Source organism: Pagrus major, chromosome 8 (genome assembly GCF_040436345.1).
Source record: "Pagrus major chromosome 8, Pma_NU_1.0".
NCBI lineage: Eukaryota > Metazoa > Chordata > Actinopteri > Spariformes > Sparidae > Pagrus > Pagrus major.
In genome coordinates, this window is record NC_133222.1 from 13477665 (window position 1) to 13597918 (window position 120254).

Genomic DNA, 120254 nt, shown 5'->3' on the forward strand with positions numbered 1-120254 from the left:
TGTTCTCTTTATCATTAATTCACAGGTCTAATCTGTGTATCCAACCACTTTGTGGCTTTTATTTGTTGCTCTAAAGGGATCAATGATGAGAATAGTCACCTTTTCTCACAGATGAGTCATCTTTGGTATGTGACTTTTTATATGGACCAGAATATGTAGCTTATCCTTGTGTGCATACATCATGACAACGGGAAAAAAACATCTTTCACACTCACACAGAGAACATACCCAGTGTCCCTGGTGCAGTGTAGATGCTAAACTTAGATTGCTGTTTCATGTTGCTTGATTTGAGATCTGTTTTTAATGCAGTATTTTTCCTGCCCTCTCAGCTGTTTTGGAAAATGTTAAAGGAATGTTTGCTGCAGAGGCTATAACCAGGTGAGTCGCAGAGAAACAACTGAGAGTGTATCAGCGGGAGCAGATGCATCTAAGCCAAGATGAGAAGCGCAATTAAATTAATTACTCCTTAACAGATCAGGATCAGTCACCAACTGGGCCTTGAGCTCTGCCTTGGTCAAAGTCTTAATCTCTTATTAGTTCTGCTTGCCCCATCCTGCTTCTAAAACCCCATCCTTGGCTGCAGTCGGCCGTGGACAGAGGCACCCCCCCCTCTCAACCACCACCAAAAAAAAGCCCAGGCGTAAGCATTTATTCGCTGCTCAGTCTTCGGAAAGTGCTGCAGATGCATTTACGGAGAGAGCAACTGCAGCTGAATTAACCAATCTGCATATTCAGGGCCTGTTAGAGGGAGATTGTTCCCGTGTGATGAAGGCTTGGAGGCGCATGAGGAGAGGACCTGAGTGAGACACACCACAAGGGCTGCTGGAAAGAGAGATGGAGGGAGGGGATGAGCAGAGCGTGGGGGGTGGGCGCAGGAGATTTATCACGACTAACACTGTTGGAGGCCTTATTGGGAGGAGGAGAAGGAATGGGGGGGACGAGGGGGGAGGCACTGTGATTGGAGCAGCAGCTGATTTTCTCTAGGTGAGACAGGTCTGTTATGTAAGAACAGGGCCAATGGATGATTTTTTTTTTGTCCTATAGGTGATAAGCACTGGGGGATGGTTGGAGGGTTTTGTATGTGACACTGAGGAGGAGCCGGCCATGTGTGAATGCATGTGAAGGTTACGTGTGTGTGTGGAGGGGATGGCAGATGTTTGGTGTGTTTCTGGAGGCTGTGACTCAGGAGCACGGCCTGCCTATGTGTCCTCTGATGGGACATATGGCAGGTCACTGTAGGCACTCTGCACTGTGTGTATGTAGTACCATCATGTCACACATCATGTAGCAATATGTTGACTTTACAGCCTCTGTAGTGGTGATTTGTCACATTTTCACCGCTTGTTTTTTTAAATGAAAGCATTTAACATAAAAAAAACTGCATAACTACTATATAAATTATGCATTTATTACAACATAATGTGGGAATAGTGAGTGTGTTTTATGATAATTGTTCAGTTTTATATTATATCCATAAACCAAAATGCCCTAAAATGGATTTCCTGTAGTTCTCAGCTACACAATCGGATCAAATCCTCTTTCTTAAAGGATGCTGGGTGAGGATTATAAACAGCACAGACCTTGGTTGTCAGCGGAAGATTTGAGGAAAATGACACGTGCTTCTGAATTGTTTTTATGGCTGGGCTCGTGTCCCTCATCTACAACAAATCATTTCGAGAGAGAAGACTCAAACCCACATAAATCCCAACAACTCTATTGACTTTCCCACCTGATTTATGTCACGAGGAGAGACCTGGACAGTAAGCACCCTCAGCGGTCGGCGCTGAGTGAAAACATAGCACTAAACCAACATCTCCTACAATATTTTCCATCTCCAAAAATACAGTCTGGATCTATTAATACCACAATAACAAGCCTTCATTATAATTTCAATGAGGGCTTGATGTTCATGTTATTCCCCCCTCATTTGAGTACTCGAGCATGGGGTCAAGTGAAGGACAAGCAGCGGGATGATGTAATGTTTGTAGGAATCAAGATGGTGGCCATGGTGGGGAAGTGAAGCATTAAGAATGAAAGACTGGGAAGGTTGTTCTAAGACAACTTAATCAATCACAGGCTTTGATGCTCACAGTTGTGGACGCTCTGTAGATTACACTGTGTGTTGATTGATTATCATGACACGAACGCATACAGTATCTGGAGGAGACATTTTGTGTTTATCTAATGAACTAAAATGAGATGTTACACTCAAAAAATATTGGATTTAATCGTGTTTATCTGTCACTGTAAGCGTCGAGTCTAAATTCTGATAATACATAATATCCAGTAATTCACAGGTCTTTGTAAACCGTCTGAAAAATCTTTGTTTTGATTTGTTGTTCGGTGAATATAAATTATTTATCAGGACTAATAAGGGTTTCATTATCTATTAATCTGGTGAAGTATCGAAATACATATCGATACTGAATATTTGAAATTGTTGCAATACTCATTTTTCACAGTATCGACACTGCAGTACTAGCTCTGCTTTTTTTCTGAGTGGGTTGGACACATGCACCACTGTATTACTGACATAGTCCCACCTAAGTAAATTAGCTTGATGCTGTTTTGCTAAACACACAGTACACAAGCTTTGTTATATTTATCTTTTAATAAAAATCTCAAATTTCATGCCCCCCAATGTGGTGTCAATTTTACCCTGTGGTATCGTATATCGATATCTTTCAAGGTATTGTATCGAAGCTTGAAATTCCTGCATCGTGACAACAGTAATGTGGTGATTACTTTTACGATTAATTCATTCATTGTTTAATCTTTAAGGTATCGGACAATTGCATGAGATAACCATTGCAGTTCATAACCCAAGATTGTTAAATGCACATTGATATGAATTTGAGAAAAACAGGAAATAGTCATATTTATAAGCTGGTACCAGCATATGTTTGACTTTTTTGCTAGAACAGTAACTCAAATAATAAAACAATATCAAGATAGTTGCCAACTTATTCGCTGATTGATTGACTTATCATTTCAGTTCTCTCCGTTATCAGAAAAAATGGTGGTCTAATTCAGTGACGGTCTATCCGTCATGTGTTGATAGTTGAAATCAGGAAACATGCACTGTGTGTGACAGCGTATTATTTGTGTCAAATCACACAACACTGGTTCTGATCATGTGAGATTTAACATGTTGCAACAGTATGAGATTATCAAGGTACGATAGCCATCTCTGAAAATCTCACAGTATTGCACAAATATTACTATTATTATCAGTGACAATGACCCTTAACAGGATTAAACAGAAGTGTTTTTGGTTGAGTAAACACTTTGTTATAATTCCAGAAAATATTAAATCCTAACAGCCATGAAACTTGAAATATAAACTTGAAACGTTATTTTTTTTATAACTCTAAAATGGTAGAATTAAAACATGTAGATAAGTAAAACAGAGCAACATTTATTGCCAAAGAAAAATACCAACCAACAAACTAAATGAAAAGCCTTTTTATTCTTATTTCCTACATAAATCCAAAATGTCTGCAATTTTTTTTTCAATGAATGAAAGAAAGAAGTGCGTTTGTGTATTTATAACTGTGTGTTGTGTGAGTGTATCACACAGTCTGCTGTGTTGCTGGACATGTTAGGATGTGTGCTGATGCCCAGGGAGGCACCATATGCTGTTTAGACTCAGGAGCATCCCATCACGGTGGACCTGAAGGTGAACAACCCCCAACAACTCCTTCTTGTGTCTCCCTCCATCAGCTCATGCGTGCATCATCAGCCAGCAGGGGTTGGAATCACGCAGATCCACTCTCCTCACGCTTGTTTTCACGCCACCATGAATAACAATCTCCATATAGATTTCCTCTTAGACAGTCATGTTTTACGCAGATAGATAGTGTTCAGCTGAATTCCTGCAGAGGGCAGAATTTTACTACCTATATGTTCAGGAACACAGGGATACATCCATGTTTACACAGCTGACGCAATGGAGAAGGGAGAGGTTGGATGTACAGATGGGATGCTGGTTTTGGATGAATGTTTAGATTTGATAGAAAATGTTATAGCAGTTGCTTGGAGACATTTGGTTATTAAATAATAGAGGGCAGTGGAGCCATTACAATGGGATGAGTTGTTCGTACGAGGTCTATTGATGCTCATGTGTGGTGAAGTCAAACAGTTTAACCCCCCACTCGTCTTGCACAGGGGGCATCTTTGCACTGTTTCCTCAGTTAATAGAAAATAATTAAACTTGGATGTTTTTTCCTTGTTGGATTTATTAATGAGTCAACCTGTAGTTGTGATAAAAATTAATTTCCAGCTGAATTGAGAAGCGTTGGAGATTTATAGTATTGCCTGGCTTCTCTCCGCAGTGCGGTAAATTACCCCTGGGTCATTTTTCTCCCTTTTTCATCCCTGTCTCTTTTACCCCCATCACCTGCCCTCCACAATACCCCTCCGGTCTGGTCCGAAGGGAGCACCTGATCCCACACCACCAAGGCCTCTAATTGCTTTACTCTCATCCTGAGCAAGGTTGCTCCCTGGAGAAAAGAGCCATGAATAGACAACCTCTTATGAATCCAAACTAATTTAAAGGTCTGCATGATGGAAAGTAATTTATAAAAACAGCCACGTCATTAATAATTTAACTGGTAGTTCACATCCGGGGTCACACTCTCACACTGACATGATGTGTTTTTGAACAACATTACAAGTTTTAGACACGTAAGTCTCCCATGGCTTATATGAGCAGAGTATTCCTGGTTAATTAACGCAGATAATTAATCTCCCGTCGTCATTTCCAGCTGTCTGTGAAGCCACAATTGGATTGCTTTAAATGCTTTTATTTACCACCCAAGGAGTTCGGCTTCACGGTTACCACTGCAATCTCTGCAAAAATAATTCAAGTCACCATTTTGGTATTATTTCACCTCTGTGTCATGCATGCATCCGCATTAACTGATTGGAATTGTTCATCTTTATTAGCATTAGTGCTGCCCTCCTGGGATAAACATACTTAGGTGATTGCTTCTTTGCAACTGTACATGATGCCGTAGTTTGATCCAGAGAGGATTTGGATGTTAGTGGCCTGTTGTCACATGATCCGCCGGGCCGGGGATGTGAGGTCATTTTGTGTCACCTGATATGTCTGAGCTCTCAGCTGTCAGTGGTAAAAATGAGATGGAGATTATCGGTTCGTTTAGGGAATCTTGAAAAATATGTATTTCCTCCCTGTACATGGGTTCTGATTTCAGCTTTGAAATTCAAGGAATCTGTAAATCCAGATTTGTGCTTTGTCACAACCACAGTGTCAGCTGGTGTTTGATTTATTTTTTACACTGCCTGTGGCTCAACAACATTATGTAACTTTTCTTACTGATCCATGAAATACCTACCTTTAAATTGGGAGTGTTTAAAAAACAGGACACTTGTGTAAGAGAGAATTTACCAAGGTAGCAGTTTTAACACGATGCAACAATACACATGAATACAAGAATAAAGGCATATTGTGTGAGACTGTAAAGATTTGCATGTTGTGATCACCTTTCAGTACTGATTTAGCAGCGTTTTCACTGCAGCCAATGCAACACAAAAATAGTGACGTGCATCTCACGGCAGCCACGACACATTTTTATTATTAAAATATGTAAACTATTAGTTCCATTTGAACTGCAAGGAGGCAAACCACAAAGAGCAAATTGAGTCCTCTGTTGTTTAATTGCTTTAGTTGGCCCTCACATAAAGGCTGAGTGCACAAAAGCCCAAAGAGCATAGGCGGTGGCTTTTATCATCTAAATTGATACCTGTTTTCATAGTGCAGAATCTAAATGTTAGACTCCAGATTAAAGATGAGATTATTCCTTCATTGTGGGGCAGGTGTTACGCTCACATACTGTACAATCAGCTGCTACAAAGCTGGACAGAGATCAGGAGGCTGCAGCGAAAATCTCCCTCCTGCATGTTTCAGCTGCATTTTACTGCTGCTTCACAGAGGTCACACCTCATTCTTCTATAAAGCACCTTTTGATAAATGTTTTCTTAACTGCTGACTTTACAAGATATCTCATTCTTGCTAGATCATGGAGCCCTGTCTTCAGCTGTGAATGTGCTGAACCACGTAGGGCATTATGTAAGGAATTTCTGTCCCGAACTAATGTGTTGGCTGTCAAGTCAGTGTGCTGCTTCCTCATGCTAGAGGTCAGTGATACTGACAGAGGACGACACAGAAATCACAGAAATACAAGCCTCTGTACGGTAGCCAGCTCGCTCCATTATGAGATTACACTGATGTACTTCCAATTTGTAAAACCAAAGAATGGATAACAAGATAAAAAGCACCAAGTTTTGAGTATCATCTTGCAGCTTTGGCAACACGGTGTCACATAATATCATCTTTTCTCCCGCGCTGCTGTTGGACAAATGCTTTTATTTGCCTCTGCTGCAGTGCTATGTTTAACGTCTGTCATGTCATTTGATAGCTGCAGTCATTAAAGCTCATAGATAGCCACGCCGACCTTTGCTTAGTAGGCTGTTTTCCTGACCTGTGCGGCCGAGAGGTGACTCACTCACTGTCAGGGGCAGTGCACTCTAAAAGCGACCTGCTGTGAATTTCTAATTTGCTTTTCCACTCGTGTGATTCCACTCGTTTCCTGCAGTCATATACTCGGGTTTGGATCCTGTCGGAATGTGCTGATGAGACGGAGAGCGGGCCTGCGTAATTCTGTTGCACGGCTTGTGAAACTCCCTCTGTGCTGTTGGAGCCAGTGATGCAAACACTGTCGAAGCATTAACAGAGGGTATTTCAAGGGCTTCAACAGAGATACATTAAGTAGCATAAGCTCACATCAAAGCCAATTTAGTCACAAGCAGACTGTAAAAAAAGTTTGCATTTGAGCATTTTCCACAGGGGTTTGACAGCTTGATTACATTTTTGTGCTTGGATACTCTAATACTGTTATGCATGATGATGAATAATGGTGATACATCATCATTCATGCTCAGAGACAACTGTTATCCTGACATTTTACCAAAGGTTTGACTGTTGTCACCATCAATGGATACTCAACAAAACTGTAGCGGTGCAGGTCACAGATAGACAGACTGGAGTTTACTTATTCCCATGTCTACGACTGCTATTCATCATATTTTGCTTTCTACAGGATATGACTGCCCTTGTTTATCTAATTCTTATGACCTTGGCCAACTCGCATTCTTCCATTTAAGATGCCCCCACCCCCCGCCTCCCTTCTCCTCCCTATCCTCCAATGGAATCTGCGGCAAGTCTCCTTACGTCAGCAACATTGCAGGACCTCTGTGCTCCTCCAACATTACATTCAGCCCCTATCTTCTTCTGCACTCATTAGTGCCAGAGGTAGAGGTGACAAGAACGGTCACACGATCTCAAAGTGATAAAATGCACAACAGGAGGTGCTGCAGAGAATTGAGTATACTTCTGGAAAAGCCAGGACAAAAACAACTAAAGTGCATGCGATGGAGTCTTAAGAGTGGGGTTTGGTGCAGTGCACAATTTACATTCTACTGTATATTGATTAAATCTGTGTACCCCATGGGAAGGAGTATTGAGCATCGTGGCTGTAGGGTGGATTGTAGTTCTATCCTCTGCATTTTAAATGGCTTTATGCAGCATGTCATTACTACTTAAGTAGCCTACCTCAGCTTTCCCTGCAAAGAGTTTATGTTTGCTGTAGTTAAAAGTGATGTCCAAATAGATGTTTTTCACTCTGTCTTTTGCATTTAAAACAGCGTAACATCAACATAAAATATCGTCCACATTAAGTGCCTCTAATATTCCTCCTTAGAAGCACATTTTGCAGAATATGAAATAAGCTGCTTCTTCCTGCACATACACGCTGAAGGGGATGAGGGATAAGCCATCTTGTCCTTGTCGAGTCCTTTGTTTCAAAGGATGCCAAATCAATCAAAGCATTCATTTTTAAAAATTCAATCCGTCAAATCAATATTAAGGCCTATACTTAACGCAGGAAAGGTCAAGTTTCATATTATGTCTTTTACATTGGCTGCAGATAGTATGCATCTGGAAATAGTTATATAGAATGTATAGATAATAACAACAGGACATCTATTGTATCTTGCTGTTGAATATTTACAGGTGTAAAAAAAAAGCCTATTACATACTTTGTAAAAGTGCTTTGAAAAGTCTTGGTTTGAACACTAAAAAGAAAACACATTTGAGTGCAAACAGTCGGTTTTGATCAACAAATAAAGCTTAAATCATCAGACAAACACGTTTGTTTTTAGGTGCATGAAGGCAACGAAGCGTCACTTCAGTGTAGCTCTCGCTCTCATTCTCACGCCGATTTATTAGCTCTCTGTTTGATCAGGAGGCTTGTTAAAGCTCTTTAAAGATGAAATGTAACCTTACATCACCTGCAGCGAAGGCAAAGCTTACAATGCTTTGTGTGCACAAAGGTCTGCAGTCTACCTGTAGATGTGGCGCAACAGGGAAATCATATTAGCTGGAAAAGGAAGTTATTTTGGTAGCTTGTACAAAGTTCAAACAGAGATGTGATTGCTGTGTTTGCTTTGTGCCACATTATCTGTTAGCTTTATTCTGTTAAACACATCCTAGTGTGGCTTTTATGGAAATATTTAGCTATAGGAAAGTTGGAAGACTAAAAATAAAATCAAAATCCATTTAGGGATAGAGCTGCCAATTTCTTTTTCTGATCAGCCAATCAACAACAACACAAAACCAGTTGCTGTGTTGTTGCAGAGGATAAACATGGACCCCTGTGTAGTAGCCAAATACACCATGGATATCTTTTTCTTAAAATAGTTTGGTAAAATATTCTTCTTAAAACTATTAATACCCTAAAAATAATAATAGTGTTCTTATATACATATAATAATATTGAAAATGCTATAATTGTGGGTGATGTTCGTGTATTGGGACTGTAACAACAATGCAGCAAAGCTGAGTATTTTTTTAGGGATTAGTATTTTTCATCAGGGTGTTTTCCTTCTTAATTGATGTGAAACAGATGACAGGTTAAAAACAGTCGCGTCCATTCCTCCATGTATGGCGGGAACTGCTGTGTTCACCTCGAGCTGATGGAGCTTCGTCGGTGTATTTTCATCCTCATCGACGACCGCTTGTTCTCACACCGGAATGGCGCTTGATGCTGCTGCTGCTGCTGCTGCTGCTGCGGCTGCTGTGGACAGCCTCTCTCTGCATCCCTGCTCACTCCCCCCTCCTCCCCCGCGGACAAACCGGAATGGTTTCTTCCAGGCGAACCTGTCACTGTCACCGCGGCGGTGACGGCAGCCGAAGTGTGCGAGCAGAGGGGGGGAGAAGGAAGGCTTCATCCACTGCCTGCCATTGCAGTGCGGCGGCTGCTGCTCTGGAGCCACACCAGGAAGACCTTTCCATTCTGTATCTGTACAATTTTACAAGCACGCCGTGAGGACCACTGCGTTTGTGAAGGTGAACGGGTTTCTTGAATTATCAGTGCTGTTTGTGGGAGCGCATCTCGCTCCAGCCGCAGGAGCTGAATGGATGTGTGTCCCCCTGCGGATACGAGCGAGCGATAACGGTACGAGCCGAGGTAACTTAGCTACCTCACTGCTAGCAAAACTGTATCTACGCGCTACGCTAAGTGGTTAGCTAGGTGACCAACATGCTAACGTTATCGTCTAATAGAAGGCATGAATAACGCTGTCCATTGCCCTAGTTTTTGTGGAGCTTGCATAAGCGATCACATTGAGTCACAAAATGCCTTGCGGCGGAGCTGTCATCGGGCGGTCGGGTTGTTCCCACGTCAAGTGCGCGGAGCGTCCAGGTAACGTTAGCTGGGATGAGCTAGCCTAGCTGCTGGAACAAAATGTCGGCCAGCTTGGGGTTGATCTGACCAAGAGGGTACGAAAGGGGGCACAAGATTCATTGAGTGTCGGACTGCAAGAGGCAGTGATGGAGTGGTATGGTGAGGTTAGCTGCTAGAGGCATGGCCTCGGTTGATCTAAATTAAAGGGAAGGTCAAGCGGTGGTTCACCTTGTTTTGATGGTTCGCTTCTAAAACCAAAGTGGCTCTTTGGTGAAGCTAGGTAGCAGTTGGCTAACGTTAGCTTGTTAGCTGGCTTTGGTGTGGTAACACTGATATACATGCTTTTCTATCCCAGTGTCTGTGTGCATTTAAAACCAGCTGTCATAATAATGTCATGTCAGCTGTGTGTGAGGGCTCTGCTTTGGGCTCGAGGCGCTGTTTGGCTCAGCTTATCCTGGCTAACCCATCTCAATGTTTTGATTTCCATATCAACGGATGGACTGCTGCTAACATGAACTAAAGGCACCAGTCATCACCTGTTGAACACTGGTATTGTGTTGTAGATTATCGTTTGTTAGTATGCTGTATACAACTCATAACAACATTTAGTGTATGGACAGATGACGTTATTTTGTTGGGACATGGTTCACTGGCCATTATATATTATTATTTATTATATTATCTAGAATTTCTTTACCTGAGGAGTTAAGCGATGCAATGAACTAATGTGAAATAAACAAACTAGTTGGACAACATAACTCACAGCTTTGGTTTAGATTACATATTGTATGTAAACATTGCACTGAAACGAGGAGTATTTAGTCATCTGATATTTGTATAGTTTCTGTAATGGATATCAGATAGCACCCAAAAGATTATTTAAAGCATATGGAATATTTCATGTTTGAGCATGTTTAATTGGTCTTACATATATAATCTGTCAATAGAGATATGACTCATATCATGATATGATATTAGGAGCCTGCATTCGATATGGGATGATATATGTCCATTATAAAGCTGCCACCACTTTCTTTTTCTATTTTTGGCCATAACAAAATGACACATAAGTAATTGTAAATAATTGTAAGCCATTTTGTGTTATTGAATTAACGCTAAACTGACTCCACTGACACAAAAAGAAGGATTAACAACAAGAACACTTAACAAAAGTTTAAAATTTGGCTCAATAATAACTGTCAAAGAGACAAAACAATTGTTTTTTGCTCGGCACCATTATAGAGTGCTGTTGGGACGATGTGTTTTTGTAGGCTAACCAGTAAGTTAGCATTGCCCTGGTTCCCTCTGCAAAAAGCCTATGGGATTTTTTAATTAGATTTTGGTTTATTACCGGAAATAATCTCTGTGGCAAACACAAGTTTATTATACATACATGTTTTGTTCAGCAAGATAATCTTGACAGATGACATCGCTCTTATCATTTTTGAAGCATGAAGCCAGAAGTAGAAAAGCTAATGTTAGGCTTTAAACAAACTACACTGTGGTGGCATGACTTCGACGTCACCATCTTACTACACTGTAGTATGTACATTTTACTATAAACTGATCAATCCATAAATTGTAGTGTAGAGTTAGAATTGTTTGCATCTAAGGGGAAAAGTTGTGTCTCTGTGTCCGTGTTTAATGTCCCAAACAACATCATTTAGCCACTTTTTAGTAACCACCTTTTGTGAGACACTTAAATTCTCTATAATTCAAACATTGAGTAATTACTGATGTATTTTGTCATGTAGAACAAAACATGCAGATCTTTAAGCTTGTGTTAACCACAGACCTTATTTCAGTAATTCGACCGAAAACCCACTCAAAAAACACATCGACTTTGAGATGAGGGAACTGGAAATTCAACAAAGCTAACTTATTTGCGGGTCCTAGAAGTTATTCCTGCAGCTAGCAGACTTTTACTTTACTCATAGTGTCACAAGTTACTCGTATTTATTTGTACATTTTTGTCACTGCATCTCCTGACAGAACAACAAAGTTGAATTTCAGCCTGCATGCATGTTTTTTCAGCCTAACATTGTTGAAACAGCAGCTAATGTTGCTGTAACGAGAGCAACAAGTCAGCAAACTCCTGAGTGAGGTGACCTGTTTTTCTGTTGACCTGTCGTTTCTCCAAAAGCCAAAATATTTCTACATTGCTGATTTATAGCTGAGAGGGGAGTAAATATCCTCAACATCTTGTTCTTGGCTGCTTGTCATTACGTGCCTGGCACTAGCACTGTTTGAATGTTTAGGACGGAGGTGCGCTTTGACAGACAAGGTGACACAGACATGGCAGGTGAATTTCAAAATAAAGGTGCATCTTAAAAATTATGATTTGCATCAATCACGTTGGATTGTTGATCATTGACTCAATATATTGATGTGGATCGATGGATTGTTTCCTCCCTAATGGTTCATTACGTCACATCTCAGAGTTGGACACTAAGAGCTTTGGTCTAAGACTTAAGTATGTCTTCACTGGCCTCATGATAGTAATGCTATGTGAAATGGCAGCTGGGCAGGGCAGCAAATTTGTCAAATGAAGTGTGGGAGGCACAATACAGATGATATGTGTGGCAGTCATTGTCAGTGTTGTCACTGTTAGATGAAACTGGCTTTTATTTTTTATTTTTTATGATTCAGATGGCAGTGTTGTGCAGGGGATGTGAGGTGAAGCGAATATCAAGCTGCTCAAGGGCAGCCATACATGTTGGCCTGTAAATCATGTTGCCCTAAGCTGTCATGGGAACAGCAGCCATCTGAGTCATGGTGGTTTTGGAAGGACAAATATATCTGATATTTTGCCTACTTAAGTTAAATTTGACTGCAGTTTTGGAGTCCTGTGTATTTGTAGAAACTGTCTGGAATAGAGGGCTTATCAAGTTCCAGGTTATGACCTACCCATGTGATAACAAGCATACCAATGACTGCATCACTGCATTTATATAATGTGTTGATACATGATGCACCTTGCAGAAACTAAACATTGGTTTTCATACGGCCACAAAGTACCTCTCTAATGATATGAATGGTCTAACTGTGTCGAGAGCGGATGCTGGAAAACAATGGTGAAAAAAAATGGTGTGATATTGTAAACATAGCAATATGTTTCAGCGTTAGTGATAGCCTAGAGGTGCCACCAGAATATAAAGAGAAATGATTTAATGAGTTGGCGTGCACTGTCCTGAAGTACTACATCTCTGCTTACTCCATGGATTATTTTGTATAATTAGTATCAGTGTGATATTTTCATCCTCTGGGAGGTGTGACTTCAGACTGAGATGGACTTTCACCCCTCTTTAGCTAATAGATCTAATCCTTTTTTTTTTTCAATTTAGGAGAGTTTTCAGCTCTGCACTGCAGCCCAGTTTAATCCTCTCTCCTTCAAATGTTACTCTGCTTGTTTTAAGCAGCTCAGTCAGAATAAAATGTTTGCAGTTAACGTTTCCTCAAACCACTGATTGGTTCACATTTGTACTCGTCATAAGCTGGGTACCATATTGACATTTCTACAACATGTGTCATATCACCTTCACATTACGTGTTTTTGACCTGACTTTCATATCAGAAGGTGGAGGGGTGGTGGTGGAGTTAAGGGAGACGGTTAACAAGCCAGTGACTGCAGTTCAAGACTTTGTTACAACATTTGTAAGCGTGACACCACTGGGTAGTTTTAAGGAAACTTCATGAACTCTCCAGCCGTGTGTAATACCAGAGCAGGTATTTTAACAACATTCAACATATCCGTGGTTTGTAGAAACATCCATTGCCAACATTTAATTTGGTGATTGGGTTGTCTTAAGTGTGGCTCTATTGGCACAAGATAAAATATCATGCAACTCATCTTTCGCTCCTTATGTTTTTTTACTACCTTAATTTTAGGACACTTCTTGAATATATGTGTAATTGGTAAGTTCATGTAAGGTTGCTCTGAACATGGCTACGCTTGGACTTCCAAGCTAACACCTCTTAAAAATATGACCTGTGTGCCTAGTGCAGTAAGTCTCTATGTTAACAAATGGCACATGTACATGTATATGGGTATAACTCCAGTTATATAGAGGCTTGCTTATATAAATCAAGGGTATCGTAAATCCCTGTTTGAAAGGGGTGTTGTATTATCAGGATGAAGAGGCTTGCAAAATCTCTCATCAATCACATTTCAGCATGAACCTCCTTTTTCCTATAGTACAGAAACATCCCTTATCATTACTGTTTTTCATCGGCTCCGTTGTCCTCATTTCAATCACTGTGACAGAGAGGAGGTGGGGTGCAGGTCAGTGGCTCAGCTTATCAGCACATTCCTGCCCTCTTATGTGCTCTGTGTGGGGCACTGATAACTCTCACTGGGCTGATTGAGTTCAGGAGCTGATTTCCTGGTTCGTTTGTTCAGAACACCTTCAGCCTCTGGTTATGATCACTGACTGCAGCTGTGGAGCCTGGAAATAGACTCTGAGCTACAGTCCCTTGAGAGCAAGTATCAAAGGTTTGATGATTTTTTTTTTTGATTTTTTTTTTTTACTATTTTGTTTGAAAATAATCTATAGAAAAGAAAATTCAAGGAATTACATTAGATATTTCTATTTAAAGCAGCTGTAATCTGTATTTTTTATAATAACCATGCATCAAGTGATACATTTAATAAAAAAAGCGTGAATACAGATTGACATTCACCGGTTGGAAAGAAACATGACACCTAACAAATGATGGCTGGATGTGTAAATAGAAAGACGATTGCTGACAAGTTCATCATATCAATTTAAAAGGTGGTTATATATCAGTGTTGTGTTTAGCGTTGCAGCGGTTTACCATGGTATGAAGACAGTCAGTTACTATACCGTGTTTATCTGAGGTATTGAATTCTGCTGTATTAATGTTATTAAATATATATATATATATATATATTTCAAGTTTATTTCAAATTTTATAATGAGGCATTTGCTCAACCAAAAATCCCCTCCATTTCATTCCTTTAAGAAATTATACCTGCTAATAGTAATTGTGTAATACCCTATACAGTGAAACAGTGATATGTTCTTCTTCTGTGAAAATCTCTTATTGTTGCAACCCTAGTTGTGTTCACAACTTCCACTGCTTTGAGTGGCCAAACATGAATTATTACAGGTTTAATTTTTGCTATTTTTTCTGCACAGCACAACTTTAGCTGTTTAATGTGTTATGACAAAAGGAAAGAGATGGCAATGCATGACGTGCCCTTTACAAATCAAAATGTGTCTTGTCTTCAGATCTACTCAGAAAGTATTCAACTCATGTCAGCATCAATATTATGATGGCTACCGTGTAATAACAGCTGTTTATCGTACTGTCTGTCTGAACACAAATCTAATCTGAACACTTGTTAAGTACAGTGATGACAGTCGGCCTTGATGTCTAGCACGTCAAATAAGGTTTCCCTGCTGGCTTCTTCCATTTTGGAAACTTAAAACCCTTTATCAAATCATTGCATGTTAAAAGTACTGTGACAATCTCAGTTTCCATATCTATGAAGTATCTGTGTGTTCAAGCTGTCAGAGACATTTTATTAAATTATTTTCATCTCGCATCATCATCATCTCATCTCGCACAGACATTTTTTTTCTACTCCAGTAACTTAATGTTGAGTCTTTTACCACAGACATGAGCACTTCACATGTGGGATATAATTGTATAACTTCAAATTTTTTTTATAAATGCAGGTAAAACATATAGTTATAATGTCCAGTCAAAAGGTGCACTGTGTTATAGAAATAAAAAAAAAAATGGCAAAGTTTAAAAAAAAATATCGATAGTCTTAATTCTTTTGTTGGTTTGTTTTGAAATATGCTACAAATCTAATTTCAGTTAAATCAATATGGCTATTTGAAGTAACGACACAGTATACGCCTCAAGTATCCTTAGCTGCAACATGAAATTTAGCAAAACAGTGGCATAAAGATTATCAAAGGCTATTGTGTTGTAAACGACAACTTGCATCTTATTAGACATAAAACTTTATTCGTATGCGAAAATTGGTGTTTCTGTTGCACCATTTTCTGTTACCAAACATCAAATCTTTACATGATAAAATGTAGTAGTGGCTGAACCGCTGTGTTGTAGCGATTATCAGCTCGATTTCTCTACATGCCTCTTTTGGTTGATGTAGAAATAATGAATTTGGAGGCTGGTAGGCAGAAGGTAGTGGAGAGAGCAAAATATGTGTGGAATCTGTCACCACTCTCAGGCTCTGCTCTGAGCGATGTAAATTTAACTCGTCCCCATTGCCAGCGGTGACTGGGCGTCACTCAGGCTTGTCCAACTCGATCATTATCGTGACTGATTCATGGGACTTCTTGACCCACATGGCCTTGGTTTGGAGATAGCTCCGTGTTGTAATGAATCTGGTCTAAATATTTGCAAATTTCTTTCAATTTGTGAATTGAATTCTGTTGAACCTGTTTGTCAAATTGGGATTTCACTGTTGCTTTCTTCCTGTCGGTGTGTTTTCTGTATTTATATTTTTATATATCTTCCACAGTCACAAGCAAGTCTTCAACAACACGTGTAGATCTGTTCTCAGCTGAGTCACCCGTTTACTTTATCTCGTTGCACGGTGTCTCCATGTCGGTGCTCACTGCTGGTTCACCTGCTCAAAGAGAACAGGACAAAGACAGAGTATGCAAATGATGCCCTTACGTAAAGCTGTATCAGGAGCAGTAACAGTCTCATAAATGTCAGGAATCAAATAAATGAACAATCAGTATGTTACAGGCAGTAAGGGGTATTTAAGTTCAGGGGGTTGAGTAGATGGTTTATAGTTGAACGTTAAATGCACCCTGAACTTATTGTAACCTTTCCATTGCGTGATGCAATCAGAGGAAGTGCAGTCAAGTAGATTCTCTTGCCTTCTTCTCCTTTGTCATCTCAACATGACCTGGAACAAAAATTACGATGTAAAGAGAATTCCTCACCTTTAATAATAACAGCCCCGTCAACAATGTGTCTCCTGTTGGTGTTGAGGGAAAACACAGTCCTACATAGACAACAAGGAATGCCTCAGTGTATGTGGTTGACACATACTGCAGATGCTTGAAGTTGCCTGAGGATGAATTCACTTGTTTTAGCAACTATGCTGTATGCTACCCTATAGAAAACACACAAGTCTTAACAGTAATGATATTAAATGATTTAAGTACTAAAACAAAAACACTCCTGACCGGCTGTCTTACTATGTTCTCTGAATGCTGCTTGATTGGATACAAACTACTCGGACATTTTCCGCAGGATAGAACAACGACCTTAGTTATGTTGGCCTTTTTGTTGAAAACTGCAATGCAGTGAGCAGTTTTCTGATTAATGCCATTTGCCACTTGTTGCCACTTGTTATTAATGATCTAATGGAGCTGCATGTTCACACATTGAAAACACCATTATAACTTGGGCTGTAGTGTATAGCGCTGAACAGTTCACAATATCGTCCCAGCGTCGACATTGCAATGTGCACATGCACTGTAATCGCACTGTAATCACATTGCAGGACTTGAAATGTCAAATAAGGCCAATTAACGTGGCTCTTTTATATTTTAGATATATTTTGTTTGTTTTTGCAGCATTCAAGCTGAACGTTAAGATTGCAGCACTGTCATACAAATAAAAAAATTGAGTCAAGAAATCTATAGTAAATGGCTGTTAAAACACATCGCACTGTCCTACTATGCATCTGTTCAGATCTCAGAATTTCATAAGTGACCTTCCTCGCACCTGGGATGTTACAGAAGTTACACATGCCTCTTTACATTCTTCTCAGCCATCCTCTAAATCTCAAATTTTCCTTTCTGGAGCTGTTCAATTTGGTTTTATTTTTCTATTCTTTATAAGTAACCGCTTAATAGCTGAAGTTTGTGTTAGAAGTAAGATTTGACTGTGATTGTGTTATCTTCAGCTGCAGCATAAAGATACAAATTATGATGTCCTCACCCATTGTTTATAATGTAGTCAGTTTGATGGTCAGTAATCCTCTGTGGGATGTCATTGACACGAGGAGCATAATTTATGCATGCAATGCAGCACACCTGGAGAGGAGGGGCGTAATAATGTCTCACATGCAAAGAGAATTGATGGATACTGCTCTGGTTTCGACACGGCACCTCAGGGGTTAAGTCCGATACAGCAGTTTACACTGCGGATGGATGTTCGCTAGTACAGAGGAGTCCCATGCTGTAGCGGAACTGCAGATCCCACACAGATCGCTGCCAAGCTGGAGGGGATTTGCTTCGATCCCACGAGCACGTAAGGAGAGAGTTGGAGGGAGGGAAACATTTTAAAGAAAGATGTTAGGAGAGGACACAGACCCGTGCGCGGCAGAGGAAGCATTAGGGCGTAGCTGCGGGGTGTGTTTCGTAACCCCTCACCTGTGGTCGTAATTTCAGTTGTTACAGAGCTAAGAAAAGGGAAAGCAACGGAAAGGTGGGGGCCAGTCGATCCTAGCACTTATTGGTGCGGTTATGCTGTGGGGCTGCTGAAGTGCGTCTGCAGGAATCTCCCTCTGGATTTACTGAAGAGTAGCTGGAGCTTTGAGACGCTTTTGTCTGTGTCCTCTGTAGTGACCAGGATGAACTGATGTAAGTACCTCTGATCTTCTCTGCATCCAGTTTTAATTACTTAAGCAACAAACCAAAGAGATGAAGGGAATGAGGTGAAAGTCTGTGTTACTATACCCTTTAAATAATGCTAGTGTGTGTCTTTCATGGCTGTAATTAAGTTTTATGTCCGAGTTAATAGGTGCCATCTCTTGACCTTCTTATTACTCTTAAATTGCTGCATCTCCCCTGCTATCTCTCCTCCGTTAGAGATTCACAGTACAGCATCTTACCATGTCGTATGTGCAGAGTGTCACTTGTCTCTCAGGGGACCTCCTGACTGGTGCGAGGGTATGGGCCCTCATTAGCATTTGAATATGTTCTTCGAGGCAGGGGAGTTTTAGCAGTTGTCAGCACTCCCCAGCACATCGTTTTCAATCTCCGAAGTGATCAATCATCTTATTCTACCTGTTTGCTGCTTCGCTGCCAGCAGCCACAGTGGAGTGTGATCCTGTCGTTGTTGTTTTCCGTCTTTGGCTGCAGTGCAACTTGCACAGTGTTCTGAAACTATCCCCATTTGGAATTTGCCATTTGTTTGCTGCTGGCATGCTAGTCTTTGTGTTATTCCTGGTTTGCTGAAATGGTTGTAAGGCAAATAAGAGATGGTTCTTTCCCTGCTGGAGACTGAGCCTCATTTAGCTTTACTGCTGCTCTTATCACATGGGGGCCCATCTGTAGTTGGACTGCAGGAGATTATTTTGGGTTCCAAATAAGAAGACTCCAGAAAAAAAGTGGTGTTTTCTCTCAAACTGGTGCAAGAGTTGTGGTGAGATGTGGATGCTTTAATGGAGAAATGCATTATACCATTATCATCTAATCAAATAAACTCAGTACTAAAAATGTCCCTTTGTGCCACTCTGACATGTGAGTATTGCAGCATCAACATTAAGCACAATCCTTTGTTGTAATACTTGTTTAAATAGCCACATTTTCGCTGCCTTGGTGCTGTAAAGGCTTTGTGAAAATGAGGTACCTATCTTTGTTTTTCTCAGGCCTTGCAGACAAATCCAACAAATAGGCACTAGAGAGATGAATGTATTTTCCATGCCGTATTGCATCATTTGTTTCAGTCCATCCGTGGCATTTAATATAACAAGAGGTTATTAAATGTTCTCCAGTGTTCATGCTGCAAGTTTCCCTCAAATCACTCTGTTGCAGCATCACAACGGCAGAATTAATGAGAGCTATTTTTAGCTACTCTGGTCCCAGAGCGGTCAAAATTGAATAAGGCTCTGCTTCACCCCCTAAACCATACCACAGCACAAAATCTATTCTTTGAGTCAGAGAATTGAACACCACACCATATTGCCTCAGTTCCCTCTTTGGAAGAAATATGATTTTGTTTTTCTGCTGAATAGAGAGTTGAGGAGCCAGCGCGCTTTAATTTTAATGATACTCCAAAATGAATACAAAATGTAACACCATCTTTGCTTCCCTCTTCATGGGTCGTGTTGGGTTAGTACTGTTGATGACTCATTGTAGGATTTTGGCAGAAACAGATATTCTTCTACTTTTTTAACTTTGCATCAACAGAACCTATATCACTAAATTATGACGAAGCAAAGCAGTAGGATGTAGGGTTGACTGTTTTCTGATTAAGTGGAAGCTACACTACAGAGTCTGGAAAGACGAGAAAGAGGGCAGAGATGTGAGGCATGGCTTGCAGTGCAACCCCCCAAAATCAGCTCCTTTTACTATTTCACCGGCCAAAATGATATTTGGAATTTCAAAGACAGGTACGCTGCCAAAGTGGCTGGAAGACTCGCCAATAGCCGCCAAAATTTGCTAATATTCCATTCCACTTTATTCAGACGGTGCTGCCAGGTCACACGAGGACTTGTTTTTGTCCTTACTACATTTTTAGTTCACTGGCTCATAGATAACTTTTTTTTATTGGCTACAAAATGTCTGCCCCAATCCTAGCAACATAGACAATAACTTTAAATTATTGATTTAAAGCTGAAACGATTAGTTGATTAATCCATGAGTCAATTGAAAGATTAATTGTTTGTAATTTTTTAAGCAAAAACTCTTAATCAGTAAATCCCGCTACACAAATGTGAGTATTTTTCAATATTTGTTGTCACCTATGATAGAAAATGTAATCTCTCTGTAACATTGACGTCAAACTGGGCTCTGAAAAAATGTAGATATTTATTTTATATTATTTTATGGCATCCACATGGACGAAAAAAGATAAATCAACAAAATATCCTCCAATTCATCAATAATGTAGAGCTGCACCTAATGATTATTTCTTTTACTGATTATTCTACTGAGTTTTTTCTCGATTAATTGTTTGGTAAATAATATGTAAGCAAATAGGAAAAAGGAAAAGAAAGAAAGTCTTTGTAAACAATTAGTCATTTATTCAATTAGCTGATCAACAGAAGAATTGTTGGTTCTAGGAAACAATAAATTAAATGATATTTTATAGACCAAATGATTAATAGTTGCCTAACCAGCAGTCCAAAATTCATTCAGTTTGCTATCATGAAAGACCAGAAAATATTTACATTTTTGCTCAAAACATTTTGATTAGTCAATTCTCTAAATAGTTTCCATATACATTTATGTTGATTGACTAATCAATTCCTTTACAAGAATGGCAAACATCATTACTTGCTCCTCATTACTAAATTGATTTACATGTAAAAGTTAGTAGCTCAAAAGACTGATATTAGAGTATTTCTTTGACAGACATACATTAATAGTTTGTTCAGCCGAGGAATAAATCCACAGTCGGTTTATTGAATTATAGTGTCTGTTGACTCCACACAGTCCATTTTGACCACAGCTTTCCTGTCCTTTCTCCACTCAGCTGTGAGATCCATCTGTGTTGTAGTCCATCTGTGTGGTAGTGCTGGCTCCCAAGTTGCCCGGTTGTAATCCCCCAAGCATGACCCAACCAACATGGTGCATCTCCGCTGTGGAGCGGCTGCCAGCCCTGGCTCTGGCTTGTGGCATGAAGCTTCTGTTGGCACCAGTCGTGATGTGGCCATAAAGGGCGTACACAAGAGTGCCACAAACACTCATCAGTCACTGGATGCTGATGCGACTTTAGTACTTACTGTACACAGGAGCAGCGCGGGCTCGACTCAGACGATGAGACACCCTTGCCTTGTGTTTTTCAACGTTTGCTTGACTTTTGAGATTAGTGTCTTACGTCGTTTTGTTGTGAGGATAAATCCAAAATGCTCTGTGCATACAGGCCTTTTTGTTTTATTGTTCTGCAGAGTGTTTCCTACAAAGAACTGCACTTTTGAGGTGTCCTAAAGATAGGTTGCCATGTTTGTTTTTGGCAAATGTCAGGTTGTTAGTGCAGACTGTAAGATGTACGTGTAGCAACAAATAGCGCTCATCTAAAATGGAAAAAGAGGCTTTTTGTTTCTAAATTAATTCAGCCGTGTTTCTTTTTTAAACCTCCCCCAGTTGAGAGGAACCTTCAGACACGGCCTGAAAATGTCAGGCCACTTGAACAACACCACACTGTTCCCCCCTTGTTACCAGAGCAACAAGCTCTGCAGGAGGAGAAAGCAAAATTACATCCCTTCAAAGTGAAAGGTGTGTGTGTGTGTGTGTGTGTGTGTGTGTGTGTGTGTGTGTGTGTGTGTGTGTGTGTGTGTGTGTGTGTGTGTGTGTGTGTGTGTGTGAGGTTGGGAGAGGGGGAGAGAGAGAGAGATGCAGACTTCAGGACCCTGCTAAATCAGTTTTGTTGTCTTTTTTACCTCCTAAATTCTGTTTTAGTTTTTACTCCACTTTAAATTCCTCCTGTTTTGCTTCATTTGGGATTTTACATCCCATTAATTTTATGGTGATTTATTTGTATTGGATCAGACACAGTATGCATTCTCTAATCATATTTTCCAGACAACTAAATCACATTTCTCAAAACCCCGCTGCAACACTGGGCCTAAACATTATACGCTTGTGTGTGTGCATGTTTGTGTTATGCTGCATGAATGCCTATGAAGAATTTCTCAAAGTAGGAATGTCAACTGGAAAGTACCTCCTATAACTTTGCAGTTTAGTGGCAAACGGTCCATAAATTTCGACGAAATGTTAAAGTTCTTTGCATCAGCGTTTCCACAGTGCTGATGAAGAAGACACAGGCATAAATCCTTTTCCCCAAAGAGCAAACTTTCCAGCGAGAATTCATGCCTCTGTTTTCGGTAGTCTTGTTAATATTCAGATGTCTTTTTTTCTCTCATTCAAGTGCAGTGCATTCAATGTAAAAGGCCAGGGGGAGTTCCCCTGCTCAAACTTTTGTTCACCCCTCATGTGTGAGCCCCACCATAAGCTGCTTGAGGAGGTTGTGACTGTTGCTGCCAAGCTGAGAACGTCTGGGGCCACTTGTGGCGATTTATTCAGCTGCCTGTGTTCCCAGACACTAGCTTACGTTTGGCACTGGGCCGACAGGTCACGGCAGACATAAGGACGATGTGTTGAAGGAAGCCTGGGTGGTTAAACAATAAACAGGACAGTGGCAGAGACAGTCAGCTAAATAGCCTAACCTCAGACTGAGCTTTCTGTCACACAAAAACCAAAAAGGACATTGTTTCCTTTGAAAGGAGAATCTTTTTTTAAAATAGATCTAAGATTTATGCATCATTATCACTTTTGGGAACTTCATAGCCATACAGTTAGCAGCTTGTCACACTAGTGTGGTGCATATGAATCTTCAACATGAAGCTGGACTGACACTTGCAAGGTGTTTTGAAGCTGCCAAACAAGATGGCAATGATCTTAGCTGAGGGTCCAAGCTCTGAAACTGATGCGACTGATAATGTGAGATTCATCTCCCTCCACTCATCTGTCATCACTCTTTAATGTGCCGCAACATGAGATCACTCTTCCCAATGAGTTCTCTGCCCAGGCGGCCGCACTCTAAGTGTTTGAGGTGTCAAAGAAATTACCAGCAAAGCAGGAAGGAAATGTGTGATAGTCTCACCTATTAAAGGTCACAGACTTGGGATCAATTTACATGACAAATGGGGGGTTATTGCATTAGGTGCTGTGAATGTGGGTTGTAATTTCCCCCAAAGGAATTGACCTGATGGTATTTTATATGCAGTCATTGAATGTCTAATGTGTCGTGAGATTGTGGCCGAGGTGAAACGATATAGAAGAGGAGATAAGATAAGAAGTGAGCGGTGGGACGCAGAGGACAGTGCTGACCTAACAGCTGAAGGAGTCGACCTTCATCTTATCCTCTGTTTGTTAATGTGACGGAGAGTGTGCTTTAACGTCAAAGACTTACTGTCACTGTGGCCTCATTGTATCTAGCGGGGTTTTTATCATTGTATTCAGTGCACTGTAAACATGAGACCTCATACTGTGGACCTGCTACAAAGGATGTTGATTGTGTGTTTGGCAATGTGTGAGTGTGCTGCCAATAAAAGCAAGCACAACACAGTGCTATCTGTATCACTGTGAACAGGCAACAATGTAAAATTTAAAATAAACCTAATAACCTACTGGGTATGTGTACAGTGGCTGTGACAGTTTGTATCCTTATTAAATTTTGCCTGTGAAGAGTGTAGAAACACTGTGACTAGGGATGGGACAATAAAAGATTTTATCGTGGATCAAAATAAAACACACTCTCAATAAGTTGATCAGGGTAAGTTTCATTATCTGGATAATCATGAATTGAGATAATGGTGAATATCACCAAAACCCCCAGGTGGCTTTTGTTGTATAAATCTCCCACATTATGCTCATTTTCAGGCTCATACTTGTATTTTGGGTGTCTACTATAACATTTTCTTCAATGTCTTAAAAACACATTTTTTCAAAAAGGAGAGTCTGCTCTGATTGGTCAGCTCTCACGGGCCTGAGCAGGCATGGTCTACCATGTTTTTGCATCAGCTCTGCGGGTGTTTTTGCAACCACAGCTGTGCTGGCGGCATGACTGAGGGTGGTGACTGTATAGTTGTGACATCATAACCTTACGGCAGTCCCGCCGGCTCATTTAAAGGCACAGTTTCTGAATACAGACTGTGAGCATTTCTCCATGGATTGAGCGGTTTGATTCTTTCACAGTATTTATATAGCACATAGACCTGCTTTATAATCAAAAAAGATGTTTAAATCTCACTTTCTACAATATGGGACCTTTAAATATAGTGCACTATTCTCTTGAAATGATGATGGAGCATCATGCAGGCTTGGATAAAGGTTAAATTTGCTGGCGTGTCCATCTATTTCGGAAGGAAACATCACATAAACAATGCTTTCATCTTTTATCAATTGAAATAATTGTGTTTGCATGGGTTGTAATTTTCTTGATGGCAGAAGTACTTGTGGGGCCTTGAATCTGTTAAATTTGCCAGCTGTGGTGAAGATATAAGAGGGCATTTGGTGTTTTCCAAGGGAAATTTTGGTAGCACACATGACTGTTCTCTTGACTGGGTCTGTGTGTCCCTTTTTGTCACAAGACTATCAGGCCAACAGTATGTCTTGTTGCCTCATTATGCCTCTTTGGATCTGATCTCTGTTGGTATTAATCACACTGTATCTCTGTCTTCCAGAGCGCAGCAATGGAGGAGACTGTCATTTGGGAGCAGCACACAGTAACACTACACAGGGTAGGTATCTGTTATCCTGCCTCTAATGCTCTTTACATCTGTCTATGTTGAATCTCGCCTCGTCCCACTATCTCTCTCTGCCCTGCCTGTTTTGCTATCCCTTGCTTCCATCCCCCATCCCTGCATTTTTCTTCCCTCCCATTTTCAGGATCTCATCATGCAGGGAGTGTGTACACACTTGTAGGTGAAACACACAAAACAGGAGATATCACAGAGCGTTTGTTCTGCATGATTTTCTCCCATGTTTTTTTGGCTGTGGAGCCTAAATAACAGACATAAAAACCTGCATTTGGTGCATGTGTTTGCATGGAAACCACACAGAAGAAGCAAACTTGCTACCGCTATTAGTCTGTGTTCTTGCTCAGTGAAAAATACTAAAAATATATATAAAATATCAAATATTTTTTATTTTATAGTTTGTTGAGCGCAGAAGCAGTTTTGCACTGCTGTAACAGTGCAGTATTTTTGTCCACACATTTGGCCAAATCAACATCCTAATCTCTGTTCCTCTGTGTGCAGGCACCAGGGTTTGGCTTCGGGATAGCCATATCAGGAGGTCGGGATAACCCTCATTTTCAGAGCGGCGAGACCTCCATCGTCATCTCGGATGTGCTGAAAGGAGGCCCAGCTGAAGGCCTACTGCAGTAAGATTTTGTTTCATTATTGGCAAGCCAGCTATTTTGGTAGTTATTGGTATTAAATTACCCGCCTGCCACAGAAAGACTCCAGCATGTCTATTATCTCTGTCTCCCCTTTCTAGGGAAAATGACAGAGTCGTTATGGTCAATGCTGTCTCCATGGACAATGTGGAGCATGCGTACGCAGTCCAGCAGCTTCGTAAAAGTGGGAAAATTGCCAAAATTGTGAGTGTAAACATCCCATTATGAATTATTTTGCATATTGTTGTCAGTTGTTAAGCATAAAACTAAAGTCAGGAACTCCAATGTGCTGCCTTGTTCATATAATCATGTATGCCATTTAGACATTTCTTAACTATTACACAGTTTAATAGTAGGAGAATTGTACATGATCAATGGAGTGATTGATTCACCTTACTGTAACCGATCGGTTTTCTGGTTTATCTCATATCTTATTTGCTTTGGTCAGACAATCAGGCGAAAGAGGAAGGTGCACGTACCCATGGGCCGCCTCGGGGAGAGGGAAACTATGTCAGAGCATGACGAGGAGGAGGACAGCTATGATGAGGAGATATACGAAACGCGGAGTGGACGCAGCGGCGCTTACAGCGGTGTGGGCGGGGCCATGGGCAGGCGCAGCGGCCGGAGCAGTGGGCGAAGGGACAGGGAGCGTGAACGCAGCGGCTCGCGGGAGAGGAGTCTCTCCCCACGCTCTGACCGCCGCTCACACAACCTGCCCCCGCGTCCTGCCAAGGTCACACTCGTCAAATCCCGTAAAAATGAAGGTGAGGCTCACAAAGTCGGGGATACAAAATGGAGGGCAGATAAAAGAAAGTGTTCTGCGTTAATCCAGGAAATCACCCGCCATTCTATTTACCCAGCTATTACCAGACAGCCAGACTATTGGAAGAGAATAAGAGCTCCAAATCAGCATTGGTCACCTGCCAGGATAAACAAAACTTGCCAGCCACAGCAAAATCCAAGTTAACTCAAGTAAATCTAAGTAAAAGAGCAATTAATCTTCTTTAATCAGTCCAGTTAATCCCAGCGGGAGCAGCAGCTTGACAGCAGAGTGCGGTCAGTGTGGTGCGGTCACGTGAACTCTGTGCTAACATCATCTTTGTTGCTGTCGTTCACTTTGTAAGCAGAATATGGCCTGCGCCTGGCCAGCCACATCTTTGTCAAGGACATTTCCCCTGAGAGCCTGGCAGCCAGGGACGGCAACATCCAGGAAGGGGATGTTGTATTGAAGGTGAGGGAGATGGTTGTGGGAGGGAGACAAGAAGTCTTGTGGACATTTGACATTTATTCTTTATTCCATTTTTGAATTGATGATTTAGTAGTACTCACTGCACTGATGTCTAGACCATCTGTTATTTTCAACTGTTCTACATTTTCTACTATGTACTGTTGCATAAAGGGCACAGGCCTCCTTTCACATTTTGAAGAACAGTCTTCTCAATCAAGTGTTTCTCTCATCCAACCTTTTCACATGTCATGTTACTTTCTCTGCCAGTACTTAAGAAATGAAAGGGTAATCAAAACTTATATCGGTAGTTATTCCTTGTTCAGGCCTTTACAAATGTCTTTCAGCCTAAAAAACATTATCAGTGTTGCAGTTAGTTTGCACATAAGCTTGGCCTTTGAGACAATTTGTAGCCTAACCTTGTCATATGACCTCTTGCTTTAAAATGAGAAGCAAAGACATTTTTTTTTTTTTATTTTAATTGAAATTCTTCTGGCTGTTTGTTATTTGTCATGTCATGGCTAATAGCTTCATTTTCTGATTGTCTCAGATCAACGGCACAGTGACAGAGAACCTCTCCTTGATAGATGCCAAGAAGCTGATAGAAAGGTCAAAGGGCAAGCTAAAAATGGTTGTTCAGAGGGACGACAGAGCGACCCTGCTGAACATCCCTGACCTCGATGACAGCATTCCTTCAGCCAACGCCTCCGACAGAGACGGTGAGAGTTATATTGAGGGTTGGATTCAGCGGAAACAAACCAGACTTGTCAGTGTTTTATTTCAACCGTGGCTCTTGTTTGTTCAGACATTTCAGATATCCATTCGCTGGCATCCGATCAGTCCAATCGATCGCATGACAGACATCGTAGCAGCCGCTCACGCTCTCCAGACAGACGATCTGAACCCTCAGACCACTCCAGACACTCGCCCCCACAAATCAGCAATGGCAGGTAAAGATCATCCGTCCAGAAATTTATATTTTAGGCTTTTAGCCATCATGAAAGAAATGTCATTTTCATGTAGATTAATTCAGGTTTTCTACTTTATTTCTGCTACTTTTTTTCTTTGGTTTATACTAATCAGTAGCAATCCAGTACCAATAATTCAGCAAAAGAAATCCAAGAAAAAGATGTAACTGATATCAGTAATTAATGTTGAGCTGAAATGGTTAATCAATCAGTCAACCAACAAAAAAATAATGTGCATCTGTTTTGAAAATCGAATCTATAGATGCTGTAAATGCCCTAGTTAATTAAATGTTAGTTGGTTAGTTAAATGTGAGGTTTTGCTGCTTGTTATTGTTTTATTCCATAGTAAACTTCAATATTGAATTGTTTACTTTCACTTGTTCGGGTAACATTACCATAGGCTTTTAGAAATTGCAGTGTTTTTCTAGACTTTCTAGACCCTTTATTAGTATTAAAACAGCTGTTCTATAACTGCTGTTGTCAAAATCTCTCTCTTCTGCTTCTCACAGTTTATTAAGACAGGCTTGTTTTTCTTCTTCTGTTGTTTTTAGTTGTGAAGGACTTTCGATTTTTGGGGGGGGGTTGATAACAGCCATCAGCCCATTCAGCACTTCTTTGACTGTAATCTTGTTTGAAAGTACCTCATTAATTCTTCATTAAACTCAATAGAGCACCAGAGTTGTTCCCCTTTCACTCTGCTTATTGACCCGAGAAAAGAGTCAGTCTTGGTCAAAATAAGGGTTGATAGCTAGGTCAGAACTCTGCTCTGCTCAGTGCATAAGGTCAGTACTCACACTTTATTATTGTGTGTTCTCTGTCATTTTGAAGCTTTTCATTTCAGTGTTAGTTTAAAAAAAAACGCAGTTACACAATGTGGCAACTAGAAAAGTATTAAAACATGATGCCATTTGTCAAACACAGGAAAACTGCAATTTCAAAAAGCAACAATGCTTCTGAGTATCATTTTTAATGAGATGTTTCTGCATTTTTTATTCCCTTTATACTTCAACAGCTGGAGAATACCGTAAGTTTGGCACTGTTACCCAGTGAGAATAGTTACTAATAGTAGTGGTAGTACATCTTGAATAGATTTAATTTAGATTAACAGACAAGTAGGTGTAGTTTTAGGTTTTAGGACTTTGACAAACAACTCTAAACTCAGTCCTTTTTGCTGTAGAGAAATTATTGTTTTGTGAATCTAGTGGAAAATTGCTGAAGTGACGTTATACAACATCAATTATTCAGTGACACATCTTGTTTTGACTTGAGATGACAGAGTCCTGTGAAAGTATCACAGGATCCCTGAGTCTCTGAATGTTTTGGTGGGCAAACTGCATGTTTGGCACAAGGACAATATGGCTCCAACAATGAAGGAACAAAAGGCCGTCACCAACTATCAGCGTCAGCTGTCTGTCCTTTTACATGTGGCTGAGCTTTCTCTCTTTATATCTGTGGATGTCTGGCTTGATTTTTCTCTTTTATCTCTGTTGAATAGATCTGTGGGCAATACAATTCTTTCTTTGTTAAGCTACCAAAAACAAACTATAAATATAATTAACTGTAATAATTTACTTCTGACACATTTAGGATACTGGATCACTTCATTTATTAAAGTATTTTAATGAACAGGAAGGAGCTGCTAAGACAGGATGTGATGGTTTATTTGAACCTGGTCTGTGACCTGTGACCTTTTCTCTCAGATCAGGAAGTTGGCAGTTAAAAAGAGGGCCTCCTCCAGGATGGCTTCAAAAAGAAGTTTTTTTCCTCTGCAGCCAGTTCAAACAGGGTCCTTCATGGTTACTTGGGTACTCAGCTTGTGAATAAAGCAGTGTTTTTCCAGTAAAGTTGTGCCAGTGAGCAGGCATGTGACCAGGAGGTTTGAGTCAGAGCCATAAGGCTGTACCACTGGACAGCCTGCTTTGCTTACTCCTGTTCTCTTCTGATTTCTCATCTGAAACATATTGAGAATGTCAGCATTTATCAAAACAGGGAAACTCTGTCATCATTCACAATTATCTGACTCATAATTGGTCAGGGTCACGGTGTATCAGTTTACACAGCCTTACTGTTTTAAAACTGGCATCGAAGTCAAAGCTTTGCTGGTCTGAAGCCAGAGTCACACAGTGAAATTCACCTGGAGGACAGAATCCACTCTGACACTTTAGATAAGCTGCTCTAAAAATAGAGCACAAAAGAGTGGAAAGACAAAGTGGTGACCTTCAGGACTAAGATGCTGCCTCAGACTCGAGCACTTCTTTTCACCTGTTTTCTCAGCCAGTCTGTATCCACTTGGTATTGTTGCGTGTAGTCAAAATGATGTTGCCTTAAAGCTCTCCGCCTGCCCCGAAGCTCTACATCTCCATAATAAACTATTTATAAACTTGTGTTCCCCTTCTAAAGATAAATCACACAAGAACGTGTATTTTTGTCTGCAGTCACAGAAGTCGTGATGATGAACGGATGTCGAAGCCGGCTTCAACACCAGCCAAGCTAGCGGAGGAGGTTCCTCTGCCCAAACCGAAGGAGTCGGCTATTGCTAGAGAGGATAAACAGCTCCCACCGCTCCCAGGTCAGTGATATAAACCAGATCATTGTGTGTGCGTGTGAGTATTTGTAAGATAGAAGGTACACATGGTCATGTCAGTACCCATACTTTGTGTTATGGATCCATACCTGTGAGCAAATACATGTTAGCCTTTTTTTCTGTCCATCATGAGCAGTAAAATGACTTCATGATATTAAAATGAAATCTTGTTTGAACCAGTCATTTTTGCCCTTTTTAAAAGCACAGCTACCGAAAAAAGTTAGATCCAGACGCCTGCTGAGCCTGGCTGAGTTTGCCCGGAGCCAAGTGAAAATAAACCGTATGAGTTGATCTAGTCTGACGTTCCTCCCCAGCCTGCAGCACTCTGCTGCCTTTCTGTTCGACCTCCATGCTCAGGACACTGTGTGCCTTGAGTGTGTATGCGCAAACGTCTGTGTGATAATATGTTGCCTGTGTATGGTGTTGAACAGTTGTTTTACTTTTTCTTAGTTTAACATGTGTATCATTAGTATTGTTAAGCTGAGACTGTGTTTGAGGGAGTATTTATTCGATTTTAAATGTTCAGTGTAGTTTTACTTGTTCACCATCTGTCTACATTAATAATGTATGTTTGTGTGTTTGTCCAGAGCCCAAGCCGGTGTATGCTCAGCCTGGACAGCCAGACGTAGACCTGCCTGTCAGTCCCTCTGATGCCCCTGTGCCAAGCGCTGCCCATGACGACAGCATCCTTCGGTAATATTAGGACAATACATCAAATATTAATGTCTAATTAAAATATACAGAAGCTAAGACTACGATGTGGAATTATAACCTGTAGTTCACAGTACAGCAGCAAATCTTGGAACAGCAGTTGACAAGTTTTTAAAAATGCTCCAGTACACATCCTGCTTTCAGTTATTTATACAAATCAGGGCATTTTGGCTGCCACAAAGCATAGATCTCAATGCTGTTCGGAAATAAGTATTTCTTGGCATGTACTGGTTTGCTGGCAAGTTGAATCAGCAGCGTGTTTGTGCGTCAGACAGATGGGTTAATGTGGTTATTTTTTTGACTATAGGAAAAATATTGTACTCAAAGGTTCTGTAATTTTACAACTTTGCTTTTGCAAGCTCACTAAAGAGCAGACAATCTCGACAGAAACCTGGCTGGCATCCAAGAGTCACTCAACTATTCATTAAGTGAAGTTTGCATTGGGAAATGCCATCAAATGGTGTCATGTCAAAGAAAAATCAGCCTGACTATCGTCTTTATTCCCCCTCCTCAGGCCAAGCATGAAGTTGGTAAAGTTCAGGAAGGGGGAGAGCGTGGGGCTGCGACTGGCTGGGGGGAATGACGTCGGCATCTTTGTAGCAGGAGTCCTGGAGGATAGCCCGGCTGCTAAGGAGGGCCTGGAGGAGGGCGACCAAATTCTCAGGGTGAGATACTTTATTTTTATCAAGTGTTATAATAACCTGACAGCTCAAATCTAGAGGATGTTTTTCAGTCGAAAACTTATTATTCTACGTCACAAATGATTGTTTTTCTTCTTCTCCTTGTTTTAACAATGGGTACCTGATAGCATCAGTAAACAGCCATGTTTTATGGGGTATGCATCCTCAAGCTTTCCCCTTTTTTAGTCATGCACACACTGGCTGCTCCAAAATTCCTGTACCTCCAGGCTGGTCTCTTAGCAATGGCCCCGAGGGAGCACACACACAAAAAAACTGTTTCCTCTCACAGTGTTTGTCCCATTTCCTCAAAGCCATATATCTCACCATTTGTACCTCCTCCTCCTTTCTCCAAGAATAATGAGGAATGGCTTGAGTTCTTGCAATGCAGTAAAACCTGCAGTTACCCAGACAATACTGAGAACAGGAAGAGCAATGTAAACCTTTATCTCAGTAAAGATTTACACTTTGTTGCACACTCTGTGAACAATAAAGCTGACTCCTTGCCGTAAACCTAAAAGACCCAGACAACAGTGAAGTTGTTCTGTTGAAAGCATAAAACCGTAACCTCTGTGTTCCCAAATTCCAGGTAAATAATGTAGATTTCGCAAACATAATCCGAGAGGAGGCGGTGCTGTTCCTGCTGGATCTTCCTAAGGGGGAAGAGGTCACAATTCTGGCTCAGAAGAAGAAAGATGGTAAGTGAAGTGAGTAAGGAGATGAGACAATTTCTTATGGTCGAATTGGTGCGGTGCCGCTGACTCACTGCTCTCTCCTGGTCAGTGTATCGGCGGATCGTGGAGTCGGACGTCGGTGACTCCTTCTACATCCGGACACACTTTGAGTATGAGAAGGAATCTCCATATGGGTTGAGCTTTAACAAGGGTGAGGTGTTCCGTGTGGTGGACACCCTCTACAACGGCAAGCTGGGCTCATGGTTAGCTATTCGCATCGGCAAGAACCACCAAGAGGTGGAGAGGGGCATCATTCCCAACAAAAACAGGTGACAGCTCCCTAACAGACATGCAGTTTGTGTCAGTTATCTCAACGAGTGGCATGCAGGATAAATGTTTGTCACAACAGTAGTCAGTCATTTGTTATGATTATCACTGCCATGTAATGGCCTCTGGTATTGGCAGTGTTGAGGTTTGCTGTGCCAAGTTTATGACACATCCATTAGCTAGTGTTACATTAAGAACTGTCTCTGTCTTTCTGCCATTTGTCAACAGAGCGGAGCAGCTCTCCAGCGTGCAATACACTCTTCCCAAAACAGCAGGGGGCGACAGGGCTGACTTCTGGAGGTTTCGTGGTCTTCGCAGCTCAAAGAGGAACCTGAGGAAGAGCAGAGAGGACCTCTCTTCTCAGCCTGTTCAGACAAAGTTCCCAGCTTATGAAAGAGTTGTACTGAGAGAGGGTGAGGAGTCTCTCAAAATTACATCCATATTTCCCTTACTTGCGTCTTAGCCCCTCCCACTGAGGATGCATGGAGAGAAACAAGCCCTTCTCCTAATTTCTCAGTTTGTACATCCTCAACTACTTTATTTGCCTCTTCTCCTCACGTCTTAGTCCCTCCCACATGAAATGCGAGCAAAGAGACACAAAGAGAGAGTAATCGAGGCAACAGGCAATTAACAAAATGAGACATCCATGTTTCATAACTGTATTTGATGTGGCACAGCTGCATTATCTGTCCATTGTTTTGTCGTTGTCTACTGCTGTATTTTATTATCTCTGTCAGATGGGCATAACAGTGTCATGTCAGCTTATGTATTTACTTTTGATTCAGTTCACAATGTGGCATAATGTGATATAAATAATACCAAAGTGAAATGTCATTAAGGAATGTGGTTAGAACAGCTTCTTACGAAGCACCACATAAACGGTGAAGGGCAGAAAGTTTGATCATGCATTTGATCATCTCATACACCTCCTAAATATAAAAATATAAATATGAAATAAAAAGTGCAATTATAGAGCCCTGCTTCCACCATGGTTTGTATTTTCCAGCTGTATCTTAAGCCTCTTTTATGTCACGGTTACCGAAAAAGACTTCTGCAAAGGATACACCTGTGCATCCTTGCTTATAGCCTCCCCTCTCCTCGAGATACATTTTAGGAATTGAGACATCCTTCAACATGGCGCGCTGAGATTGATTTCCAGGTCAAAGGCAGGAGGAGAGAGGAGATGAGAAGGCACAAAATAGAGGAATGAAAAGAGCCCAAGAAAACGACAAGTAAATGTGTTTCGAGATAAATAAGACGTCCTTTTTCTCTGAAGCGTCATGTGAAGCCACAACCACTATCCCATTTGCGTTTGGCCAAATGCAGGGGCAGAGTATTTGTCCGTCATGATGTTCAGCTGAAAGTCTTCTGGAAAGGCTGCTCTCGGGTATCCTTGCTCATGGCTTCTTCTCCAATTTCAAACAAGGAAATATCAAATAAGAGACTTAGAATGTACCCGGTGTCTGCTTGCTTACAAACCTATAGCTAAGCTGCATTCTGAGGTTGTTAATATTTACATTTTTTGTGCAGCTGGTTTCCTGCGACCTGTGGTGATATTTGGGCCCATCGCTGATGTTGCCCGAGAAAAACTCGCCAGAGAAGAGCCAGATCTGTTCGAGCTCGCAAGTATGTTTCTATGCATTATATTGCACAAATTATTGAAGATAAAATCCACTGGCGGTAAACCTGTTTTCTACATAAATCCCTCTAATGTTGCTTCCAGAGAGTGAACCGAGAGATGCAGGAACAGACCAGCGTAGTTCAGGAATCATTCGTCTTCACACCATCAAGCAGATCATTGACAGAGTGAGTATGCCTACTTTAATGACGTATGTTTGTAGATTATCGTCGTCACAGATATATTTTTCATCCTTCCTCTTTCCTGCCTTTATCTCATGAAGGACAAACATGCTGTGCTTGACATCACCCCGAATGCTGTGGACAGGCTGAACTATGCTCAGTGGTACCCGATTGTAGTCTTCCTAAATCCCGATAATAAGCAGGGTGTGAAGAACATGAGGACAAGACTGTGTCCAGAGTCCAGGAAGAGCGCCAGGAAGCTCTATGAGAGAGCCATCAAACTGAGGAAGAATAATCACCACCTGTTCACCAGTGAGTGGCCAGAGAGTGTTAAAACACAGTCGATTTCGATTTAAAATGTATGTTGTCTTTTTTACATTTTTATTCATGATGAAGTGAATTATTCTCTCTTAGCCACCATTAACTTGAACAATATGAACGACGGCTGGTACGGCGCTCTGAAAGAAACAATCCAGCAACAGCAGAACCAGCTGGTGTGGGTGTCAGAGGGCAAGGTGAGAGAAAGGGCTGTTAGCGTTTTCCTTCCATTTCACTGAACATTATTTTTTGTTAATCTGACTGAGCTACACGCGAGCTGTTAACTTCTCTGCTTTGCTCAGGCGGATGGCACCACAGAGGACGACTTGGATATCCACGATGACCGTCTGTCCTACCTGTCGGCGCCAGGTAGTGAATACTCCATGTATAGCACGGACAGCCGGCACACTTCTGACTATGAGGACACCGACACGGAGGGTGGAGCGTACACAGACCAGGAACTGGACGAGACTTTGAACGATGAGGTGGGTCTGCCCACGGAGCCCGCCATCACCCGCTCCTCCGAGCCTGTGCGAGAAGACCCACCTGTAATTCAGGACACTCCTGGTTACCCTGGATACCAGCACCCTGTGCAGCCCGAACCAGCCAGTCGCATAGACCCCGCTGGGTTCAAGATGGCTGCTCCACAACAGGTAAAGTTCATATCCATCTTTGCAGGCAGGCCCCCGCAGGCTGCGCCCATCAGAGATGATGTATGGCTAAAAGTATATAACTGCAGAGCGTGGGCGCAGCTCCTTTGTGTTCAGTGTTGTCCTGACCTTTGTTAAGATTAAATGTCCTTTGTTAAATGATAAACATGTTTTAGAAGCTACTGGTATGTTATCTATTCTAACCACAGTTTTGCAAGTGCATTCTCTGGCTGGTGTAAAAGTGATTCAGTGTAAGGAAGAAGATCATGGTGTTGGGGTGAGCTGTACTTTGTGGCAGGCTGTGTTATAAATGTCTCTTAACAATACTTCACAGCAAGATGAGGCTGCTCTGCCCATGCCCTCGTTGCCTCCGACGGTGGTAGCGCCCCCTGCTGTTGAGCAGCCTGTACAGCTAGAGGGTATGCACCTAGAGGAGCCGCCTGCTGCAGCCGCAGCTCCTCAGGCTGACTCACTTAGCAGCCCCAGCCCTGCCCCTGAGCTTATTCAGACCCCACCACCATCACACGAACCCCACCCGTCTGGACCGCCCGGTCCAGAACCAAAGGTACCCGCTGTTTCACCAGCCACTCGGACCGGGCCTGGGCCCCCAGCCTGCTGTTTTAACTGCCTGTCTTCTCGCACATGCTTTCCACTCGCTCTCTGCATGACTTGCCCACACTGTGTGACTCACTGAGCCCACTGTGTGCCTCTGGCTCCCAGAGAAATGTGCGACAGACTAGTCCACATGCACCACAGTGGGCTGGGAGACCAGAAGGACTGGTACATCTGAGTCTTTGACCAGGGTGAAGACATCCACAACCAGCCCTAACTGTTGCCTCTTACTTCCTTTGCATGGCTCCTAATGTTTTTGGGTTCCTTTCAGCTTTAACTCTCTTCTGTAGATGAACAGTAGCACTTACAGTGGCATCATAGTGGTAGATGTGTCGTCTGTTGTAGTGCTAGTAGTTTGACGTTGCATTAGATGCAAACTGAATGTTGGTTGCATGATGAGAGCTAACCTGCAGACAGTACTCTCTTGGTAATGATTTTCATCAAGCAATTGTCCCTATGGAAAAACAAACTTCCATCAGCACACTGCATTGTGTCTTCTGTTTAGTACTTTTGTCCTGAGTAGATGCCAACAAATCAACCTTCTTCCATAGGAATTCCTGTAATTAGATTTGCTGTCTTCAGGCTACACATCATATGTTTGAAATGAGGCCTTTCAGAAATGTGCAAATTACTTGTTAGTTCACTATTTCTAAAATGTGTTAATGTGTAAAACCTAGTTGTGCTCATATGGATTCTTATCATTCTTGAAAGGCATCTTGTCAAACAGGCATTCAGAACTGTTTATGAACAATTGAGAAAGGTTTGCTTGTATAGTTGCACTTTTAATTGATGTTCGTTAAATTAATTGGTAGAAGGATTTATTTTCTAATGTTATCCATTTCTCCAAGGTTTCAGTTTATTTGCCATTATTGAATTAATTCTTGAAGTTATTCTTAATCTGGTGATGGGAAAGCATATTTCCCCGACTGCTTTCTGATGGTGGTTGTTTAAAAAAATCTCAATGATGACGACGTGATGGATGTATTCATCTGGTGTTGTTTCTCCACAGATGTACAAGAAAGATCTGTACAACATGGAGGACCCTGTGCGAATCAACCATGGCCTGAAGCAGTCTTTGAGCTACAGTCACCAGCCGCCGTACCAGGACAAACAGCCATACCGCGAATACGACCACCCGCCTTACGGTTACGATGGAGGCGGCTACACAGAACCAAAGCCTCACAACGCTGACTCTCACCTGCACTACGACAACCGTGTGCCTCATTACAACGAACAGTGGCCCCCCTATGACCAGCAGACCTCGTCCTCTCAGCCCGCAGGGTACCAGCCGGGCCACCAGCAACCCATGGGCTACAGCCCCCGGTCCCCCTACGAAGACGGACCAGGAAGGGACTACAGCCCCCCTCAGCCACGCTATGATGAGGCCCCACCAGTGGGCTACGATGGCCGACCACGCCACAGTAAACCTGGGCCCATTCGTTATGATGAACCCCCTCCCCCGCCCCCAACTGGCTATGACGCCCGCTCTCCTTACGAGGCAGAACCTCATGGCTTCCCCATCAACTCACCTCGATCGCCAGAACCCCCAAAGCAGTATTACGGTGACTCTGGTCTGAGGCCCACCTATGTTCCTGGCCCTCCAAACCGGGGCTACAAGCCAGGGATGCATGAGCCTATGATGAACTCTGAACCCCAAATCCACCCTCCTAAACCAGAGACCCTGCCCTCCCCAGGTGAGCCAGGGATCTCTCCGGGCTCCAAACCCCTCCCTCCGCCGCCCCGGGAAGACATGGATGAGGACCCGGCCATGAAACCGCAGTCAGTGCTCAACAGAGTCAAGATGTTTGAGAATAAACGGTCTGTTTCTATGGACAGGGCTAAAGAAGGAGAGTCGACAGCACTTAGGGTGAGTTTATCACAGAGATGTGCAGCTGTCACCTCAATGTGACTGTATTTAGATGGTAGATTAATTAATGTGAACACCTCATAACTGTTACTGTATTTATAGTAATTTACAAATGGAAAATTGCAGTCCAGTCACAAACTCAAAGAAGTACACAAGAAAATAGAATAATAAAAAACATTTCTAGCTAAAATCTCAACCAGAAAAAATAGAATTAAGGCATTTCTGTTAATAGTGCCTGCCTGGTACAAGGTAGGTAATGTAAGACTAAGTGTCAGCTAGCGTTTGTAAGCTATTAAAGAGGTTTAACAGTTAGTACTTGGATATGCAATTATTTAAAAGCAACACAAGATTACTAATAAAGCTTCAAGGAAGCTCATTTTTTTCTTCCCAAACTGCAGAACATGCAAGACTTGAAATTAGAAGCTTGTTAAATGAAATGATTGTCTGTTTTATAATCATCTGAGCTATGAGATCTCAGGCACAGTACCAGATATCAATGTGCAGTCAGTCCATTTGTGTTAAATCTGGATCAGATGCAAGAAGCTCTAAAGAGACGTCCTTTCTTTGCTTTTCAGCCGGCAGATGTTCCTAAACCTGTGAGTGCACCTGGCCCAGTCCTCAAAGCCAATTCCCTCAGCAACCTGGAGCAGGAGAAGTCCTATAGGTATGTAGTTCTCATAACAGCAGCCCAGGCTGCAGAGTGGCTGGGTGAAGGACAACACGGAGATCCTTGCAAAGGCGTCTTGGAAGTCATTTATTGTTGTTTGAGCTCCACCTAGTGGACCGAAGTTGTCCAGGATATTGAGCTCAAACATACTTGATAACTTCTCGTTATTCAGTCATGACATAAAAGATGTCTTCCATTAAAATGTTGTTTAGCTGGTTTAAGACCAATCCTTCTGTTTAAGTGTCTGCAGCAGTTTCACTTGTTTCCTTATCCTTTCTCTGAAGGGCTCCTGAGCCACAGAAACCCCACACTAAACCCCTGGATGATGTAGTGCGTTCCAACCACTATGACCCAGATGAGGACGAGGAGTACTACAGGAAGCAGTTGTCCTACTTTGACCGCCGTAGCTTCGACAGCAAGGCCATGGGCCAACCCAGTCCTGGCATCAACCGCTTCCATGACTTGCCCAAGCAAGCTCAGCTGTCTTACCCATACAACAGGTAAAACTACGCACTTCACGCCAGAAGTGACTGATGTCTCAATAGCTGCAGTCATAATTGTCTTTAACAACTGTATTGTTTGTGTCTTCCTACTGTAGAGTTGAGTCTGTAGAGAAGGTGAGCCCGGTGGAGAAAAGATATGAACCTCTGCCCCAGATCAGCCCCTCCTCACAGTACGGGCCGCCCGCATCCGCCATCCCACCCAACACACTGCCCAAGCTCAGCCCCAATGACGGTAAGCTCTCTGACTCTCCAATATAGAGCTACAATGATGTGTCACTTTAGGGCTGCAACTAAGGAGTATTTTTGTATCTTTGATCAATCTTCCAGTTAGCTTTTCACTTAATCTTTTGGCCTTTAAAATATCAGAAAACTGAAACACAATTTCCTTAAACCCAAGGTGGCACCTTGTATGTCCGAGCATCAAAACCCAAAGATATTCAGTTTACTATCACATTAATAATTGTCAGTAAAAAATTCCAATAGTTGTTAGTTACAGCTCCAATTTATACAATGTTGTTAATCTAGCAATACCGTGTTATGTGGCTAACTATAAATAAAGTTTATCCAAAGTTAGGATGTATTAGTTGACAAAGACTGTATTTAGTCTGTATCTAAGTGATCCTCCTTCATGTGTTTCCAGCTAACTCAATACCTGAGCCGTTGAGCTCACCCAATCCTAAACCTGAGCTGGCAGCTCTCAGGCCATCCAGCAGGGATGAACCCGCACCAGGTGGCTACCTGCCCCCGAGGGGCCTCCCCGATAAATCCCCCGTTAACGGCACTGATGCAGCACCCACGAAAACGATGGCCGCTCCTGCTCCAACTAGTTACAACCGCTACGTCCCCAAGCCGTACACCAGCTCAGCGCGGCCCTTTGAGCGCAAGTTTGAGAGCCCCAAGTTCAACCACAACCTGCTGCCCAACGACACACAGGTAAAGACAGACCTCATCAGTAAGACCGGTGTGGTGAGCAACAGCGGCGGGAAGCCTCAGCTGTCGCCACAGCCCCTGGATCACGACAGCGGCCTGGACACCTTCACACGCACTATGGACAACAGGCCCAAATACCAGCACAATAACATCAACACCATCCCCAAGGCCATCCCTGTTAGGTACGACACTCATCATTTTTCACAGCCTGCAGCAGCATTGAGTTCTGTGAGGGTAATTACTGAGCAACTGAAAGACAGAAAGAGACTTTGTTTGTTCACAGGGGGTTTGTTCTCGTGTCCTCTGCTGTGCATTTTTCTCTGCCAACACTGCTTTGACTGATGGTACTGACTCTTGTGCCTCCGTCCCTCAGCCCCAGCACGCTGGACGATGACGACGAGGACGAAGGGCACACAGTGGTTGCCACCGCCCGGGGCATCTTTAACTGTAACGGAGGGGTCCTGAGCTCCATCGAGACAGGCGTCAGCATCATCATCCCCCAGGGTGCCATCCCCGAGAGCGTGGAGCAGGAGATTTACTTCAAGGTGTGCCGGGACAACAGCATCCTGCCCCCACTCGACAAGGAGAAAGGTCGGCCTCTGAGTTTCTTTACATCCTAAATATGTCAAGGAACAAACAGTCACTACATCTGAGTCTTAAGTGCTGATGTACTAGATAAAAAGCAGCCACAGGAAACAAAGGTTGTGACTTTTTTGTTTTAGAGCTAGTGCAAGATTTTATTGCTTATGTGTATTCAGGATAAAGTTTCAGCAGCACTTTAATGGGATGATTTTAAATTCGGTGCCTACATATAAGAGATGTTATACATGTGTGGCTAACATCTGTTTATACTCCACTTTAGTATTTCTATACAATGAAGCCAAAGCAGTACGCTTTTACGCTACACTTCTTTATGATTCGAAGTATGAACAGGGGATAAAAAGCCCTGAAGGATTTTTTTAAATTAACATTCAGCACCAGGGGACTGTGCTAATTTAATTAACCTGTCAGGACAGTTAACAGTTAATTCTCATTCACCATGAAGGCCTGGGTAATAGATAATCCTGTGTGCTGATTAATTCCTGCAAGTTTAAATTGTGGAATGTAAATCTTGTTGTGTGTCCGTGCAGGAGAAACGCTGCTAAGTCCGCTGGTGATGTGTGGCCCTCATGGACTCAAGTTCCTGAAGCCGGTGGAGCTGCGCCTACCTCACTGTGCGTCTATGACCCCTGATGGTTGGTCTTTTGCTCTAAAATCCTCCGACTCCTCGTCGGGTACGCTGTCCTCTCTCTGTCCTTTGGGGTCTGTGGGCTTTAGTGATTTAAGGAGGAGAGTTTCTGAATCATTTTAGTCATCTCATCTGTTTCCATATTCCCCTCACTTCTTCCTCACGCATGTGCTGTTTAAGTTGTTTTCTTACTTTCATGCTTAACATGAACTGCAGAGCCTTGTTTATTCAAATCTTGGCTTGTTGCTACTTAGTTTTTCTTAAACTGATTATCTTCGGGGTTTTGTCTGTTGATTGGACAAAACAAGCAATTTTAATTGGGATGACATTTTTCAGTATTTAATTATCTCTTAAAGACTAAAGAATCAATTGAGACAATAATAAGCATATTGATCGGTAATGAAAATAATCACTGGTTGCAGCCTTAAAGGGGCAATTTTTAAGATATGGCCAGAATTTTCAGAAAATGAACATCATCCACAGCTTATGAAAAATCAACAGATATCTATGCACTGTGTTGCAGAGATGTCTACCGAAGTTAGCATGCTAACCAGCTAGCGACAACCGATCCTGTCTCATAATACCACCCCTGGGTGATTGCTATTTTCTTTTCTAAACAGAGAAATACAACTGTACAGCTTCTGAATTCAAGATTCTCTCTTTTACCAAACTAAGACGAGCTTAGTTGCCTCGTTAATTCATCGCAAAACACACTTCATTCAGACTTGACATTAACAAAATAAACTCACCGAAACAGTCTTGGTTTGTCTTTCCACGATCAGCTCTGGGTTGGTTGAAATAAATCCTCAAATCACTGAGTAAGGTGTGAAATTATTCCAGCTCTACTCGCTGTTATCGCCCGCTGCTGAAGCCCGACTCTCTCTTGGACCTCTGCCGCTGCACCTCTGTCCTGTCCCCGCCTGCTGTGTCTTCTCAGTCGTAAGCCGTTATGCTGCCCCCCATAGTTTTGGAGTGCCTTTCAATTCTGGCCATTTCTTACAAATGACACCTTTAGACGCCTTTTACATTCATTCTTATTGTTTGACATGACAATCAAGCCGTTTGAACAGCAACATGGTGTTATAGAAGCCTTGCAGTTTATTTTCACTCAGTTATGAGTTCAAGCAAAAAAAGTTATGAATGTGTCGCCGTCTAGTGTGTCTCCGGCTTGAAGACAGAACAAAAATGCTCCCCCAATATGTTTTATACAGAACAGTGAGGGGAAGCAACAGGCTGTGTTAAAGGGTTTAAAGATTCTTACTATGTTTTTCTTACTATTGTTTTGTTTGAAATGCCTTTTTCTATGTAACTGGATTCCAACTAATTTGGTGGCACATTAATTGATTTAAAAGAATTATATATGAAGTTACTGTGAGTTAACATCCATTAAATTAATGATCCATTAAGCATTAACTAATCCTGAACTCATGGTGAGCAGCAGTTTTATTATTTTAATTTTATCAGTCATACTTTTTTTTTTTTTTTTCAGATTTATTATATTTGTGATGCATCTGTAACAGAAATCTGTTTTTTTTCCTGCATTTTAAAGAGGAAGTAAGGAGCTCCAGCAGCTAACATCATGTCTCTCATTTCCTGCAGGTGATCCCAAAACCTGGCAGAACAAATCTCTCCCTGGAGACCCAAACTACCTGGTGGGTGCAAACTGTGTGTCTGTGCTCATTGACCACTTCTGAAGAGGGCAACAGCTGGCCTGTTACTGAATGTGATAAACGGGGGGACCTCAGTCGCCCCTGCCGTGCTCCCTCCACCGTGGCGGGGTGCACAACGCTCCATGAAGTATGAACTTGATACTCTCACGTTGTTTACTGTGCCCAAAATTTTAAAAAAAGAAAAAAATAACACACACACACAGTCTGAGGAGTCCAGCATCCCCGAGGCTGTACTCTTGTTTTTTTTTCCTTTCATTTTTTTTCGGTGCTTTCAAGGCTTGCAAAAAATAAAGATTAAAACAAGTTATTTAAACAAAGGAACTGAAGTTGGAATGCATGACCAGTGCCACAGACTGAATAATCTCATTTTGACATTTTTAGCTAATTTTGTAAAAGGTCAGAGCAGTGCAAGAAAAAGGAGAATTTTGGAAACTTGTTTAATATTGCAATGGGATTTTTGCGTACTGTAAAAAAAAAAAAAAAAAAGGAAAAAAACACTCACAAACAGCAAAGTTGGTATATGCAAAACTTTTGTTTGTGAGTTCTGTGGTCATGCGTTTTACTCATGAAGGATCTCCGAGGACTTGAGAAATGCTGAGTCCAACTCATGAAGGAACACGTAGGCTTCATAAAGATGAAAAAATAAGAATAAGAATGACGGTTAAGTATTAGTACGAGACGCCCGTTTGTTCTGACGGAGCGCTCTCTCTTTAAAACTGATGTTTTGTAGCAATGTTTTACCGTAGATAAATATACTGACTTGATTTTACAAACTCCTGCTGTCTAGAGATCTATGCATGTGCTATGACTCAGGTCCAGAAGCCTGCTACTACTAAGTTCAACACATGAAAATCCCATCGTACACTGCAAGCAGTGATGCCTTATCTGCATATTAACTTTTCAGTGAAACTTTAAAAACATCAGATCCTTCAGTTATAGCGATCACTACGGAAGAAAAAGTTGTCTCTGCATTTTCTCATAAACAGTGAACTTGGATTTTAGCACACGAGAATAATTGAGGCTGATGAAAAGGTATGCTTTCTTTTACTGCTATGCATATGAAGTCTGAGGAAATACAAAAAAGCTAGAAAAGATGTTTAAATTGTGGCTGTACATATTGCTAGTAAATGGCCTTGGTTCTCTGTAAATGAACTTTTGTACATCTTTGTTATTTTGTATAAAAGAGAAAACGTTTGTTTAAAAAAGAGAAAGCGGTTACATTGGTTATGTTTGTATTCTGGTTATACCCCTGAGCCTTGGAACTGACATAAGCAGTAATAAGTCCGACTTTTCTACCAACATATACACACACTACTTAAGGCATTTTTAACAGTCAGAAAACTTTTTATTCTTATTTACAAACTAGAGAAGTGCTTGGTTTAAATGATTTTAAAAGATGTACTTGAGGGGGTCTGCTGTGAAGAGTGGTCCCTTCCTTTATTTGTGATACTGGATGCTGTATTGTGTGCCCTGAAATGTATTTTTGTACTAATAGACAATTTATTATGGCACATCAGTACTGTTTTCTTTTGATATGATAACACTGCTTCAACCCAACACTAGTTTATTTTCCCGTGTGGCTGACATTCTTTTTATTTATTTTGATTTTTCTTCGGTTCGACTTTTTTTTTTCCTTTGCGACACATTTCTAAGTATACCACTGTATTAATAAATAAATTCATTTTTAAAGTAACTGCTCCTCGGCTGAGTGTGTTCTGTTGATGTAAACCTCCAGATGTTTTGCATATCGACACACCCAGACTGTTTTTCTGCCAAGCTGCTCAGAGGATTCCTGTGTGGGTTGTGAAGTTGGCGTTTGGACTGTCAGTACGCAATGCTTGATTCTCAGTTATCTGACGTTCACAGCTGCTTCCCACATGTGAAATTGGTAAACTGAGCTGTCAGATGGATTATTCTGCATACCTTAATGTAAAAACAGTGCTGACAGTCTTCAGTTAAAAGATTAACAGAGTCTGGGGCATGCGTCCTAACCACAACTGCACTTTATGTTCCTTAAAAATTAACTTCCTGGTGTTTTTTTCTTAATCTGACCTCTGGTTCACTGGTTTAAAGTCAGAAATATGTTCCTTTTTTCTAAATTATTAGAATAATTTAGTCTAATATAACAGATCCTGCATAAAATCCAGCCTGCTGCAGTTTGTGGTGAACCTACCCTCATTCATGTGAGGTAAATCAGGTCAGACAGAGTAATAAACCTGTCATTACTATGCAAACAACAGCACTACAAACCAAAACCTCCAAATTGATCCTACATTTGAATCGACACATCTTTAAAACAGTTGACCGAACTGATAACCTTCATGAATTTAAGATTCACAGCAGGGCTGTTGCATTAAAGTAAGTTAGTTTTATCCAGATGTACCTGATAAATCAGGAACTGAATGTAGTTAGAAGATACTCGACTTTGTGGAGCCCTTCTATGCTTTTATGTTGTTTCCTCTCCTTCAGTGTGTTAAAGGTTCTTGTGCATGTAAAAGATCTTGAAAGTTAAAAAGGTCAAAGTCCACACCAACGGACGCTCCTCTCTCCAACAGAAAACACTGCTCCTGAAAGTAGTCCCACCTTTAATTCACTTTGTGACATCACACTACCAAACCAAACAGTTGGTATTTGACAACATAGCAATGAGACTCAACAGCAATCAACACAGCAAAATAGTAAGGAAATACAGGCACAGGACAGACACACGAACTGATGATCAAGAGGAACTATTTCTGTAGTTTATACATCAGTTTTTAGCTAAATCTGTTTTTTCAACAGAAAAAGTTACCTGGTTGAAAATTCTTCTTCTCACATCTACGTCTCCAAATCTAAAAAATGTCAAATCTAGGGATACGAGTTATTTCCATTTGAAAAACTTTAAAGGGGCTCTGTGAAACTTTTGTGTTGTGCTGAAAGCTGGCCATTAGTTTATGTTAGCAGACTCCATTTTCAAGTTAACGTTAGCTCTCTGGGAGTCGCTGAGACGAGGCACTCGAAACGCAGAAAAAACGACCCAAATCCATCAAAAAGAGTCCAGCTGCATTTAACAACTTCAACACATCGTCCACAGGCTTGAGACGAGGAAGGTTTGTTTTTCATGTCGTGTTACAATCAAAAAAGTGATTCATACATGTAAATTTCCTCAAATTGTTACACAGAGCCCCTTTAACTAGACGTTTCTGACTTCACTGACAAGTTAATTCTCAGTAGATGTGTCAGTATAGTAACTACAGTACTCTGCATACTGGGCCACCACTGGCCTCCTAAATAGTTTGTAGTGTTGTTACAAATTCATGCTCATACCTGCAGGTGTTAAACTGAGATGTAAGATCAGCACAGAGAAACTTCCTCAGCATCTTGTTAGTGTTTGATTCTGCACAGCGAAAGTCAAACATTCAAGTGAGGGAACAATAACTCCTTTTCCTTCCTGAAACCGGCTGATTTAACATTTTTGCCACATATGTCACATGACGCAGCTTGTGACAAAGACTGAGAACTATTTCATGTCAAAGGTTGTTTTTGGCCAATGAGAGAAAGTTGCTCTGACCATAAACGTTCTTACAAAAGCACATAACAGAGGCGTCTACAATAACAACAGACCCAAACTCTCCCTCACTTAGACTACAGCTTTATCATGTAGCAGTAACATGACAGTGTGTGCTGTCGGTACACACAAGCTGATAAAGCAAAGCCTGACTGTACAAAACATCTGTGTGAAGGTTCACTGATAACCCAGGGAAAAGAGTCGGTTTTAAGTTCAAAATCCAAAGTTATGGTGACTGAACATTTTCAATTCTACAATTTATATGGCCAGTCATAAATTACAAGTCAGGAGGAAAAGATAACCAGAGTTTAATTATTAAAAGTACAACAGAGGAAGTAAGACATAACCAGCATATCACATACCGTCAAAATTACAACTGCAGAGTAGTAGTTGTGTTGATTTAAAAAAAAAAAAAAAAAAGTCTCCTGAAACATGATATGAAGTCAGTCTGATGAGTTAGTCGATTGTTAAAAGGTCAATGAATGAGCTGCGACGTGAATGGTTCAGTGATTACTCTTCCGTGTTAGAGTTTTATTTCCCTGGAAGCGATCGCTCTGTAGATCTCCTCGGTCAGGGGGACGTACGTCTTCTGCTCAGGGTCTAAAAAGTATAAAGGATCTTGGATGTGTGCCGGGTTGAATCCCTCCTCCACCAACTTTACTTTCTTCATCTTGAATGTCCCCGTCATCTCCAGGCAGGCCTACGAAACACATATGAATTTTAGAAAACAAACACGGGAGGCCCCGCAACTGATCCACATGAACGTTTCCATGAGTCCTTGAAAATTCGGTGTTTCCACTATGTTCTTTGAGTCACAGGCAGCTGAAAAGGTTTTCAATGCCACAGCAATCTCTCGTGGTAACTGTGCAAACATTAAAAATTACGGGGAAAAAGAAGAGCGTTGACATTGGATCTGTAATCAGTATCGACAGATATCCTGAGTTAAGGTATCTGAATCAGGATCAACGAGGGCTCAGGTTTAGTTTCAGGACAACTTGGTGTGGTTACAAGAAAAAGTATTCACCAGTATTATCAATGTTATTTTCTTCTCAAATATATATACACATCTGTCAGTGATTTAATTTGTTTTCATGCCTTCTGTAATGTAAAATTTGCTGCATTATATATTTGATGCATGTTGTGATATGAAGGTCCAAGGTCGACAATGAGCTTTTAAACTCAATAAATGTTTTCTTATTATCCTCGGTTGATTATCACTTCTAGCCTCCTTTTGTTAGAATAATCAGTGAACTAAAATGGCACTCAGTAGAGTGCATACCTCCGCCAAGGCTCTATATGACTCTAAATTTTAAACCACCCAGAAATGCTTAAGCATAATTTCAGCTCACCCGATCCAGGATCAATCAATCAATCTTCATTTGAAGAGCACCAATTCAATACAAAAGTCTTCTCATGACACTCAAGTCCAAATTGAGCAGGTCTGGACCATACTCCTTGATTAGTTTATTTACAGAGACCCAACATTTCACCCCATGAGCAAGCACTTGGTGACAGTAAAAAAACGGCCTTTTAACATCAGTATTTTTTAAGTAACCCTGCTGACAAGCCGACAAATGGACACGAGTGAAAACATAACCGACTTGATGGAGGTAATAAAAAGTTGAGAGGATTAGGATTAGTGTCTGCTGTTTTCCTCACCAGCTGCATTCAGCACCCACAACCGCCACCAAGAAGGAGGGGAAGCTCGTGTGTTAAACGAAAGATAAAATCAATCATTGCTGCTCGTAACGGCCAGTGTAAACCAAAGATTCGCGACTAAACCGTTTTATAACACCATAGAGAAAAAAGCGGCGGTACAACCACAGCGATAACGCGGCATTCACGGTGTATACTCTGGAGAAATGGATACTTTCAAGACAAAGAAGTGTCAGTTAAATAACGGTAAACAACAAATCTTATATTTGATATTCTGATGTCCCGGTCCTGATGGCACCATCTCTCTCACACCGGTGTATACTGACAGGTTTTATAATGTTACAGACACAAGTTTTAACTCATCTTGTTGTGACTCTTTGGTGTGAACGTCAGACTCATTAAGTGGACACAGTTTGGGGGTCTTTTAGTGAATGAATCAACCGGAAATCTTAAAAGTGAGGAGACAAAAATTGGATTTTGAAATCAAGCAGATCAAGAAAGAAAATATCCGATCGCTGTATCCCTTCAACACAAGACCATCTTTCCATAAATAGTGCATTAAGCAACAATCAAACTCAACCGGCTAGTCTGGTTTCAGGAAGTGACATGAAGTGAGCAAACAGGTTTAGCAAAATACAAATGAGGTACAACTCAACGCTCGGTTTCATGTTCAAGGCTGCAGGAAGAAACAGACGTGCACAGCAAATCCTTTTTTTCTTTACCTGAATCCGAACGAATCGAGGTCTTGCGTAAGCTGGGAGGTAGTTGACGACCTGCTTGTAGGCGCCCGAACAGTCAAAATCTTCTCCTTCTCTCAAAATGACAGCTGCCATGCCGATCCGACCCTCGTGACCTGTTCAGACAATACAGTTAAATACACACAGAAAATACGCAAAACGCACAGAATACTATCTTTGACTTGATCTTCCTCATCCATTCCTATTAGGTCTGTAAAACGTGGTGTAACATTTCTGCAGGACTATTTCTGACATCAGTGTTGTTACCTTCAACTTTAACACCGTAGACATTCGCCTCCAGAACGCACTGAACCATCGTGAGAATGTCTGCAACCTCTGATGTGGCAACGTTCTCTCCTTTCCATCTGTGACAACAAAGAAAAATAAGTCAAAAGAAATCATGTTTAACATGTCGGTAGATTGGCACCAAATTTAAAAAGATAACCTCAGCTTCGTGCCCTTTAATGAAGCGGAGCGATTATAAAAACAAATGTAGTTTTTACTGTTTCTGCTGTCCGACAACTACGCACACATTAAATATTGCTTCAGTCAAAAAATTAAACCAACAAACACACAAAATGAGTCACAACTTGCCTGAAAGTGTCGCCGACTCGATCCTGAAAGTAGACAAAGTTTTCCTCATCAAACCGAAGCAAATCTCCAGTGTTGAAGTACAAGTCGCCTTTTTTCAACACGTCGCGAAGCCTCTTCTTCTCGGTCTGTTGCTTGTTGCCAGCGTACCCAACGAAGGGAGACCTCAGAGTGACCTTTCCAACCAAAAGTCCCGTCTCACCTGACAAGGAGACGCATGAAGAATGCACATCAGTTTTCCCAAGACCCAAAGTGACACCTTCGACAATCAAAGCCCAACCATATTACATTTCCATTAAATGAAACAGATTAAAGCAGCACATTTTCACATTTGAGAAGATGGAACCAGTTTGCATTTGGCATTTTTCTCAATGAAAAAAAACTCATTATCAGCATATTTGTCAATGATTTTTCAGTCGCTTAATAGTTTAGACACTATAGACAGATAATTGGCACTGCTGCCCGTGATACACAGGTACGTTTCCACCTTTAAAAGTGACCCACCTCTGGCTGCCTCGATGCACAGACCCGCAGAGTTTCTGACAGGCTCCTCCTTCTCAATGTCAAACTTGATCAAAGTGTAGGGGAAGAAAAACTAGAGAGAAGAAACAAAAAGTTAATCAGTTAACAGTGTACTGTTTATGAATAACAGCCTACAGCTGAGGAAGTTTATATTTGCTGGTTTAACAAAAGTTTAAAGCCATGCTAGCAGCTCTCTGAGGACAGACACAGGCTGTGTCCAAATTCAGGGGCTGCAGCCCTCGAAGGGCGCATTTGAAGGCCAATTACGTCACAACGCTGCGCGAAGGCTGTCCAAATTCGAAGGCTCCTTCAAATGCAGCCCACAAATGCAGCCTTCTCCTCCCTCTTTCTGGAGGACGCACCACTACTATCCTTCGCGGCCTGCTATATACCAAGATCCTTTGCGCACCGCTGCTCAGTCCCGAAACAGAAGAGGAAGCAGGAGAAAATGGGGACATCAAGTGGCACAGACATGACATTCAAATTTAAGTAATGGGTTTATACTCGGTTTTTAGTCATTTGAACATCCAACGCCAGATATGTTAAACTTCAAGGGACTATAAAACCTCCAAATTTCAACTTTCAGTTAAAATACGTGACGCTGGTAATGCTATGGTAAATATAGTTGTTATTCACCAATGGGTTAATGTTTATTTTGTAATGTTGATAATTCAATTTAGATTTGACACATTGTACACACACAAATGAATGTACACGTTTGATAGATTTGAACCAAAACAGACTTTAATGCATGAACACCTGGTGACGCAACCAGGAAATACTCCGAAGGCTGGACCGTCCCATTTAACAACGGTGGACGCGGCCTTCAAGGTCTCTCCAAAGGACCCGGCCTCCGTGGGGCGCAAAGGCCGCGTCCTTGAAGGATGCAGCCCCTGAATTTGGACACAGCCACAGACACAACAGTGCTTTGAGCTAAATGCTAACGTCAGCATCAGGTGTAAACGCATTAATTTGTGGACTATCATTTTAAAGACTCAAGTTTGGCATTATGGCCGTCGCCGTCTTGGTGTTTTGGAGCTAGAAGTGACCATATTTGGACGAGGGGGTGAGGCTGGGGAGGACACGTATTGCTATGCCTCTATCTTCAATTGTGGTTTGAAGACGGTATAATGCAGCAACACTGAGCCAGAGAAAGATTTCCCCTAGGGGACAATAAAGTATATCGTATGATCGTATCATAGTATTGTATTGAATCGTATCATCATTACGTATTGAATAGTATCGTCGTACCGTACCGTACCGTACTGTATCATATTATACTGTATCACTTACTTATTGGTTTCACTTCTCAAACCCAGAATTCCCATCCACTCTTTATACAAAGCCTATGGTCAGCATGCTAACATGCAAATGTTTAGCAAGCAAGTTAAAAATGTCCAACATTTTAGTTTAGCGTATCTTAACATGCTAACACTTGATTGCTAGCACCAAACACAACACGCAGCTGTGGGAATGTTGAGGGTATTCGGTCATAAAGCAAAGGTTTGAATACATGACCTGACCTGATGTGGATCTAGAGAAAAAGTTTAAGAATCGCCAACATAATAACAATTCATTCAATTTCAGTCCTGGACTGACTCACTGACATTACTATCCTTAAAGCAGTCAAAAAACAACAGACCTTTCCCTCTACTCACCCTGTGGACAAAATTGACTCTCCCCACTGCACCGATCTTGGACGTGTAATTGATGAAGCCGATGTTTCCCTCTGTGGCAGCGTACAGCTCCCTGACGTGAATGTTCCCAAAGCGATTTAGGAACTCTGACCAAATGTCTGTTCGGACCCCATTGCCGATGGCGAATCTCACTTTGTGGTTCTTCTCGTTGTCTTTCTGCAAAGAGCCACATCGACTCAGATTAAAAAACAGACCAGGACGATACTTAATTTATTTAACCGAAGCAAGTCAGGATCCTTTTTACCTTGGGAGAGTTGCAGAGGTAGCGCATTGTTTCACCAATGTACTGCATCACTGTCACATCATGCTTCCTGCAGTCGTCCCAGAACTGAGAGGCAGAGAACTTTCTCCTCAGGAAAATGGTCATACCTGCATCATAAAGCACAGCCGTTATCTGAGTGTAAACGTATACAACCACTTCTGCAGTAACCCAAACCAGGTGTGTCAGTGCTTTAGTTCTTTAAGGATCAAGAAGGTTATTACCTCTCTCGATGGCTCCGGCCATCCCGATGAGGAAGCCTGCACTGTGATAGAGAGGTAGGTTGATGTAGAAGATGTCATCTGCTGTGATTCCACATGCCGCCTGGATGAAGGAGGCTGCCCAAACCCTCTCATGGGTGACGACAGCTGCTTTAGGCAAACCTGCCGAGGTCAAAATAATAAATCACCTCAGGTTCTTCAACACAGCAGCTGCAGTTAGTATCAAGTATCAAAACATCCACAGAGACTTCTCAAGTGTCTGTTCCTGTTATGTTTATGCGTTCTTTAAAGCTGCTCTAAGAACTAACTAAGACACTGATGGCCGCCAGGTTGTAATTGGCAACCATTTTGAGAAATTGGCAACCAATTCTTGGCCTCTGGTTGCCATCAGTGACAACCACTTTTTAAAAGGTGCAATATGTAAGAATTGGTCACCTGTAACTGCTAGTTACGTACAGTTAGCTCAGTTAGCCGTGCAGCTAGCGGTCAAGACTTGTAGCTGAGCGCACAAGGCAAGTGTTGGTGTTTACACAGCTAGCACAGGAGCTTTGGACGCGGACAGGACGGGGCTAGCTGGTTAGCATGCTAACTTCAGTAGATGTCCGCAACACAATACGCAGACGTCTTAACGTCAAAACTGTTATTTCTTCATAATCTGTTGCATTTTTGTTAATTTTTGAATGTCTTCAACTAAAATTCGTACATATAGCACCTTTAATATATAAAAAAATAGGGACAACAAACAGCAAAACAGTGGTGTTGCACTCAAACTGCACCAAACTAAACCACACAAAATGCCAATTTCTACATAATGTTGCTGTAAGATTAAAATTCTCTGAAGTATCTGATCAAACACAAACTAGAAAGAATTTTGTTCACTTACTGTAATCAAGCTTTCGTTTCTGTCACATTTTCATTAAAAAGCACACATATAACTACGGCATAGTATGATAATTACTCAAAAATACAGTGACTAAAAATGGCATCTACATTTTCAGTTGTCAACCAGGAAACCACTTTTAAAAATCAGTGTCGAGCCTTGCCATTTCCATCATACGCTGATGATGTGTTACTGTTTATAGCTTGTTGCACTGACCCCAAGTGCTCGCAGAAAACAATTAATCCAGCATATAATAAAGCTAAATATACCACTCATTTCACACACACATCACCCTGAAGACCTTACATTACAAACCTTAGAAAAATAAAAAAATTTACAGCCACTGTTCAAGTCTACGGTGACGGTTGACATCATACCACTGCTTGTGACTGTTTTAATCAAAAGGTTTTTGGCACTAACATTTCAGTCCCTACAAATCTGTGATAGACTGCATTACTTTTAGCTAGTTGTAAATAAATGTACAACTAAGTATAACTTCCATGATGTCAGTGTAGACTTTCACTGCGTCAGTGGAAGTTTCAGAGGAGTTTCCTGGCATACCTGTGGTGCCTGACGTGTAGATGTAGAGGGCAGTGCTCCTGATGTTGACATTGGCTCTGAGGTCCTTGGACAGTGGCTCATCTGAGGCCAGGGAGATCTTGTCCAGTAAAGTGTTGATTCCCTGGACGCTGCAGGTCTCTGACAGGAGGTACACAGTGATACCCTGCTCTCTCAGCGTCGGGAGAACCTCCTCCACGGCGTCCTGCAGCTCTGCAAACACAGAGAGGCATTCAGCTCTACACAATACGTCGGAGTGCTGGGTTGCGCAATGCAGCTGGAGGCCTGTATCATGTTGCCTCAGGTCCCTGTGGCACACGAGCACATGGTGCAGACTCCAGCCCACATGGATGCATTGCTCAGTCATGAAATGAGAGTGGGGAGGTTTCAGATTGCAATGCTCTTTTTGTCTACCTCAAATGACCTAATTCATCATGACTGAATTTAAAGCACACTGACTGAAACCATGTGGGAAAGTAAATGGGTTAGTTCTTTGTTTGCGATGACATTTGTTGAGGAAGCTGTTGGATGATGGCGTCATATGAGATCATATGGCAAACATTTATTTTCTGGTCTGAATTCTTTTGAACGCTCACCTCGCTCTGGTTTTAAAATCAGGGATTGGTACGAATTAACAGAACAGAGGAGAGATCAAACATTTGAACATGTGGTAGCTGTTGTGTTATCTAAGTCCTTGTTTATCCCGTGGAGATTAGCATTATCAGCTGTCGTCTTTGTCATACTGTGGTGAAATCAACACATAGTGGTTCCCTGTTGTCATGTGTGAATGTCTAACTGATACATATAGAAACACTATTTTATTTCATGTCTGTTATTTCACCTTTATTTTACCAGGAAGTCCAACTGAGATCAAGATGTCCTTTTTTATTTTTTATTTTTAGGCTATTATGCATAACAACAAGTCTAATTTTGACATCTGTGTTGTGTAATGTAGATGGAGACACACTAGACAAGAGTGGCCTCTCAAAAAGAAAAAACAACATGCCTCCTTCACTACATTCCTAATGGTGCTCTTAAATTCATCAGTGGATATAAATGTGTCTAAATAATGTGTTTATCTTGTTCATTATGCCCATACTTCTCACTGCCAGTGCAGATTAGCACAAACTAAAACAAACTAAAAACAAAAAGTTGTTCAGAACTGTCAAAATCTTTTGCCTTACTAGTGCTGGATAATGTGTAGGTCTAGTTTGTTTGTTCCTGTTGCACAAGAAAATATATATAACATAAAAGATACACAGAGTGACACAAACAGGCCTCAGTCTGGGTTAAAGTTCATTTTGAGGACGGTCACTCCGGGCCTCCTAGTGACTCATGTTGTCAGCTTATTAAATCATTGTATGTGTACATTTCATTTTGAAACAATCACAATGCCTGCGAGCTGACAAACTCATCAAGGACAACACAGTTTCATACTGTTTTACTTTGTTTACATGTGGCGGACCCTGCCAGCTTTCTAGCTTCAAACAGTGTTCTGGGGACCTTATTTTCCTCTGAGAACAGCTCCTTTATTCGGTTATGGATAAGATAAATAGATAGTTAGTTTGTATTTTTACCTATTTAATATTTTAATATTAAAATTCTGAGTCTGGTTTTCTTCTCTAAAACTACATAGTGCCCCTTTAAAAAATATATATAAACAAACACATATACAGTACTGCTACATTACAGGTATACGTTCTTAACTTTAAAAAAGTATCCAAAGTAAAAGCACTCAGCAGTCTTGACAATTGGCGCCTGTGACTGATATATTAGTACATGTTATTATAAGATTATTAACAGTGATGCATCAGCGTGTGAGCTTCTTTTGGTAGTTTACTTCAGTCTTCAGAAGGTCACAAGATAAATCTGTGGGAGCCGTGAGATTATCTTATATTGTTAACATGACACGACACTGGGATAACTTTATTTTGTGTCATAAGTGTTGTTTTTTACCTGGTTTTAAAGGCCGAGTTACAGTAAAGTGATGTCATGTTCTGAACTTACCAGACTGTTATACATGCCTTTACTCACTTTGTCATTATATCGTCGTTACTGATGATTATTTGTCAAAAATCTCGCTGTGTTAATATTTGATATCGAGGTATTTGGTCAAATGTATTGTGATATTTGACTTTGTCGCCCACTCAGAGCATTTATGAAGTGCTTTAGATGAAGGTTGTGTATCGCAATACAGCCTGAAAATATTACAATATCGTCGTCCAGCCCTGTGCTCCACACGTTTGTACTCATTTGAAATATTCTTTAATGTTTGTTTTACGTGAATTATTAGAGTTTGACCTCTTTGTGCCTCAAACACTGTTTTAATTCAAACTGAGAAGAAAGAGAAATGTCTCTTTGATGGAACTGATAACGACTCATTCACAACACGGATGTAGCGTCCTTTTTCCGCTACAGATTTCCCTGAATATCGATCCCTGCTCCCATTCACACACACGACCTCATGCTGGAAAATGTTCCTGAACATTTCAGGGATACACTGCACGTGTGAGAGGATGGGATGTAGCTACAAGTACAGTACTTAAGTACGACTTTGAGGTACCTGTGCTGTAGTTGAGTATTTACATTTTCTTCTGATTTATACTTCTACTCCACTACACTGTAGAGCTAATATTGTACTTTTACTCCTTTACATTCTTGATAACTTAAGTTACTTTGCAGATTACGTGGCACATCAGAGCCAAAGTTGTCTTTTAATTAATTCATTCTTTATGCAATCAGATTAAAAACACTGATTCTGATACTCAGAAAAAAGCTGAATATCAGATCTGATGAACTGCGAGGCGGGTAATCAGCCAACCCATTGTATACATAGTAATGGAATGTAACTAAGTACATCTACTTAAGTATAGTGTTGAGGTACTTGTACTTAACTTAAGTATTTCCATTTTCTGTTACAGTATACTTCAACTCCACTACATTTTGGAGGCAAATATTGTACTTTTTACTCCACAAAATGTTTATGATAACTTTAGTTACTAGTTACTTTGTCAGAAAATTACTTTAGATACTTAAATACATTTAATATCAGATACTAAAAGACTTTTACTCAAGTACTATTCATATGGCTGACGTCCACTTAGTATCACAATATCTTTACTTTTTCTCAAGTATGACCATAGGGTATTTTTTTGACAACACTGAGTATACAGTATATCTATACATGTAAATATTCTTAATTAACTTTAACTTGTACATTTTGTGCTTTTTACCACACTGGAAACAAAACCAGGAGCCCCAGTTAGGTGCTGCTTCTTTGTGAGGAGTCACATGTTGCTGGGAAAATCACTGGTTTGATCTTTAACTGTGTGTTGCAGATTTTACAATCTCAATTTAAAAGTAAAGTTTAAAATCTTAATTTGAAAAGTTACAACGCCTTTCAAACGAATTCGGTGAGGCAAAAAAAGTGCAACACTCACTGAAGATGCAGCAAAGTTTCAGAGAAAGTTCAGTACATCATCGTCAGTAAGTTGCAGGAGACTTTGCACCTTTGAGCTGCAACACGCGTGTTTCTGGAGGAATGCGGTGGCTTACCTGCGGAGGCGATGATCACTTTGGCCCCGCAGCAGGAGAAACAGTGCAGCAGAGACTTGGATCTGATGTTAAAGTTGAGCAGAGCAGCCGGACAGCCCAGCTTGGCCAAAGCGAGCCAAGTCCAAATAAAACTGGGCTCGTTGGCCAGAAACAGGGCGACCGGGTCCCCCTCCTTCAGCCCGGCTGCAGCCTGCAGGGCTCTGGCCACCTTGTTGCTCTGTTTATCCACTTCGCCATAAGAATAATCTCGACCTTCAAACTTCACGAAGATCTTACTGGGATGCCTCTTCGCTGCATCCAAGAAGCAGTCAAGGATGCTGTAGAAAGGTTTGATTTTCTTGTACTTGACGAGCCTGATTCCCAGTTTAATGCTCCTCAGGATGTACGTGCAGTCCTCGGCTAAGTAAGGGAACAGTGTCTTCAGGAAGGACAGGGACAGGATCGCCAGTCCCGCCAGCACAGTGAACCAGATGAACATCTTGCAGAGCAGGACAACACTGCAGGCATCTGTCAGTGAGGGTCACAGGAGGCAGAAACACAGCACAGCAGCGATATTTGTGACAAAGTTCAGCCCGGGGCGGTGCTCACCTCCGACCCGCCGACCCCTCCTTCATTCCGGAAAGTTTCCTAGTTGCCAGATCCGCTGTTTCCACGTCCACTCTGCGGGTTTTTTTCACGCATTGTTTGTGTTATTCTCGCGTTGTTTTTGTCGCCCTGTTCCCCTATTAAGTCTTTTTCTTTTTGATAGAAAAGTGATTACATAAAGTGAGAAGCGTGAGAAACACCGCCTTTAAATCTGCGACACCTCCAGGTCGCCACAGTAAACTGCAGCTTGTTTCTGCTGATTGTTTTTCTGAATGACATCAAGTGTCGGCAGCAACATGGAGACTGAGCAGTGGTACAATACAAATCATATGCTGAAGCAGCCCAACGCTCAACTAATGCACGACTCGTGATGATTTCACACATGCACTGGCTGATGTGGCAGGAAGTAGCACCAATCCCTGTTCACTGACAAATTAAAGGTGCAATGTGGAATAAATTCATCTAAAACATTCAAAACCAACAAACAATCAAACCTTCAGGGAACGTTCCCTAAAGGTTCTCTGGAAATAACCTTTAGCCAAAGCTCCTGTGTACAGAAGCCCTAAAGGGCCATGCATTCATACATTTTATTTCCTCCGTTTTCCCGTGATAACGAGTTAATTTAATTTGTTTTCTCGAGATCTCGAGTTATTATCTCGAAATAACAACTGCCGTTTTCCCGAGATAACGGGATAATTTTCTTGAGATCTCGAGATAATGAAACTTTGTTTTCCTGAGATAACGATATAATTAATTCGAGATCTTGAGAAAACAAAACGACAGTGTAGTATATTAAATAATTGCAGGAAACATCATTCAGTGTAGCAATGTCAGAGGAGCAGGAGCATATCGATCACCGCGTCACATATCTTTTCAATCAAGGCCTGACACAGGCTGAAATAGCATTATGCCTTGCTATTACAGATAATATACACATTAGTGTGCGTAATCTAAAAAGGCTTCAGCTATATTGGCGGCGCAATCTAAGTGAGCCTGATGTCGTCGTAAACTACATAGCTGACCAGCTACGAGGTCTCGGGCATCTCCATAATCTCAGGCCTATCATATCACAGTCATTATCTCGAGATCTCGAATTAATTATATCGTTATCTCGGGAAAACAAAGTTTTGTTATCTTGAGATCTCGAATTAATTATATCGTTATTTAGGGAAAACAAAGTTTCGTTATCTCGAGATCTTGAGAAAATTATCCCGTTATCTCGGGAAAACGGCAGTTGTTATTTCGAGATAATAACTCGAGATCTCGAGAAAACAAATTAAATTAACTCGTTATCACGGGAAAACAGAGGAAATAAAATGTATGAATGCATGGCCCTTTAGGGCTTCCGTACCTGTGCACACTGTGTAAACACCAACACTTCGACTAGCTGCACGGCTAATTGAGCTAACAAGCTAATGGTAGCTGCACACATGCAAAGAGAAGTCAGCAGCAGTTTGATTTGTGTGAAGTATGAACTCTTTCTTTATCGCACATTTCAGTTACTACGACTTACTACGATTTATAGATTATCAGTTAATGAACGTTAAGCACATGCATTAATATAGCTACACTACTCAAAATGACTGAGGGATATTTTAGTGTTTCACTTGATTGTTTATTCTGTGACATATCTGAATTTTTATTTTGTGTTCTGTGAATATTTTCGGTCCCTAAAAACAACGTGAAACATTTTATTTGACTTTCACTGCACATCCATGCACATGCATATGCACCCGTATCCCAGCATCCCCACGTTTGAAGCTATTTTTTCTTTAATTAAAAGATTTACATATGAATACAACCGCATAAACAAACTTTTATGTAACTGAAACCCAGTCAACTTAATGTATATAATGAGGCCTAAATGAAGCGTGAAGTAATCACATGAAGTCAGAGTAACTTCACCTTTTGTTTACATGAATAACAGATACATCCAACACGCCTGTGTGACTCACAACCTCGCTGTTATTCACAGAAACTCCTTACATGGCAACCCGGGTCGTAAATACGCAATCTGAGCCAGTGGTGGGTTCACTCCTCTCTCTGAGCTGCTGTAGTCTGCGGGGAGGAGCCAAGCTGCGAGCTATAGAAAAACACCCGGGGCCCCTCACCTCAGGCTCGTACTGAGACGAGTCTCGGCTCGTGTCGAAAGTGGACGAGAGGTTCCGACTGGGAGCAGGAATGGCGGCTACGCTGTTGATGAAGAGGATGCAGCAGAAAAACAACTGTATGAGATGATGAAGACGTCGGTGTACATTTAAAAGTATAATATCATTCTTAACATTCATTTGGAAAATATGTATCGACAGAGTACCTCAGTATAAATACCTTGGTATCCAGAGACTGAATGTAACTGAGTACTTGTACTTAAGGACAATGTTGAGGTATTTGCACTTTACTTGAGTATTTCTATTTTCTGCTACTTTATACTTCATTTCATTTCCGTGGAAAATATTCTACTTTTTTACTCCACTACATTTACATGATAACTTTAGTTACTAGCTACTTTGCAGATTACACGATGCATCAGAGCCAAAGTGGCACATTTTGACACACTGATATTAAATAAATGTAATCAAAAGAAAGTGAAAATTGGATCTGATAGTTGGTCAAACCAATAATCGGTCGACCCAGAGTGTTTTATACATATATGTTAATATGTATAATTTACTTTTACTTGTACTTTTGATACTTCATTTCATTTATTGCCAGGAAATAAGAGAAAGAGAAATTAAACTTAAATATATTAAATATCAGATACTAAAATACTTTTTGTAAGTATTATTTGTATGGGTTCTGCTGAATGTAACTGTACTTTACTTGAGTACTTCCATTTTCTGCTACTTTATACTTACACTCCACTACATTTATTTGACTTTAGTTACTTTTCAGATTGCATGTTGTATCAGAGCCAAAGTAGAGCATTTTTTATTGATATTATTGGCAGTCACATTTAAAAATAATCAGTTGACCATTATACAGTATGTAAAAACATTACAAAAATCTACATGTATATATGTATAATTGGTTTTTACTTGTAGTTTTGATATTTAAGTACATTCAATATCAAATACTTTACAAGTACAATTCATATAGGTGACTTTCACCTATACTAAAGTAATATTTTAACAAGATATCTTTACTTTTACTCAAGTATGACTTTTTGGTGCTTGTGACAACACTGTTGGTATCTGGCTGGATGAATGATTGATTGATTGATTGATTGATTGATTGATTGATTGATTGATTGATTGATTGATAGACTGACTGATCACATTAACACCCTGATCACATCGTAGCAAGAATTTCTACGATGCGATCAGGGTGTTAATGAAGAAGTACAGAGATACAATTAATACATAAAAGCACAAGAGGAAAAAGACTTGTGAACTATTTTTCTCTCTGTTACATTCTGTTCTTATCTCACATCTCTAACGGCTCAGCTCACAGGGGCAACACAGCCTGGGTCACCCTGCACCAACCCAGAGGGAGAGAGGAGGGGTTCTGTCCGTGGAGCCGGTCGGTCATATTGATCAGACAACAGTCCACTTTCATATGAAAATTTACTGGTTCATGAAGAGGTTCATGAAGGATAGTTTTTTTTCACCATTATGTAATAACAAACCAATTCCATGTCGGAAGAAATGACCAGTTCAGCCCACATTAGGGCTGAAAAATTAAAGCATCATTATGTAACTTCTTTACCTTAAAGGTGCACTCTAACTTTAATCAGAAGAAAAAGATCTTTAATGACTGATTTGTTCATGCCTAAACAAATTAAATGAACAAACTCTTCTTTTCATGACTGAATAAACTGAATAAACAAACTGACCTTAAAGGACAACACAATTTCATGCTGTTTTACTTTGTTTATATTTGGCGGACCCTGCCACCTATCTAGCTTCAAACAGTGTTCTGGGGACCTTATTTTCCTCTGAGAACAGCTGGTTTATTTAGTTATGGAAAAGGTAAATATTTCTGAGTTTCTGTTATTACCTCATTTATTTTGTAAGTATCAAAATTCTGAGTTTGAATTTCTTCTCTAAAACTACATAGTGCCCCTTTGAAATAACAGCTTCAAAATCATGTTGATGGTACAGTGTCTTGTAACAGGGTGAATGGTGTCTCTGTCTCGATCACTTGTTTCTGCACTATGTAACTTCAGTGAGAGGGTAGGATCACAGCGTTACATTCATATTTACTTCAACACACACGTTTTCAACACGTAACATTGCTACATTACTGTGACAGACCTGGGATTTGTGTTTACGACAATGGTGTTGCACTCACTCATTTGGGGGGCGCCAAATCGCACTACATAATGTTGCTTTAAAGTAGTGAGTACCATTTTTAAACCCACAAGAGCTACAATTTTAATCATAAGTCACACAATTGGACTTTTGTTTACAGCAGGAAAAGCTGCTGGATGTCATTAGTATCGTTCTAGTGGGTCTGTTTCACGTTAGCGTGCCAGCGTCCACAGTGAAGGACAATGGAGCCTTTTTAATGTAATCAAATACAGCTTTGGTTTTCCTGCTTGTTCAAATCAAAATGTCTGCAATGAAAAAGGCCCCAATTGTAGTTAATCTACATACTGAAAGAAAAAAAACTGTTGTTGTGTTGTTTAAAACTACACAAACAAATCTTGAAGATTTTTAATTACATATCTTTTTACAAGTTATTCCATCCTGTTGAATCAATATGAATATATTAAATAACTGTCTAATTAAATGCAGAATAATACATTAACCTTATGTGTTTATTCAATTATTACACAAACTGTAGAACTTCTATATAGTGTGTTTATTCAGGTTTTCATCATTCAAGTATTATGCTACACAACAGTTTATACACTTTGACTCAATGTGACAGAAAAACTTTGATTTAAATTTAAAACCTTTTTATGTGAGTTGGCTGAATAACAAATATTCATTCATATTCAATATTAATATGTAAAAAAGCCAGAGGTTACATTTATTTAAAACGTGATTAAATTTATTATTTCCCTGAAATTTTCCAGCCCTGAATAGAGGGAGGTACGTAAGGACAAACATTCAGTGATCATACAAGAAGAAATCTGTTGTATACAAGTCAGAGTCTCCGGCTCCTAGCGATATCAGAAAGACCTGAGTTAATTCACAGTCACACAGGTCAAAAGATAAATCACAACAATTCACAAATCACAAAACAACCACAGCTCAAATGGCTGATGTGTCACAGTACAAACAGGTGGAGGCAAAGACAGCAGCTTTAAATTTTGATCTTCCCTGATGTCACTGAATTGAATACGTCCAGTGTAAGTGGGACGTAATCCTTGTCTTTGTCATCCAGAAAGTAGAGTGGGTCCGTTATTTGATTTGGGTCGAAGCCCTCCTTCACCAGCTTCATCTTCAGATACTTGAACGTGCCTGTAACATCCAAGGAACTCTGTAACCAGACACAGTACAATGAGTTATTACAAAGAGGATTAAACGATGCCCCCAACGCAAAGACTGAAACTGTCAAAATGTTACGCACCTGAATCCTGAGAAAACGTGGCCTTGCGTAGGCTGGCAGGAATTTTTCCACATGTTTAAAAACACCAGCAGAGTCAAAACTCTGTCCTTCCCTCAAAGTAACAGCAGCCATGCCAGCTCTCCCCTCCTGACCTGCAAAGTTAAAAGAACATTTAAATAACAGAAAGCCTGCATTCAAACTGGGTCATGGGATAGACATGATTGTTCACCAAGCAGGAAGGGTGCCATCGACAACACTGCATTATGGGAAATGTAGGATACAGTGTTTTTGGAACTTAACGCATACTAGTGACTGAAGGCTGAGGGACGCTTCAAACAAACTAGATCATACAACATGTAGTGTGCCACAACCAAAAGTAGAAATCCATGCCCATAGCAGCTACACTATTCTTCATCTTACTTGTATATGAAGGGATAATTGTGCATAATAATTTGGGGGTGTTGGTGCATGTAAACAGAAAGTGTAATGTTTCGTAGATTCAGTATTGAGTTATACTGTGGGCCACAATTTGTTTGGCCCATTTATTTAATCATATATTTATTACATTTTGCAAATTGGCTCAATTAAAAGTCTGCAGAATTTGTTACTAGCGGTTTCTGATTGAAATGTACCCAAACATGTAAAGATAACAATCACTGGAGACAATGATACTGAAGAAAACTTAATGTGTTAATGTTCCTGGAATGTGTGAGTCACACTGATAAAAAAAATATATGTGTCATCTCTCTGTGTCAAGATTTGACTGAATTATGACTCAGAGAAGAAGTGGTACTGGTAATCAGGTCAAAGGTCCAGTGTGAAGGATTTAAAAGGATCTATCAGCAAAAAAAATATTATAATTATGATTTTAGAGGTGAATCAAGGAATAGTTGTGTTTTCGTTATGTTAGAGAGACTACAGTAGCCCAGAATGGACAAAACAAACACTGACTCTAGAGAGGGCCTTCAACGTTTTTAGCAGGGGAGGGTGAGATGAGTGGTAATTATGTTGGTTGCAATCTGCAGCCTCACCGCTAGATAGGACTAAATCTGACTCACTCACATTTGTACCAAATCTAAGGCAATTCCCTTAATGTGTATCTGAGATATCACGCTCACAAGGATGGGACGAACAACCTGTAAACATAATGCCTCTGGCGCCAGCTGTCGCCGGTGTGGAGGCAAAAAAATGGACTTCCTGCTGTTTTCAGAACAGACACAGATGCATGCACCAGTCTCCATCACTGCACGCAGTGTTTTTATCAAGGTGCTGGTCAAATGTTGGCATCAGTGTTGTTGTTCAGCCAGACATACGTTTCCACCATGAGTCGCTGACACCTGCCACACTTGGCTATGTGTATTTGGATCAATTGTTCTGTCAATCAAAGCTCCTGTCTGTTCTCATAGAGACTAAAACACATGACAGATTCAGGCAGTCCTTATCTGCTGGTTAAGTACATTTTGGCTAAAGGTTATGACCAGGACTTTGATCTCAGCAGACTGACTGAGTGTACATACTACTGGGAAACTGGGGCAAGTTCAGTTTATAGTTTGAGTTGACTTCAGCATGGGACGGACTACTGGCAATCAGTGTGTCTGATCAGTGTGACTACAACAGCCTGATTTACACCGTTTACACCTTGTTGTAACATTTTATTGGTCTAGTGCAACAGATCGGCCATCTGACAGCACGTTTACTTTACAACATGAATGCTGCATTAAACAACTGACTGACACAATATAATGTGTGATAGTGAGGCTTCAAAGACTCGACTGGACAGCTTGGACGAAAAAAGGAAGTTGAAGAAGGTACGTTGGGTTTTAGGACTTTTAAAGACCAAATGATGAATGGAGATAATAATTGGGCAGATTCATCCATGTTGAAAATAACTGTTGGTTGCAGCCTGTGTTTACACCTCACTTTCTGCTCACACACTTCCCTGCTTGAATTATGACAAAAGTAGCAGAGAAGACGTGCAGTGAAAATTACCTGGCACTTCAACTCCATACACGTTGGCTTCTTTAATGCAGTCAAGCAGTGTGAGGGCGTCCGCCACCTCAGTTGTAGCCACGTTCTCTCCTTTCCATCTTTTTACAACAAAAAATTAAATACTGTCAAACTGTGTGCACTCAGATTTGACATCTTTAAATTAGGTGACTGAAACCAAAGTTGAACTCACCTGAAAGTGTCTCCGACTCGATCCTGAAAGTGGATGAAATTGTCATCATCAACGGTCAGCAGATCGCCGCTGTTGAAGTAAAGGTCTCCTTTCTTGAGGACATTGTGCAGCTTCTTCTTCTCAGTTTGCTGCAGGTCTCTCGCATAACCAAAGAACGGCGTAGTAGCTGTTATTTTACATACCAGAAGTCCAGGCTCACCTGTGGAAAGTTAATATAGGGGAGTTCATCTCTGGGCAGTTAAACATGAGGCACCACTGTGGTGAGGCATTGATGGAGGCGGTTCATTTTATGGTTTATTGTTCAGCAGAAACCTCAAGTAGAGACAACATGAAAACAGGGATTGAAAAGTGACAGTGTGGTTAACAACAGTGACTGAGCTGTAAAAATGGATTTAAGTGTTTTCTTATTGAGCCACAGAATCATCAAACACGTTGCTAAAGGTTCAAACCTGGCAACGGGTTTAGAAACACTGTAATTAGTCCGAGCCGCCCCTCCACTTCTAGATCATTTTTTTTTTAGCCATGCTAGCAGCGTCAGTCGGTCCAGACCGAAATATCTCAACAACAAATTCATTTTGTCCAATATTTTGTTTTCATGGCCACATACATGTATTTAGAAAGTGGCAACCCCCGGGACTGAAAAATTAAGCCAACATAGAAACCTGGAAGAGTCATTTGAGTTGAATTTTCCTTTCAAGATGATATGATGATTAGTCTTTACTCCACTTCATATACTTTTTATTTGTGTATTTCTTCATGTGTTTGGCCTAAGAATGTTTAAATTTAAGGACATTCAGTCTAAATATCATATCCACTGCCCTCCACTCAGTCTTCACACATCTGAAGAGTAAGATCAGCTACATCAGCTGTTTGTTGACGTCAGCTCAGCATTCAATACATTCTCACCCCTGAAGCAGTTTTGTATAGTTTTTCTCCCATAGCACAAAGGAGCTTAAACTTAATTTCATTTTGCAACCAGCTTTTTTAAAATGCTCCTAAAAACGCACAATGCATAACTTTAAATCACACTTCAGGTCCCCATATTCCCTGGAAAAAATTTAAAAAGACGACTTGAGCTCTGTGTCCTCAGTGGTACATACAGCCATGTTACTAACACACCTTTGTCAGCCTCTATGCAGAAACCAGCAGAATCCCTCAGAGGCTTTCCTGCGTCTATGTCGAATTTGATCAGAGCGTACGGGAAAAACTTCTGCAAGATTATACAAAACACGGAGAAACATCCTTTATGCAGTAACAGCTTCAACTTCATAATGTGGAAGAAAACGTGGACTTCTACCTTGTGGAGGAAGGTGTGTCTCCCAATTGCTCCAATCTTGTTGCTGTAATTGATCAGAGAGAAATTCCCTTCTGTCGCTCCATAAAACTCTCTGACATTAATGTTTCCAAACCTGCTGATGAATTCCCTCCAAACATCTGGCCTGATCCCGTTGCCTATTGCAAGTCTCACTTTGTGGCTCCGATCATTGTGTTTCTGTCGGGGAAGGAAATCAGAAGATGATCTTGAATGTGATGGTCCCATTAATGTTAGAGCTGTGACAGACGGTACATACCTTTGGTGTGCTGCAGATGTAGCGCATGATTTCACCTATGTACTGTATGACAGTGACGTTGTATTTTCTGCAGTCATCCCAGAACTGAGATGCAGAAAATTTGTTCCTTAATGCCAGTGTCATACCTACACACAGCAACAAGATGGCAAATAACAAACTTAAAAGATCAGTTTTTATAAATATGTCTCTTTTCATCAACAAATCCATGAAAAGACTAAAGCTACCATGAATTGATCCTACAGACAAATATTGCCCAATATGACCTCTCCTCTGTGCCACACAACTCTGCTGTTTTCTGAAAAAACACATTTTAGGATCACTGTGTTCTTTTATTACGATAAACAAGATCTATACGTCTAATATTTAGTCCACAGAGTCATTTGTGTTGCCTGGCTTGAATCTCCGCGACCAACACGTTTTATTTTCTCTTTTGGTCCACGGTTATTACTGACAAAACCCTCATTACATTAGGGGAAATTGCAAAAAGTTGAAAATTGTCTAGTTCGTCAATAAGCAAAGTTTTTTTAATGCCCAGCATCTTTTATGAAATGACCGTAACGTAGGAAAGACTAAATTCAAGTTTAAATATTTAATCTTAAATTTTTCCCCATCTTCTTTTTTTCTCTTTAGGACTAATAGGCTTGGAACTGAGTGCAAAGCAGAGGGAAATTGGAAATACTGAAAGATGGACTTTTTAGGGCCCTGGATTTTTAATCCAAAGGATTTGTTTTTTTCTTTTTAGTTATTATGGTCTGAGCATTTGATTGTAGTTCATCAAACGCCATTGCCATGATGACACATTATCAGCCATGAAACAGGAAGTTGTTTTGACTTGAGAGTACCTTAACCAAGATTGATAAGAGTACTGGCCTGAGGACATCTACAGGAGTCATTGTCATCGGGCCACCTACTGACAAGAGGCAGTAACAGTGGAAAATTCAGAGCTGTGTCACCCAGTCGGTGTGCAGCAACGAGGCCGGTAAGCTGCACACCCCGACGTGCACAGGGTGCGAGGGCCTACTCAATGCTGCTCGCAGCTTTAATTGTTTTTGGTCTTTTTATTGGATGTGCTGACAATAAGAAAAATAGAGAATAACAGCCGCCTTAACAAAATCACAGATGCTGTTACAACTTTTCCCTCTTAGTTTATCAGACATATAAATGTGTGCGTACCTTTGTCAATGGTTGCGGTGAAACCAATGAAGCCAGCGGAGTGATAAAGAGGGAGGCTATCATACAACACATCTGTGGACTTCACTCCTGCCACAGACGGAAACTTCGACAAGGCCCAAAGTTTGGAATGAGTGACCACTGCTGCTTTAGGTAAACCTGTCAAAGAGAAACCAGAGGTAAATGTTTCTGTCTCTGTTGAATCCTCGACATTTAACACCTGAAGAAGAAGCTTACCTGTTGTTCCTGATGTGTATATGTAGACTGCTGGACTCCGCATGGTTAAATGTGACCTCAAATCTTTGGATATAGGATCAGAGGAGGCCTGGTTCATCTTGTCTTTGAAGCTCTGCACATCTGCAGTTCTGCATCTGTCAGCCAGGATGAAAACTTTGACCTGCTCCTCCAACAGACTGGGCAGGACCTCCTCCACAGCGTCCTGTAACTCTGGGAGTTAAACCAAGTGCATGATTAAGAATGATGCATCAAAGAACCTATAAATAAAGTGGAAATACTCAAGTAAAGTATCTCAAAAAGGTACTTAATTTCAGTATAATGTTCCACCTATGCTGTACACAGTGTAGGAGGTAGGCTACTTTCCTTCAGCAGCATTTATTTCTGGTACTAAATGCTCTTCTTACAATCTAAAAACATTGATTAGATGATTACCCAAGTTTCCTCCTGTTATGATGTCAGATTTTCAGGCTCCAAAGAAATGACTCTCTCTTCAGTAGAAAAGACATTTCAAATCCTAAACAACTGACGCAGATGGAGACTTGTCTTGAACAAAAAAAAAGCGTTAAATGGCTCGATATACCTTGTCCAGCGTAATCCAAGTCTCCTGAAGATGCCAAATTCAAGCTCTCACACCCAATACAGAAGGTGCGAGCGTCGAAAATTAAAGAAGTAAATGTAGATATTCTGTGAAATGGGCCCCATTCAAAGTTTTACATTTTTCATATATTATAGCATTATTTTTACTGATGGATTCATTTGTAAGCAGTATTTTATATTGCCAAGGAAACTCATTTTAATAAAACTGTTTTGTAGTTTCACCCATGGGTCATAGGCTACTTTATGTTTTAGCTTGCATATAGTACTTTTAACAAACTGGCAAAATATAAATACAGTAGTGGAGTACAAAAACGAACTCTTAAAGAGGTCATATTATGCTTTTGGGGTTTTTGCCTTTTCTTTATTGTGTTATGTAGAAATTTTGAGCATGTAAAAGGTCTGCAAAGTGAGACAAAGTCCACGCCAGAGGGAGTTACTCTCCCCCACAGAAAACACTGCTCCTGCCCCTGCCTGAAACACCTGGTTTGGAGTCGAGCCTTTACTTCTGTAATTTAAGTGCGTCACTATGTAATAATCATTTTTATATATATATATTTGTTATAAAACATATACACTCCAGTCCAGGGGTGGTCCTGGCTAGATTAACGCCCTGGGCGAACCATCCCTTGACCCCAACCCCCCCCCCCAAAAAATAAAAATATATATTATTTGTATTATTTTATTATATATAATCTTAAATACAAAAAGGTAACAAGAACAGAGAAAAAAACAAGATAAATAAATGAAATACAGTATATAAACACCAATGTAAATTGCACAAATCTAATAACCATGCTTGAAAAATCCCTGAAGAAAGCTAAAAACAATATTGTATCGTCATTAGTATACATGTTATTCACAGCATTTATAGTGTTTACAAAAGTAAAAAAATACGCAAAAACGCACACATACACCCAATTAAAATGACCATAATGCACATTTTATTAACATTTGTTAACATCCTATTAACTAAGCATAACACACTACAAATTATTCAAAAAGCTGTATCACATGTAGCTTACAAAATGCCATGTCATGTATATTAGAAGTTATTTAAGTTAGCATACAGCGTATAGCATTAAACACTCCAAAGTCAGAAGTCTGTGTGAATTTGCACTTGTTGTGTTGCAAACACAAACTAGCCTAGGCTGCCTATGGGTGAAATTAGTTGCATGACATGATGCCTCAATTCTAATAGTTGCTAGTTCAGCAAAACTAAAAAACCAAATACAGTCGTCTTCTGTGGCTAAGTAGCAACATATTAGCAAGAGGCTAATAAATAGCCTATAGGCTAATAAATAGCCTATAGGCTACTGTCACTCACGTCACTCAGAAATCTGCATACCTTTATCTTTTGCCCGTTTCTCCTCTTCTTCTTTTCTTCTTTTTCTGAACTGGGCACCTGATGGCTTCTTTGGTCTTTTACTTTGATCCATGATGAAGATGAAGACTCGACATCATTACCTTTTGCCAACACCGTCCGTTCGCCCGTCAAACAACCGGAGTCACGTGATGTAAACAAATTCACGTAGATGCATGCACAGATTTTTTCACATAACCCAATTAATTACATGTAGGTATATGGGTCTATATTAATTTTAGGAATGAAATACAATTTATTTGGAAGCAGTTTGTGTTGTGTGGCCTGGGATCATCAGTCTATCCCTCTCCCCCTCCCCCTTGCCTCTGCTGACACACACAACCTGTGTGTGTCAGCAGCAAGTTGACGTGAGGGCGCCCCAGCGCCCACTCCACTAACTTGACATGGAAATGAGCAGTAGTCTAGAAAACTGGCAAGTTTTGTTTTCTCTGGTTTTTTTTTGAGGGTGCTCGTGCGCCCTCACATAGATTGCGCCCTGGGCGGTCGCCCACATTGCCCATAGCAAAAACCGGCCCTGCTCCAGTCAGTCAGCAGACATACAGTTGCTACTGCTGTAGCAGCGTTATTTTAGATCACACTACCTGCCTCGGCATGACCCGCCCCACTCTGCCTCTGATTGGCTACATCCTGCCCTGTGAGGAATTAAATAGTTTTCCATTCAGTAATCAATGTACTGTCAAGACCATATCAGGATGTGAGAGGAGGCATGATCAACCAAACATCAGGGGGTCATTGTTTTGGGAAGAAATGATTAACAACCGTTGTAAAAGTATGTAACCCCTGCTCTGTCTGCATTTAAGTCAGAAACATTTGGAAGACAAGGAGAACACTTCGGGTCTTCTCTCCATGCTGCATGTATTAAAGATATCTGATTCATCACACTGAGTCTAAAAATCTTCTGAGAATTAGCACCTCTCTACCTCACAAAGGTGAATTTCCATTACAGCCCGTTATATAATGTGCATGACTCTCTCCGAAGATTGAACAGAAGCACGATGTCTCACTCTGTAGCTAAAACGGAGCGTTCAAGACACAATGTGAAAAGGGCTGCTGCTGCCTTGCACCATATGAGAAAAATAATGTGTTTTTTTTTAAATTAAAGCATGTAAACCTTTCCCACAGGGAACCCCAAATAAAAGTATGAACCTGAAAATTAGCATAAGCTGACCTCTTTAAATTGTGTCAATTCTCAAATTTGCACTTAGTGTAACTCCTGCTCTACAGCTCACTATGTGCACGAAATACTGAGGTTTTATTGAGACTTTTGTTCTTTTGTGCACTAAACTAAAGTAACAGTGTCTCCACTTATGACATTACTGGAGCAGCTGTGAATGCAAACCTCACCCTCGGCTGCCACCAAAGCTTTGGCCCCGCTGCAGGCGAAGCTGTGCAACAGGCTCCTGGATCTGATGTTGTAGTTGAGGAAAGCAGCAGAGCATCCGATCTTCCCCAGACCCAACCACAGCCACAGAAACATGGGCTCATTCCCGAGGAACAGCGCGGCCGTGTCTCCCTGTTTCAGTCCGCTTTGCAGGAAAACTCTCGCAGCTTTGTTGCTCAGTTCATCCGCCTGCCTGTAGGTGAAAGTCTCATCTTTGAAGAGAAGGAGCGGCTTGTGCGGCTGCAGCTTCACCAGCTCCGAGAACCGGTCCAGCATGAAGTAATTAGTCTGAATGTATTTCAGGATGAGGCGCGATGATTTTAACTTTTTAAGCGCGTGTTGGACATCCTGGAAAAAGTAAGGGAAGCGGGAAAAAAGGGCGAGAAAAAGCACAGCGGCAAACACGATCCAGACAAGCATGTTTCAGGTGAGAGGATCAGCAGAGTGCTTACCCCTGTGGCAGGTCAGTGTTTGTCCAGGAAAGAAACGTAAAGGGTAACATAGAAAGGAGGAGGAGCAGGAGGAGGAGCATAAAGGGATAACATAGGACAGAACAGATTTTTTAATCAAGGCTAATCCCATGATAAATCAAAATTATGCCATAAATAATCGACATTGTTTGAAAAAAAGTAATAATTAGGAGATAAAAAGATGAAATTATGTGATAAATTCACCTTTTATCACTTAATTTAGACTTTTTATCTCCTAATTCTTATTTTGACTTTATCTCTCATACAATCTCTCATCTTCAGCTCTCATACAACAAATACAATATTCCTTTTTAGTTTGCAATAAGATAACATTTATTAAAATTAATTAAAGCAATATATAAAAACAATTTATAATCTATGCACAGCATATCTCAATAACGTCATATAAGACAGTTCAAATATAAAAACACAGACACACTGGAATCTAAATCCTACTGATCCCAGAACACAGAGTGACATAAGCTTTGCATGAATCTTATCTCACACTGACTTTTGTGCTGCCAGTATCTCTCATTCAGGGTATTAGTGGGCAGAGTTACGACTTTTGCCCCGAAAACCTTTTGTATAAATTGCACTTATTCGTGATGTAACTATCACTTCTAAGCACGCACCATTGCAGAAAAAAAACCACTGAAATGACACAGAGAAGCAAAAACAAAGATGTTTGTTAATCATTATTCACAGCTTTCTTTAAAAAAAAAAAAAACACACGTTTTTTTTTTCTTTGAGTCTGCGAAACCTGCTGTATTTTTAAAGCTAAACTGAAATGTAAAAAAGGAGTGTGAAAGGCCAAAAGAGAAAAACAAATATTTACAGAACTAAATGTTCTTCTGCTTAAGTCAATCTCTTGTCTGTGGTGAGATTATATGGACCAGAGAGACAAAATGTAAACGAGTTAAGGCAATAGTTCGATATTTTGGGAAAAACGTATACCATCTTGTTGAGAGTTAAATGAGAAGATTGATCTCAGTGGTGCATAGAGTTTTACCGGTGGCGTTTCCAGTCTTCATGCTAAGCTAAGCTAAGCTAAACATTTTCTGGCTGTAGCTTCAAATTTACTCCACAGACATGAGCTCTTCTCATCTAACTCAAATCAGCAATGCAAATAATCTCCCAATGTGTCAAACTCTTCCTTTAACAATGTTAATGTAACACACACAAACAGGCGACTATGATGGTTCTACATCATGTAAACTTTATACACTGTTTTAAAAAGGCACTATTCGGTGAGTGAACTGAAACTGTCAGGTCAGTTTTAAGCTCATCACCTTCACTTCATCATTTCTGTTGGTAGAACGGACTATCAAAGCCGCTGTCCTGCTGTCGCTGTCTCAGCTCGGAGAACAGAGGCCTTGAACAAACTCCATGCTGTTTCTCAGCCTCAGAGCCAGGAGTGGGCTCTCTGTGTGTGCTCATCTTTGCATGGTTCAAGGTCTGGGTGTGAGGCGTCTTCTTGGCGATTTCATTATAAACAGTCACGTCAGAAACATTTGGGGTGAGGCCACCAAACTCTCCCAGGTCACTGTCTGATGCAGCAGAGACAGAGAACGGCTTCACTGGTTCGACTTTCCCTCCTGAGTAGGAGAGTCTGGAAACCTGGAAGCCCGTGTCTGAGTCACTGCTGGTCATACTCCAGTCGGTGCGTTTCTCATCTCTGACAGGAGCCTCCTGGATGAGGAAGGGTTTGTTCTTTCGCTCAGAGTTGGGCTGGTTGTCCACTCCCTGCAGGTACAGCTCTCTGTTTTTACTCCTCACAGACACATTGACAAAATCTACCTGGGATGGTGAAGTCATCTCTTGGGAAGGTTTGTAAGAGCGGAGGTGTTTGTGAGCAGCTGATTGAGGTTTCAGCCCTGCATCTGCTGAGGCCGCCTCCTTCCCAGAAGCAGAAACGTCCTGGTGATTCAAAGGTTTAGTCCTTGCTGCAGCATTTTTTTTCTGCTCTAAATCAGCAGAATTCCTTTCCCTGTTGGATCTCTCCTCTGGCCTTATGTCAGGAAGCTCAGGAAACTCAGGAAGCTCAGGAAGTGTTGACGGGTTATTACTGCAACCTGCGTGTCCACCTGGAGGTAACACAGCCGGCAAACCACCTGCCAATACAAACCACCAATTTAAACTACACTGATATTTTTAAACAAACACAAAATCGACAGTAGAGCAGTTCTGATCAACAGGACTCACTTTGTAAACTGAAGTTCTTTACAGATTTACTTTTGATAGGCGTCTCCAGCAATTTAGCCATGGCCGCCAGCTTGCTCGCTGCATTCATTATTTTCTTCTCAGCCCTGCAGAGGACAGGAAGATCAATACAATTAGCCTGAGGAGCCATGATGAAGCAGGCAAACAAGTTTAGAACAATTACGGCTTCTTGCCCTGTAGTCTTTCCTCCGTCCTCCAGTAACTCCTGCAGACAGGTCAGATAATAGCGCCGCATCTTTCTGGCAGTGTCCTGCCTTTCCCTCTGCACCTCCTTGCGGATCATTTCGGCTGCTCGCTCCCGGCTCTCCTGGAGGTAACGCAGCATGTCTCCTGCCATATAAGACACTGTTATGATCTGTGCTTTTCACTACATGAATGAGAAATTGATTTGGTGACGTTTGATGCACCAACACACAAACATGCCAACCTTCATCAAAAGTAACAAATACATTGTAGGGTACAGAACATCATATATGGTGCAGAAACATTTTTCACCATTTTTTTTAAACCAAACAACGAATCAATTAATCAAGAAAATAATCGACAGATTAATCAATCATTAAAAATGAAAAATAGCTAGTTGGAACCCTTAAATTCACACAGGTATAGCAAAAATCAGCACCATTACCAACCTCTGATCTTCTCTACAGTCATCAGGTATTGCTGCTTCATCTCCTCGAGTCCTTGCTGAAGACTTTGCTGGTTGTCAGAACTCCTGTAAACAAGAGCAGTTCATTTTTTGGCGTAGTTTTATCATTGTTTATTATTGTTTAATTGTTGGAAAACTTGGCATGTAACAATAAACAACACAAACCCTGAGGATTCTTTGGCCCTCTTCACTTCTTCTAGCTGCTGCAGATGCTCCTCCTTTGCCTTCTGTAAGCTGCTCTCATGCTCATCTACAATAAACAGTGTTGTAGACCATCAACACAGACATACAGATACGGTGCAGGTTGAGTTAATTTATTCAGATGACATTTAAGAAACATTTTTGTTCCAGTAAAATACCTGTTAGCTGCTTCAGGGCAGTTTTGTGCTCTCGAACGCTGTGCTGCAGTTGTCGACAGGCTTTCTCCAAGTGTCTCTGGAGCTCCTGATTCTTCTTCTGCAGCTTACTTACAGTCTCAGCGCACTCCTTCCTACAAGGAGCCTGTTCCTTCTGCTGGGACAAAGAGTCTGGAGGACAGTAGGACAAAATCATCATGTAAACTTGTCGATGGGCACATGATATAGTCTAACCAAAACAATTAATACTGCATGTTATATGGATTTAAGATTTTATAATGCTCAGCTAGGGATGGGACAATATAAGATTTTATTGCAGATGATGTTATAAAAACACTCGGCACAAGTTAATCCTGGTGAATTTCCATTATTTGGATAATTGTGAAAATCCTCACGAGTGTCTTGAAAAAGCTGTCTATCTCCATAACGTAAAGTCTGACACCGATTTCCTCATTTATTTTGAATTGCCAACGGGGGGAGCCTGCCTCTTTCCAGTCATTCCAAAATCCTAACCCTGTCACCATGGCTGAAGGCTCGGCTTGATTATCGTATCCCTCACAAAAAATAAAATAAAATTGTATGTACAGAAATACTTTGGATTCAAAACTAAAGTGTGACAGGAAGATGAGTTGACCTGCCAAAGAAAGATGTTTGCCCTGCGAACCAACCCCCCAATTTGCACTATCAACTCTGTGAACAACATCAAGTTCTGTTCTCTGAACAGTTTGTTCTCTGAACAGTTTATTTGCTTTTCATGAAAAAAGGATGTTAACTAAAAAAAAATGTGTGATCGATTAAATACATTTGATTCTTAACAAAAATGTCAGGTAAGTGATTCCAGTATGTTTAAGTGCAATTTTAAGAGTTTTAAACACATTTTGATGATATCATGACATGAAATTTAAATATCGTTCCAGCTTAGTGAAGAGACGATAATAGCATGTTACATACTTTGCATTCTGTCCATTTCTCTCTCATGCTGTTGCTGTGTTTCTTTTAACACACGGCCCAGTCTCTCCTCACTGATCTGCGGGGGCATAAATGAAGCCATAAAGGAAAAAGCAACTCAGAAACATTGTACCACAGAAAAGACACAGAATATAATAAAAAAAGCACATTCAGACAAAAGATAATTTTAAACTACATCATGTAATCATGGGAGTACTTTTCGTGATAAAGGAAAATGACAGGCTGTCCCCACACTGACCTGCAATTACACGTCGAAATATTGCATTCATAAAAACTTGGGAGATTGTAAGTTTCAGCGTGTGGGCAGCCTATTTTCCCTTGTTGCTGTTATCGTTGTAAACCCAGCTGGGGTTGGACGTAATCATTTGCTTTGAGTACTTGTGTTGCAACACGGTAACCTTATCCTTATGTGACTGAGTAAATACATCACTGAGCAGAGCCGGTCATTCTACATAAAATCACTTAATCTTTAGACAATGGACAATCCAATATTAACTCACTTTTTTCCATTCCTTCTTAGCTTGAGTTACTGCTCTGTTGACTATGTCTCTGCAGGATGTGTGGATGATTTGTGTTATTGTGCCCTCTGAGGACCCGCTGGTACTCCTGATGTCTTCAGCGCCCTGCTGATCTGTTTTGGTATCCCTGAGAAGTTGTGCCTGGACCTCTGCCAGACTAGTCCGAAGCTCTGCTCGTAGTTCATCTCTCATCTGCTGTCCCTTGGCCTGCTCCTTCTCTGCATGCTGACATCTCCATTCCTCCTCTCGGGCTCCTAGAGTCTGTTGTAGTTTGGCCTCCATCTGGAGGAGCAGCTCCTTCTTCTCGAGGTCTGAGTCCTCTCTGGCCTGCTGCAAAGCCTGCTCCAGCTTTCTGTGTTGCTCTTGGAGCTTGGTTTGGTACACCTGCTCACTGCGGACCTGGATGGCAGAGATCTCCTGTTGTTTGTCTCGGTTCCAGGCCGCTCTCGCTCCGGCCAGCTCAGCCTTCAGCAGGGCAGCCTGCTCTCTCCTCACTTGCTCCAGCCGAGTCTGGAGAGCTGCCACCTCCTCTTGGAGCTCCTCCACTCTCTGGGATCCTGAGCTCTGTTCCTCAAGCTGGTTCTTTTGCTTCTTACGCCACTGCCCCTCTGCCTCCCTCAGGGCCTGGGACACCTGACACGTACATTTCAAAATACACATTAATAAAAATGAAAAGCCAATTGACAGCAGTTCCACTTTTTAACTCACAAAGATAAAAGCACATTATACCTGTTGTTCTGTCAGTTTTTCTTGTAGTTCCTCCCATTTCTCCCTCTCTGTTTGGAGAGAGGCTTGGTATTCAGGTAATGAAGTCAAATCCTCAATCCAGCGATTGTAGGCCCTTGTTACTGCACCTTCAACCTGAAACACCAGCACATTTATGTCCACTTCTAAATTAGTCAACTCCTGATGAAGTCAAGAAATAGAACATGTTGAAGAAGTGGTGTGTGACATAAAAGGAGAAGAAAATCTAAAAGTCTGAGAACTAATAAAAACTTACAGTAAAGCACTTTTGCAAAGTAAACCCCACTGACCTGTTTGGCCATGTCTTCGAGGTGTTTCTCGTGTAGCTCTCTCTGGATTCGTTTCCTGGCTTCTTCCACAGCTTTGCGTTTGACTTTGTCAGCTTCCAGCTGCAGCTGCTGTTTCTGGGCACTGAGCCTGGAGTCGAGATCCTCAACAGTAATCGTCCCACTGCTGGCCTCAATGTCATCTGCCTGACAGGATGCCTCAGCAGTCTCTCTGTGCTTCTCTCTCCTAGCATCCTCCAGCCTCTGGACCCAAGTCCTCTCCATCTGCAAACAAGCAATACAAATTTTCAGGTCTGACATAAAATCACCATTAGGGAGCTGAAGGAGCTGGACAGACTTAGAATTATACCTTATGTAGTTCCTCTTTCCAAGCAGCCTTGGCCGAGGCTACGTGAGCGTCCACCTGCAGCTGGATCTCAGTCTCCTTTTCTTTGGACCAGAGAGCTTTGAGCTGGTATATTGAAGCCTGATGCTGAGCCTCAAGCTCAGCCCTCAGCTTCTCCACAGCGGTAACACTCTCCTCACTCATGTTTTGCTAAGAACAAAAACAAAATCCTAAATCATTCTCAATCCAAAAGTACTCTATGTTGGATACAGGCAACTTCATCACTGCCAAAAAGCGTGCAACAATACCTTAAAAAAACTGTTGTAAAAGTAAAAGCTCATAATATTATTTACTACTTACTCTACAATAGTGTATTTTGATCTTTTAAATTATGTTTATGGTTTGATGAGTGTAAACAACCGCTTGTAAACACATTTTAATACCACACACACCTCATTTTCCCTGATCAAAGCCTCCTCCTTCTCCCTGTTGCGCATGTGTTCTTCCAGCGTGTCCTTCTCCTTGCAGACAGATAAGTAACACTCTTGCACGGCCAACATCTTATCATTGGCCTCAGACAGCTGGGTCCTGTGATGAAGTAATAAGTACTGTAAATGAGCTGCAAAGGTTTCCAGATAACTGAAGTTTTCAGTGACAGGTGTAGAGGACTCACTGTAACTGCTGGAGCTGCTGCTGGTGCTGTTCAGTCAGCTGTTCAACGTGAGCGTCATGTTCCAGCATGAGCTCTGTTCGGATCTGGCTCACCACATCGTCCCTGTACTGCTGATGTATGCGCTCAGATCTCCATGAACAAACAGAAACATGTATTAGAATTAGGGCTGAATAATTAACCGAAATATTATCAAAATGTCAAGATACGGCAGTAAATAAATCACAGAAACTTTAAGTTTTTGATAAAGATTAATTGTGAGACAAAACAGCAGGTTTCAACAAAGGTCCTGTAGTGATGTCCTGGCCTACATATCTTATTCTTCAGATGTAAGAAAATGAAAATTGTGAAGCAAAAGTGATAATTTCCACTAGTTGTGAATCATATCACCATCTTAATATCCGTCAAAATAATCTCAATACAATGTTGTGTAGCCCTAATAGGAATACAATCATTTAAGGTAAAGAAAAACATTAAATATAATCATAATCCCTCCTTTGTGTCTTACCTCTCAGAGGCCTCCTGCTTCTCTTTGTCCAGTTCCTGGATCATCTCCCTCATCTTGCTGCAAAGCTCCCCATTGGCAGACCTCACCTTCTCCTCACTCTGTTTCAGCTCCTTATTCTTCTTTTCTAACAACTAGAGTTTAGATAGAACACTAATGAATATTTTCTTATAGTCAAAAGAAAAGGATGTGATCAATGTGAAAATAAATTACAACCAACCTCCACTTGTTCCTGCAAGTGTTGTTTGTCTTCCTGTAGGCTCATAAACTCTTTCTGAGATTCTCCAGTGATGTCTAGATGTTTCATCTGGCTGGTCTCTCTGACCTGTGAACAAAGATTCAGTGTTTTACAGCCATTTAATCATTTACTTTTTATTTTTACGCATTTATTAACGAGTTATCTTATGTTCGTACATAGATAAGAGCTTTTAATATTATTTGTTTTCTTTTTATATCACTGCTGAATACTTTTTGGCAAGAAACATGCATATATAATATATTAATCCTTTTACCTGCATAATTTCCTTTTTCTGGAATTAGAAATCAATTGGGTCAAACTTCTTTATTCTAGATAAAAGCTATGAGATTGCTTGTACAAGTACAGTGTTAAAGCTCGTGTCTGGTCGGGCCCTCACCGAAGAACTGAGCTTGGCGTCATCTAACTGGGTCTGCAGCTCGTTCACTCGACCCTGACAGAGCTGGAGCTCCTCCTGCAGCTGACTGATCTTCTGCCGCTTCCCCTTCAGACTACTCAGGCAGCGCTGCATCTCCACTCGCAGCAAACGCATAGCTTCATCTTTGGGCAGTTTGGAGTCCGACAGGTTAGCCAGCGCAGTACTGAAAATAGGTAAAGTTAGATTTTGATGATTATTGATAGAAGTGGTGATAAGAAAGTAGAAATACTACAAGGCGCACAGACAAAAAGGACACATAATAACGGCGTACCTGTGAAGCAGGCCATTTTTCCTATTTGTTTTCTTTAATCCTAAATCCACGCAGGATTCAGACAGCTGGTTCTCACAATCACTGGTCAGGTCTAATGCAATAACACCATGTTTCACAGCAGATTCATACAGGGTGATCTGTTCCTTCAAATCAGCCAGATCCTCCTTTAGGATAAAAACAAAAAATCAAAAGATTAAATCAAACAATTTAACGCACATACTTTGAGTAATAATGTTTTGAGAGTGGTTTCAGAGAGCAAACCTGTAAGACTTTGTTCATGTTTTCACCCAGTGCCTTGGCTGATTGAGCCTGCTGTAGTTTGATTTGCATCTGAGTCGTCTCCTGCACTGAACCTGGAGAAAACAAAATCACAACAGAGAAGAAAACATTATTTGAAATTGAGTGAATTAAAAGTACACATTTCTCAATAATGTTCTGTGATTTCCTTCCAACACAGGTTTGATCAAGTACATTAAAGACAAACATGTGGCTGCAGTCTATAGTTGCCCCTTTGCTCACTTGTGTGCAGCAGCTTGGCACATTGCTGTTGACTCTCCTCCAGACGCTGAGAGAGGGCGTTAACGACTCTGGCTCTCTCCAGTTGCTCTTCTTCTCTCTGGCGCTCCAGCTGCTTCACCCGCTCTCGTAACCCTTGACAATCATCAATCTGGAAGCAACAGAACAACAACACAGGAGATGACTTAGACTCTACCTGGACATTTGTCTTAATTCAAACTTATCTTCTGGGGATAACTTGTTGATACATTGATTAAATTTCTCTTTGCTGCATCTTGTAACATTTCAGACCTGTTCGTCCAGCGCCTGAGAGGTCAAGTCCAGTTTCTGCTGTATTGTCAACAGTGCAGAGTCATGCTGCTCCTTCATGACAGTAAGGTCTCTGTCATGCTGCTCCCGTGATCTGGACAGGGTGTCAGAGCGACAAAGCTCCAACATCTGCTGCTTCATGCTGTCCACGGCAGCCTCTGCCACCCTCTGCCTCTTCATGTTCTGCAAAGAAAGCAAAACTACTGTAAACACTAAAATCCAATATCAAAAGTTTCAATGAAGATCTGTTGGCCTGTTTGAGAACACAAATTATAACATTTCAGTGAGGTATTTACATGATTTCATATCAGATTTTTTTTTTTTATTCTGTAAAGCAGAATGTTTTTGTTAGTTTCTTTCTTGCTTACAGATAACCTGATGTACTACAGACTGTCTTGTAGTTTGCTTTAAACAATTAAGATGAGAAGAGGAAAACGGCGGTGTGTCAGTACAGAACCTACCTCCTGGTCTCTCTCCGTAAGGACCTTTACTTGGTGCTCCATTGCCTTCAATTTGTTATGCATTTGAACCTCTCTCTCCCTGGCCTCTTCAACCAATCGACTCGATTCCTTTAGACTTACTGCTAGGCCATCTTTTTCATCTATTGATGATAGAAAAAATGAAATTATGTTCACCAGGGCAGCATACCCAGCAAGAGAACAAGGACAGAAAAAAGGCCAGCACAGGACCCATTGTGTTTTGTTGCAGATAGTGCAAGCTCTCTTAACAGCCACAAGGGGGCATATACTGTATACTATAAGTAATTGAAGACATATCTCGTTTTATTTCCTGTTATCCATCTTAATCAATTCTACTGATTGATATTTAACAAGAGCTTTGGCTTTTAATGGTGCATCAGCAAAAACAATACATATCTGATAATTGTTTGTCGGACACAATAGTCAGACATAGTGAAAAATTATTCTTTAAAAGAGATTGTCCTTCATAACTCTTCAAGACGTGGAGTGAATGATTTGATCGTTCAAAGTAATTTCAAGAACAGCTTAAACTTTAGCTTTTAAATGTATGTAAGAAAAGAGAACAACATTAAATTACAATTTATAAAGTATCACAAACTCGGTAGAATCCAATTGCTTTTCATAGGCTATGAACTGAAGTAAACAGCACTTGCCACCCCTCATTTGTATGCAAACTATTTGACACATACCTTTGGCAATGGCTAACTGATGCTCGACGTATCTCATATTACGCCTTGAATCCTCCAGTTTTCGCTCCAAGTCTTCAATCTGCCTCTGCTGAGCCTTGTTTAAAATCTGCAGCTGGGCAAGCTGCTCCCTATCAGCTGTTTCTGAAACGCAGCACAAAATGTATATAAATCACATCAATCACTTCACCTTAATTAAACAGCGTGAAGGCATTTTAACTTTCAGCAATGTCATTTGAGAGAGTGAAAGTGATACAATTACACTTTAGGTTCTGGTTTCGTAGTGTTAATGAGTACAGACAAGCAAGGGCTCTGTTTTTATATCTTGATGGATAATAAAATCTGAAAAGGTTTGAGTATTAAGGCTGTGTTAGTTACTCACCAATGACTATTAAAATGACACTTTTCTTGCAGTCTGGTTGAATTGATCCTTTCATGACACAATAACCTTATAGGCATATTTCTACACAAGGATTTTAAAATTTTCTCAAAGTCTCTTTATAAACATAATACTGAACCCATGTTTCCAGTCAGATTACTGTCCAGGAGCTCAGGGTAAATTTGTGTTGTCTTGAAGCTGATGAAAATTAATGCTGAGTTAACACTTTGCTAATTTGAAACAACACTGTTAAACTGTGATTACGTTCCTGATATGTGTAGTTTATATGGCTGGTACATGGACCTACGCAGCTCATTATTCTAAATTATTTTCAACTATCACAGATTTGCTACTTACATGTCACTATACTACTGTGCCATCAGTCCAGCAGCTAAATCAAGTGTGTAAGACTTACGTTGTGTGGAGTCGAGGAATTCTCTTTGCAGATGGTCCAGTTGACCTTCTTGGTGAACGGCCTGCGAGTTAAACATCTTTGGCTGATGAGGATTGTAGCTGGCCTTGTACTGATCCATTACTCTGTTCCCCTGTACAGACTTTAAGATCAAAATTAAATAAATATAGTTATGTTTAAAATAAAAAAGCACTGTGTTCAATAGCTAAAGAATACAGTTAAAGTTGGACAAATAACTAGAATCTCTTTCTCAAACACACACACCTATACAACATGCTGATGACTGGTGATCTGTCAGATAACAAGATGTTAACTTCAAATTATTTAAGAAAAAGGGAAGGTAAAGTATATGTATCACACACAGGGAAGTGTATCTGAAATAAAATGTACAATATAAAAATATAAAGAATTAAATAAAAAATAATTGACAATAGACAGCAAGCCTGCAATGAACCATCAGCAACAGTGCTGATAATTTGGTATTCTGCAGTGCCAAAATAGACCAAAAATAAAACTCCACTCACATGAAAATGGTTTCTGGCACTGTCGTGGTCCCCGTAGTTTTGGTTGTCTCTGCGTCCTCCTTCTCCATTGTACACTACACCGTTATTAGCGCCTTGAGGGTATTGTTTAGCCCCATACTCTTCTGTGGAGAAATCACTAGTCTCTGGCGATTTTTCTGTGCCCATGCTGGTGTATGTATAATCTCCCTGGGTGAACTGATGGTCCTGTGACTGCTGGTTCCACGTATGAGGCAGAGGCTGACTTTGGGGGTGACTACGATGTCCGTTGATCTGAGCAGCTCCATCCTCATAACCGTACTCATCATGAGAGTGTTGATCATATTCAACCTCATAGTTCTTCAGAGAGACATTGACAGTAATTTGTGATTTTTCTTCCTTTAGAAGTTCAGAAGACAAAAATCTATCAGTGATAACAACTTACCTGTTCATGAGAGGTTGGCCTTGGATGAGCTGACCATTGCTGAGGCCACGTGGATTGTGGGCTGAGTGGCAAAAAAGCATAATTTTATTACAATGCGATCAGAAATGTCTGAGATTTAAACCACACACCAAGAGTTCTCCAAATCTGAGATTACAAATGCGTCATCAGCAACATGTGCTTTACCTGTTGCCAGTTTTTTTATTGCTGCAGGGAGAGTACTCCAGCTCTGGGGAGGAGGAGTCTCGGCTGTCCTCCAGCATGTCATCAGGCAGGTCTGTGAGCAGCTTCTGCAGCTGTGGGAAAAAAAAGAAGAAGAAAAAAAAAAAAATCACATGGAAATTAGTCACCAAGGTTGCTCCGCAACCAAGCAGTAAAGTAACACAAATAGAAAAAAAAACAGCACAGAGACGCAATCACTGACAGCCTGAGAGAAGCATGTGTCAGGGGCAACATTAGTAGAGTTCGGACAATGAGTTTAACCAAAATTCTACCGTCTTGAGAGACACACAGCTTAGGGAAGTCAATAAAAACATTTTGCGCTGATTTTGGTGTTCCCGATCATTTTGTTCTTGTGTCATTTTAAAGTATGTACACAACAATTCGAAACACTGATCTATTAATCATAGATTAATCAGGCTAGAATTCCCGACTTTCACTAGTTCAAGCTTCCTAAATGCCAAGATTTGTCACTTTTATGTTTTTTAATCAATCAGTAATGAAGGTAATCATTAGTTGCTGCCCTATATGAAATAAAGCTCCATTTGTATAATACACTAAATATTCTTTTGGTCGAGACAATCAGACACAAACTGAGAAACAAAACATTGACAAACAAATGTTTCTGACAAGACATCTCAGCTCATGAAGACACAAAAACAACAATGCAAATCCTCCTCTGTGTCAATAACAGATTGACCAGACTTACAACCAGCTATGTGTGATAGAACAAGGCAGAGCCAGCTGGACTTACTTCACACAAGGACTGTTGAATATTCCTCAAATCCTCCACTGTGTCCACAACCGAAGGACCCATATTATCCTTTATACGCATTTAACAAAAATTGAGGAGGCACTCCTGTTTCAGCTGTGAAGCAACATGATAACCTCCTAGCCTTATCTTTCTGCAGAGAAGACCTTCTGTGTGAAGCATGCAAAGTGTGCCTGGCATGTTGTCGGCTCCCTGCGGTATTGCTGTGTTTTGCTCCCAAAGAACTCCATTGTTTAGACAAAACATATAGCAATGTGAACTGGAGCAGAAACATTCCAATTACTGGTGGAAAATATTTTCCACTTGACCAACTTCTGTATAATACATAGGCAATGAAAAAAAATATATTCTCAGAATAAATATTCCTTTATAGTCCAATTCTTCTGACTATCGCAGCCCAAAACATTCAAAAACAGTTTCTTCATGCTCACTATAACATCCAAGTGGAGTCAAGCAGAGAAACAAGGTGAACTAATGGAGAGAAAGTAGGGAAATCACGGGGCAGAGCTGGTTTCTGTGTGACACACCTGGAGGAGGCCTTTTCACTGAGCCAATAATAGCTCAGGTTAACAGATTGTAGGGCGTTAGTAATAACACAGCATGCCTGTCTAGTTGTGAAATAGGCTGCTCTTTTGATATTCAAATACTGCAAACCTCAAATGCTTCACCAAGCAACAACAACACCAATTCGGAAAAACAAATAAGAACATGACAAATACATTTGATTTTTCATTTAAAAAGGGAGCATAACAGTTTTATAAATATATCAACATATCAATGTGAGACAAATAATGCCTAAAGCTTGATACATATTACCGAGCTTGGGAAGTAATGGAATACCTGTAACCGGATTACATAATTAATTTTTCTTTTCCCTAGTCTTTATTTGTATATGTTTGAGATTGAGGTAATCCAACAATAACGTAAAATAATCAAGTTACATTGCTTTATTATTGTGATACTTGGATTGTTTTGCTGACTAAATTTTTTAAACAGATAATTAGTGACTGTATCAGAATACTTTTTTTTTCTCAAGTAAGACTCTCAATCCTGCACATTACAGATTATTGTTTAGGGCTACAACTAACATTTATGTTCAGTATAATCACATAATGCTTATCACAACTTCCCAGAGCCCAAAGTGACAACTTCAAATTGCTTCCTTTTTCCCAATGGTCAGTCCAAAACCCAAAGACTCTTCACTTTCATAAATGACAAAGAAAAGCAACAAATCCTCATATTTGCATTTGCAGGAAGCAGTATATCTTTATGAGCATATGTTTGATCTGATTTGTTGGGCAAAGGTTGAAAATGTAACCTAAATGCAACAGTAACGTCATCCAAACAGCTCTACAATTCTGTAAAGGTGAAAGTTTATAGCTTATACTGTACCTCTTGCTCTCTTGCATAGTCCTCCTGGTCGTATTCTTCTTCATCATCATGCTGGGTTTGAAGAGCAGCACTATCAAAATCAATAGACATGATGCAGAGCCTGCTGGTGTAGGCTGGGGTGCCCTGCGAGAGGGGAGCAATTACATGCAAACAAGAAAGGTTTCGTTACGTTAAATATAGGATCACAATTAACTTTTTTTTAAAAAGATATCTATAAGTTCACTGCAGCACTGATTTGAACCAGTCAAACACAGACACACAACGTTAACTTACCTGCTGGCATCAATGGGACAGATGTCTCTTTTAATGAGGCGCTTAATCCTTTATTTAACGGTATTAACTGCTACTACTGTTTACATCACAAAGCAGTGCAGCTAGCTAACCAGAGGTAGCCATGTTAGCTTGTTTTAGCCGCAACGAGCCCGACGAACATCCAAAAAGATGACCTGGCCATGCTTTGGAAAACCCTACAACAAACACGTTTGGTGAAAGGTGTAGATTCGCTGGCCCACGGACAAGTTTAGTGCCAGTTCGCGTGTAATTTGGCCCAGCAGTAAACTTTGTGAGGTGCGAAGCTAACTCAGGCTAGCCGGTAGCACGTCCTCTTTAAGAGCAGCAGACTCGCCCACTTTGAAAACTCGCGCGCAGTAGCAGCGCCAAAGCGCCGCAGGCTGAACACAAACACACAAAACACACCGACATTAACACGAGTCTGACTCACTACAGTGTATATTAACTCACTAACAGGCGCGTAAACTAGTTTAACATCCAGTCACTGTTACAAGACTTGCATGGCAGAATTTATATCATAACCATTTATGTTTTTGCTGCCAAACCCGGAACTGAGAAGCTAATCGCGTCTCCATGGTAACAGCTTCTCTAGAGTTATGGGAAATGTAGTCGCCTTCTTCCCTAGGAAACGAAGCCAAGGGATCAAGACTTAAAGGAAATTTCGATAATTTCACTTCTTTAAAGATTGATTTAAATACATTTAATTAATAAAACCTGTATTCACAACATAACAGTCACACAAAAATATAATAAATCTTCCTCCCAATCAACATCAAGTGCCCAATGAGTTCCATTTAATTATTAAATTCCAATGTCTTAGGTTTTTTCTTCTTTAAATCTTAAATGACGGTGCCAGTCTGTGTGCGATTGACAATAAAATGACCGATTTGGGATCTGAGTCATAATATTCGAAGGGTTCATATGCACTAAGCGATATTTCCGTTTTTATTCTTTTTTTCTTGAATCATGTTTTTTGTGCGCTCAAATCAAACTGATGTTTGGTTGTACTAATAAGATATCCCATGTTTTTTTCTCCCACTGTGCAATCAAAGTAAAATCAATCAAACTGTTTTTTGTTTATTACATAAATTAAATTTAATCAATTAATTATTGTATGACCTCTCATTTAATCTGGAAAATACTCTCTATTCAAGATAAATAAGGTATATTGTAATCAATTGCCAATCTCCCTCGTACAGTAAGAAATCATATTTAGTTTCCTGTAATGTATTTTATTTTTTGTTAATTTGTTTTATAGGTTTCATGCATATTAATTTTCAATGTAATGTAACAATGTAACACTTGAACTTTGATCAATAAAGAAGAAGTTAAAAAATAATAATCTTGAATAAACCGGGGGGAAACAATCGTGACGTCATCACGTCACCTGCGCTCCGCTGCGTACGTTGAACGGCCACTCCTCCTCCTCCTGCAGACACTTCCGTGTTTTGGCCGCTGCAGCAGCCTCAACTGCTTCAGAGTCAGCTCTTTTGTTACAAACAGGAACTAACCAGCACTAAACTGAGACGAACTCGTGATTGAGAACTGATCTCAGCTCAGCGGTTTCCTCTGGTGACAGTCAGCTGATCGTGGCCAGGATATTGGACAAGCTTTGAGCTCTCCAGCCTGAGAACAAGAAGTACATTCATAGTTTTTTTAAACTGGCAGAAATGGCCACGAATCCACCAAAGTTAAGGACCAAGATTACTGCCAATGAACGGTGAGTAACAGGAAGATATTCTGATGGTCAGAGACAGAGGGATGAGAAAACACTTGTGTAGCCTGCTCTGTCTGATACTTCATTTCTTCATGTGTAAATCATTACAGGCTGCAAAACCTGAAGAATACCTTTGAGACAAAGTTTGGAGAAGCTCCTCTCTTCTATGCATATGCACCAGGACGGGTAAATCTAATAGGTAATGTCATTTTACATAGTAGGTCTTGGTTGACTTAGACAGTGGATTGTCAATTATAGTAGATTGAGCTTATGTTGCTTTACTTGCCCCAGATACAGTGAACCTCCAGCAACAAATAATATAATGAAAACAAAAAAGAATAGTAATGGAATGTAATTAAGTACTTTTACTTAAGTACGTTACAATTTTGAGGTATTGCACTTTACCTAAGTATTTCCATTTTCTGACACTTTACACTTCCACTCCACTAAATTCTGGAGGCGACTATTATAGTTTTTACCACGCTACATTTATTTGATAACTTTAGTTACTAGTTACTTTGCAGATTACATGCTGCATCAGAGCCAAAGCACTGCATTTTTAAATCAACTTTGACAATTGACAATCGTTCATTTATTTTCTTTTAAATACTTACAAAGACTTACTCATGTACCATTCATAGGGGTAATGTAATTAAAGTAATATTTAAACTTCAGATCTTCATTTTTTTTGCAAGTATGGCTTTCAGATACTAACTGAAAAGATTAAAAATATTTGGGGGAAGTATAATTTAATGGAGGTAAAATAACGTAATTAAAGGATGTTGAGTATCAGATATTTTAGCCCCAAAATTTGGTGCTTGTGCTGCTGTAGAATCCTTTTCATACATCGTTTTTGAATCAATGTTTTCATATTTGACAGGAGAGCATATCGATTACTGCGGCTATTCTGTTCTTCCGATGGCCATTGAACCAAATATCCTCGCAGCCGTCTCACTGAACACTTCAGGGACAATCACACTTGCCAACACAAACCCTCAATACAAGTAAGACTTGAACACCCATGATCAATGTTGACTATTTATTTACATTGTGCTTGTGTAACTAGTTCAGGAGCTTACAGTGCATGTAAGTTGTTGTCTCTGTTTCAGAGTGTTTGTCACTTTGTAGGGATTACTCCGTGTCCTGTTCAGAGGACATCGCCATCGACAGAGAGAATCCAAAGTGGCATTATTATTTTCTGTGTGGAGTGAAAGGTATCCAGGTAAGATATGTGTTTTGTGTATTAATATTCAGTGCTGTAAGTAAACGTCATTTACAATAATCGAATTAACCTTGCTGCTTTTGTTTTTTCTTCACAGGAGAAGTTTGGGATTGCTCAGTTGGCTGGGATGTCATGTGTCGTAGATGGAACCATTCCTCCGAGCTCGGGCCTGTCCAGCTCTAGTGCCTTAGTTTGTTGTGCCGGGCTCGTAACAATGGAGGCAAATCAGAAGTCCCTCTCCAAGGTACAATGATTTATAATTGAAGGATTTCATGTCAACACGCTCACATAGAGAAAACTGTTATATAAGTTAACAATGGTGGTAGTTGCCGGTTTCTATCCCTATTTGTTTGCTATGAAAACATGTTAAAATCAGCAAGATCCAGAATTTTTTTTAGGATCTGCATCAAATTGTACTCACTCGTAGACAGCGGTGACCTAAATATGCCAGATTTTTTTCCCATCAAGTTCCCTGAGAAATTAACTAAAATGTCCACAAAACGACCTGCCTTGTAATGTCAAAGGAAAGTGAGAAAAGATTCCTGGATCTGTCCCTTTATCTGGATCCACACCAAATTAATGGGATCTGTTCTGGGCTGAGACCCATCCTCCATCCAAGTTTCGTGGAAATCTGTTCAGTAGTTTTTGTGTAATCCTGCTGACAAACCAACCAACCAACCAAAAAACAGAACAAAGAAAAGGACATGGGTGAAAACATAACCTTTGCGCAGGAAAAATATGAATACCAACAAAAAAAAACTATTTGAGGAACAAATGTGACTCATAATGTTCTTCACTTTCTCTCCAGTGGTCAATATACAAGTATATTTGTCATTTTCAAATACTCTATTTATTTCTTTTCTCATTATCATCCTCTAGGTGGCGCTTGCTGAGCTATGTGCCAAATGTGAGCGCTATATTGGCACAGAGGGCGGGGGCATGGACCAGTCCATCTCATTCCTGGCAGAGAAGGGAACGGTATGTTTAGTGTTTAGTGCTGTTGATCAGGATCATATGGTCATCCAGTCTAATAAAACACCAAGTAAATGTCTAAAAGAAAGCAAGTTCCTACCACATAAGTAGTGATTTCAATAATGGTTTGTTGCTGATGAACCTTTTCTGTGTAGTTAACAGTCACCACTTGTGTCATGAGTTTTATTTTTTGTCTTTCAGGCCAAGCTGATAGAGTTCCAACCTCTGAGAGCCACTGATGTGAAGCTCCCTGATGGGGCTGTGTTTGTGATCTCCAACTGCTGTGTGGAGATGAACAAAGCTGCTTCTTCTCACTTCAACATCCGTGTGGTGGAGTGTCGCATCGCCACAAAGGTACGGTGATATTGTGCGCTGGCTTTCAACCTGATTCTGGAGTAGTGACGGATGATTTATGGAGGAAAAGTCTCTTTATAGAGATTTTTCAATGTTTGTTTGTACATTCATTACACTTCATATTGCATCTACATCCCATGATGTGAATCTTCTGTAGGCATCATTTGATTTAAGGGGTCAAACCCAAAACATTTTAATCAGTAAGATCTTGTGCTCTCTTGAGCCTGTCAAGATAAATAATTTGTTTATATACATGAGCAGAAATGTCAAACAGAAATGTTCTAAAATAGATTATCGTTATAGTTTTTTGAATATTACAATCAGACTTGATCTCAAACAAATACCTGTGAATATCAATATTATCAAAGTGGAGAGAATTTTTTAAAACATCATCAAACAGTTGTGTGTGAGTGACTCCATCAGAGCTGGTTAAAAACATGTCTTGGCGCGTGTGCCCTCAGATGCTGGCCCAGGCTCGGGGTCTGGACCCGAGCGGGTTGTTGAAGCTGGCCCAGGTTCAGACGGAGCTGAAGGCCTCCCTGGAGGAGATGCTGGCTCTGGTGGACGAGGTGTTGCATCCGGAGCCGTACAGCCGAGAGGAGATCTGCAAGGCGCTGGGCATTACCTCGGAGCAGTTTTCAACAGAGCTGCTGAGCGCCAACACCCAGCATGGTAAGAAACATCAAACAGCGACATCTGTGTATTCATAGCATTTACAATTTAAGATATAGAGTGTTTTAGACTTCTGGTCAGACTGAACAAAAATACCTTTTTAGCTTCTGGTAACCTGTGATAGGCATTTGTCATTTTTGACATTTAATTTATGAAACAAAATAAAAAATGATCAAAAAATGAATGAATAATTAAAATCATAGGTAGTTGCAGCCCCACGTTCTTTGACAAAGAAGTACAATATTCTGATATGAGTCAAAATATGATGATTCTGTTTTTCAGTGACACAAATGTCCAACTATATTCACCTGCTGTAGCGTAGAAAATGAATAGTAACCTGCCATTACTGAAGCTTTTCTTTCTTATGTGCAAACATCCTCTAACAAGCAACAAATGACTAATGAAAATACCATCAAATTCAACTCATTGAGGAATGTGTTAAAAAATACCATGATATTTAATTGGTTAGTTTCATCTAGCCCTATGTGAACATCAAGACAACCAAGCATAAAGTTTGGCAGGACCAGACAAACAGCACATCTGCCTCTTCTCTCTCTCAGAGATGCATTTCAAGCTGCACCAGCGAGCCAAGCACGTGTACGGTGAAGCTGCGCGGGTGCTCCAGTTCAAAAGTGTGTGCGACTCTGAACCTGCCGACTCCATACAGCTACTGGGAGACCTGATGAACCAGAGCCATGCGAGCTGCAGAGACCTGTATGAGTGCAGCTGCACTGAACTGGATCAGCTGGTGGACATCTGTCTGTGAGTAGTTTCACCTGCGTTGACCTCAAATGCTTTGTATATTTAGTGTTGGTTGGTCAGTAATAAATATGGCCCTGTATACTGTATACAGTGGATTTGGAAATATTGTCTTAACCATGATGAGATCTCAGTTTTTGACCTGACAGCATTACCATCCCTTCCAGATTCTATCCCTCATTCCTCCTAAATTGAATACAGACTTGACAGTTAATCTTATCTCTTGGTTGCAGGAAGTCGGGGGCTGTGGGCTCCCGGCTGACGGGAGCAGGTTGGGGCGGCTGTGCCGTCTCCATGGTTCCTGATGAGAAGGTGGAGTCCTTCTTAAAAGCAGTGAGGGAGGCCTACTACCTCCATGATCCACGCAGAGCAGCGATGGAAAAACAGAGTCTGTTTGTGTCACGGCCAGGTGGAGGAGCTGCAGTTTTACTCGAGGAGTGAAAGACATCAGGGATGTCTGTTTATACAGCTATCATATAGTCTTAAAAACATGGCTGTGGGGAAATAAATGACATTTTTTCACACTTTCACTTGAAACAGAGAGCACTAGCAAATCACAATGCAAAATGTCCACCTTACTTTGCTGTTTACTTTTACCTCTTTACTTATTACAGATTATTCTTGAATAATAAGGGCCAAAAATTCATTAACAGTGGTGAATTATTTCTTACAAAGGGAATATGCTTTTTGTGTTGAAACATGTTTATTAGAGTCATGAATGTTTGGTGGGTTTGTAATAAACTGATTTGTAAAAGAGGACAAATAAAACAACAATCATGTTTAATTTGTGCTGCTGTATGAAATACATCCATCCTTTTTTAATGTACATGATCACGATGCAGAAACAAGGGAGAAAAATCACAAAGAAATAAATAAAATATTTAAAAATAAATATTTTGTGGCTTCACATGTTTCCTCTGGCTGTGATAGAGTGTCGGTGTGAGCTATGGGGAAATCAAGCCCTGATTATAAGATCACATGCTGGGCTTGAGCTTCTCCACAGGATCAATTTTCACCTCATTAGAGAGTAGTGATGGTGGAGGCTTGAAGGTCTAAGGCACACGTTACTGTACTGAGACTGACTTTAACAAATGTCCACTGTACTCTGTACACTGTTTTACTCTGTATGTTTTATTCTTTTGATTATTAGAAGCAGCCGGCATCATGTTTGGTAATCACTCAAATGTTGCGCAGCAGCTGTACAATGTTTAAAGCATGGGAGAACTCTGTATTTTAAAGAGGCTAACAGATTTAAGCCATGCATTCTAGTTTTACACAGTTCTTTGAATAAACTCAGGCCAAAGAACCTTCAAATATCAGATAGAAATGCTGTATAATCTGTAACAGGAACCATCCAAGGCACAGCACAGGGAAAACAGTCATTCAGAGTGCGTTCAGTGTATTTAAATCAGTAACTAAGTTGTGCTTATCATCATATTCAGCAGCTTTACATCAGTATTTACAGAGACACTTGTATTTTAGCGCTTTGTAAGTTCAGACTAGAGTTTCAGTGCATAGGCTTCACAGATGGAAGTTATAAAAGTCTAACTTTGTTTTTGCTTGTCATTGTTATGTGTTTGTCACAGCTAAAGGTTCCTCTTAAGGTTCTGAAATGTCCCAACCTTTCTTTATTAATCATGAACGCCATTAAAATATATAATTGAATCATGGCACCAAGAACTTAAAGATTAAACTGGATCAGTTGACGCAGGACGGCAATTATTTCTTTAACTGTAGCAACTCATGCATAATATTGTCCTAAATGATACCTGCTGCTGTCAAGCTGAGTTTTCACAGTAAACAAATATGTTGCACGTTAAAGATTAAAAACTCTTCCTTGAGATAATCATACATGTCTCGACGAGCCTTTAACATTCAGTCCACATGATTCACACTAATAAAAAATGAGGTACGTCTGTGTTGTTGGATTTGAGCATAAATTCACTCAAATGAAGGACACTCATACCTTGTGCTTGGTATCCTGCAGTGAGTACCGTATCTGTCAGTGGAGTTCAGTCTCTGTGCTGTTGCTTCGGAGTCTGTTTTGCTCCGTCGCTGCTTTCATCAGAGATGCAGGACACTTCATTCTTTCTCTTCAACATGTTTTCTATCCAGTTTGAGCTGTGTGGCGTTCTTCCAGGGGAGCGAGCAGAAGACACTGTGCTCATCCTCATGTTTTTGCCCGAGGTGATCAGCTCTCCGTAGCCCTGTTGGTGGGAGAAGGCGTAGGCCGAGCGACGGGAGCTTGTCCTGCGTACTCGCCTCAGGTTCTGCCCCTGAGGTCCTTCCCTCTTTCTGGACTGTTGTAGATGACGAACCTGTCAAAATACAGCAGTGGGAGGAAAAGCTACTTTTTCTTTCCTTTTAATTTAGGTCAGTGAAAGTAGCAGTAAGAATACTCCATTACCAGTAAATGTTTTTTATATAAAATCCTGCTTAAAAGTAAGTAAAAATACATAAGTATTATTAGGAAAATGTACTTTAAGTATCAGAAGTAAAAGCATAAAGCACCCCCTGTGACTGATATATTATTACTACTACTGATGCATCAATGTGTAAGCAGCATTTTACCATTGTAGCTGCTTGAGGTGGAGCTAGTTTAAAAGTCTTTAACTGTATTTTATAAGCTGATCATCATTTTTTCCAAACTATACTTGACAAACTATACTTGACTAAATACATTTAGGTATTTTCCACAACCGGCATACAACCATGGGAGAAACGTTGATGAAGCGTTTACAAACACTGTAAATGCATTGACGTTATTGTACCTTATCTGTTAGAGTTGGGAAGAGGTCTACTCTCAGGAAGCTGACAGCTAAGCCGGGCACAACACACACCACAGTGGTGAGCAGAATCACCAACCACACGCTCAGCTCTGAGAGACAGTTACGTGCCGTGCCTGAAAAAACACAAATGTAAATTTATGTAGACTCAACTTCGATGCATCGGTTTTATTTCTTCACACAAACCCAACTGAGGCAAACTTACCTACAAATGGGAAATTACTTGTGAAGATGCCAAACATGCCGTCACTTTGCATAGCAAATAATATGGCGAAGTACACTGTGATGCTGCCCCATATGAAGAGCTGATTGATAGCTGTCCAGTAGTGTTTGTTGAGTCCAATCTGGGAACAGAAACATGCATCACAATCATCTGTCTCACCAACAGAGCTGTTTTTGTCTCCTTTGTTCCGTTTATACTCTTACCTGAACGCTTACGACAATGACCAAGGATGTTGCTATGGTGACAGCAAACGCTTGTTGGTCCTCTTTTATCATGGCAGAGAAGGCTCCGTAAGGAATGAAGAAGAGCAGGAACGAGGTGCCCATCCCCTGCAGCGTGCACAGGAAAAACTGGCGCTTGTTGAAGAGGAGGTTCTGCTGGCCGGGTTTGTACAGGCACGGGTAGCGAAGGCTGTTCCGGTCATCAACATCCTTCAAGAAAACAGAGACATCGTGAGTGTTCTGGGATTTGTTATATTATGATATATTGGTAGAAGTAGTGAAGGAAGTGCTTGATGTTAGTTTTTGGAAAATGTAGTATATGATATCATATACTGATGAGGGTTGATCAGGTTAGGGGTTCCAGTCACACATGCTGTAAGTTAAATTTACAGTCCTACCAACCAGAGATGTGAACTTGAATGATAATGTGAGTTGTATTCGGGTCGAGTCCAGTCCAGTCCAGTCAAGTCAAGTCACTGTTTTTATGATTTGCAACTTGACTTGAGAGAAAATAAACGACTTGAGACTCAATTTAGACTTGGAAGAGACTTGACTGTTGATGTCTGTGTTAATTTTATGTTGTCAGTTTAGTTTTAATGTTTTTTGGAGTCTTGTTCTCAGCATTTTATTGTTCACAAATAATAGGGAGGAAATATTTTTTGGAATGGAGAAGAAATAAGCAAATAAATTGTGATAAAGTTATTCGTTTTTTGATTTATTACATTTCTTTCACTGAATATCGAATACATAACTATAATACAAATTAAATGCTTTGTCATACCTCTTGTTACAACAGGTTAGATGAATTGGTCAATACTATCATTATTAGACAGGTACTAACCTCGTCTTTTCTCTTTGTAAAGACTGGATACTTGACTTGAGTCAGATGTCTGGTACAAACTGTAGGGTTAGATATTAAGATATCTTTGGGGAGTTTATTAATCATGACATGTTAAAGAGGTCTACAGTGATGAGATATTCACCTGTATGACTTGACAGTATCTTGAAAAGAAAAACAAAAAGTAACATATAAGATGGCTTCTGGAAAGGTAAATGGACTTAAGTCCAAAATTAGAAATAAAGAGTTTCTTTAAAAAGATATACGTCAGTGCTTTATTTAACAGTATTACCTGATCAAAAAGTCCCATTGCCAGGACTGGTAGAGACGTGTAGACTATATTGAAGAGGGTGATAAACCACTGGTCATACACAGTCTGTGGAAAGACAACAGATACATACATGATTAAAAAACTGTGAGGCGGTTTGTGCTCTTTAATCCCGGCTTTTCTAAAGAAAGTGTTAGCTGTGTGTAGCCAAAATCATCAGCCCCATTTCATAGTGAAGTTGCCTGCAAACTGACAGTAGATAAGGCTCTTAAGATGCAAAAAGATGCAATAAGAATGAAGAATAATTTTATTTCCTGTGCAAAAGGTGAAATACGTGAAAAAATGTGTATTTCAGTTCAAATAATCAGAAATTCGACTAAGGCAATGACCATCAGGAAAAAGGAGATAAGAGCCAATCAACTGTTTTTCAGTTTTTTTCTATGAAATGGGATTGTTGATGTACATGGTTAATAAATAAATAATAATAAAATGTATCTCCTTAGCGCTGTTTAAAACCAGATTTACAAGGGGCTACATGGGCAATAATAATGAATCATAAAACAAAAAAAAACAGTAAAAACATGGAAATCAAGAGCAATAAACAAGTATGATGAACAAAATATAGTTTATCTATCTTTTCAGCTCAGCATTAAAAGGAGAAACTCAAGATATCATACAGCTCTGCTTACATATCACAGTATTCTTACCTGAGCTGAGAAACCACAGAAGAAGCCGTACCAGAAGTGAACCAGTGTGAAGGCAAAGTTCTTGTAGAAGAAGTAGCACAGGAAGTTGCACATGCGGAAGTAGGACCAGCGGCCATGCACCAGGAGGAGCCGCTGCAGGTACCGAAACTGAGCGAAGGAGTAATCTGAGGCCAGAACAGCCTGCATCCCCTCCTGACCGCTGATACCCACACCGATGTGAGCAGCTGAGGAAGAAACACAATGAAATGAAATGAAAAATATTAACCATCATTGAATAATTACTGAAATATTCACCATATTAAAAATGACAAATCTAAATGTCACTTTAAAATTGGTTGATTCTTTTAATCCAAGTTAACAGCTTTATTTTGTAGTCTGATGATTTGAGAAACACACAAATATCTGTAACTCAAACGTATCTGTGAATATACAATGGGTGGTCAAAAAAACTGATCAGGCTTTAGCATGAGTAAATTGTCTTGAACGGTCAGGTACAGCTGCAGCACGGCATACCATAAGCTGACAGAGCTTGCACAAACTTACACAGTCAGATAAAGGATCAATGAGTCAGGCAGATGAGACTTGACATATTCAGCTAAACGACTCCAACAATATCTATGCTACTCAGGGAAGGAGAGGGGGTATGGGAAGTTAAGAAGTCACCTATGTGTATAGGTATATGTGTTGTTGGAAAATGAGAAGCAATGCTCTGTGACTCAAATGTAATGGTAATACGTGACTCGGATGCTTCATGCTGCTGTTCCCAAAGTTGCTGTTTCAGTGTGTCATCTTACCCTTAAGTGGATGAAGAAGACCCATCAATCCCGAGACTTACTCTTGATCATGCTGACGTCATTGGCTCCATCTCCAATAGCCAAGGTGACGGCCCTCTTGTGCCTCTTCACCAGCTCCACCACCTGGGCTTTCTGCATCGGAGTGACCCGGCAGCAGATGACTGTTTTACACAAACAGGCCACGTCGAGCAGGATGTGCTCCAGCAGCGGCTCCAGAGCGTGAGCCTGCGGTGAAACCACATACCTCACACCTGTTAAACCTCATCATTACCATGACATAACAACTCCCTGCAGAGGCGACACCAAGCAACAACTCACTGTAACATTTCCACCGACTTGTTGTGCATCATACACATGACTCGAGGCGCAGCTCCTCTGTGAGGAAATGGATCTTAATGAAAACCTGTAATAGAGCCAAGGGCCCCCAGTGGCACAGCAGCTCTCTGCTCATTACAGACTCAGCACAGTCAGCATCACACACGGAGCTGCCAGAGTCAGCAGCGGCATCACAACAACCATTTAACAAAATACAACCTGCAGGCATCAGGGTCAAAATAAAAACAAGCAAAACAGAAGATAGATTTATTTTTCCAACGAAGGAAAGTGCTAGAGAATGTTACATGTTTGAGTATCTTACCAAGCTGTGTCCATTGATGACTAATGCGTACTCTGCGATGATGGTTTCTTCAAACACAGAGTCATGGAGAAAAATATCTGTCTTCTCAACATCGCCTGTACTGCCAACTTGACTCAGGCCCAGAATGTGCTCTTTTGCGCTCCTGAGGACAGAGAAGCTAGAGTTAAGACACGCTTTATTAAAGAAAAATATGCAGGTCTGATGTGTCTGATATGGCTCACCACATTAAAAATCTTAAAATATCACATATTCCTTCTCTGTCATTAAAGAATCCAGAATATATGAATATGACAAAAAAGTGCTTGACTGTGAAGTCCATTCTCAGTGTATGTGCACTGGAGGCTTCAAGTTTCCACGCTGTATTGAATATTAGGATGAGTCACATATTCCAACTTATCCCCACAGCGCTGGATAAAGGTCAGACTGAAGCATTTCTCATTCTGTTATGTGGAGAAATACGCTCTGGCTTGTTTATACTTGTTTATACTTCTAAATCACAATTGTCTTGGACGCAGCTAAACCCAGGATACTGCGATGAAACACCAGCACAATAGTGTCGGGGGCAGTGTTGTTCAGTTTAACTCTGCATATACTTCTTTCTACACAGTGAAGCTCAAACATTCAACTGTAGGAACAAGAAGAAAATGTGTTTTTGTCTGAATGACAGAATTGTCTGAATCAGCTGGATACAATAATACTTAAAGGCACTGAAATTTCAAGATTTTATACTCTAAGATTTTCAGTTTCAGTTGTTCTGAGAATATCGACTGTTGTGTGAGTGGCGGTGAAAGTACAGAGATCATTGTGTCACCTGAGCTGCTGCTGCACCTCCTGCACTGTGTGCCCAGAGATAACAAACACCTCATTCATGTCGTCTCGCAGCATGTTACAGGAGTAGCCGATGTTCATCGCTGTTTCTGAAATGTTTTAAACAGTTTACATCTCCGTAGTTTTTCACAGTATCAGTTTTTCTGGTCAAAGACAAATAAGGTGAACTATCTTACCTAGTTTGTCTCCTGTGAGAACCCAGATCTTGATGTCGGCTAGATTTAGACAGGCGATAGTTTCTGGGACTCCTTCTTGCAGTTTGTCCTCAATTGCTGTGGCTCCTAGAAGCTTCAACAAGAATTGCAGTTAGTCTGCAGGGGTTAAATGAGTTTGAACGCCTCATGAATCTAAACAAAAGGAGGTCAATGTTACCTTCAAGCCCTGCTCGATCTCCTCGTAGAGAGCCCCCAGCTGATCCTCGCGGTTCTCAATTACGGTGCTGGCGAACAGAAGCTTCTTCATCCAAACTTCGAAATCATCTTCATCAAGATCTTTGTAAGCCAGAGCTAATGTTCGAAGCCCTTCTCCAGCAAATTCCTGTAGAAGAAAATTATCAGAAGGCAAACACCCATAACAGCTGCAGTGTGCAGCGAAACAATGGCACTGTAGGTGAACATGTGTTCATAGAGGCACTAATACAATCCAGCTAAGCAACGTGTACGTATTTGGTAACTTTGGTTTGGGGTTTTAATTGATTTTTATTAGACTATAAATACAGATGCTTAAATATACATTATGCAGGATTTTTCTGAATAAAAATGTACAGACTCATACAAAAGTAATCCCTCCAAATCCTCTTTGACCCATTAGAAGTGCAGGCATTATGTGTATCTGCAGAGACTCTACCTTCTGAGAGTATATTCTTAGTCTTCTGCTGTGTTCGGGAAGTTTCTGGTTGTCAACCTTTGGGAAATGTTGTCTAGCCTACAGTCAATAACAGCGCTAACTTCATGACTCAGTGATAACATAGTTTCCATTTCTCTTCTCTGCTTTGAGTCTGTCATAAAGAGCTGCAAGTCTGTGTGTCTGTTTGACCGAGGGCTGGGTGAGCAACACACACATACACTGCGGCAGCATTCCAACAAAATCTTGAGGATGATGTGGAGGTGAGTGTGCGTTTATTTGTGCTTCAGAACATAACCGCGATGAAACAATCATTTTTTTTTTTTCTGTTCACTGTTTGTTCTCGCCAATGCCAATCCCTCTCTTTATTCACTCTCTAGCTCACTCGACCAAGGCCGCTCTCTTTCTGCCAGTCTTGCCCTTTAAATGTATAGTGCGCTTGAGTCTGAACACTTACACTGAGGTGTTCTGAGGTAGTGTACATGAAGTCTTCACTGGATGGATCCAGACGATCGAAGATAACAGTGTCAGCTCCTTTAGAGTAGAGTTTAATCTGGCCCTGTGGATTTCTCACTATGAAAACACAACCAGAGAGCACAGCGTTACTTTTTTGCTCAAACTCGTCCTGCATACACACAACTAATACACCAGAAGCATGCACACAGAGACAGTTTACTTCATGCTATTCTAAGAAAAATGAAGATTTATCACTAATAGTCAGAGTTCTCACTAATAATGTTAAATATGAAGTCAGGCTTGCTGTTGGGTATTTTGATACATGCAGTAAACTTCTAAATAATGAATGTAGACATGGTGTCATGTTGATTACTTGAAAGCTAAATGGAGCATTGCTGTTATAAGTGAAGACCTAACCAATGACACTCATTCTCTTGCGCACGTTGTTGAAGTCCAGTATGGCCAGCAGCTGGTAGGTGACAGCTCGTCCCATCTCACACAGTGTGATGGTCTCGGGGGTTCGGGCCCGGAAGACAAACCCAAAGTTTCTTGCTGCAGTGACCAAGGCTCCCTCGTCAGGTGACTGGGCCTGGTACACCAAATGTCCTTCATGTTAACAGAAACATCAATCAGAACCACTTTTATAAACTCAGTTATTTCTGGTGCTACAACTGGATCATGTGCACAGTTTACCTTCACTCTTCTCCTCTGGCATGACAGTGTGACACAGAGCCAGCAGTCTGAAGAACTCCTGCACTGCAGGATCCTCCAGTTTAATGGCTTCAACCAGGGTGCTGTCGTAAAACTTAAACCTTCTGTCACACAGAGGGTTGAAGGAAAAGTCCACGCAGGCTGTTTTCTGAAGACCAATGTTATTATTAGTGTTTTTACAGAGTTAAGAATTTGCGCTTGTTTAGCTTGACTTACTTCTGTTATTTCCACCTTCTGGTCAAATTCATTATAGACATCACCTGAGAAAGAAAAAGATAAAAAATTACTTAAATATCGTGTGAAACATTACAGAAATATAACTCTGTCCAATCCAAAATGCAGTCCTAGTTATAGTATTCAAGTTTTTAAAGAGTTACAGAAAGCTCCATACCATACGTCTGTCCGTTAATGGAGCACTTGCTGAACACCATGATGTTCTGGGTGAGGGTGCCCGTCTTGTCGGAGAAGATGAACTCAACCTGACCCAGCTCCTCGTTCAGGGTGGTGGTGCGAGCTTCTGCCACAGTGTCCGTCTGACTGTGGTACATCTTCCGGTCCCAGTTAATGAAGTAGCTGTGACCGAGCCGCAGAACCTCCACGCTGAAGGAAAGCATTTTATTGTACATCACTTTGAACCATAGATTGAAAAAAGTGACTTGTTGATAAGAAACAGTGGTTAATTTTTTAACCTTGTGTTTGCTGTATTTCCTTACCTGACATAAAGTGAAATGGGCACAACAGTGTTGAGGATGATGATGTAGGACCAGAAGGCGAGGAAGCCAGAGAAAACAGCACTGCTCTGAGACTCATCCCACGGCAGAAACACCTGGAAGTTTCTGCCAATCCAGCTCTCCCAGACGGTGTTTCCAATGGCCAAAACGACTCCCATACAAATGAGGAAGGCAAAGATCTGAAATACAGATCATCATTTTATGTTCACTTTGAAAAAATATGCCTATTAAATCAGTTTATTTTTTATAGAAATAAAACGATTGTTATGTATATAATATAATATAACATTTGTGAAATAAAGGCAGAAAAATAGCTTACCCACAAGACCAAAGTGTTCATCAGTCTGTCAATACTTGTCCTTTTAAATGTCGTCCTTCCGCAGTTCTGCATCAGTTTGGTTTGCAACCCTGTTGAATGGAAACAAGTATTAGTGTTGAAAGAACATTAACGGGTTTATGAGCTGGTCGGAGAAAAAGAAGGAACATTATACGCGGCTAATGGATGAGGAGAATCGTACCAGCAAAGATAACAATTCCAAAGCACCACTCAGTGTTTCTGAGCACACAGCCTCGCAGCAGCATGTTGTCATTATCCAGGGGGTACTTATTGTCTCTCCAGTATAAGGTTCCCGTAAATTTATCCAGCTTGTTGTTTGGTGGTTCACAAATGACTTCCCCTGGGGAGGAAAGCAAAGGCAGCCTTACCAACATCAGCCATCAGTCTTAGAGAAACTTCACAGACGTGCACAACAAAATACTCATCTCACCATCAAAGTCCATCAGTTTTGTAATATCTCCCAAATCAGAGGTGACGGTTAAAGCCTGACGAACTTTCAGATTCGTCTCTCTGTTAGGGCAGAAATAGAAAAACTATAATGACATAAAAACAGAGAAATATTCCACAGGAAACGATGTTTTAGTCACATTAAACTACAAGAATCATAATCTCATGTGATGATGATGTGTTTAATGGCAGTTTAGATTTTCTCCAGTTTTACTTCACACAACGAGTGAAGCACTTACCCATCCAGCTCTGCGGTCTCTATATAGCACAGTCCATAGGGCTCACTACTACAGAGAAGGAGGATGTCTGCCTGTGTGTAAAACCAATATGAAACCCTCAGTGGTGAGAAAAAGCAATAAATCAATCTCTGCACCACTGAACCTGTGAGAGCACTCTGCAGCTTCTAAATCTCCCAGAGGAAATCTTTAACTGCTAACCTTTGCTGACTATTTTCTCTCTTATGTGTGAACAAGACAGACATAATCGAACGAAGGCTGCAAAAACTGAAAAAGTCACTCTACTCTCAATGAATCATAATCCATCACAACAGAGCAGTTTACTCACAGCAACAAACTGATTATTCTCTAGTTTGATGATGTCTCCCACGCGAACGTTCATCCATTTTTCATTCTGCAAACTTTAAAATTCATAATTAAACCACATAAATGTCCTAGAACATACAATATATAATCATTTGCAAATGTGATTTGGCTTTACAGCAGTTACACAAACCATCTACAAGTGAAAGACAGAGCAAAGTGATGAAGTACCTTCCCCTGATGAGAACCTGAGACTGGCGGTTGTTGACTTGCTGATCGCTCTTATATCTAAACTGAAAGTTAGACAGCCCAGTCACCAGGATATAATGTTAACAGTTAATGTTTCTGTTAATGTTTCTTTGACCTAAACAAACATCAAATTGCAACATAAAGAAAAGGTTTTAACTTATCTCTGATTTTGCAGAAACGTACTTAGATAACATTTATTCTGATTGGATTGAATTTAAAAAAACATTTTTAGCATGCAAGACAAAAGAGCAGCATTCAGAAGAGCTGTAAAAAGCTGAACTAACATAGTCATCTGTGGCATCCTTGACAGCCGTGATCAGCAGCACCAACACCAAAGGCACGATGGTTGTGAACCAGGACAGAGAGGAAATCTCTGGAATTAACTGCGTGGAAAGAAAAGCAGGTTAGCCTACTCAAAAAACTACATCATTAAAGCAAATACATGCCCACAAACACAGTTTCTCCTACCTGCAGTATCAACAGCACTAAGAAATAACCATTTGCCACCCTCTGGAACTGCTCGAACAAGTTGATGGGCAGGAAGGTGAAGACGTTGTACTTTGAGGTTTTGATGTGATTGTCCTGAAGAACCACACAGTTAGAAGTTGATGAAATGCTAAAGACTACACATGTGGGTAAAGCAGCTGAATGTAACTTTAAGGTCTACTCACAGCATAACAGAACTTGTCATTGTAGTCCCAAGCATTGGCTTTCACATGGCGCTCTTTCTCTACATACAGAGAACACATGGTCATTATTGGGAGACAAGTTGATAAAATTACACATAAATAAAAAAAAAAAAAGAAAAGCTTAATTCCTTGATGTTTTTGTCCTCTTCTGACTTAGTTCTGCAACTAGCTGTCAAATTCACCATGTAACTACAACTCCATGAACTTGAAGGGACTGCTGGTACACAGCTCTCTCTCCAGTCGAACAGCAGAAACAGCAGCACAGTACAGTGGTGCAGCATTAAAGGATAAGTTCACCTAAAAATGACAATTGAGTCACTTCTCACCTTCGTGCTAATGGAAAGTCAGGTGAAGTTTCATAGTTCACAAAACATTTCTGGAGCTTCACAGCAAAAGAGCATTGCAGTATTCTCGTGAACAGCTGAAGAAGATGGGGACTTATTTTAAAATGGGAAAAAAAAACCTAAAATGTTGTTCAGTGTAATCCAAGTCTGCAGAATCCCAGTAGGGTTGGGCCAATTTAAGAATTTTCAAACCGGTTTGATATAAGGCGTAAGAGCGGAGCAGAGAGGCAAAACCGACTTTCACCACTAGATGTTGCACGAGGCTCAGCCGCTCCCAAGAGGAACATAATGAGTGCCGATGAATGAGAGTGTAGCAGCACCACAGTGCATCAGGTCGACTGCAACAAGTCATTTTTTCATTTCTCACAAAATTATTCAACTTAACTCATCTTCTTTTAAAGTTTAATGATCAAAATGGCAAAGCCAAAAGCGTTACGCTCACCCTGAGACTTGATCGCGCATCGGGGGTGTCCCCATCTACATCAGTTGTTTAGCAGAATGCAACGCTGTTTTGCTTACGAAACTTCACCCAACTTTTCATCATCATGAGGCTGAATAGATAATGACGATGATGATCATTTTTTGGGTGAACTGCTCCTTTAATCAGTTTTGATTTACGTAGGCCTAAGGAGATTTACAGATGCACAATCTTAGTATCAGTACTTGTGAGGGGACATACCACTAAATCTAAAGTTTATCCAGGTGTTGTGAATTTGTCAGCTCATTTTAAAATAGCAGTGTTTACATTTGGGGGACATTTTGAATTTCTTTGTACCACTGCAGTACAGTTTAGGGGTTTTCTTTAGTTCACTGAAGCACTTTGAGCCATGTTGCCAAGCGTAGCAGCTTTGCAATTAAAGTATACAGTCAGGGGGTGAAGTCAGAGTCCTCAGAAGGTCTCAGCAGAAACAATGCATGCTGAATTTTAATTTTCTTGAGAGATGGCTCCTTCTTCTCCTCTGTCTTTATCATATACAATGAAAATAAGTCCCCACCGCTTCATTACAGTTTATGGAAATGTGAGAGACTTTGGTATTAATTAGGATGAGAAAATGAGGTGAGTAGGGATCAGCGTATTCCCTTATTTCCACATCACCTGATCTCCACACCCACCTGCACACCTGCTCCCTCATTAGCTCCTCGGCACATTTACAGTACCTCCCCTCTTGCTTCCTGACAGATTGTCTATTGTGCCATCGGAGCTGCAGCGGCCCACTTTTGTTTTATCTTTTCTCTTTACTGCCTGCCTGTTCTGGTTGTGTTCTGACTGCCTACAGTACAGCTGTGAACCGTCATTTGAGCAAACTGATACTACACGTTTACCTTAAATGCTTATGTGAGTCCACAACCTGTTTTACTGACTCTCAGACGCAGGACAATTTGGTTCTTGACTTGAGTAATATATTTGTTATTTCCTCTCGTCCTCTTCCAATTTCAGTGTCTCCCTCTTGGGCACTTATTTCAACAGACTGAGATTATTGCCTATTTCCCATTTCCTGGTGCAATCTTGTATTACACTTTCATTAAGTGAAGGGATTCACAAGAGACGGATTTGAAAAACAATGTTCAAAAATAAAGAAACATTACATATATTTTGAATCAAGCTCCAAAAACACTGGATCTTACGTTTTCCATCGATGCAACTTGATATTGTCTTTCATTAAACCGCCCCTGCCTCCCAAATGCTCACTTATTGCCTGTAGGCTTTCTAAAAAATGTAAGTCTCAAGCCAAAACTAAATTACTGTTAAAATTAAACGCTCACCAAAACCCATTACTGAGAACTTACAGAGCCGTTTCGCATATCAGCTAGGTCACAGAAGTGACATATATATTTTACAATTTGTATGAAAAACTGTGACTTTCTTAACTTGCAAATTATCTTTTAAATTGACAAAAAACATATGTGTGATTCATGGCACGATTCAAACGGGATCGGAAATGTATTTGTCTCTGATGATCGACTACTGTACACATTTTTCCAAAATAAGGTCCCATGGCGGACACCGGAAGGCCTCCTCTCTATGGATTTGATATCATATAAACTATAAGAGTGTGAGCCTGACCCTTCTGAACTGAAGACTTAATTACAACTTTGGCATTCATCTCACGGCTCTTACGTCAAGGTTCATTATCATGCTCCGACGTGCTTTATAAAAGTGAAGATTTTCACTCGCAAACAACACAATAAACACCGGTCACCTGCAAGATGATGAAACCATTTATCAAAGCACTCTAAACTTCCTGCACAGAGCAATGCCTGCAGGAGCACTCTGCTGGATCTGCTGTTTCCAAATGAGGTTAAATCATTGTTGAATTATGCATAACACACATGCACAGAGCTGCAACAGGATAGACCTTCCCACACAACAGACTGGCCTCGTCCTGCTATCAGTTACTATGACAATTAATTATTAAGAAAGCCTTTTGTTGTTCAAAGACTTTGGTCTACTTACACATTTAATTAGAAGACGTGTAAATGCAATAATGTCTTTGTAGTACAGCACCAAGTTATCGCCGTCTTTTAACAGACTTTTTTCTGGAGGAGCTTTTTATTTCAGCAAACTATTGATTCACAATAATTCAGAGCATATTTCTCCAGAGTCTAACATTGATCCAGGAAGCTTTCAGATGAGTGTCAGAAGCTACGGGAAATGTTTCTGCCCAAAAGGAAGACTACAGACTGTCTTTAATCTACTTGAAAATTGGAAACATCTGAGTCCGTTCCTGCAAGCTCAAGGTCACCTCCATCTGTGTGTGAGGCAGATACTGATTACAGGATGCTTCAGGTGACACACACATGCACACACATTAACAACACGCATGTCCAGAGAGACAGAGACTACTGTGTCATTGTATCTCTCTAAACCAGAGCACTGCACCAGGATAGGATCATTTACACAATTCAAACCTGCAACACCTTACCCTCCACACCAAACAGATTTTTTTCTGTTGTTTCATCATTTTAGAAGTAGAAAAAAAAAAATTCTTACCAATGTGAGTATTTCTCCTCCAGAATGCCATCTTCCCCGGGGACCTCCTGAGAGTTTCCCTAAGTGACATGAAGAAATATGAGGTGGTAACTAATAAATTGGTACATTTACTCAAGTAGACTCACCTACATATTTAAATTTCATGCTTCTTTGTACTTATATATGTATTTATTTATCTATCATTAATCATTCTATTATGTTTTGTCAACATTTAAATGTACAATATGTAGCTTCTGCAACCAGGGGGCTCTCTATCAAAACAAAACAAAAGATGTTCGCTGAGTGGTGAGGGCCTCGTGGAGCGGGGGAGCAAGAGCCGCCGCTCATGTGCTTAGAGCCGGTTAGAGATTCTGGATCAGAGCCAGACCCTCTGGAGAATAAACACCTGGAGTCACTTCGGATTCTGCTCTGATCCAGAGCTGTTCACTGACGGGAGGAGAGCTCAGACATTATTTTTGACTATTGGGATTGAATTTTAATGACAATGTTTCGGTACACACCTATTTAAGATGGTCTCCCCTATTGTCTTGTAAAATAATCTGATGAAGTTCTTTGTACCGAAACGTCATTATTAAAATGAATTTCAAGTGAGGTGAACAGCGTGCAGGAGTTGTTTTTTTTCTCCTGATTTTGTCAGCCAATGGTCTTCTACACACCTGTCGATCCACAGGTGTGTGCTGTTGCCCACAAACGTTATCTTATCGCTAATGTACAATAAAGTCAATTGGGCAGGCGATAAACTCTGCTTGAGTAACGCAATTAAACACTAATGTTCCTGCTGCCATCAAACCACCATTAAACAACCATGTGACTCAGGCACAAATGTTGACAGATGAGGCAATGTTTTGGTAAAGTTGGTTAAGTTTTATTGGTGTTAAGTTTAGTCTCGCTCAGCCACATGAAATGCACTGTTACCTTTAGGACACTGACGGATTTCTCTGGATTTGAACATTGTTGGAAACACTTGGAATAATGTAAGTACACAACTCAACAAAATATAATACAAAGGTCAAGTCCCTTTTTTGACATTTTAATGCAGAATTGCTACATAATATATCTTTAAATAAAGGATGTGAATATTTCTGGAATAAACCATCATTTACCATCTACAATAAAAAGTGTGAAGCTGCAGCGGGGACACGAAGTGAATGAGGAGGATTGAGTCAGTGTGAGCATTACATTTCATCATTATTTACTGAATTCATTATTAATCCATCATTACTATATATCCTATTGTGTTTTGTCAGCAACCATTACATGTAGCATTACATGCAGCTATGCTTTGGTGTCACATCTGAGGCAGCCACACACAAAGCAGAGTGGTGTCTTGTTTCTTTTCTGTTCAGAGGAGCAACTTAATTTAAACTCTTGCTGTGTAAGCAGCTGCGTCCCCAGTGAACAGCGTCTCCTTAGCAGAAGATCCCAGGTGAGCAAAACAACCCCTAAACAAGGTGTGTAGTAGCATGTAGTCCTTTACGTGTTAAATACAGTATGTAATGTAGGGTTTTCTTTATGTTTCTTACCTTGCACAAGTTTGTCACAGGCGCAGTCTTGTGTTGTCGCCATGTATCCTGTCGTTCAGTGGCGATCATTTATTTCCAAGCATCATATTTATCCGCAGTAGAAGCTGTCATCCTCCTCCTAAGTAAAACAAAACAAACAAGTATCACCAGGCATGGGTGGACTGATGCAGGTGCTGCGGTGAGTAAGAAGACTGCAGACGGTGTAGACTGTGAAGGCGGTGCAGGCAGGCAACAAGAAGCAATCAGGCTGTTCAGAGAGAGAGAGATACACTGATGACTGCTCACCAACATGGAGCTGAGGCTGCGGGAGCGTGCGTGCGTGCGTGCGTGTGTGTGTGTGTGCTGCAGTCACATCTCTCTCTGACTAATCACGCTTTTCTGAGGAGCACTAAATAAATACTTAAGTGATGAAATGCAGGTTACATTTATATAAAAAACAATCAAAAAACTATATTAAAACTAAACAGCATTTTTATGGGTTAGCAAATAGAGTGGTGTAGTAATAAGTCCTAAAACCCGGAAGTCAGTTAGCATTTTTCGCACTTCCGGTTCCCTGTCTCAAAGTCAATTAGTTTTTTGAATTGGTTTTCGGCTAAATGCCTGAAATAAGGTGTGTGGTGACCACAGGCGCAAGATTTTTGCGTATTTTGTTCTAGGACATAAAAAAGAAATCATTAAATGTCACACAAATGAATTATAAAGCTTTAAAAACGGAGGTTGCTAACAAGTGGCTAAATGAGACTATACAAAATGCTTAAGCATTATCCAAAATAATTCAAAAAATAATTCAAAAATCTCATAGGGTTTTTTGGGCCATGCTAACTTCCGGGATAGCCTACAAAAATACGTCATCCCACAGCACTCTAATTACTTAAGACATGAGATGTAATGTGATGTTAATCAACTGATTGGGCTAAATGTTAACTTGTTATCGCTGATTGCTCCGGACCCCTGACATTATATAAAAAACATATATTATATCATATCTAATTTTGAAAACCCCTGCCTGAGAGGATAAGTTCATCTAAAAATGAAAAATCAGTAACCATCTACTCACCACCATGCTGATGGAAAGTCGGTGAAGTTTCGTAGTCCAGAAAACATTTTTGGAGCTTCACAGCAAAACAATGTTGCAGCATTCTGCTAAACAACTGAAGTAGATGGGGACTTGTTTTAAAAGTAAAAAACAACCAACTGGAAAAAAAAACCTAACATAGCTCCCTACAGCATGTCTGGCAAAATCTAAGTCTCCGGATGCCCAGAGATGGCATACTGATTTTAAAACATTAAAAACTTTGGACCCTTTCATAAGCAGAAATCTTCACTGTAGCTGCTAAGCTAAAAATGTTCACAAGCACCCTGTCTAAATGGTGCACTAGCTCGACCATGCATCTAGGTGATAATAATATCTTTTCAAATCAATTTGCGATCTCTGGTATTTCAGAGACTTGTATTACACCGGACAAGCTGTATGTTTTTGTCTTGTGACGGCCATGCCTCTTGTGGCTGTTGAGCTGTTTGCCTTTCCTGCTTTTTGTATTGCAGATGCCCAGCAGGGCCGTGACAGACTACTTCAGTTGTTTAGGTGAATGCTGCAACTCTGTTTTTCACAATATCAGTTTATTCTCTCTTGTCTTGTCTTCTTTCTTTCACTCTTACATTTCCTGTTCAAGGTATAACTGGTGTGTGTTTACTGTGTAATACATGCACAGGTGTGTAGAGGGTGAGGCTGAGCTCTAGTAAAAATAAAACCGCCTGACGTTTTCATTACAATAGGATTAAACAGTTCCAAAGGACATGGTTGTTTATTCGTTTATGGCACATAGTGGCTCATTCTCCAATAACACTGCATTATGTGTCGGGAAATTATAATTCAAGTTAACACCTACGTTTTACATCACAAACCTATAGAAAATATCAGGACTCTGGCCTGCATGAACTACTTAAGTCACCGTACTCGGTTACATTCCATCACTGTTTAAGACTGTGATATAAATCTGTCTGGACATGTTTGGGAAAGTCATAAATAAAAACTGCAGCCACACTTTTCTGCTCCTGCAGGAACTAAAGTTGTTTCAATGGAAGTGACGTTCTGCATTGTTTCTACAAAGTGTTGCATTCACGTAAAACTGGAAATTAGTATTTCCACATTGCCACTTACAGTAGCAGCCGCAATCCGTTTCGCTGCTAAGTTTGGAAACAAAGAGGAGCAACTTTAAGTTCAAGTTTACTTTGTAAACAAGCTTTAGAGTGTATACCAGGACATCGGTTACTTGCTCTCCGTTAGGGCCATTTAAAAATCCACGCCCACCCTGAAGTGCCCTAAACTGGCGCTTTTGATTGGTCGAGCGGTGGAGGAGGCGGGGCCAACGCTCTGAACTTCAACTAGAATTCGACAGCGGTTCCGGTGGTTCGTCCCTCACAGGAGACGACTTCAGGTTCACAGCAGGTCAACACTTCACACAGGTTGTTGGGCCAGTCCGGGCTGACTTCCCCTGTGTCGCGTCCTGATTTTGTCATCAAAACGCGTGGTTAACAGTAGTTCTGGTGGAGGTAAGTGTGTGTTTTTCGACGTTACAGTGCGAAACTGTGCCTAAATGTCATTTTGTCAGGTCTGCGCGTGTACAGGAATGATTGTTATGGAGGCTCAGACGGCTCATTGCGCAGTATGCAGCAGTAGCTGTTCAGCTCAGATTAGGCTTCACAAAAGAGGATGTCAACACCAAAAATAAGGAACCTTACTATAACATTATCATTAGGTGTAAGTTAACCAGGGCATAGACTGAAAAGTCAAAATCTGTCACTGATGTTAAAGCACTGCCTGTTATTATCTGTTATTATGCATATTTAAGCTGATGAAAAGATGTTTTAAATCTACTCAGAGAAGTAATCTGACTTTGAAACCTCCCTTGGGTTATTTACATTCCTCATTAAAAGCAGTGAGGCTACTTTCCACCTCTGAAAGTCATTATATAAATATGGACATATTATGTTTCAGTTCTGGTCAGTGTGTCTGCATTGCTGCCAACCAAAATGACTTGTCCTTTTTGTTCAGACAGAATGGCTGCACTGCGTCGTCTGAGGCAGTGCCACCCCACAGCCATGGCTATCTCTAATCTTCACACGAGCAGCCCTGCCTCTGCCAAACAGCATTACAAAATGCTGGTGCTTGGAGGAGGAAGTGGGGGTATTACCATGAGCGCACGGATGAAGAGGATGTTTGGAGCTGAGAATGTGGCTGTTGTGGAGCCCAGTGAGGCAAGGATCCAGTAGATCATGATTTCAATTTGCCACACCTCAGTTTGTGTATAAGTGGAACCCAGTACAAAGAAATTATAGAAACTGTGATTTTATTTTTGCATTTTATGTGTCAGCTCCTCACAAACAATATTTTCCATTTTTTCATGTGAAGCTAGCGTCTCAGAACTTTTCTTTTTTCTTTCAGATGCACTACTATCAACCAATATGGACCCTGGTTGGTGCTGGCGCAAAAACTGTAGCTTCATCAGGCCGTTCCACTGCAAGTGTTATGCCATCTGGAGTGAAGTGGGTGAAATCTAAAGTTCAGGAAATAAATCCAGACACAAATACCGTCCGCACAGACGATGGGGCTGAAGTATGTTTGCCTGAGGAAACTTTTATCTGACAGTGTGTATTAATAATGCTTCATCCACCAGTGTGGCATTGAGTGACAGTTTGAAGATTATTTTAAATTATATAATGATCTGTGTGCATCCCGCCTCACTTATCTTTCTTTTACATTACAGATCTCCTATGAGTATTTGATTGTGGCTCTTGGTTTACAACTCCATTATGAGAAGGTGAAGTAAGGCTCGGTTCATTCATTGCTACCTACACCGTGTAAACCTTTTCCAGTGCGTATATGAATTAAGTTACATCCTAGGAAATTTAATTGTAGATCAAAGGACTGCCAGAGGGATTTGAACATCCAAATATTGGGTCAAACTACTCGGTCGAAACTGTGGAGAAAACGTGGAGAGCACTGCAGAACTTCAAAGAGGGCAACGCTGTGTTCACGTTCCCGAACACTCCTGTGAAGTGTGCTGGAGCTCCACAGAAGATCATGTACCTATCAGATGCCTACCTCAGAAAGGTACTTATAGTTTTGTAATGATACTTGATTGATTAATTTTGCCATTATCAAGTGTGGTTCTACAAACTTAAATAAGATTTTATGTTTCTGTCCAAGACAGGAAAAAGGTCCAAGGCTAATGTCATGTACAACACATCACTCCCTGTGCTCTTTGGGATAAAGAAATATGCTGAGTCCTTGTGGGATATTGTGAAACAGCGTGACCTTCAGGTGAACCTGAGGCAAAATCTGATAGAAGTGCGGGCAGACAAGCAAGAAGCTGTGTTTGAAAATCTTGACAAACCAGGCGAAACCAAAGTCATTGAGGTAACTGTGTTATTGTACTTCAGCAGTAACTTTAAATTCCAGTTGTATCATATTGACTGCTTTGTACAATGGGTAGCCTGTTCCACCATGTGCTATGTAATTTCCTTCCTCTTTAAATCCTTAAAAATAATATATTTTTTTGTCTTTGGTCCCATTTGCCATTTAGTATGAAATGCTTCATGTCACACCTCCAATGGGACCCAATTTGGTGATCAAAGGCAGTCTGCTGGCAGATGAGGCTGGCTGGTTGGATGTCAACAAAGACAATCTCCAACATAAGAGGTATCCAAATGTGTTTGGGATCGGAGACTGTACCAACCTGCCCACAGCCAAAACGGGCGCTGCAGTAGGTAAGTGATTATCATGTTATCGGTTTGAACATTGTATCAACGCAATACTGGAAAGCACTCTGTTGCTGCATACACCCATATTGTTTTATCTCTAGTTAACTGCTTGTTCATTTTGTAAGTTTAGTGTGTTGCATAATAACATATTTACACAAGACTGTAAAACCATACACCACACCCTGTGATGCTCACCATTTAGGGACAGTTCTCAGGAGTACCTGACACTATCTCATTATCTAACTTTGTGTTTGAGTTTGATTGTAGCATTTCAGTGACAAAGAAATGTCTTTGCGCTTGACACAAACACATTGTGAAAAAGTGTAACCCTAGCTAATTCAAATTTCCTGTGTTTGGGCCATTTCCTCTCTGTTAAGTCTCGATGAAATGATGGGAAGTTCATGGCAATTTCATCACCAATGATGACTCAGGTTATCAATCAGTACTTATCACTATCACTCCCTGTACAACTGCAATCTGACTGCTGTAAAGAATTAGGCCTTATCATACTCATCATGTTAACATTCAGTGTATTTGTGCAAGGTATGTCATGCTAAATGCTGTTCTTTTTTCACTGTGGGTTATGTTTGTGTTTTCAGCAACATTAGTGGCTGTAGCATAACTGCCAATGTTAGACTGGAAAAGATGGAGGTTTTTGGGGATATTGGCAAATGGCCTATCCTTTAGCCCCCTGTAGGGTTGACAATGTCAATCAATCCATCTATCAACCTCGATGCTGAGGAAAATATCTTAAAAATTATTGAGTGAATAGCTGTCACATGTGGAACAGATGCTCAGGCTCCCCACGGGATGAATCTCATATGTATTATTTATTTAGGTAATTCAATGCCACCATTTTAATTTTAAGCAAAATGGCTGAAAAATAATGACCCAATCTCTGTTAATCCCAACTGAATTTTAAGATTAAAGCTAAAGTTGTGTTTTAACATTCTAACCTAAGATGACCAAGTAAAGTAGAGACTGATTGCAGTTGAGATGAGGGTGCCTTGTCTTCCCTTCATGTCCTACCTCAGTGAGCCCCCTAGTGATGAAATGTATTCATTACATCAGTTGAACTAGAACTCAAACAGCTTTCTCATCTGATAAAAGGACGTGTTGCCATAACAAACTTCTCCTAATTAAAACGTAAAAATGCTTTAAGTAGAGTGTAGACTAACTTCTGTTTGCTTTTGTCAGACAATCTCAATTCAATGTTGACACATTTTACATGGATTACATGGACCTGAATGCACCTCAAATCTGACAATATTGTGGCTACCGTACAGAAGATAAACTTTGGATTAGGTTAAAAGCATGGCAAGGCAACACAGTGGTTCATTGGTTAGCAATGCTGCCTCACGGTAAGAAAATCTTCGCCTCAGATTGCCAGGCCGACTGGGGACTCTCTGTACAGGCATGACAATCGAGGGATTAATAGTAGAAGAGGGGTGAGGTGGTATACAGTATGTATGCGGCCCACATTTTTGTGCTACGCCACTGTTGTTAAGTTTGAATGTTTACCCTGTTTTCCTCTGGGTCCACAGTCCATAGACGCGCCCTTGAGGTGAAATAAAGTCTCTAAATAGTCCACGGATGTGAGTGTCTGTATGTGAGTAACAGCTCAGTGATAGACTAGTGACCTGATCAGTCTGTTCAGTGTGGGCTCAGCCCGCTGCTACCCCATATGAAATGATAAGAAGAAAATGAATATGCATGGATTGATAGCAAAAATCTTGCATTTTGTTTTGCAACACATAATGTCAGACTTTATATTATTTGCTGAAACAAGGTTGCCTCTCCATTCTTTATCTGCCCAACAATTTATCTCTCTGCTGTGTTGCACTACAGCCCCATGAGGCCACTAGCATGTTTTCAAAGTTGTGTCTCAAAAAAAATTGTGTTAAACTTGCAGTGACAGCATGCAATACAGTACATACTATATAGAGCTATCATAGTATGGACTTTTCGGACATAGTGTTTGTCTTCCAAATTCCTAAAAATAGAGAATTTCCACTTGTTTTCTCATTCTCAGCTGCACAGTCTGGTATCTTGAACAGAACCATCAGCAAAGTACTGAAAAATGAGAAGCCAGATAAGAAGGTACGTGGCAGATAAACACCAACTGTGATCTATGAACCGTCTTATTGATTCTGAAGAATGTTTTGATTTCTCCACGGGATTAAATTATAATCAGTAATCTCCTTGTTTACAGTATGATGGTTACACCTCATGTCCGTTGGTTACAAGCTACAACACAGTAATTCTGGCAGAGTTTGACTACGATGGACAGCCACTAGAAACCTTCCCCATCAACCAAGCCAAAGAAAGAAGAATCATGTACCACATGAAGGCTGATTTGATGCCTCACCTCTATTGGCATGGGCTTCTAAAGTATGTCTATAGTTAATTAACATCATGTTAATAGTTGGTGATGAAGTATTGTACCACATCTTCAACCACATTTTACTAATGTTCTTTATTTTTCTTATATCAGGGGCCTGTGGGGTGGACCAGGACCATACAGGAAACTCCTTCATCTTGGGATGAAATGAAACCGTCAGTAATTATTTACATTCCCTAAAGTTTTAGGGGAAGAAGTAGCACATTTAAATCTATCCTTCTCTTAAAGGGGTGAAAACATAATTTGGCTATTTAGGGTGTAGACATCATGACAAATAACAAATTTGATCAGGTTAACGTCAAAATGTATCAACGTAGGTTTAGTTAACCTACAGTTACTAAGTGGTGCCTTGAACTGACCATGGAATGATTCCCTGTAATAAGAAATAGTTGCTCGTAGTGCAGAAAACACTGAACATGAACACTTAACGCCACAGTTCTATGTAGCTTTTACCTGCTTATAGGTCAGTTTTTGGTTTTTATGTCGACATACTGAATATAAGGTCTCGTTGGTTTCATTAACCTCATTTTTAAACCCGCAATGTGTTTTTTTATGAGCCAGTAGATTTCACCCGAGTCCAAAGTCTAAGGGTCTTCAAGTTTATTCAACTCATTGCTGCAGAGTATACACCGATCAGCCACAACATTAAAACCACTGGCAGGTGACGTGAATAACATTGATCATCTCATCACAATGCGATGTTCTGCTGGGAAACCTTGGGTGCTGGCGTTCATGTGAATGCCACTTGACACGCACCACCCATCCAAACACTGTTGTGGACCATGTACACCCCCTCATCACAACAACACTACCCGATGGCAGTGGCCCCCCAGCAGGACAATGTGCCCTGACACACCACAAACACTGCTCAGGAACAGCTCGAGGAACACAATAAAGGGTCCAAGGTGTTGACCGGGCATCCAAATTCCCCAGATCCCAATCTGATCAAGCATCTGTAAGACATGCTAGAGCAGTTCTGATCCATGGAGGCCCCACCCCCAACATACAGGACCCAGAGGATCCACTATAAAACGCCCTGGTGCCAGACACCACAGGACACCCTCAGAGGTCTTAAGTCCATGTCTTGACAGGTCAGAGCTGTTTTGGCTGCACAACCTTCACAATATTAGGCAGGTGGTCATAATGTTATGCCTGATCGGTGTATACTCCATGCCACCCACGTATATCCAATAAACTGACCCAAATTGACCCTTTTTTTAAATTGTGGCAAAGGGTAAATTAATAGTTTGAAATGTGAATGTTTTAGAACACTTAGGTGGTTCTTTGTTTTTGCAGTATATTGGCCATAATCATTGCCTACCAATCATGTAGTGTGTTGTGATGATAAGCAAAGCGTACAAATACACTCTTTTTGTGATTATTACACTTTTTTTTGTATATTGGTGAAAAGTCCCATTATCATATTATGTGGGTCCTCAGGTCTGTCTCACACATTCAGTCTGTAAACGTGTGTTTTTCACAGTATTGTGTTGATCATTTGTATGAGTGGTCTTAGGGAATTTGACCATTCTCGTGTAAACAACCACAAGTGCTTTTCTTACATATAAACATCAGACATATAGTTTTGTACATAGTGATTATCTTTCTATCAGAGCTGGTTAGAGGTGGCTGTGCAGTAAGTGCTACATTCATGGTTGTATGATTACAAAAAAAAAAATCATTATTCTAAAATTGTCAAATGACTGTGAGTGCTTATAAACATACTGTAATTATGATTTTGGAATAAAAATTTAAAATGTTGATGACAAATCATACATGCATAATCAGTATAATCATTTCAGCCCTGTTGCACTTAATCTAATAGTGTTTCTGAAATAATTAATTTCTCTGAGGGCCCTGATAAATATGATAAATATGATCACTCCAGGTCTTATGTGAATTGTGTGTACTACTAAGTTGGCTGTACATGTGGACTATGTTTACTCTACCATTAGGCTGTAATATAATTTAATGACAGGTTTTTGCAAGTTCTAGCTCAATAGCTGAACAACTCCCATAGCTTTACCATATTGTTTTCAGATTGATGATTGCCTTTTTCTTTCAAAAGTCATCAGCAGGATAACACTTCATGCAAACTGAAAAAGCATGTTGTACGATCTGGAAGAAATCATAATTAGTGGAAGATTTTCTGTCCTGCTGATGACATTTGGTTTTATGGTTCTGAGGATTTGTTCCCATGTACACTAGGCCTACATAGCAGAGTTGAGCCTGTTGACAGATAATCATTACTGCCCTCCATGCAGCCAGTTCATTTCATTGTGGTATAAGCCAGCCTCTTAGAGCCTGAACATTGGCTGAGAATTTGCTGTTGCATTATTGTCTTAATTATTTTTCTTTTTTTAAAATGTATACTGGGTTTGATTTTTATGTACATATATTATGTCAGGGGGTATGTTGTAAGCTATTGTTTCATGGCGGCTTCTTCGTAGGTGCAATTTGATTAAAATCATCACATTTAAGGATAGGCTGATGGTATTATTTAATGTAGAATTTATCCCAAATATGAGTCAGAGGGGGGAAGTAAGTGTGAAGTTTTATTTATATTTCATGATTAGGCATATATTATTAATTATGGTTTTATAGGCTATTTTTAATCTGTAATTAGAGCGCCCCAAATCGGTGTCATTTTAAATATCAGCACATGCTGCAGAGATGAACTAATGCCTTTAAATTGATCTGATTCTTGGTTGTCAGCAGTGTAGTACCCAAAAAGACGTACTTGAGTAAAAGTAAAGATAGTATGTTAAAATATTACTTTGGTCCAAGTGAAAGTCAATTATTGGCTCCAATATTCAGCATTTTTCTGATTATCAGAATCCTTTTTTTTTTATATATATATCTGGTGGTTGATTAAATAAATGCAATCTGAAAAGTAACTAGTAACTAAAGTTAGCAAATAGTAAATAAGTACGAATTTGCCTCCAAAATGTAGTGGAGTGGAAGTCAAGCAGCAGAAATTGGAAATACTCAAGTAAAGTACAAGTACCTTAAAACTGTACTTAAGTCCATCAGTACTTGAGTAAATGTACTTAGTTACATTGCATCACTGGTTGTCAGTATTTCTGTCAGCTGCTTTGAGTCTGGTCGGTGCTGTTAGTCTGATGTTGAGTGAGAACAGCCCAGAATATGAGCTGGTAACAGTGTTTCACCTGACAGTATCTGAAAATCAACTCAAGAGGTGGATGCATTCTTAGCCCTTTGGACTTGCAGAGATTTACAATGTAGTATGCTAGGTCTAAAGTTTATAATATGCATTAATTGGCACTTGTTCAAACCTGCTCACATTTTT

At 40.6% G+C, this 120254-nt stretch overlaps 7 protein-coding genes and 1 long non-coding RNA gene across 21 annotated transcripts; 4 read left to right on the forward strand and 4 right to left on the reverse strand.

The window, feature by feature from the left end:
• Positions 1-9298: 9298 nt before the first annotated feature.
• On the forward strand, positions 9299-44738 carry tjp1b (tight junction protein 1b). 12 transcript variants are annotated; one of them, XM_073471553.1, is made up of 28 exons: positions 9299-9427; positions 24919-24975; positions 25495-25619; positions 25736-25838; positions 26083-26398; positions 26759-26865; positions 27410-27578; positions 27665-27809; positions 30263-30396; positions 30999-31104; positions 31637-31787; positions 32389-32497; positions 32583-32802; positions 33029-33213; positions 34331-34426; positions 34524-34606; positions 34702-34912; positions 34997-35115; positions 35221-35571; positions 35903-36133; positions 37190-38047; positions 38623-38711; positions 38999-39214; positions 39313-39449; positions 39858-40329; positions 40521-40738; positions 41278-41421; positions 42975-44738. In XM_073471553.1, exons 2-28 carry the CDS (start codon positions 24928-24930, stop codon positions 43067-43069), a joined length of 5238 nt encoding a protein of 1745 aa, XP_073327654.1. In that variant the 5' UTR covers positions 9299-9427; positions 24919-24927; the 3' UTR covers positions 43070-44738. The 12 variants fall into 12 exon arrangements, with proteins under 12 accessions (XP_073327654.1, XP_073327647.1, XP_073327655.1 ...); XM_073471546.1 differs by lacking the exon at positions 9299-9427 and adding an exon at positions 9454-9536; XM_073471554.1 differs by lacking the exon at positions 9299-9427 and adding an exon at positions 9527-9548.
• Positions 44739-45613: 875 nt separating this feature from the next.
• LOC141001745 (long-chain fatty acid transport protein 2) lies at positions 45614-58358 on the reverse strand. The gene is made up of 10 exons (XM_073472908.1): positions 57269-58358; positions 53717-53926; positions 52279-52437; positions 52040-52164; positions 51757-51951; positions 50081-50171; positions 49580-49778; positions 49253-49350; positions 48971-49101; positions 45614-47292 (listed from the first exon to the last, which is right to left on the reverse strand). The coding sequence occupies exons 1-10, from the start codon at positions 57744-57746 to the stop codon at positions 47116-47118; spliced, it is 1863 nt and encodes a 620-aa protein (XP_073329009.1). The 5' UTR covers positions 57747-58358; the 3' UTR covers positions 45614-47115.
• Positions 58359-62641: 4283 nt separating this feature from the next.
• LOC141001747 (long-chain fatty acid transport protein 2-like) lies at positions 62642-72324 on the reverse strand. The gene is made up of 10 exons (XM_073472909.1): positions 71829-72324; positions 68507-68716; positions 68273-68428; positions 67100-67224; positions 66826-67020; positions 66648-66738; positions 65529-65727; positions 65339-65436; positions 63371-63501; positions 62642-63280 (listed from the first exon to the last, which is right to left on the reverse strand). The coding sequence occupies exons 1-10, from the start codon at positions 72283-72285 to the stop codon at positions 63104-63106; spliced, it is 1839 nt and encodes a 612-aa protein (XP_073329010.1). The 5' UTR covers positions 72286-72324; the 3' UTR covers positions 62642-63103.
• LOC141001748 (uncharacterized) lies at positions 64966-68793 on the forward strand. Its single transcript, XR_012179594.1, has 2 exons — positions 64966-65157; positions 67730-68793. It is a non-coding gene; the product is annotated as an uncharacterized lncRNA (long non-coding RNA).
• A 1050-nt stretch (positions 72325-73374) lies between the features above and the next one.
• Positions 73375-87408, reverse strand: cep152 (centrosomal protein 152). 2 transcript variants are annotated; one of them, XM_073472907.1, is made up of 28 exons: positions 86903-87408; positions 86630-86752; positions 84433-84542; positions 84250-84310; positions 83829-84164; positions 83308-83446; positions 82517-82657; positions 81810-81949; positions 81331-81531; positions 81043-81190; positions 80785-80876; positions 80524-80687; positions 80214-80415; positions 79799-79903; positions 79582-79712; positions 79077-79205; positions 78856-78991; positions 78428-78613; positions 78082-78342; positions 77777-77908; positions 77030-77680; positions 76512-76587; positions 75564-75731; positions 75370-75454; positions 75188-75270; positions 74729-74885; positions 74538-74641; positions 73375-74446 (listed from the first exon to the last, which is right to left on the reverse strand). In XM_073472907.1, the coding sequence occupies exons 2-28, from the start codon at positions 86717-86719 to the stop codon at positions 73635-73637; spliced, it is 5040 nt and encodes a 1679-aa protein (XP_073329008.1). In that variant the 5' UTR covers positions 86720-86752; positions 86903-87408; the 3' UTR covers positions 73375-73634. The 2 variants fall into 2 exon arrangements, with proteins under 2 accessions (XP_073329008.1, XP_073329007.1); XM_073472906.1 differs by having other exon boundaries at positions 74538-74885.
• A 1101-nt stretch (positions 87409-88509) lies between these two features.
• Positions 88510-93176, forward strand: galk2 (galactokinase 2). The gene is made up of 10 exons (XM_073472122.1): positions 88510-88640; positions 88748-88836; positions 89518-89641; positions 89766-89859; positions 89957-90103; positions 90739-90837; positions 91033-91185; positions 91647-91857; positions 92418-92619; positions 92850-93176. Exons 1-10 carry the CDS (start codon positions 88591-88593, stop codon positions 93055-93057), a joined length of 1377 nt encoding a protein of 458 aa, XP_073328223.1. The 5' UTR covers positions 88510-88590; the 3' UTR covers positions 93058-93176.
• Positions 93177-94628: 1452 nt separating this feature from the next.
• atp8b4 (ATPase phospholipid transporting 8B4) lies at positions 94629-108299 on the reverse strand. The gene is made up of 27 exons (XM_073471818.1): positions 108257-108299; positions 104903-104961; positions 104700-104813; positions 104516-104614; positions 104214-104275; positions 104008-104080; positions 103683-103753; positions 103427-103506; positions 103178-103336; positions 102979-103067; positions 102642-102838; positions 102320-102528; positions 102145-102188; positions 101911-102076; positions 101635-101823; positions 101219-101334; positions 100291-100455; positions 100095-100206; positions 99902-100007; positions 99091-99232; positions 98495-98678; positions 97660-97883; positions 96977-97060; positions 95829-96056; positions 95608-95746; positions 95388-95518; positions 94629-94934 (listed from the first exon to the last, which is right to left on the reverse strand). Exons 1-27 carry the CDS (start codon positions 108285-108287, stop codon positions 94629-94631), a joined length of 3579 nt encoding a protein of 1192 aa, XP_073327919.1. The 5' UTR covers positions 108288-108299.
• Positions 108300-112195: 3896 nt separating this feature from the next.
• On the forward strand, positions 112196-118717 carry sqor (sulfide quinone oxidoreductase). Of its 2 annotated transcripts, none has more exons than XM_073471589.1 (10): positions 112196-112332; positions 112839-113037; positions 113225-113395; positions 113547-113600; positions 113699-113893; positions 113990-114199; positions 114366-114549; positions 116576-116643; positions 116756-116934; positions 117038-118717. In XM_073471589.1, exons 2-10 carry the CDS (start codon positions 112840-112842, stop codon positions 117093-117095), a joined length of 1317 nt encoding a protein of 438 aa, XP_073327690.1. In that variant the 5' UTR covers positions 112196-112332; position 112839; the 3' UTR covers positions 117096-118717. The 2 variants fall into 2 exon arrangements, with proteins under 2 accessions (XP_073327690.1, XP_073327691.1); XM_073471590.1 differs by having other exon boundaries at positions 112197-112332; positions 112835-113037.
• The last annotated feature ends 1537 nt before the right edge of the window (positions 118718-120254 follow it).

Bases quoted from the DNA above. Each gene is read 5' to 3' on its own strand.
- tjp1b (XM_073471544.1), top strand. The intron at 32,803-33,028 runs GTGACAGCTCCC...ATTTGTCAACAG, and splicing joins ATCATTCCCAACAAAAACAG to AGCGGAGCAGCTCTCCAGCG. The intron at 40,330-40,520 runs GTACGACACTCA...TCCGTCCCTCAG, and splicing joins CCCAAGGCCATCCCTGTTAG to CCCCAGCACGCTGGACGATG.
- sqor (XM_073471589.1), top strand. From the start codon at position 112,840: ATGGCTGCACTGCGTCGTCTGAGGCAGTGCCACCCCACAGCCATGGCT. The intron at 114,200-114,365 runs GTAACTGTGTTA...TTTGCCATTTAG, and splicing joins GCGAAACCAAAGTCATTGAG to TATGAAATGCTTCATGTCAC. The intron at 116,935-117,037 runs GTATGTCTATAG...TTCTTATATCAG, and splicing joins TATTGGCATGGGCTTCTAAA to GGGCCTGTGGGGTGGACCAG.
- galk2 (XM_073472122.1), top strand. From the start codon at position 88,591: ATGGCCACGAATCCACCAAAGTTAAGGACCAAGATTACTGCCAATGAA. The intron at 88,837-89,517 runs GTAATGTCATTT...CATATTTGACAG, and splicing joins AGGACGGGTAAATCTAATAG to GAGAGCATATCGATTACTGC. The intron at 89,860-89,956 runs GTAAGATATGTG...TTTTCTTCACAG, and splicing joins GTGGAGTGAAAGGTATCCAG to GAGAAGTTTGGGATTGCTCA.
- cep152 (XM_073472906.1), bottom strand. From the start codon at position 86,719: ATGTCTATTGATTTTGATAGTGCTGCTCTTCAAACCCAGCATGATGAT. The intron at 79,713-79,798 runs GTTGGTTGTAAT...TCTAAACTCTAG, and splicing joins ACTTGCAGGAACAAGTGGAG to TTGTTAGAAAAGAAGAATAA. The intron at 74,886-75,187 runs GTTGGTAATGGT...CTTATATGGCAG, and splicing joins GACTGTAGAGAAGATCAGAG to GAGACATGCTGCGTTACCTC.
- LOC141001745 (XM_073472908.1), bottom strand. From the start codon at position 57,746: ATGTTCATCTGGTTCACTGTGCTGGCGGGACTGGCGATCCTGTCCCTG. The intron at 53,927-57,268 runs GTAAGCCACCGC...CTGTGTTTGCAG, and splicing joins AGTGATCATCGCCTCCGCAG to AGCTGCAGGACGCCGTGGAG. The intron at 47,293-48,970 runs GTAAAGAAAAAA...TGTGTTTCGTAG, and splicing joins CTCGATTCGTTCGGATTCAG to GCCTGCCTGGAGATGACGGG.
- atp8b4 (XM_073471818.1), bottom strand. From the start codon at position 108,287: ATGGCATTCTGGAGGAGAAATACTCACATTG. The intron at 100,008-100,094 runs GTAAGATAGTTC...AAAACATTTCAG, and splicing joins TCTCACAGGAGACAAACTAG to AAACAGCGATGAACATCGGC. The intron at 97,061-97,659 runs GTAAGAATACTG...GTCTTTCCACAG, and splicing joins TCTGTGGTTTCTCAGCTCAG to ACTGTGTATGACCAGTGGTT.
- LOC141001747 (XM_073472909.1), bottom strand. From the start codon at position 72,285: ATGCTTGTCTGGATCGTGTTTGCCGCTGTGCTTTTTCTCGCCCTTTTT. The intron at 65,728-66,647 runs GTGTGTTAGTAA...AACTTTCCACAG, and splicing joins CTGCATAGAGGCTGACAAAG to GTGAGCCTGGACTTCTGGTA. The intron at 63,281-63,370 runs GTGCGTAACATT...GTCTGGTTACAG, and splicing joins CACGTTTTCTCAGGATTCAG to AGTTCCTTGGATGTTACAGG.